The sequence below is a fragment of the Osmia bicornis genome, chromosome 1 (genome assembly GCF_907164935.1).
Source record: "Osmia bicornis bicornis chromosome 1, iOsmBic2.1, whole genome shotgun sequence".
NCBI lineage: Eukaryota > Metazoa > Arthropoda > Insecta > Hymenoptera > Megachilidae > Osmia > Osmia bicornis.
Genome location: NC_060216.1, coordinates 1,597,753 through 1,741,931, shown reverse-complemented (window position 1 = coordinate 1,741,931; position 144,179 = coordinate 1,597,753). Strand labels below are relative to the sequence as shown.

Below are 144,179 nucleotides of genomic sequence, written 5' to 3'. Positions count from 1 at the left end.
GACTCAAAAATTACTTAAATAATAGTTTTGTCCGCGTTTTTTGCGTTTCAACCCACTGTGGGACGCCGAACTGGGCACCTCGGTATATGTATAAAAATTATTTTGTATTAACGTGACCGTAAAATTTCATATAGCCCTAACCTAACCAAGCCATTTATATGAGTAGAAGCAATATGGCATCATAACAACTTGCAAAAATATGTTAAATACTTACAATTTTACGTAATTGTATTTTTTAAATCATTAGTTTCCTAAACTTTTCACTTGCATTTTCGAATGTGTCAGGTCGAAAATTATAAGATTTGATGTATTCTAACCAAAAATTTTTGGTGGCCTAAGCCGAAGTGCAGCAAAAAGAATTGAATAATAAATCGTATATTTTAAAACTTTACACAGAATGTTACATAGAAATCCGGATTATACTGTCACGTCCTGTGACGCATTCTTTAAAATTTCTATTTCGCCACCCAAACTCTTTAAGCCGCTATTTCGCCACCCAAATTCTTTAAACTTATATTTCGCTATACAGATTCTTTAAACTTACATTTCGCGATACAAATTCTTTGAACTTCTATTGCACCATCCAAATTCATCGCTCCGCAAAAATTCTGAGTGAGCAACTCAGCCGGGTCGTCGTACGGCGAGAACGCTGACGATCCGGACGAGGTGGTTCACCCGAATTGCCAAATCAAAAGTCGACCTCATTAATCAATATATAATAACGAGACCAAACCGCCCGCCACAGACCAACTATAGTACAGAACTCGTATCAGATCAAATTTAGTGCAGACTCAAAAGTCATCGCGACCCGATCACTTCCGTGAAACTCGCTCAGAATCGGCCAGTCCGTTAACGCGAATCCGGATTTTATTCTAACACGCGTACAAAATCCGCAATATACGACTCTGCTACGGGACCCAGAGATCCGACAGAGCAATTCGTCAATTGTAAAACACGCGCAAGTTAAGAACTGTACGAACTACCAATAAACAATTGTTGTGCTCGGAAGTGTGTGAACTTCAATTAAACGTCTACCCTACTGTCTACATCCACCAGGACGACTTATTTCTACAGGTATCCTCGCCCAGCGAAAGGTAAGTAAGAACCTCTACCTAACTAACAACGTAGATTAAATCATACAAAAGTACGCGGAGAACTCAGTGAGAGGGAGAACTCCGCGACATTACAATACTAATACTTTTGTTCGGCACTGCAGTTCGGTTCCATGCGTTTCGCTTTCACCGAATCTTTACTGCATGGATGATGTCGATGATATTCTCCAGGAATCATATAATAAATATATAAAATATAATAAATTGTCGTTAGATTCAAATTTGGTATAACGCACATTCGATCACCTTGAGGTGTTATGCCGACGGCCGTTACTGCGAAATAGAAAATAATAACCTCAACAGAGTAACGGTCGCGGTGTCAGGTGTCAGTTACGCACCGAATAACCACGCCAATAAATGTACTGTTCGTTGCTGGTAAGTTGCCGAGCACCAACAAACTGATCCGACGGAGGGACATGGGGACTATGCGTTCGCTCCACCTAATCCCCTCCAGGAACCCGTAACTTGAGAAGTCAGCGGTCACAATGCATAGGCGTAAAATTTCCATATTCGCGGAAGATACATTTAACTATATAAACATGCGATTTTTTCGGGATATTAATGGATTTTTTATAATACTCGTTCTTGGCAACAGTTGTTATTATGCAAAATTTATGGAAATTACATTATGGAAAGTGTAAAAACTCTGCTGTTTTCTTAACCCTTTGACTGCTAAAGGCGTATATATACGCCCTCACAAATCCATCAATATGTACGAAAAGCGTATATATACGCCCTCACAAACCCATCAATATATACGAAAGGCGTATATATACGCCCTCTGTATTTTTTAACTATAACACTTTTATTACTGTTTTACCAAGTGATTCAACATGGAATTTGTTGTCTTATGTAACTTAGCAACTAACTATCGGCAATTGTTTCAATATTGTTGAATCAATTGTCTTCATCTTACACTGCTCGTATAATCTCTCCGTGCATTGAATGCTGTAAACCTGTTTCTTTACTGCATATGTAAGTATTTATTTATTTTATTTTGTGTTTAGTTTTTCAATTTATCCATTCGTTATTTTTTTAAATAATATAGTACCCCCTAAAAATGTTCGGCCAGAAGAAAAGAAAACGTGTGTACCTAAGTAGTAGTGGCGAGGAAGAAATAGAGCTTCTTGACAACATATATTCCTCGTCTGAAGAAGAGAATTTAATTGCTCAAAGAACAAGACGCGTTTTGCGCATATTAAGTTCAAGCTCCGAATCAGAAACTGGAGAACAAGACATTTCACAATTGCAAGAAAATAATGGCAATCAATTTACATCGCCAAATCCATTTGTGAACATGTGTTGGTCGCATCAAAATTTAATTCCAAAAGTACACAACTTTGATGATACAGATTCTGGATGCAAAGCAGCCCTAGACAACACGTCAAAACCATTAGATTATTTTCAATTATTTTTCCCAGAATCGTTAGTAAATGTTATTGTAAATGAAACAAATAAATACCATAATTGTTCAAAACAGAAGCGTACATGGAAGCCTAATTCGCGAATAAATTCATGGTACGATACTAATGTAGATGAGATATACTGTTTTTTAGGTACCGTATTACTAATGTCACGCGTAAAAAAACTTTCTTACCCGGAATATTGGTCGAAAGACAAATTTATGAAAACAGACATTTTTCATGATATTATGTCTCGAGACAGATTTTTGAACTTAATGCAGTGCTTACATTTTAGCAATCCCGAGGTACTAAACTGTAGAGATAAATTGTTCAAAATTCGTGAACTAAATGATAGATTTCGATTGATTTTAAAACAAAATTTCTACCCGTTTCAAAATATTTGTATAGACGAAAGTTTATTATTGTTCAAAGGTCGCTTATCATTGAAACAATTTATACCATCTAAACGCAATCGATTTGGTATAAAGTCTTTCATTGCTTGCGACTGTAAAACGGGGTATATTTTAGACATGATAGTATATTCAGGTTCGGAAACAGAAATTTCGGTGTTTCAAGAAAATTTGGATAAATCCGGTAATATAGTAATGACTCTCATGAAAGATTATCTTGGGAAAGGTCACAACTTATATGTGGATAACTGGTACACGAGTCCACTTTTATTTAACGCATTACACTTGAACCAGACAAATAGTTGTGGTACCGTAAGAAAAAACCGCAAATATGTACCAATTATTTCAAACAAACTGCAAAAAGGAGAAATATCATTTCGATCAACTGAAACTTTATTATGTATGAAATGGCAGGATAAAAGAGAAGTGTGGATGTTAACAAGTTTACATCACGCTGATATCGTAGAAACAGGAAAGATCCATTACCTTACAAATACACCAGTAACAAAACCAACATGTGTACAGGATTACAATCGCAATATGGGTGCTGTAGATAAGACCGACATGGTAATTAGTACTGTTGAGTGTATTAGAAAAAGTTATAAATGGTACAAAAAATTTTTTTTTCATTTATTAGATATAAGTATTTGGAACGCATATGCTTTATATAAATACGTATCAGGTAAAGAGTTAAAATTCGCGACATTTCATCTACTACTGATAAAACAAATATTTGGAAAATATTTACGAATTTCAAATACATACCAAGGTAAAAGAAATACCGACGATCCCTTACGTCTTATTGAAAGGCATTTTCCAAGTACCTATTTCAATCCGTCTGCGAAAAAAAAGAATCAAACGCGAAAATGTGTGGTATGCACTAAACATAAAATCCGACGAGAAAGTAGATATGAATGTAAAAAATGCGATGTAGGTATATGCGTTGATCCATGCTTTCAAATATACCATACACAAATGGATTATTACATTTTTCTATCAGAATTTTATCTTTATTCGTTAATTATGGTTTTATTATTTTTATTATGTTAAAATTGTCAAAATATCCTGTTAAAGTTGTCATACCCTGTGTTACATTATAAATTTTCGATTTTTCCTTTATATTTAATTACCGATTATTATTGAAGGAATGTATAAAATAAGTTAAGTAAATTAAAATAGCTTAAAAAGTTACTTAACATAAATAAAAAAAATTGATATTTTTAATTTTTTTGCCATTATTATTTTTTAAACCCTAAGAATGACATCAAATTTCCGGGTACTGTTTTGGTCACTGTCAGTTTCCACTGGTCAGTGGACAACTAGTCGCAGCGACTGACAAGCGAAAAACGCGCCGTCCATATAGATGGATTCGCTCGAGAGCGCGCCGCAGTCAAAGGGTTAATAATGTAAACCCTGAATCTACGTCTACGTCAATGCGTCCGAAACGTCGCTCGCTATCGCTTCATCCCATTCCGTTTCAATGTCTGTCCTTAGCGACGTTCGTCACGCGATGGATTTGTGGATGTAAGAGCCTTGGCCAATACACATAATACGTGTGACTGGAGGTAGGTCAACCAATTTGATTGGACGTCAACTTACCAGCAACGAACAGTACAAGGAATGTAAACACTGAGGCCGTTTTTGCCGTACCTACTTAGAACTGCGTGGAATAATCCAAAGTTGTAACGGACATTCCAATCGACATTATCTCGTCAGATATAATGTTAATAAATGTATTAACGTATGTTGATATTTTCAATAAGAAGCAGAACTGAATTAGATTTCTTGGGCCCGGCTGATTGATAAACATGGTTCAGGAATTGAGATTTATTCTAGATAAAGATAAATCAAATTAAATAACATAAAGGAGGGGCAACAGTAAGGAAAAGATTGTTCAATATTTATTAACATAGTATATGGTAGGTTAAAAACCGAGCTTTTCAAGTTTTTCCACTTAGCAACCCCCTACATTAACTAGGAATACGAATTGAAACATTTGCAGATAATAAATCAGAAAGAAAATTTATAAATGATAATTTAGTTTATTTAATCCTCCTTAGATTTCTCCTTAATCCAACGCTAATAAGAAGCCTGTTTGGAAAGAATTAATGCTTATTTACCGCCATTATTACATAATACATTACGAAATTTCAAACTTTAAAATCTACTGCAATTTTATACATTTTTGATCCAATTGCTAAAAAATATATCCTCTCCTTTTAATTCTTATATTATTATATGATGATTTAAAATCTATAAATCTATAAATATAACTATAATCTATAACTATAATTTTGCAAATTTTGAATCCAATTGTCAACAAAATAAATCCTCTCCTTTTAAACTTTCCAAATCATTAAATTATTAAAATGCGAATCCTTCCGATGTTTCCAAGACTCTTCTAGAGTCTGACATGCGAGAAATTATCGATCCCGTACAGTACTTAATTGCAATTTTCGAACTAAATTTATCAACTATGGGGGCCCAAGAAAGTTTGATAATTCCGGGGCACCAGAAATCTTTAAAAAAGTGGGCATTTTGGAAGTCCGAAAATCGAATTCTTTTATTTCATTATTTAATAATAAACTATTTTTGAGAATTGTTCACAAAGTTGAGCGTGAGTTACTGATAGAGGCAAAATTTTAGAAAAATGCTGCCTTTATAAAATCACACGTTTTCCTGCATTTGTGTTCGTTTTTCTCAGTAATCATTTGGCCGATTTTACTACTAAGGATGTAATATATTTTAGGAAAAGATTTTTTTGAAATTCGGATTACAATAAGATTAGCAGCATCTTTTATGTTGAAGGTTAGAGTACAAATAAATCCACACATTTATAAGCTTGTATAATTTTTTCTATTCCGTATTTCAATATTCCCTGTAGCTCAAGTACGCATCTAGTATGATACACTAGATGCTCTATTAATGTGAAATTGATGCCTAAAGTAAATTCTGAGAAAAAGGAACTTGAAATTGGCTTATTTTCTATGTATCGTGGAAAATGCCCCCTTCACTTAATTCGCTTCTGCGGACGGCAATCATTTTTAAACACAGAATGAACATTTTCATACAAAGATACAATGTCAAAGGAAATAGAAACTGTATCACTTACCAGAATTCGAAGATGCCCGTGGTCTGCAGGTTGCGGGTAGTAACATTCTCCAAGTTCGATTTGCGTGGTTTTCGTTTCCACATAAAGAAACGCCGACCAAAAACGATGATTCTTCAATAAAGCCTTTTTCGCAAAAAACGGGCACCGAATTCGCAATTTCAGAACTTGTCTCGATACCCGAACAAACAGCTACAGAAAAAAACCGAAATTAATACAATTTCAAAGTATAATTACAAAAAGTTAATTAGTAACACTGAATAACTAGCTAGACCTAACACACGTTTATACACAAGTTAACATAGGTTAATTTTTCTAAACCAAGGAACGCACGAGTGAGAATATTATAAAGCCGGGTATCCACCGGTATCAAACGCCCGTATCGTATCACCGTTCCGAACCCTTATGAACAGGCAGGCGTTGCCTTGTTGCATGCAACGGCGTGCTGCGGCTCGGACAACATTTCTTCGTTTCTTGATAGAAACGGTTAGGCAATAGGACTGGGCCACTACAGGCGAGGAGTTTCGTTTTGCTGCGAGCCGTTCCAAAGGAACGGAGGCAACGGACCCATCCGAAAAATTTGTCGATTCTTTTTGCCGTTCCATCGAAGGAAAGGTTCATGCGTTTTCACTTGACATAGCGTTTCGTGCCGTCACTTGGGTTTCAATTTGTTTGAAATCTTGCAGTATTATTGGATTCATTTCAAAATCGATGAAATTATTTATGCACTTAATCTAATTTAATTTAGATAAATTTTATCGTCTAAATACATTTAAACAGATCAATTATCTTCGGTGATACGCTGTACATAAAAGAGCAATGTTAATAATCACCTGTATGATTATTGAAAAAGGACAATGTTAATTTTCCAGAGATTTTTCCGTTGCCGAGTATCGAAAGTTCTATTGGGCTGTGATACGGAGGTGAAGGAACGGGCCGATCCGAAAATTGTCGGTTTCTTGCCGTTCAAAGCATAGGTTCGGAGACCACTTGAAACGTAAAAACAACATACCCAGGCGAAGGCCCGAAATGCTATGTCAAGTGGAAACATGACACTTGAGGCACGAGATAATATGATTTGGAATCGGATATATCAGTGAGATAATACTAATGCAACGACTGAACTTTGTTATGTTTCATGTTTTTCTTATAAAACTGTTACCAAGATATTTGTAACGTTTTTCTGATTAAAATGATACCAAACACGATATGGTTTGGACAATTCTTATTTATAATAGTATTTCCTACAGTGTGATTCTCTTGTGCTCGCAAATTCATTGTGCTATAACTTAGTAAAATCGAATAAATCTGTTGAAACTAGCAAATGCTTCTACTGCTGTTGTCGAAACAACATTGATCTTTTTCCGTATTGATGAGAAATATATAACTTCCTAATCGTGGTGGGGGTTTCGGTGTAGAAACTTCTACTTCCTCTATTGGTTGAAATTCGTATTGCAGATGTAATAAAAGTTGTACAGTACTAATTGTAAGCGACGGACTCCTACAGTAAAGAAACAGCATGCAGCAAATCGAAACTTCTCACCTATAGCAGTTTCTTTCAAGAAACGAAGAACTATTGGCCGAGCCCAGCCGAGCCGTAGCACGCCGTGGCATGCAACGAGGCAACGTCTGCCTATTCAAAAGGGTTCGGAACGGTGATACGATACGGGCGTTTGATACCGGTGGATACCCGGCTTAACACGTCCACACCGTTCGACCGTTGTATTCGGAATGATTTTGTAATGGCGACGAACGACGAAGGGCCCGTGTATGGTGGAGGGGGTTCAGCTCAGCGACGCAACGGTGGTGGTGGAAACTTTAGATTTTGAACGACGCGACACAAGCGGACTTGGGGGGGGGGGGGTTCGCTCGTTGAACTTGTTGCCATCGTCAAGTCGTGTCTTCGATTGGGTGCGAGTTTTTGCACGCGCTCGTGCGATTAGCGAAGGGCAAACATGTTTAACGGTTGGTGAACACTCGCTGTTGATACTTTTTCTTCTGGCTATAATTTAGATTATTATTTGGACGAATAATCACTTCATTTTATAATAAAATTGAAAATCGATTTAATGTTATAATCTAAGAATCTCAACATTATGGAAATGTTTGTTACGTCGCGAGCGTGATACGGCGCGCGACGTACAAATTTAAAAATAATAAGAAAAGAAAATTGATTAATGATTGATACGCAGATGAGAACGGTATTATTCGCTGCCACCAGTCCCAATCGTGCTCGACGATGTTAGGTCGATAACGATCAGAACAATTTAAAAAGAATCGTTTAATTTGAAGTAAGATTCTGAATATAATTATTAAGTTCGTCAATGCTCTGGTCCCATACAGGCCTCTCGTGTGAATTCGTGCAAGAAGGTAGGCGTGTTAATAAGGAAATGTTAAGGGTGTTTGAATGCAAATGATTAAAAATTGAATATGGGTAAGATGTGTATAATTTTGAGAAAAATAAGTACAACAAAATAGTTTGGTTCACAAAGTATACGAGCTGTATAAAATATATGAGTAAAATGTTAGAAAATAATATGTTAGAACGGATATTAAATCAATGTAAGTAAATGAACGAACTTTTAACAGAAAACTGACAGGAAAAAGCTACGCTGACTTTAAAGATCGTGATTCGAACTTCGGTGTTTTATTATATTTTACGATCCGAAAGAAGACGGACCCAGTTGGATACTTCCAGGAACTAACGGTCTCATGGGCCGTCTTCGTGCGCGTATAGACGGAAAATTATTTTGTTGATTACCTCGATTTTTACAATTAGAACGGGTGGATCTAGTTGGACACTTCCACGACTAGCAGTCTCTCAGATTGCCGTTTTGCCCTCACTCGACACCAGATTCGTTGTGTTAACGAAGATATAAAATGTGCAACTCACCAATTCGATGTAATACAAAAAGTAAAATATTTGCGATAAATTCCGTATTTTGGACGCTGTGGTGATGGTCTGAAACCTGGAAAATCGAAGAGAGGATGAGAACTAATTTGCACACGCACTACGCGTTCGCGTCTGAGTCTTGTTACGGTGTTACGAATTACGGATTTACGTTTGACAAAATATACGAAATACAACGCGACGCGAAAAAGAAATATATTAATTAACGGACGATTTAACATAGAAAGAGAAAAGGATAGGATATTGAAAAGTGTGAAAGGATTTTACGTATCCGTATGAGTCTTTGACACGATAATCGCGAACTGACACACTCCCGACACTCTGCCTCGTTACACGGAGGAACTTTGCCGAGCAATCCGATCTCACGATACCGTAGACAAATCTGTCTCTACGCGGACACGGGCTCCCCGTCACGTACCTTGCGATTTTTCGACGAAGAGTGATTTGCCTCAGTCAAGCGATCGTATCTCAGGGTTCGACCCGCGATCATGGGCCCAAAGTGGGGACATCATTTGGCAAATCGGGGTACGTGTCGAAGGGGAAGGCCCGCGCGTATTGGTTTTGTCTAGGCGCGTTTCCCGAGTTCTCATCCCTCCTTGACCTTCTTCTGACTCTGTCTAATGGTTGACCGTCTTTCTCTTCTACCCCTACAGCGCTTCATGAATTTCGTGCGTCGCAATTTCTATGCCTTCTAGAATCTTCGAAATACTTTTATTTGATCTTATTCGGTTCTTAACTAATTAACGAAGTTTTTAGGAACTCTGGTGTCGATTAACGTTTTATTTATGTTAATTGTTATAATATTCGTGTAGATAATAGTACTAGGGCTTTTAATTTGTTCAACGTATTTTATAATCGGTGTTCGTTTCATTATACGCATTTTCCGGCTTCCGTGACAAAGAGATTGATGTTTTAATTTCAATTAATTTCGGGAACATTCTATTCGCGTTTTCGCAAGTTCACGCATATCGAATAATATACATATATCCGTTAACATATTCTTGGAATTTGTTCCAGAACATTGCTTGGCAGTTTTTGTTGCCTATTTGTGACAATACGCGTTTACGATCCCCGTCGACCGTTGTCTCGAACGTTCCTAAAGGTTCGTCGACGTTTTCAAATTCTCAGTGGTTGTCACGCAAACCTCACTTTCAGATCGTTTCATATTATTCAAAGAAATCACTTTCATTCTCTCGTGGAAGGTCCGGCTGACGCATGCTTTACAGGTATGAGAGGCATCCGCTTGTAAAGTAAAGCAAAAATCGCATTCTCTTTATTCTGCGCAGTTAAGCTGGGATACCTCCAAGTGCGTCGCACTGCTTAACCGCGCGGCGAAGGATGTTATGATACCTCTCCTTGACCTTAACGGTTTCAAATTTCTGTACATTTCTAACACGTGGTTCCAACGGCAATCGTCCCAAGGAAGATTAATTTGTATTATTTGAAAGAGCCAAATATAGCCTTCTTTGTGTTCCTCGCCTGGGATACTTCCAAATGCGTCGCACCAACGAGGCACACAAATTAGGCACCCTAGCTGATAAACTATCGAAAATAAAGTAAAGAAAAAGGGAAAACAGATCCTAGCCACGGTCGGATTATTAAAAATAATCCGGACGTAACAGTTTTAATAATTTTTAACAAAAAATACAACCGACTTTGAAATGCACTAAAAAATATGAAATAATTTCTACTTCATTTATACAAATACCCAACAGCTATTAATAAAACCTATTTACTCGTTAAATAGTATACTAAATACATTTCAACCTTTTCGGAGGCGGCGCAAAATTAAAAATACCCGAATATACGATGCTGCCAATAACGATTTGATAGGTTGCCGACGCCTGAACTAGGATCTTCCTAGTAGAAGAAAAGTTTTTAATTTTGAGTCGCCTCCGAAAACTTTGAAATGTATTTGGTATCCTATTTAACGATTAAGTAGATAGTATTAATAGCTATGGAATATTGGTATAAATGAAATAGAAATTATTTTACACTTTTTAGTGCATTTCGAAGTCAGATGTTTTTTTTGGTAAAAAATTATTTTATTTCACACTTTTTAGTGGAACCAGTATTGTGTGCTCTTCGGTTGTGAGCTAAAAATTAACAGTTGGCCTTCAACAATCAATGGAAGAACATTGCCATGTCACAAAAAAGGAAAAAAGTCGTAGTGAGTGTGGAGAAGAAGTTGGAAGCAATAAGAAGATTAGATTGTTACGCCCAGGCGGAAAATTTGAAATTTATCCGCCTTGCGTCCCTTATCAAGCCCTTTTGGGGTTCCGAGGATTTCTCATGTAAGGGTCGTGTGGCGGGTGTTTCACTTTTCCGCCAATCTTTTCATTCCTCCTCGACCTTGTACATTCTTGTCAAGCCTTTCGAGGTTCCGGGGATTTCTCATGCAGGGGTGTACAAGGAAGAGTTTGAGTTTAATTCTTTTCTATTTTTGACTTCTCCTATCGCTTTCTTTCCTTTATCTGCTCTACCCTGGAATCGTGTATCTTGTCAAGTCCTTTTGGGTTCCGAGAATTTCTCATGCGAGGTACACGAGGAAAGGTCATTTCTATTTCCTTCTTTTACAATAGTTTACGTGACCCTCCTTGAAACTATCGTCGCCAACCATAGTAACACAACATAGGTTAATATCGGATAGCGCACAAAAACTCGGGCTTAGCTCGAAAGAGAGAGAGAGAGCCGTTAGCATAACACCAGCGCTACGCAGTTAGCCAGTGCTTCGCATTCCGGGAATTTCCCTTGGTAACTGCGTAGAAACGGGAAAACCGTAATAACTTCTTTGTTAAGAAAACTCTTTCTCTCTCTTGTAAGACTAAAAACGTTTTCTGGGTACCACGGCCCGCCCTGTTTGTTCGTTCCAGCGCTTGAGGACATCTGGAAAGGATATGCTACGTCAACGTATCCTAAACAGAAAATGCAGATAGCGAACAAAGGACGATGGAGGGTTTAACCTTGACGTGGAAAAGAGGCCCTTGCGTTTTCCGATGAGGAGGGCATTCTTTCCCGTTACAACGAACGGGGCAGTCGATAGTTTTTCGTTGTAGCAATCACGTTAAAATCTTGTGAACATTAGTCCATCTTTCTGTAGTTTGTAAAATAAAGACTCTAGCAGCATATTAACTTACACTCTATTGCACAAAGCGTCAGCCGGTCCAACCAGGATCATTATTACCTGATCGGAATGATAGTGTAAAAGGGATGGATGGATGAATGAATATGTATTTAAACGATGAAACTAAGGAATGAGAACCCTTATAAAATCAAACGTCGCGAACGTTCGACCGCCGTTCGAAAATCAAGGGTCATTCAAAGCAATAAACACTATTGTATTAAAATTCTAAGAACTGCCTAGTGTAACATCCAACAGGAAGAAAAATAAATAGGAAGCAACCTTATAATTAGTATTTCTTAAAATATTTATTCATTTTTCGTTTTTTATATAATTAAAATTTGTAACAGTTCGTTTTTATTCATTATTGTACAACGTTGATTTAAATAATTATATTCATATTTAATAACCAAAAATCTTATATTTATTAATATTTATATTTAACACAAAAATTTTTATACTCCAAAATATACGTCGATAATTGTCGCGTCGATAAAACTACCGCGTCGATAAAAGATCGACGCAGCGCGCGGAATAAAAAGATAGAGACAGCAATAGCGCGTAGAAAGAGATAGGAACAAGCGCAGAGTAGAAAGAGACAGCAACAACGCGTAGACAGAGATAGCGATACGCACGGAGTCACGTACGCGCAGGTCAAAGTCCAAACACTTCCGGTATCAAAAGTACGGGTAGAAAAAACTGCTACGTCAGCAGTTCTCCGGTATAAATACGAGCGTGCCGCGCAAAGATTTTTCACTTCGATTCTGAACGTAGTCCGACACGGGTCTATGGTACGATTTTTATATAGAATTCAGTAACCTTAGATTCTTTTGTCGGTAAGGCGGCAAAGGTTCCGCGTCAGACCCGCAGCGGTTCTCCTACGTGTCAGGTTCACAACCAAGCTTAACGAGCGAGCGAAAGCAGAAGCTCCTTGGATGCAACCTATGAGTACACTGGCTCTAGAGCGACGATACCGTCTTGCAGTGTTCGCTACCAAGCTTAACGAGCGAGCGAAAGCAGAAGCTCCTTGGATGCGGCCTGTTCAGTGACGGCTAAGTTGCCCAGAAACCGAACTGCGGCCGAACGAGCTAGCTCCTACAGCGTCAGAACGGATCCTGGTCAAATTTCCGACAAATCATTCATTTTATTTAAATCATATTTAATTATAAATTCAAGTTATAGATTTAAAGTTTTATAATCGTATCTAGAGCCGCGTTTACTAATCAACTTATTTTTCTCTGTATTTTTATTTTAGGTTGAATTATTTTTGTAACTAATAATCTAATTTTCTTTTATTGTATTTCAATTTTAGCACAAACACGATTGTTATTTTCTTTGTATTTTTCAATCCAGGGCGTACTCATCGTACCTTACTAATACTATTATTTTCTTTTTGTATTTCAAAAACAGGGCGCAACATTTGTTATTTAACTACATTAATTCAATTCGTTAATTAATTACATCAATTCATCACATTATTTAATTACATTCAATATTTTTTTTGTAATATTACTTACCTTTTTATTATATTATAAACAAACACAAAACAACATCATTTTTTTTTAATAAACACACTTATTATTTGAGAAAGGAATTAACGTTGGATTTTACTCCTTTCCTTTAATTTATATTATATATAAATACGAGTCGCCTTCTCATAGGGAACCGCTCTCCCTACACGTCGGTGCAGTAGCGTGCCCGCGAATAATTCCGGGACGTTACACTAGCGACAACGGCAAATTTTGAACAAAGGAACGTTCTCGAAGAAATGTTTAAATTCATAGGAAACGAAATGCCGAATCCACCGAAATAACTATGCGAATAGATTCTAAATGAACGCATAAGTCGCCACGGCATTGCGATTATCGTAAATGCATCGTCCGCTTTTTATCCGACTTCGAAAAGGAGGAGGATACTCAAATCGATGTGTATATTTTTTTTTTGTTTATGTATGTTCACCGATTACGCCGAGACGGATGGACCAATCGGAACGAAACCTTTTGCATCTGGTAGAGTATGTCTCCCGATTGGTCCTGTTAAAAAAACATTTTATATTTTTTCACTCCGAACGCTTTTTCTTGCAAAAAAACGTACTATTTCATGTACGTGCGACGTACGGTCCCCGATTACTGCGAGACGGATGGACCAATCAGAACGAAACTTTTTGCGTCTTATAGAGTATAACTCCCCATTGATCCCGTAAAAAAATATTTTGCGTTTTTTCATTCCTAACGACTTTTTTTTCTAAATGTATGTTCGCCGATTACTCCGAGACGGATGGACCAATCGGAACGAAACCTTTTGCGTCTAGTAGAGTATGTGTCCCGATTGGTCCCGTTAAAAAAATATTTTGCATTTTTTCATTCGTAACGACTTTTTTTTCTAAATGTATGTTCGCTGATTACTCCGAGACGGATGGACCAATCGGAACGAAACTTTTTGTATCTTGTAGAGTATATCTGCCACTTGGTCCCGTCAGAAAGGCATTTTGCATTTTTTCATTGCTAAAGATTTTTTTGCAAGAACGTAATGCTTGATTTACATTTTTCACCGATTACCGCAAGACTGATGGACCAGTGGGATCGAAAATTTTGCATCTTGTAGAGTATATCTTCCAATTGGTCCTGCAAAAAAATTTTTGTATTTTTTCATTCCTAACGACTTTTATCGCAAAATACGTAATACTTCATTTATATCTTCCGGCGTTTATGCTGCAGGGAATGTACCGATAGCGATGAAACCGTTCACATTTAGTAGGAGGTATATCCGCGATGATTCCACTTGCAAAAATTTATGGAATTTGTTAATAACTACTGTTATAGCAAAAAATCCATTCCTTCATGTTACTCTGCAAGGAATGTATCGTTCGCGATGAAACCTTTCATATTTAATAGAATATACAGGGTGTCACGCGACTACCTCGACAGCCGAAGAGGGATGATTGCTAAGGTGATTCTAAACAACTTTTTCCTTTGCCAAACTGTCGGTTAAAGCTTGGTTTTCGAGTTAATAACAAAAAACACTGACCAATCCCAGCACGTATAGCGCACAGTCCCAGAAACTGCAATGTCGGGTACGAAAACCGGGCCTGACGTAGGTCACGAACGAACGGCTTGGCACCCGATTGGCACAGCACAATAAAAAAAGTGAACTGGTAGAACATTTTTAGTCGCTGTTTTGAATGAATACGGAACTTAATCTCTCGTTGCCTGTCATAATATTGTTGTGACCCCGCGAATAAAATAGTACTCGATGAGTTCAAACGTATATATATTTCGAATAACGTGTACAGAGGTTCTGGCTACGAAGTATCCTCGAGAAAGGCTAGCAATCTAGTGTCGTTGGGAGAGGTCCTGGACCCAAGAGTCTCGGAAAAGCTAGGCCCTTAAGGGCCGTGACTAATCGGGTAGTTTTCCACCCGTCACGTACGCCAAACTTTCAGGAAAAAGTTGGCCTGAGCGTTGGGGTATCCAACACCTCCCCCCTTCAGATTGATTCACGTCTTCAGATGTGAATCAAGATATATGGCAAAGTATTAATTACTACAACATTACGACTTACTAAAATTCAATTAATTATAGTTCCTCTATGTTCTTAAGGGGGTAGACACAGTACGTGACGTCACCGATTCGGGACGTCGGTATTACAGTAGTTTTTTCGTTGGGCCTGGTGGAGCCACTTGCGTGTTTTGTTACGAACTTGAAAGGTTTAATTCTCAGCTAGCGTGCGCGCAACACGATCTAGGAAGGCAACAGCGCCTCAAGTATTTTTACAAACACATTCAAACGCTCATCTCGCCAGAGGCATCGCCACGATACGCCTGAAGAACGAAAGCGAAACATTGGCGCGCGTTTAGAGTGAGATGTACGGTGATCATGCTATCTTTCTTTCAACCCAAATGATAGAATTGTCACGCTCCGATAAATTCTGACTGACCAAACGCGTGGATTTTACATAGCACACCGTAGCACTCCTCGCTGCTGAAAAATATATGCCTGCTCCGAAGGAACGGGCAATCTGAGAATTATTTTTAGAAGAAGTTATTAACTTTTTTAAATAAATGTTTTTTAATTAATAAAAGTATACAGGATACGTCATGGTATGATTATGTATATTTTTCTGTGATTTCATTTTCTTCGTGAATGCAACGATGCACTCAAAAAATGCAAATCCACTTTTTATTTAAATGGATTGCATTTTTTTTTTACTTGTGTCAACTCCTTGAAATATTCTGCATAAAAAAGTACTATGGTACTATTAGAACTAATAAATGGAGGGACCTCGCGTCTATACAGTAAAAGTTGAATATGTGCGACAATTCATATATGTATTCAGCCGAGGTGTCGAATCTCGGATTATATGCGATGGCCAGCCAAGCGTGAACGTAGAAAGGGACAGACAGTGGAGGAGAGAGCGAGAGGTCCAATGATCAAAGGAAAGAGCCGAAACATATCGGTGTGACTAATACTAATTCAATTATAAAACTTTTTTATTTTTGACTTTTTTTAAATGAAATTTTTACTAGCGCATTGGTGAAATTTTTCTGATTAAAATGATATCAAACACGATATAGTTTGAATGAGGCTAGGTTTGTTATGGGGCGCTGTGAAAAATCCAGGCGGACGGCAGTCAAATCTTAGAGAAAAGGGACAATCTCAACATGCAGAATGAGAGAAGGACAGCATGACTGTAGTGCGTCTCACTCAGCGTTCGGGCGATGTTGCCTTTTTCGCTTGCCTTCGCAGCACAGTTCGAGTGACGTAATCAAGCTGACGCTTGATTCTGGCTACGATTCCAGATCGGCAGCCTTTCTACTTAGACGCCACCTTATAACTACTAGCTGAACTAAATTTGTCACGTAACTTGCTCTGTAGTATCCAGATAATGGCGGAACTCGTCTTTGGGAATGCTTTTACGGGAATCGGTTATTCGTCCTTATATGAGAAGATCTTGAGCTGAATAAGGGCTCATTCGAAAGAGGAAGGTTCAATGAAGGGGGCTCAACAAATCGTTTTAGTCACAAAACTGTTATAGTTACTTAAAATGTACTTGGATTCAGCGGGCGTATTTTCTCGATTTTTCCTCTACTTTGGACACTCATATTAATAGATATCAACACAATCTCTTTAAACCATCGGTTGAGCCCCCTGCATTGGACCTTCCTCTTTCGAATGAGCCCTCACCCAGCCCTATGTGTTCTCTTATAAGGACAAATAACCGATTCCCGTAAACCCATTAATAGGCCCATTTTTGCCGGTAATGTCACCTCGCTGCATTACCCTAGTCTACCGCCTTAAACATATAATGAAATGCACAGTGTTATAACTTAATATATAGATAAAAATTTGATATAGCAATATACGATACTATGATACTTCAGTCATCTTTTATACCTAGATAGTTAATTAGATACTAATAATATTAATGATAAAATGACGCTAGTTATTATAATAATAATGATAAAAATAACGCCGGTTATTAATAAAGATTTATGTCACGAAATATATGATCGGTACTATGCTAGTTCAATGAATATAATTTTATCGATGAGTAATAATAATTGATCCTATAGTGATACATTTGATATATGATTTCGATAGTTCAAATAGTTATTGTTACCTAACCGTTTATACTAATGGAATCTTAACAAAAATATAAAATTATACTAATTATAACATGGTTAATTATATACTGATATCGATCAAACAATTTGTTAGTCTATATTAACCGAAGGTGCTCGTGATGTTGACCTTCTTCGTCCTTGCGGTTCCGTCCGGATTGGGGTGCCTCTTCGGCTACGATCACCCCTCCCCTACTTCGGATTCTTCTTCCACGATTTGGGATAACTGCATCCTCGCCATTGGTACTGTGTTGATGTTGGTGTTAAAAATTTGTAACCAACAGTTATCGTTCGGGGCCCTGGGTTGACACGTGGGGCAGAAGTATTTTGCCAGTGTTCGGAATACTCCGCACCAGCGAAGAATATTTATGACAAATATAATGAATAGGCCTGTAGCTGTTACATTCAGAGCATTAGAATACCAAGGATTGCGTTGGGGAATCGATGGTTGTCTCGATTCCTGTAGTAAAGTATCCAATTTTGCCAATTTATGGTGTAAATACTTGAATTCTTCGCTTCCAAGATTAGTGATTTTGATAGTTGGTAGCCTCAGTGGATCGATGGTTATATTTCTATGATTCTGGGTACAGCAGGGGTCCTCTGCACTATCGTGGTTGTTCATCTTGTGGCTGCGATTTGTCGTGATTTCTTGTGTCGGTTCTAAGATGATTGATTGAGTATACCCTTTTCATTCTGGTTGCAGGCGAATGATTCTAGTGGATTTCAATTCTATGTCTTCAACGTGCGTACTCGAACATGTGAGGGTTAATGTTAAGACCTCGTCAGTTGTAAAAATCCATTCGTTGTTAGAAATGTAATGCCATATTTCTAAGTTGGCTTGAATGGTCCGAGTTTTGCAAACTGTTGGTATGGTTTTGACGATGGTTGTAAATAGAATTGTTTCGCATATTGGCTCTGCAATGGTCCTCGTCACGTGTTTGATGTTGCAGATGTACTCCGTGGCGTCGACCTGTACGCATTTCTCGAGGTTCTGTAGTTGTGTGTAATATACCTGGTTCGTACTCATAAGGAGGTAGATGGAGTTTGGTTGTATATAAGAATGGGTGTAAGGACCATTGTGGGAGATAGGAAGTGGTACCAATTCATAAAGATTATATAACAATTAACCGGTCAACGGAATGGCAATGGCAAATACGAGATTTCTCTCTTTAAGAATTATGTCTACTTTGCAGAGATCATTATATTTATGTATATTGTAAAGTGTTAATGGAATAGGCCAATTTTGTCCGTTCGGAAGATCGATTTTAATTAATTCATCATAAAGATCTTGAGGAGTTATTATATGTGGGTGTAATAAATTTTGACGTGCCAATGTAATGGAAGTGATAAATAAACTGCAGTATTCCTTCAATGTTGTAGTCATTTGCGTTAATAAGTGTAACTGTTCTAATATTAAGTGCTGAGTATAAATTCCATTCAGAAGGTTAGCGGTAGAGTTAGTAAAATCATTCAATAATTCAATGTTTTTATTAAATTTCTGTTCGTCCAATTTAAGATCGTTAAGGCAAGAATTAAAATTTTGGACAGTGCTAGTTATAACAGATATCTGTTGTCTCATTAGAGAATTCATCTTTCTATTTCTGTTAGTTAAGGATTCTATTGCTTCGTCATAGATTTTAGTATCTTCAGCGTCTGGAGTACCAAAAAGCCATTTTGGAATATAAGATGCACTATCAAATAGGCCTCTTTTAGTAATTTTATTTTTAACATTCCTGTTATCAACCATATTGTCTATGGTTTCGATTTTAACTTTGATTATTACTATATCTGAATGTATAATCTGGAGAGACTTCTGACATGTGGACGTGCTATAAAACCGGTGTTCATTACACAATTTCACGGATTCCGTATAAAATCGAGTTAACCTAATGTGTTGATAGTCAATAACATCGAGATCATGATGCATTAGTAAAAAATATTTTGAATTTGATAATTTAACATTGCCTAATGAATTGTAGTACAATCCAGCGTGATTGTTTAGGGGAAAAATCGTATAATAGGTTTTATTACTAGAGTTAGTATGATTAGAATAAGGCAGTTGTAACGTTAATAGTGTCAGGATTATTTTATAAGGACAATTCTGGTAGTTCAACATCCTAGCTGTTGCCTGAAACAGAGGGTTTCAACATGTTAGTGTGGTAAGTCACTAGTTTATTATTCTTTTGAATTTGAATTGTATTATTGCGATTAATTTTGACTATTTTGTAAGGACCTAAGTAATTGGATGCTAATTTTTTGTTTAATCCCGCGGCTACTTGTTTATTTTGTACATAAACTAAATCATCTATTTTATAGTCGAATTGCTTAAGTTTATTGTCATAATACGTTTTAGATTTTGTTTTTGATGTGATTAAGTTTTCTCTAGCTATTTTTTGAGTATAATTTAATTTCTGTTTTAGATTAATTATGTAGTCATCGTAGGAATAATGTAGGGTCGGTTCTTGGGTTATGCTGCTAGGTAAAAATGGTTTATGACCAAAGAGAGTTTCGAAGGGTGAGTAGCCGGTCGATTTATGGATATGAGTATTGTAGGAAAACATTGCAAATATAATAAATTCGTCCCAAACGGTCTGTTTGTTATTAATATAGTGTTTTAAATAATCCTTTAATGTTAAGTGTGACCTCTCTAGTGCACCATTTGTTTGTGAGTGGTAGGGTGAGGATAGGATATGTTTGGTATTAAATAATTTCATCAAGTCCTTAATTAGGTGAGAAGTGAAATCAGTTCCTTGATCTGAGAGAATAGTTTTAGGATTTCCGAAAAGCGTAATTTTAGAGAGTTCGATAGCCACTGTTTGGGCTTCGTGATTTGGTATGGAAGCAGCGTACGAATATTTCGTCAAGTCGTCCTGCATCGTTAAAATAAATCGATTATTGTTTATTGTTTGTGGTAACGGCCCAACTATATCTATCGCAAGTCTCTCGAAGGGCTTATCTGAGGTACTTGTAATCACCATAGGGGCTTTCGAGGGTTTGAAGTTTGTTTTATTTTTCTGACACGACGGACATTTCTTTATATATTTCTTTATATCGTTCTTCATTGACTTCCATAGGTAAAATTCTTTGATTCTTTTATACGTGCGTACAAATCCCGAGTGTCCTGCTAGTTTTGAGTCATGATTATCCTGTAAGATCTTTAAAATTTCATCTGGAGTTTTAGGATTAATTCTGTTCCGTTGTAATATAATAGGTTTAATAGTTGTGTCTTTGAAAACGTAATGTACTATCTCACAAAACATTTCCCTTTTTATGTTCTTATTTTGAATAGTTGCGTCATGAATATATATATTGCCTGAGTAATTGTTTTCTTCAAGCTTAATTTTTAAATTTCGTAAAGAGTAGAATATTCCTTTATAATCTAATTTATCGAAATGGAAAGGTTTGGCTATACAAAGGTAGGTTGTTTGTGAATTTTTATCCAATTTGATAAAGGAATATAGCTCATCAGGTTCTTTAATATTTGACATGTCGTATTTAGTTCGCACAGCTTCGGAATATAAATTGTTTTCGTCTAAATCTTTAGAATAAAGTATCGCGTTTGGAAAATAGGTAAAATCATGACACGGAATTGCCGCGACCTTCGGAATATCGAGAGTTTTGTAATGATATTGGATAAAGTTTTCGAATATATCATTGCCTTGGATTATATTTATAATTGGGGGTCGTGACAAGGCATCAGCGTTAGAATTTTGTTTTCCCTCTTTATAAACTATTATATAATTATATTCCTCTAGTTTTAATCGCCAACGTATTAGACGGCTACCTGGATCCTTGCAATTAAATAACCACGTCAGGGGTTTATGATCAGTGACAATAGTGAACCGCCTGCCGTATAGATAGGGCCTAAAATGGTTGACACTCCAGACAATAGCAAGTAGTTCTTTTTCAGTGGTGCTGTAATTTTGTTCGCTTCTATTGAGTGTTCTTGAGGCATAAGCTATAGGCACATCTCTACCAATGGGGCCCTGATTTAAAACAGAACCTATCGCGTAATTTGAGGCATCGGTCGTAAGAATAAATTCGCGTTTGAAATCCGGATATTGAAGAAGTGGTTGTGTGGTTAATATTTGTTTAAATTTGTCGAAAGATTCCTGCTGTTCTGTGGTCCATTCAAATGGCATGTCCTTTTTTAATAATAGTGTTAAGGGTTTGGCTAATTTTGCGAAGTCTTTTACAAACTTGCGGTAGTATCCGACAAGTCCCAAGAAAATTTTAATATCTTTTTGATTCTTAAGTACTGGATAATTAGCAATTGCGGCGACCTTATCTGGATTGGGTTGTACCCCTTTGTCTGATATAGTATGTCCTAGGTATGCTACTTCGTGACGCATAAATTCGCATTTATCGGGCTCTAATTGTAAATTATTTTCTGCGAGACGTTCAAATATTGCCTTTAATTTATTATAATGTTCCTGGATAGAGGAAGCATGGACCACTATATCGTCCAGGTACACGAAACATTGAAGACCCTGCAAACCTGACAATATACAGTCCATGAACCGTTGGAGGGTTACAGGCGCGTTCTTAAGCCTGAACGGCATTCTAGTAAACTCGTAATGACCTCGGGGGGTCGTAAAAGCGGTCTTCTGCCTGTCTTCCGGTCTCATGCGAATTTGGTGAAAAGAGGATTTTAAATCAAGAGTTGTGAAGTACCTTGAATGTCCCAACTAGTCGAAAATTTCAGCTATATTGGGAAGTGGGTACGCGTCACCCACCGTGACACTATTCAGCTTTCTGTAGTCAACTACAACTCTCCACTTTCTTTCGCCAGATGCGTCCGTTTTCTTAGGGACGATCCATAAAGGAGATGACCAAGGGGAAATGGACGGTTGAATGATACCTTGGCTTAACATTTTTTCTATTTGCTTATGGACTTCGGGTTTATGGATTTCAGGATACCGGTATGACTTCGTGTATATAGGAGTTGGATTAGTGAGTTCGATTTTATGTTCAACAGTATCTGTAGCTCCCAAATCATCACCCGGAAAATGGAATAAATGTTGAAATTGATTACATATTTCTATTACTGATTGACGCTCCTCATCATTCAAATGATCTAATCTAAGTTTCTCTAATAATAATTTTGTTCGACCCGGTGATGGGGTTTGAGAACTTAAAGATAATATTGTAGATTCCTTCGGAAGTGGTTCTAGATTTACGGAAATTGGTTCTACTCTTTGATCAGTGATTCGCGTATTAAGAATGGTAGCATAAGCTTTATTATTTTCATTGACTTTAGTAATGGCTTTAGATAAATAAACTCCCTTTTGTAAACTAATCTGCGGTATGATACCTTCTATAATTTCCGGATTTTTTATTTCAATTTCCACTAATGTTTCTGTTCGACCTCTAATACTTATCTTTACCCCTGTTTGTTTCTGATCTTGAGAAACTAACGGGATTGCGACTGAGACTGATTTAAACGTGATTGTGCGCGTGGCGTAATCAATTGTTGCAGATTCCATTTCCAAAATATCCTTTCCGATCAAGCCGTCGAAAGGGACGTTTGTAGCCTGATTCAAAATATAGAATTTTGCAGAAACGGAGTGATCACAAATTTTTATTGGGATCTGGCAACTATCCACGGTCTCCACAGGATTATTCGCGCTTAAACCGTGTAGAATTAATTTGTCTCGAGAATTAAATTTAGTTTCTGGAGTTAATTTGCAAGCTTTAATAAGGTGTTACGTCCCGTTTTACGGGGCGTTTATAATACGCTAAATATGATCTACGGATTCTGCCGCTTAAAGCGCTAAGGCGCACCTCGACCTACCTTTCAGGGGTTAAGGGAGATAGGATGGGAATCGAATGATCTTGATACGCGATTGTGGTTGTCTGAACTTGTATATATATTTTAATTGCTATCTATTACATACCCTTCGTTGTCTTCGGGTGTCGTCAACAAACGCTTTCCTTGCACGCGTTGGTCACTCACACTCGAGGTCTCACTTTACGCTTAACTCGCGGATTCGACAAAACGCTAAACTCGCGACGCGTGGGCTACACCTCGACCTTGGAAGATGCAAGCGGTTGGTGGTGGTCCTGCCGGCACACGGGTGCACTCCTGGAGCTTGTCCTATTATGGGCCTGGATCCTCAGACCTCGGGGATACCCTCGTGTTGAACCGTAGGCCGAGCACGTCGTTGATGATCCTCTTGGTTTCGAGGTAGCCAAACGCGGGTCGCGGAGGAACAGAGCTTCGTCTCTGCTTTACGGTATCACGGAACTGGCGCACTTGCGTTGCACCGATAACTTATACTCCCAAAAGGGGATGCGAAAACCTGCAAGCAAAGGGTTTTCGCCATCGCATTCCGCGAGTTCCCTGATTTCGTATCGCGGCCGTCGTTAAGCGAGAAAACGCTGATGTTTCGCGGATTCCAGAGCAAGACCTCATTGGAATGGCGGAAGACGAAAATGGGTTATACCTAGGGAAGTAACACCCCCCACACTAGACACAAAATGCTCTCGAGAGGGCATTTTGTGTAAGGTGTTTTCGTCGTTCGCCACCCTCATACGCTCGAACATACATACCTTTCCATGCATTCAAAGAATATATTTAATGATAAAAGATTTTTACAATCAAAACTGGCTGTTTGAAATATAGAAGTAAAAGGTGCCGAAGATTACACAATGTCGCGCAGCTGTTGTAAATGCAAAAAAGAAAAAGGAATATATGTGTATGGTGCCGAAAAGATGTGCAGTTTGTGTTGTTTTATGTATAAAGTGGAAAAATTTTTTGCGGGAAGTGGCCACAGGGCCCCCCCCCCACGCTGGACAGTCGATAATTTTTTTTTAATGAATGCCGAGACCAAACGTGTGCATGACCATAAAAGGATTTGGCTTGAAGCGCGGCGTTTATCGATATGCTGAATTAGGCATTCCACGATGGCTATTAGAAAATTGTCGATGTCGGCTAATTGTTGCTATGCTCTGAGCTACCCTGGTGGGGCTTACGTCTTATATGTATGTGGGTTGGTCGTGTAGTGCCTTTACTTTGAAAAGGGAATTGTCATTAGTTGCAGTTACGTTCTTTGGGAGTTTAACGGAAAAGAGCCAAAAGAGAATGGATAGTTTGTGTGTTTGTCGTCGTGATGTGTTTTATGCCTGGGTAAGTGATCTTTCTTTGTTGTTGCTCCTTTTTTTTTTTCTTTTCTTATGTTATTTATTATTTGTTTTAGCGTGCCAGTGGGGTTTACGTCTTTTACCCCAACCAGGTTAACGTTCGTTATCGAGTGGCCGTCAGACAGTGGCGGAAAGAATTCCGACGGTACTTGGTCAAGCTGTGGGAATGGATCGAGGATGGCGTCTTAGATATTGCACCCCTATTCAAGGAGACCTTATAATTGTGGTGCTGACCTTTGGTGTTGAAATACATATTCGTTTTTTCCCATAATATGTGTCGTTTAATTTTGCGTTTCCTGAGCCTTTTTTTTTCTCTCTCTCTTTTTTTTTTTTTTTTTTTTTTTAATAGATGGTGATTTCTTTGGGTTGGAAGCCGTTGTTCGTCGTTCCTTGTTGTTGCGTTTGCGTATTCGGTAGTTCTATTATCTGTAGGTCTGATGGCCATGTCGTTGGGGTAGTGGTCGGTTGGAGTTGTAGTTCTATGTCTGCTGTCGTGAATCTTTTCCGCTGTGGTTGTGGTTGTGTTTGTAACTTGCTCTTAGTTTTGTTTCTGCAGCATCTGTACCCTGCTATTATTATTATTGCTATGATAATTATGCTTATGGCTGATAGTGAGCCATAAGTGACGTAGGCGGAGTGTGTCTGAGCGCGATGGTGACGTGCTAAGTCCTGTGCTTGATCGTCTATGTCCTGTAGGATTAAGAGGTTGTCTGAGTCTATTCTCATGGGTGTAAATTTTGGTTGTTTTTGCTGGAGCTTCGTTAGGATCTGGATATGGTGTGGGGTTAGATCTTGAATGAGGTTTGATATGTTAAGGGTGGAGCTGGGTTTGAAAGTGTGGTTAAATTGTTGGATCTTAGTTCCAGATGCGATTAATTTTGTGTGGCCAATGGTTGCTTCGCAGTGTTCCTGTAATTGTAAAATTCCTGCACCCTGGAGTTGTTCGTAGCCAGCTGATCTTTTGCTGCATTTTATTTGGAGTGCTTCCTTATTTTGTGTTGCAAATAGCCAAGTGTTTGAAGCTTCCAGTTTGGTAATTTGGATATTGTTCGGTACGGCCGCTTTTATATTACACTGCTTCCACTGGAGGTGTTCTGGACGCAGGATAAGGTCTATTTCACAGATGTGACTTTGCTCGTAGTTTTGTAGTGGGAGGGTAATTTTGCAAAGGAGTCTTCCGTTAGGATTTTTACAGGTTTTTAGGTAGCTTTTATCAGGAAGGAAGAAGGACGAGGTTCTCTGGTCTATCGCTATAAATTCGGTTTGGGGTTGGATAATTAGGGGTGCCGAGGAGTTTGTAGTAAGCTGCTGGAATACCGGGCAAGGATAGAGGTGGTATAATTCGAACGGGTTGTTTTCCAGGAGAGGAAAGTCCATCGTGATGATCACTCTTCCCTTTGCGTATACGGCGTTCATGGTCGTTGTCTCTTGGAGTTGCTCCGATCTCAATTCGTCCATGGAGAGCGGGAACTCCAGATTTGTGGAAGTTTGTATATTATGGCATGCTGTGAGTAATTGTTCTGGTGATAGGATCATTGGGTGTAGGATTCCTAGTTTTGCAAACATTATTGCGTCAGTCAGGGTGGTCAACATTAGTACGTATTCGTCTGTCTGTCGGATCAGTCGGGTTCCCCAGGAAGATATAGCCAATTCTAATTCTAATTGATCTTCGCGTTTGTTAATTGTTGATACTTTAGATAGTGTGTGTTCAATTCTTGCATTCATTGTTGTTACCGACTGTGACAAGATATTAAGTGTGTCGTAAGCCTTTCGAAATTCGGATCTGATTATGTGTGTTTGGTTGTGAATTAACAACGTTATTTGTTTTTGGTCGCTATAAATTTTATCAATTTCGTGGTTATAATATTCTGCGTCGCTTTCGTCGAGCGTTCCGAATAGGGTTTTGCTGATCGAACCGATAAATCCGAGTGGAGCCCGTTTCGTTCTCACTGCATTCTTTCCGAGTGCATGCGCTAGCAAATTTTCGTAACGTACTGCTTCTGCTAGTTTCCTATCTAGTTCGTCCTTCAAGGTGTCCGCGGGGCATGTTGTTAGATTTTGAGAGGAACACATGGTTTTCATTCTATTTACCGCGAAGGTTGTTTCGGGGCGGTTGGTCAGGATTTCCGATACGTCCAAGGCTGTTACTAGTCTCCACGTTGTCCGATACGTGCGGATTGGGGCTAGCTTCTCGGGATACAGCCCTGGGTTGTGTCTTATAGGGGTAACGGAGTAATCGCCTTCGATGCGGTTCGCTATTGCGAACTAGATCAAGGTGATGCTTAACAGTAAGTGCCTGGTATTCATGATGGTACGGCTTGGCCCTATTGTTTCCTGCTGTAAAATAATTACTGGATTCCTAAAATCTGCTGATCTTTGTTTCAAGGTGGATCGGTATCGAGAAGAGAAAAATCGGAGTCTTTGGTTTTAGTTGCGTTTCCCAAATATGCGTGTTTCAATTTATTTAAATGTTTAGCGAATTTTTTTCCGTTAGTATCTACAAGGATCGCGTTGTTATTGTCGGTAATTTCGCAAACGGTGTATGGGCCGAAATAGTGCGGATCGAATTTGCTTGTACGCGGCTCTTTCGAAAGTCGGCAACGAAAATCTTACTTCGTTGCTTGTTTTGTCGTATTGTGCTTTGGAACGCGCTTTGCTTTGATCGAGGTTATTTCTTGCTAGTTGGCGAATTTCGTCGAGGCGTTGGACGAGGTTTTGTACATATGTAGGATAGGTCGCGAGCTCGTCCTGAGACATATGCGTAAACGGGTCCCTAGCTAATTGACCGAAGACTATTTCGTATGGCGAGAAGTTTGTTGCTTCATGTGTTGAAGTATTATATGAATATGTCGCGAATGGAAGGAGAATATCCCAGTCGTGTTTGTTTTCTATAAAATGTTTCAAGTATTCAATAAGCACGTGATGGCTACGCTCCAAGGACCCATTTGTCTGAGGCCTGTAACCGGATGTAGTAACATGTTCGATATTAAAGGTTTTGGCTATTCCTTTCAGAACTTGATTAATGAATGACGTCCCACGATCCGTGAGGATTGCACGGGGCGTGCCGAACACCGCGATGAAGTAACGCGAAAAGGCGTCTGCTACTGTTTCCGCCCGGATATCTGGTAATGGGATGGCCATGCAGAATTTTGATAGCTGGCATTGTAGTGTGAGGATATGGCGATTTCCGCTTGATGAGATCGGTAAAGGTCCAACGGTGTCGAGTGCTATTTTGTCGAATGGTTTTGCCGGGGTGTCGGTATTCAGCATTGGTTCGCGAGTTTTTATTCTTACTAGTTTCTGCTCCTGGCAGCTTTTGCAGGAACGTATATAATCTTCTATGTTTCTGTGCATTTTTGGCCATTCGAATCGGTCTCGAATGCGACGATAGGTTTTGGTCACTCCCTTGTGACCTCCTATCAGGCTCTCGTGGTAATGACGGATAATATCTTCGCATTGGTCCTCCGGTGGAGTCTGTACCTCGCCCGTACAAATTGTGATAGTAATGGGAAAGTCGTGAAATACTTCAGATAAATGCCGTTGGAGCACTGGTATGCTAACTTGAAGTAAGGTTTCCCCGTTTGCCGGAATGCGGAGGTTATCTATGCGTTCTATTTTAGCGCTGAGTTTTAACGCGTGTAATAGGTAGGGCAATTGATATGGTTCGATCTCGTGAAAAAAATGTCGTGCTCCTACAATACTAAAGAGCCGTCTGTCCTCCGTTTTTGTAACTATTACGCGTCCCTCGGTCAAATCTTCGCTTAATAAGCTTGTTTCTGATAAAAGGCCCAATGCTTTCAGCGTTTTGCAGGTTGGGATTGTTAGAATTTTGTCGGCAGGGATGAAGTGTGCGATGTTCCCTGGACCGGCGGTGAGGGGGGACTTTGATACGATTATTGAGCAGTTCTTGGGTCTGTCTTGCAATGGATCGTCTATTATTGGCGCGGTTGGCACATAAAATCTTTCGTAGTCTGGTTTAGCATCGGTATGGTCCGGAATATTCATCGTCGACTGTGGTATCGGTAATACTTCGGATGGACATGGTAAGTCCCAGGAGACGCGTTTCGGTGGACTTGCGACGTGTGTTTGAGAATCGTCCGTGAGCTGTGCAATGGGTTCAGGCTCGTCTTCATTCGCGGAAGAAGAGGGTTCGCGTACGGGCTCCAGTGTAGATAGCGGTGAACCCCAGGATACGCGTTTCCGGACAATCGGAGAGCTGGTTGCGATGGTAGGGAGGTTGCGGGTTGTCAGGTCGGCGTTTTCCAGTGTGGTAGAATTTGCGTCTGGTGCGAGACCTTCAGGCTCCGTGAGGTCTAAAGGTTCGGTTTCATCTAATATCATTGACGGAGGTTCTTCGTAATTGGGCCTGGATTGGCCGGCGCGGCGAGTTCGTACGCGGCTAGCGATAGCGTCCTCTGTGGTATCATTCTGATCCGTTGGTGTTAGTGGTAGCGCATAAGGTACCGGATTTCTGGATAGGGCGTCTGCGTTCGCGTTCACGCGTCCTGGTTTATATACAATTTCGTAGTTATAATCCTCCAAGTGTATTCTCCAACGTGCTAGACGTGATACTGGGTCTTTGATCGAGAACAGCCATTGCAGAGGCCTGTGGTCTGTTACAATTATATATGTTCGAAAATGTTTAACCGCAAAAATAATCGCAAGACATTCCTTCTCTGTGGTGGAATAGTTCTGTTGAGCTGAAGTGAGCGCTAATGAAGCATAGGCAATCGGCGGGTCTTCGCCTATTTTTCCTTGACTTAGGACAGCGCCAACCGCGATGTCGGATGCGTCCGTTGTGATTATGAAGGGTTCGTCAAAATTTGGATAGCGAAGGACCGGTTCTTCTTACTTGGTGTAGTACTTGGCGTAGATCTTCGAAACTTTGCTGGTGGATTTCGGTCCATGTAAAAGGTTTCTTAGGACTGGTTAGTTCTGTTAACGGTCTGGCCTGTCGTGACAAGTCCGGGATAAATCGCCGATAGTAGTTTACTAATCCTAAGAACTGTTTAAGTGATTTACGCGTGGTCGGAGTCGGGAAACTTTCTACCGCCCGAATTTTCTCTGGATTTGGTTTTATTCCCTCAGATGAGATAATATGGCCTAAATAAGTTACTTCGCTTTTCAGAAAATCTGCCTTATCTGGTTGTAATGCCAAGTTATTGTCGCGGAGGCGTTGGAATAGCAATTCGAGACGGGTTTCCATTTCCTCTAGAGTGCGTCCATAAACTACTATGTCATCGATATATACGTAAAGAATTTTTCCGATTAGTCCCTTTAAAACGCGTTGCATAAGCCTCTGGAAAGTGGCAGGCGCGTTCTTCAGACCGAACGGCATGCGCGCGTATTCATAATGTCCGTCCGGAGTTGAAAATGCAGTCTTTTCTTGATCTTCGGGTGCCATGCGAATTTGGTGGAATCCGTTTGCTAAATCGAATACCGCGAAATATTTAGCGCCTCCTAACCGGTCGAAAATATCGGATATGCGGGAAATAGGAAAACGGTCATCAATAGTTTTCGCATTTAGTTTGCGGTAATCTACGACCATTCTCCAGCGCACGTTTCCTTTCGAGTCCGGTTTCTTTGGAACTAACCAGAGGGGTGAATTATACGGAGAATTCGACGGAACTATGACCCCTAAGCTTTCTAGATTCTGTATTTGTTTGCTTATTTCCTTTTCCTGGTCGATGCTGAAAGGATATTGTCGCGTGAATACCGGTGTTTTGTCGCTCACCGGGATGTTGTGAACGATTGCGTTGGTTTCTCCCAGGGGATCGCCGGGTATGAAAAATCGGTCCGCGTAACGAGCTACGATGCCTTCAATCATGCGCCGTGGTTCATCATCCAAGTGATCTAGTTTCAGTACGCTATTAATTTTGCTGATCCTCTCGTTGTCGGTTTGTCGTGTGACGACGTATTCTCCTAGGTCTTCGCCTTGGAATTCCAGCTGTTCGTCTGTAAGCGGAGTTGGCGGCCTAGGTAGGTCAGTAGTGCGTATCGTCGCGTTGCATGTTTCGTCGCCCGATTCCTGAGGATTTCGCTGAGTCAGCTGTTCAACGGTACGATCCGCGTCTTTGTCGCTATCATTTCTGCATACGTTAGATTCTTCGTTTTGTATTGTTTTATTTCCAAGGAGCGTTCGCGGATCTTCTTGATCAATTTGGCTTAAAGTTAACGTTCTTTCGATTTCGCGCGCATTCGAGAAACCGATCGGATGTATCGGTTTTTTGCTTGTCACCAGAGTTCGATGGTGAAAGGAAATTTCGCTTTGTTCTTGCAGCAGGTACGGACTACCTAAAAGTCCTACTACACCATTAGGGAAGTCAGGAGTGTCGACAACGTAGAAAAGTGTCTGGCTTCCGGTTACTTTTATGCACACGGTACCGGCGGCCACGATGCTTCCTTGTAGGCCTCGGACGTTGACGCTCTCGCAACTAGTGATCGGCGCGTCGTGTCGGAGCGCATTCGCATTAATCAAGTTCAGCATGGACCCGGTATCTACTATAAATTCGCCTATTCCGTTGATTAGCGCCTTTGATCGTATCCGAAGGCGGGGAGTGGGCGCTTGTAAGAGCCCGCGGGGCTCATATCCCTGTTCCGTGGATTTAGTGGTAGCGATGAGGGTGCGCCCGTTCTGGATGGACCCGGAGAACGGGCGCGATCCGCATCGGTTGCTGTTGCCAAGCTGCGTTGCGTGAAAAATTTTGCTCTCTTCTTCTATAAGCTAGTTCTTCCAAATCGCGAGGTTCGGGTGGTCGGTACCACCCTTCCGATCTATAAGGTTCAACGTGGTAACGGTGCTCGGGATAAACGGGCCCCTGAGCGTAACGGTATTCGTCGTAATGAGCCGGAGGGGGTTGATAATACCCGGGCCCTCGTGGGCCATAATTTTGATATTCGCGGACGTTAATGTTATATGAGTACCGGGGATATTCTAGTTCCGCGGATGGCGGTGGTTCCCGCCATTCTTTCCAGCTTCGGTCATAATCGTAGGGAGCAGGAGTACGCGGCGGTAGAGGGTACAAATCATCGCTAGAACTATCGGCGGATGTCCGTTTTCGGTCGCGTTTTTCTACGTAGATGGCCTCGTCCATCGCCTCCTCGAGTGTTCCCGGCACCGCAGCAATAACCGCGTGTGATAAATGTAATGGTAGTCCCCGAATGAACGCTTTACGTGCCAGGCGTTCGAGACCGGCGAAGTCGTAGCCATCGCCCACCTCGTTGCGGGTACTGGCCTTAGCCTGATGAAAGGTGTGCGTAAACCGATGGATGTATTCTAAAATGGTTTCGCCCGGTCGCGCAGTTATATGTTCTAGGTCGAAACGGATTTCCTGATGAGTTCGATTGGGAGCATAACGTTTACGAAGTAATTTTAAGAGTTCCGTTACATTTTTGCATCTACTTTCTTCTACGTAATATTGAATGGGCCGGAATAATTTACTTATTAATCCCTCGAGAAATTTATCCTCGTAACCGGCTGGGATTCGTCGCTTCGCGGTTTCCACAGCATGTACGAATTCTTCGAAGGAAATATGCGGTGGGTCAAAACGCGGAACAGATTCTAAGACGCGGTAGACTCGATCTTCCTCCTCTCGATTAATACGCCAGGACTCATACGCAGAGGATCCCAGGGTAGTGGAGCTTCTTGAATCCCGGTGAGTCGGTGGAGTACTCGGGACAGAGGGAGGAGCGCGGGATGGGAGAGTATCGTGGACTAAGGGCATATTGACGAATTACTCGATTAAGCAGAAAGCGTGGTCAAGTTGCGGACGATATCCCACTTCTGACACCAATTTGTTACGTCCCGTTTTACGGAGCGTTTATAATACGCTAAATATGATCTACGGATTCTGCCGCTTAAAGCGCTAAGGCGCACCTTGACCTACCTTTCAGGGGTTAAGGGAGATAGGATGGGAATCGAATGATCTTGATACGCGATTGTGGTTGTTTGAACTTGTATATATATTTTAATTGCTATCTATTACATACCCTTCGTTGTCTTCGGGTGTCGTCAACAAACGCTTTCCTTGCACGCGTCGGTCACTCACACTCGAAGTCTCACTTTACGCTTAACTCGCGGATTCGACAAAACGCTAAACTCGCGACGCGTGGGCTACACCTCGAGCTTGGAAGATGCAAGCGGTTGGTAGTGGTCCTGCCGGCACACGGGTGCACTCCTGGAGCTTGTCCTATTATGGGCCTGGATCCTCAGACCTCGGGGATACCCTCGTGTTGAACCGTAGGCCGAGCACGTCGTTGATGATCCTCTTGGTTTCGAGGTAGCCAAACGCGGGTCGCGGAGGAACAGAGCTTCGTCTCTGCTTTACGGTATCACGGAACTGGCGCAATTGCGTTGCACCGATAACTTATACTCCCAAAAGGGGAGTAGGTCACGCTCTTTGCTTGCGAAAACCTGCAAGCAAAGGGTTTTCGCCATCGCATTCCGCGAGTTCCCTGATTTCGTATCGCAGCCGTCGTTAAGCGAGAAAACGCTGTTTCGCGGATTCCAGTGCAAGACCTCATTGGAATGGCGAAAGACGAAAATGGGTTATACCTAGGGACCTAACAAAGGGATACGTTAGCCCCGGTATCTACAAGGAGTTTGAAAGTACCATTAAGGTCTTTGGAATTCGGAGATGGTACTTGAATAAAATCTAATGTGGTTTTCGGAATGGATATATTTAACTCTCGAACACCTGTAGTTGAGCTATCTGTTCCTCCAGTGCGGTGTTCGTCACGGAAGGGCCCTGCGAGTTTAAATGAACCTCGTGGTTGTCCGCTTCGCGAGAAGTAGTCGGCTGAGTGTTCGATTGTTCCCGTCGGCTATGGTTATACGCTCATTATACGACTTCGAAAAGGAGGAGGATACTCAATTCGATCAGTATATATATATATATATATTTTTTTTTTTCTGGCTTTGTTCACCGATTACTCCGAGATGGATGGACCAATCGGAATGAAACCTTTTGCATCTTGTAGGATATTGTCGGGGGCATGATTCTGAACAACTTTTTCATTATGCATAATTAACGGAAACCTTTAGTTTTCGAGATATTCGTGAGAAACTATTGTTATTTTTTCTGCCTAAAGTATGTCTCCCGATTGGTCCCGTTATAAAAATATTTCGCATTTTTTTATTCCGAACGGTTTTTATTGCAATTGGTTGCTAATAAATATAATAAAAAATAATAAAAAGGCTTGGCTTTCTTCTTCACGTATCGGAAACTGGCAGCCGATTTGGACTGTTTCTTTGCAAAAGTAACTGTCGTAATCTTTGCATTTCTGCGAGTGCTCTCTCATCATGAGGTTTAACAAGGACTTTGTTTTATGCTAAATCAGATAAAACTAGACCAGCTAAGCTTTTAACACGACTAAGTGCAACGTAAATTTGGCCTTTTGCAAAATTCTTTTTGCCAAGATCAATTACTGCTTTGTTTAATATAGTCCCTTGTAATTTGTGCACCGATACTGCCCAACTTAGAATAAGTGGTAACATTCTGCGCTCGACGTCTCCATAACCTTTCGTCGCTTGAAATGTTGCTACAACTGGAGATATTGGAATGTAACCGTCGGTATCTTTGAATCTATTTCCAATCGACTCGTCGTCAAATTTTATAAGTACTGACTCTTGCAACTCTCCCTGTTCCAGTTGATCTCTTCGAAGTGCCGGCCATGTAAATTTCTTTACTATTCCCATTGCGCCGTTTATCAAACCATCAGAAATTGATATATTCCGTCGCAACATGATTCGTGATCCTTCAGTTAACGTTATTGTATGTAATAGTACGCCACAATTATTTACATTTACAGGTATGACATTTGCTGGCGGCCTTTTTCCATATGTAGCTGCCTCACGGGACTCGTCTATTGAATCAATGATGTACATTCGATGTGATTTTGCTAACTCATCAGTCATTTTTGAATTATATTCATCCACTAATTTTATCGTTGGGAATATTCTTACTGTTGCACCATCCTCGAACTCTCCGGTTAGGGGAATTCTTCTTCGTTCGCATAGTATTTCCAGTTAAGAAGTTGTCACTTCTCCAAACCGAAGGTTATTCAATAAATCGATAAACTGAACGTCATCTCTTTGTCGCATATTAATGGTCAGCTCGCAGAATGAAAATTGGTGCCATAAATTAATTTCTGCAGTACACCAATGTGGCTGTACAAAACACCAGTGTCCTTTTACTGGTGGCAACTGCATGATATCGCCAAAGAGAAGTACATTTACACCACCAAATATCCACCGCCGGCGGATTATCGCTTGTTTTGTCGGGTAATGTGGCTGTCACAATCGGTGATCTTTGAATTCGCGAGCCTCCGAATAGCGCGGAACTAATTGTTTGGTCCGTTCTATCGTCCGAATCTAATAATTCGTCCCGTGACGCATCTTGTTGCTTGCGCGTGTTCGCCCGCGTCTCTTTTGGCATTTTACTAATTTACTGGTCACCGTATTCTGCCCCTTAGTTGGGCGCCAAATGTAACGTTTTGATCTTTCGCTACTTATGCGAAGGAGAAGATACTGCGAGTAGTACGAGCGGACGATTTCCCTTACGCGTCTCAAGGAGTGGTTCGCGTTCGCTGCGCGTTCGCGAAGGCAGAAGGAACGGTAAAGTCAGTAACGAGACGTAGTTTTGCGGTGTAACAAAATATCGATTTATTCAGAAAAATGGTGATTGGAGTATGGCAAAATAGCCTATCACAGAATGGTAGAAGCACCGCAAATATTCTGGCAGTTTACGCGTTCAACAATCAACGGAACGCAATTCTCATCTCATAGATGTTCAATAGACGCGCAGATTATGTAGATATAATATACAACGAACTTGACTAGATTGATCGTCAATAAGCACGCAGATCGGATTCACACAAATCGAAAGTGTAATACAAAAAAAAAATGGTAGCGCAAAAGAAAAGATTTCAACCAGTCGAGCGACTTTAACGCGACCCAAAAACTCAGTCTTCTTTTAATACGGAAAAATGACTGGTTGAATAACGCATTTAAATCTCACGGAATAATTATAATAGAATATAAAGTAATATAAGAAAATATAACGTAAAGAAAAATCTCAACCAGTCGAGCAACTTTAACGCGACTCAAAAAAACTCAGTCTTCATTTATACGGAAAAATGACTGGTTGAATACCGCATTTTAAGAAATATAAGAAAATATATATACATATAGAGAGAGAATAACGCAGACGATATCAAAACGCAAAATCGTGACTCTGCTCGGAATGCGGAAAGCAATATATACACGACGGTGACAAGATTTAGTAGGCCGTCAACGATTCAAACGTCTTTCGCCAAGGACGAGTTATTATCGCTCGATTTGTTTCGGAAACATACACTGAATTCACGACACTCGAAGGTTGCGTGATCGTGGAGCGCGTAGGCAAAAAGGAACGTTTGAATTTATTAACCGTGCAGCGAAATATTAGCTTTTACACGTCTCTTAAATCGCAGAATGGCGAGCCAGTGGATTCCAAGGATACTTCCGGTCCAGCGAGGTTTTCACCTGCGAACCTCAGATCGACAGGGGCACTGACTTCACGATTTCACTCACAATCAAAGGATGAGAAGGTCGCGCACTAAGTCCCGACCCTCGACTCCTTTGCAGATTGAAATACGTGAATTTAAGAGAATCCGATACCCGTGGATTTGCCGGAATCCGTCAACGTTCTTCCTGTCGTACGAGGCGTACTCAAGGAAGAAATTAAGAATGCCAGGAGCGAGATCACGGCCCTCCAAATTGCAATATAAAATTGCCAGAGCACAAGCAAGACGAGGATGACTCGACTAGGTTTCCCTAGGAATCAACGTCGTCTCGGATATGCCTGCGTAGAGCGATCTTTCAAGGGTGCTGAGTCCCAAGATGGAAGGCTACTACTTAATGAAAGGGAGATGTCTAAGCTCGGGCTCTAGTCACGACTTGCTGGATCGCAATCTTAAGACGATTGTCTCTTGGAAGAGAGCCGTAGGTGAAAGCGTCCGTTCTGCTTGTCGTTTGGGACCAGAGTGTCGATCGATGGATCGACACTGGGCTCCTTCGATCCGGCGTTCGAAGGAGGGGATCCCCGCACGCGCTCCACCGTGATTAATAAGTAGGGATAGCACATACCATCGCTATAGTTCCGATCTCCCAAGAAAAATCTATACTACTTGTACTATACTATGTAACTGTACAAATGTACGGTTACATATACCCCCCTCTCGGATCAAGAGCGTTGGTAGGTACTAATGAACGCGACACTCTCTCACACACGCATACCAAAAGAAAATAAAGAAGTGAAAATATGATTACATTCAAAAAAAAATATATATATATCTATATATGATTCTGTCATGTGGCAAAAAAAAACAATATAAATGTTCTCTTTGGTGCTGCCGGTATAAAAGAAAAATAAAAAGAACTTTATCAAATCCTTCCGCACATCCATTCACACACTTATATCAACTTAGAACTAGATCAACGAAAACAGAAAGAAATATATATATATATCACTCGTTTCAAACTAAAGCAGGGGAAATAAAATAGTCAGTCTTGATTTTTCACAAAAAAAAAAATACGGCGTTCTGTGCCTTCACGCAGCTAAGTGATCGAAAAATTAAAATTAAAAGGAACGTTTCTCTGTCTTTCACAAACACAAAAGGAAAGAGTATGATCATGCTTTGTGTCACTGTCACTTCACTTAACCGGGTCCTTGGTCTTCATCCTCCATCGCATCAATCATTGCCTCCGTTATTTTTAGCAGATCCAATGAATCTTGCATGTTGAGTGCTGGTATGTCGATTTGCGGGTCGGACGTTGTGCCCATATCCATGAACTGATCCAGGTCGTATGGGTCCTGAGCCTCGGAATCCGGCATCGGTGGGATGACCCAATCAGCCTCGGCGCTCGTTTCCACCTCGGCTTCCTTTGTGGGGGTGGACTGCATTGTCCGGTTGGTCGTGACAATGGATTTCTCCACGGCTTCCGTGATGACGGTCGCTACCATGACGGCTTGAGCGGTGACGGCTGACTCGGTCATTTGCTTTTTCCGTCGTCGCATGCGATGTTTGCGCCGGTCTGACCGTGGCTGTGCACCCTTTCCTGAGATGCCTTTCCGGGGTGTTTGGGTCCTTCCGTCCATCATCTTGGCCGTCGCCTGCGTATGGCGGCTTCGCCGCGCTGCGCCCATTTTAATTTTGGTCCACGGCCTTGATTGAATTGTGTGGAGCTGGGGCTCCTTTGTTTGATGGTAAATTAATTCACAGCCAGTTTGAGTGGCTTTACTGTGCATGAGCCATGGGGCATACGCCTGTGTGTCTCGTGACACACTTCTATGTTCCGCCGTGGATATCATGACTGCCGGATTGAGACTGATCGATGGCGCTGACGCGTGATTACATCAGGGGGGGCCTCTCCCCACTTCAGGATGTTCGATCCTTGATCTTCTGCGCAGTCATCAGGCGAGATCGATATTCTCCCCTCCAGATCGATCTTAGGTGGCTGCCGCCTCCTGAAAGGGATGCCGGTATGGTCGCAAATTTGATGCGTGGAATGTGCCCTTTACCTCTCCCGTTTCCGGGTGACGCAATTCATATGTCGCCGGTCCTTTGATTTTTGTGATTTTATAGGGCCCTTCAAAAAGATGGAAGAATTTTGCGATCTCTCGATCCGCGGCATTGGATATCGGATTTGCCTTGATGAGTACGAGGTCATTTTCTTTGAACGGATATGCGACGCGTCCGCGATTTGCGCGTTCCATTCGTTTCGCAGCTTTCTTCGTCATATTGCCACGAGCGAGTCGTAGTTTGGTATGGTGGTGAGTCCCCTGGTCATCTGGTATGGGGTCAGTGGCGAACCATTTTTCCCATGGTCGATTGGGTGGCTTCTTCTTCATCAATTCAAACGGAGTGAATCCCGTACTGTCGTGGTGCAATTCGTTGCAACACGTCTCGATCGTTTTTACCCATTTTAACCAGGTAGAATGTTTGTTTTTAATTAACGTTCGAAACATGCGCCCTATCTCGCGGTTCACCCTTTCTACGGGGTTACTTTGCGGGTGCCTTATTGACGATAGCGCGTGTCGAATTTCTAACTCCTTTAACGCGTCCTCCCACCGTTTTGATGTGAATTGCGTTCCATGATCTGTTATTATTCGATGTGGCTTCCCACACTCCGGGATTAATTCTTTTACTATCCGATTGATTGTGGCATTAGCTGTTGCTCGCCGTAGCGGGTATAATTTGACATACTTTGTGAATACGTCCTCAAACACCGCCAGATATTTATACCCCCCTCTCGCGGTCGGCAAGGGTCCATAAAAATCAAGGGAAACCAATTCTAACGGAGCGTGTGGAATAATCGTCTGCATATCCGCGTGAATTGCCTGTGTAGGGATTTTTACCCGTTGACAGTGATCACATGTGGAGATGTATTTACGGATCGTTCTCGCTAATTTTGGAAAATAGAATCTTTCAGAGATTAATTTGATACACTTGTCGCTGCCAGGATGGGCATAGACTTCATGTATCTCTCGAATTAACAACGATACTTTATTACTTGGAACGACGCAATTCCATTTTTGCGTACGATTTTTATGAAATAAAATTCCATTCGCGATGCGGTATTTTTCGAGGACTTTGTCGGAGTTTTCATTGACCATTCGTATGATTTGAGCAAGCTTCAGATCTTTCGCCTGAAACGCTGGTATGTTGTTAAAGAATTCTAACAATTCTTTAGACAGATCCCGGGCCAAAGCGGCCAAAATCGGAATTCGTTTTTCGTGGCGTGACTCTGTATCCGGAGCTGATTGATCTAATCTGCTCATACAATCGGCCGGGACATTGTCCTTTCCAGGACAATGTTGGACTTCCATAGAATAGTCTTGTATCGATAGAATCCATCGCGTAAGACGTTGGTTCAAGAAACGACTGCTCATCAAAAAAGTCAGAGCATGATGATCGGTAGTCAAGATGATGTGTGCCCCGTATAAATAGGTCTTAAATTTATTTAATGCCCAAACAATCGCGAGTAATTCTTTTTCTGTTGTAAACTACGCTAATTCCGCACCTTTTAAAGTCCTACTAGCGAATGAGATCGGTCTAAGGTTGCCCTGGTCATCTTTTTGAGCCAAAACAGCTCCCAGAGCAGAGAAACTAGCATCTGTCGACAAGTAATAATCGCGTTTTGGATCGGGAAATTGGAGAACTACTGTTTCGCAAAATACCTCTTTAGCTTGTTGAAAAGCTTCTTCCATTTTTTGTGACCATTCCCATCGAGCGCCTTTCTTTAATAGTCCTAATAGGGGTGTAATTATTTCCGCGTGGTGTTCAGCAAATTTGCTATAAAAATTTATCAATCCCAGAAAACCACGAAGCTGTTTAACATTACGAGGCGGTTGAAAGTCTCGAATGCACGAGAGCTTTTGTGGGTCCTGTCGGATTCCATCTGCGGATAATATGTGTCCAAGAAACGTGGTTTCACGAGCTAGAAACTGACATTTGTCGAGGTTGATAGTGAGGTTGTGTTCATGAAGACGCTTACACAATCTTGCCAGATGTTTGACATGCTCGTCAAAAGAGGATGAAACACACAAGATATCATCGATAAAATTTATGATAAACGACTCCATTCCTACCAATACCAATCTTCGGGCACGAACGAGACTCGCGCTGCTTGTTTTCAAACCAAACGGAGTGACTACAAACTCGTAACATTGGCCGCGGTATAAAAAGGCTGTGTATTTGCGCGAATTGGGGGTGAGAGGAACCTGCCAAAAACTATTGATCAAGTCAATGCTTGATACATACGCGATTTTTGGAAAACGTTGGAATATCGCGTCGATTGTCTCTGACATTTCATGATCCCCCAGCAATGTTCGATTCAGCATGCGCGCATCCAAACACAGTCTGATGCTTCCGTTTTTCTTAATAACCGGAACCAGCGGATTAATGTACGGACTGTTAGAAGGCTGAATGATGTTATATTCGAGCATCTTCTTGATTTCTTCATCAGCGTGCTCAAGGTATTTCATCGGAATTGGATACGTTCGTTGTACAAAGGGTACATCCTCGTTGACGATTAATTCGTGTTGGTAGCATCCAACGCGGCCTGGATTCTCTCTCCAGATGTCAGGGTGTTTTGCTAACACGTCCACCAATTGTTCCTGTTGTATTGTTGGAATATTGCAAGAGGCGATTTTCTGCCTTATTCTTTCTCTGATTGATATTGCATCAGATTGAGCAATTGTTTGTGGAGTTGTTAGTCGATTGACGTCGAGGTTGGGTGCTTCGTTTTCATCACACGGAGCCATTGTGATTTGCTCTTCTTTATCTTTGATGATAACCTTCAACAGATCTTCTTCAAAGTCAATTTTCGATTTTATCGCTCTTAATGTGTCGATTCCAAGGATGACATCATGGATTAAATTTGGAACAATGATCATGGGAACAAGGAATTGGGTGGCTTTAAATCGGAGCGTAGCAAGGATCTGCTTTTTGAGGCGAGCCGATTTTGATCCTGTTGCTCCTATGACAAAGCTGCTGCTGATCGGTAATGATGGACATTTATTTAATTGGAACAGATGTTGATCGAACCATGCTTCAGACATTACCGTAACCATACTACCGGTGTCCACGAGTGCATTTACTGGGATATCCTGAATGAAGATTTTGACTTCAGACTTTGACTCGTTATTCCCGAGTCATCCCGATAATAACCCGTTTCCAGGTTAGTTCGAATTTTACGTTGCACAGTCGTGCTCCAAAATTGGGACAGGAATCCGCACGCAAAATCATCCCAGGTGCGAATGTCTCCCGAAACTAAATCCCACCAATCGCTTGCCACTCCTTTGAGGGCTTGATCGATAATAAGTCGCATTTCATCCTCCTGAACGCGTGAAATTCTAACAAAACGCTCTAATTCCCGAAGAAATTTGGGAGGACGTTCTTTTGAGGTGCCCTCAAATGTTGGAAGTTGAGGTTTTACACGAAACGGTCTTTCTAATGGAGAACGAGATTCAACACGAGAACCGGTTGATGGAACGCGTCGCGATTGTGTATTATTCGCGGTCGTGGCTTGTTGACTCGCCACGTTCAACTCTGCTAACCTGGTTTGGAAACCTAGGATATCTTCCCGGACCTCTGTTCGAATCTGAGTTAAAGATTGGAATAACTCTTCCCCTTGTTGTCTAATCTGTGAATCAATCCGGTCAGATAGGGTTTTCTCTAGTTGGGCTAACTTTGCCTCCTGCCTGTCTTGTTTCTCGGTGAGGCTGGGAAGTAAGTTAGAAATGCTATGTAATGTCGCGCCCGTTTCCCCTGTTTTAGATGGAGCAGTTGCCGGCGGATTATCGCTTGTTTTGTCGGGTAATGTGGCTGTCACAATCGGTGATCTTTGAATTCGCGAGCCTCCGAATAGCGCGGAACTAATTGTTTGGTCCGTTCTATCGTCCGAATCTAATAATTCGTCCCGTGACGCATCTTGTTGCTTGCGCGTGTTCGCCCGCGTCTCTTTTGGCATTTTACTAATTTACTGGTCACCGTATTCTGCCCCTTAGTTGGGCGCCAAATGTAACGTTTTGATCTTTCGCTACTTATGCGAAGGAGAAGATACTGCGAGTAGTACGAGCGGACGATTTCCCTTACGCGTCTCAAGGAGTGGTTCGCGTTCGCTGCGCGTTCGCGAAGGCAGAAGGAACGGTAAAGTCAGTAACGAGACGTAGTTTTGCGGTGTAACAAAATATCGATTTATTCAGAAAAATGGTGATTGGAGTATGGCAAAATAGCCTATCACAGAATGGTAGAAGCACCGCAAATATTCTGGCAGTTTACGCGTTCAACAATCAACGGAACGCAATTCTCATCTCATAGATGTTCAATAGACGCGCAGATTATGTAGATATAATATACAACGAACTTGACTAGATTGATCGTCAATAAGCACGCAGATCGGATTCACACAAATCGAAAGTGTAATACAAAAAAAAAATGGTAGCGCAAAAGAAAAGATTTCAACCAGTCGAGCGACTTTAACGCGACCCAAAAACTCAGTCTTCTTTTAATACGGAAAAATGACTGGTTGAATAACGCATTTAAATCTCACGGAATAATTATAATAGAATATAAAGTAATATAAGAAAATATAACGTAAAGAAAAATCTCAACCAGTCGAGCAACTTTAACGCGACTCAAAAAACTCAGTCTTCATTTATACGGAAAAATGACTGGTTGAATAACGCATTTTAAGAAATATAAGAAAATATATATATAGAGAGAGAATAACTCAGACAATATCAAAACGCAAAATCGTGACTCTGCTCGGAATGCGAAAAGTAATATATACACGACGGTGACAAGATTTAGTAGGTCGTCAACGATTCAAACGTCTTTCGCCAAGGACGAGTTATTATCGCTCGATTTGTTTCGGAAACATACACTGAATTCACGACACACGAAGGTTGCGTGATCGTGGAGCGCGTAGGCAAAAAGGAACGTTTGAATTTATTAACCGTGCAGCGAAATATTAGCTTTTACACGTCTCTTAAATCGCAGAATGGCGAGCCAGTGGATTCCAAGGATACTTCCGGTCCAGCGAGGTTTTCACCTGCGAACCTCAGATCGACAGGGGCACTGACTTCACGATTTCACTCACAATCAAAGGATGAGAAGGTCGCGCACTAAGTCCCGACCCTCGACTCCTTTGCAGATTGAAATACGTGAATTTAAGAGAATCCGATACCCGTGGATTTGCCGGAATCCGTCAACGTTCTTCCTGTCGTACGAGGCGTACTCAAGGAAGAAATTAAGAATGCCAGGAGCGAGATCACGGCCCTCCAAATTGCAATATAAAATTGCCAGAGCACAAGCAAGACGAGGATGACTCGACTAGGTTTCCCTAGGAATCAACGTCGTCTCGGATATGCCTGCGTAGAGCGATCTTTCAAGGGTGCTGAGTCCCAAGATGGAAGGCTACTACTTAATGAAAGGGAGATGTCTAAGCTCGGGCTCTAGTCACGACTTGCTGGATCGCAATCTTAAGACGATTGTCTCTTGGAAGAGAGCCGTAGGTGAAAGCGTCCGTTCTGCTTGTCGTTTGGGACCAGAGTGTCGATCGATGGATCGACACTGGGCTCCTTCGATCCGGCGTTCGAAGGAGGGGATCCCCGCACGCGCTCCACCGTGATTAATAAGTAGGGATAGCACATACCATCGCTATAGTTCCGATCTCCCAAGAAAAATCTATACTACTTGTACTATACTATGTAACTGTACAAATGTACGGTTACAAACTTGACATAATAATATTTCTAACTTTTCTTGGAAACCTGAATACTTCTTCGTCACTACTCGGCTCACTTTCACCTACACTTTTGTGCTGTCTAACAAACATTTTAGGGATCAAGAAGTAAATAAAGATGTCAAAAATATGCAAAAAATACTGTTTGACTGACTGATTTGAAGAAACTGAAAGTTCTGAGACAACTAAAGGTTCTGAAGAGACTGAAAGTTCTAGTGTAAATGCCATGAGATCTGTCATAGTGAATTTTTTCCGGAACGCTGATCGCATTCCTCACTTCGAGGCCCTTTATACTTTGTAAGCACCTTCTACAAAGTTATCTTCTAATACTCTTTCAAAAAAATAAACTGTGGTTATATTTATACGACGCATTGCATTGTATCGCTCTTCCTTATCGCGCTGTTGACACTCCCGGATTTGGGCCCCGGGAGAAACTCCACCGATTTACGCTGGGCGTTCAACGTGTTAAGGAATACGTCTTCGTGCATTGCACGTGTTTCTTCTTGCTGTTGATCTTCATATAAATCACCTTGATCATAATATACTGTTTCGTCGGCATGAATTCTGACTGGTTCTCCTAAATGTTCATTATTAGTTTCTTCTTCGTGTACAACATTCAAAGCAACAGCCTGGGCGAGCGCCGCTTCAATAATTTGCTCTGCGTGAGTAAATTATTCGACGGTTGCGTTACCCAACATAGGTTTCAACTCGCGTTGCCGTCGAAGAAAACATTGTTCCGAGGATTCGTTTTCGGACATTAGTGTACTTTCATCACGAAATGGAATGTGACACACTATTAAGTTATAGAAATATCCTTCCCTATCACTGTTTAAGGTTTAATATCGGTGGCGAACTACAGCTGGTTTTTTTCTTATTCGCATTCGGGTATTGTCCTTCAATTTTATAAACCTCGACCTCGATATTTCTTCATCGTCATTTCTAAGTTCTGCATCTCCATCCTCTTCTGTCCACAATCCACTTGAAACTGTTTCATATCGGGCTAGCACGGCGCCTAGAGCCGAAAAACTAGCATCAGTTGATAAATAATATTCACGATCAGGATTAGGAAAACGGAGTGTAACTGCATCGCAGAAAATCTTTTTCGTTTGTACGAAAGCTTCCTCGCATTTTGCCGACCAATTCCACTTCTTTCCCTCTTTTAAGAGTTCAAGAAGTGGCACAACAACGTGCGCATGGTCTTTCACGAATTTGCTGTAAAAATTAATGAGACCAAGGAAACCCCGAAGTTGCTTGACATTATTCGGTATTGGAAAATTACGGATGGCTGCAAGTTTATCCGGGTCCTGTCTAATACCAGAGGATGATAAAATATGTCCAAGAAAAGTTATTTCTTTCATTACAAATTGACATTTATCAAGATTCACGGTTAAACCATGTTCTTTTAGTCTTTGAAATAATCTAGATAGGTGTTCCATGTGGTCGTCAAATGATGGCGAGATGCATAACAGATCGTCAATGAAATTCACCACGAATGATTCCATGTCCCTTAGTACCCTCCTTAAGGCTCGGACAAGGCTCGCGCTGCTCATTTTGAGACCAAAAGGAGTTACGACATACTCAAAACATTGACCACGGTATAAAAAAGCAGTAAATTTCCGTGACTCTGGAGTAAGAGGAATTTGCCAAAAACTATTCGTTAAATCTAAGCTCGATATGTATGTGACACTACGAAACCGTTGAAAAATTGCATCAATTGTTTCAGACGTTTCATGGTCACTTATCAATATTCGATTTAACATGCGTGCGTCTAAACAAAGCCTAAGGGTTCCATTTTTTTTATGACCGGCACAAGAGGATTTATATACGGGCTATTTGATGGTTGAATAATATCGTGCTTAAGCATTTTCCTAATTTCACTGTCGGCCTGTTCTAAATATTTTGACGGAATTGGATACGTTCGTTGAACAGAAGGTAATTCTTCGTTTACTACGAGTCGGTGTTGATAGCAGTGTACGCGGCCTGGTTGATCTTTCCACAATTCATAATGTTGTGCAATTAACGAGCCAAGAACTTGGCGTTGTGGATCAGATAAATCGCCCTTGTTAAGTTTTTCTTACACCCTATCCGAGATGGATCTCTCTTGTACGCAGGTCATCGTTGCTGAACTCAAAACCCTATCCCTAACCTCCTGGATGATTTCATCTTTTCGAGTGTCTGAGAATTCAACACGTTCCGTACTACCCTCAAAATCGACCCTTAAACTGTTTCCGCCTAAATCGACTTTTGCATTCATCTGGCGCAATGCATCAATACCGATGATAAACGAATGGACAAGATTTGGAACGATAATCACTGGTACTAAGAACTTGGCCTTCCTAAAATGAATTTCAATAAGAATCTGCTTTTTTAACCGAACCGATCTCGACCCTGTCGCACCGACAACCAAACTACTCGTTATAGGAAGACTCGGACAATCTTTTAACTGTATAAGGTGTTGGTTATACCATGCCTCTGACATCGCCGTGATCGTACTTCCGGTATCTAATAAACCCATAACTGGTATTCCCCGAATAAAAAGGTGTACCTCAGGACTACTATTCGGTTGCAATTGTTTCTCATTTATTTGGTCACTTGCTGATAACTCCTTTCGTAAATCAGGAAATAATGAGAACATATCTACACGTGACTCGTTCCCCTTTTTGTTACACATTGAGGTCTCATGAACCTGGCCCGGGGTACGGCTTAGTTCGTCAATCCGAAACCTCATTATTCGTTTCCCGACGTTGTTTGATGTTCAATCGGATCGCTCACCGCGGTTTCCTCAAAATCTTCTTCTAGATCCGTAACGCGAACTCTAGACGGAATGTTTTCACGAGTAAATTCCTTGTTACGCGGTGCATAATTATTCGACGTCTCGGGATGTCTGTTCCGTACAAAGTCTCGTGGACGCGTATTTTCTATCGGTTGACGAGTTTGATTTGCCTGTGATGTTCCCTGACCATTAAATTCACGACTCCCCTGCATTACCGTGGATGGATTGAAAGAAAATATGGCCTATTTATAGTACCACCATTATACCAACGATCTAATAATGCGAGAAATGCATCAACCATTACTATATTTTGCACCGTTATCGCATCACGGACTGCTTGAGAAAAATGTCTAGACATGGTCTGAATAATTTCTTCGTCGTTATACCGCGGAATGAGATCTCTAGCGCCTCCTATCAAACGCATCGCATACGCGGTTCTACTTAGGCCGGTATCCTCGCGAAAGAATCCAGTTTCGAGATTATGGCGAATCTTTGTCTGAATTGGTGCGCTCCAAAATACGAATTCCCGTATTTGTACGTCCTCCAAGCACGGTGTTATTGCTATTATTCTGTGTATGATTTGGATTGTTAGAATTCAAATGTTCTTGATCTATGTATTGACGAACTTCTAACGGCTGTTCGCGTCTCACTTCGGCGGTCTGTTGGCCGTTCGATGTGAGTTCCGCCTTTAAATTTAAAAAATCCTCGCGAAACTCTTTACACAATTGTGAGAACGTTCTTAATACCTCATCATTACCCCGAATAACCCGTTTTTCAACTTAAGCCAGTAAATATTTTTCAAACCGTTGCTGCCGTTCGTGTACTATCCGCGTGACACTTTCCAAAGTGTTTTCCGAATCAATCACCTGACTTTGACTACCAGTACGATTCTCATTTCCTCGCTGAACATGGGTGACAATCGGAGGTGACCGCATGAGGCTTCCTCCCGCACCTAAACACGTAACATATCGCGAGGACGCACGGCGCTGTAGATGTGATAGACAATATTACAGCTCGCATATAAGACGAATTTAAATAACGGCGGAGTTTAGATTTAACGCTTTATAAAATATGTAGGTATAGGAAATCCCTTATATTCAACTCGCTCAAGTCTCTTATTGTTAGCACTTGAAAGAATAATTGTGGATACGTGTGTAACATCCAACAAGAAGAATAAACAAGAAAAATTTAATAATTAATATTCATTAATATGTTTATTCATTTTTTCGTTTTTATATAATTACAAATTCGTTTTATTTATTTTTGTACTACATTGATTTAAATAATTATATTTATATTTAATAACTAAACAGAATCTTATATTTATTAATATTTACATTTAACAAAAATTTTTTATACTTCAGAATATACGTCGATAATTCTCCCGCGTCGATAAAAGATCGACACAAGCGCGCGAAATAAATAGATAGAGATAGCAATAGCGAATAGAAAGAGATAGGAACAAGCGCAGAGTAGAAAAAGACGGTAACAGCGCGTAGACAGAGATAGCGATACGCACAGAGTCACGTACGCACCGGTCAAAGTCCAAACACTTCCGGTATCGAAAACACAGGTAGAAAAAACTGCTACGTCAGCAGTTCTCCGGTATAAATACGAGCGTGCCGCGCAAAGAATTTTCACTTCGATTCTGATCGTAGTCCGAGACGGGTCTATGATACGATTTGTATAGAATCCAGTAATCTTAGACTCTTTTGTCGGCAAAGCGGTAAAGGTTCCGCGTCAGACCCGGAGCGCTCAACTATCGGTTTGCAGTGGTTCTCCTACGTGTCAGGTTCGCACCCAAGCTTAACGAGCGAGCGAAAGCCGAAGCTCCTTGGATGCGGCCTATCAGTACACTGGCTCTAGAGCGACGATACCGTCTTGCAGAGTTCGCTACCAAGCTTAACGAGCGAGCGAAAGCAGAAGCTCCTCGGATGCGGCCTGTTCAGTGACGGCTAAGTTGCCCAGAAACCGAACTGCGGCCGAACGAGCCAACTCCTACAGCGTCAGAACGGATCTTGGCCAATTTCCCGACAATCCATTCATATTATATTAAATTATATTAATTTATAAATTCAAGTGTAATAATCGTATCTAGAACCACGTTTACTAATCAACTTATTTTTCTCTGTATTTTTATTTTAGGTTGAATTATTTTTGTAATTAATAATCTGATTTTCTTTTATTGTATTTCAATTTTAGCACAAACACGATTGTTAATTTCTTTGTATTTTTCAATCCAGGGCGTACTCATTGTACATTACTAATACTATTATTTTCTTTTGTATTTCAAACACAGGGCGCAACATTTGTTATTTAACTACATTAATTCAATTACTTCAATTCATTATTTAAATTCATTATTTAATTACGTTCAATATTCTTTTTATATTACTTACCTTCTTTATTATTATCATATTATAAACGAACAACCACAACACATTACATATTTTTTTTGAATAAACACACTATATAATTTTGAGAAAGGTATTAACGTTGGATTTTACTCCTTTACCGCGTGCCACCCGAACCTATAATCCTTCCTTTAATTAATTAATATATAAATACGAGTCGCCTTCTCTTAGGGAACCGCTCTCCCTACGCGTCGGTGCAGTAGCGTGCTCGCGAATAATTCCGGGACGTTACACGTGGTCCGGCAAATTATTCACAATCCTTCAAATAAGATGTAGAAACCATTGGAAAATATAATCCAGGAGGCAGTGACTCACAGGAATATTTCCACGTCTTGAGCGTGTGATTGTAAGGAGGTTGACACAATCGTTAATAAATTGTCGTATAAATGAAACGGAGGAAAGATCTGTGTGAGGGACGATGTCCCGCTAACAGATATCGCCGCTGTCAGATACCAACAATTGTTACTTGAAAATAAAAGGAAAAGAGGAAGATATATATAGATATTGATAAAAAAAAAATATATATATATATATAGATATGTATATAGAACGTCAATGATATAAATGATATTATTTGGTTATTTTGCTTTAAAATTACTTTAACTTTACTTTAAGAACTTTACTAAAAAATTATATATATATATATTGTACCTTCATAAAATGACTCTGTCCTTCCGGCTTTCGAGAGTTCGTTTAACTAAATCGATTAGCAATGCCGTGAATCTGCTTGATTTAACGACTCCTCTGTTTGAGGCGCATACAATTTATCTGCGACGCAAGTGGCTTACTTAACGAACACAAGTCGGTTTTGACTTTACAAAATTGTACCGTTTTTGCGTAACAATTCAGTGATTTCGTGATCTACCCGTAAGCCGGTTGGAACGAGAGTGTCGATCCTTAGATCGACATCTAGATCGCTCAATCCTACGCATGGTGGGGAAAACCCCTTCTCTACGCACAAATCGCAAATAGGGAAGGGATGCGTAGGCCACGCCGCTTCTCTCGATACTCTTTCGATGGATAATATCCATTTCTACCTTATCTATGTGACCAGAGTAATACGTACGGTTACAACCCCTGCGACAACAAACGAGCCTGCATATTCGACAACTGCGATTGTCATGACTGCATTAACGAGGTACGTTCCATCGCGAAATAATTCAATCGCTACTCTCTCTCACCTTTCAGGGTTGAAGCTAGCAGACGAGGACCCCATGAGTTCTGATCCCATTGATCTTATTATCGGAGCGGATACTTATGGACAGCTTTTGCTGCTCGAGGTAAAGCAGGGCTCAGCATGTACACCTACGGCCCAAAACACAACCCTGGGTTGGATCTTATCCGGTCCTCTTCCTGCCGAATCTTCCATATCCTCAGTCAATATCCACCACATTTCGCTTCTCGAAGCTCTCGATCAAAATCTCAAGCGTTTCTGGGAACTCGAGGACCTTCCTAGCACGGTTATGTTGACACCTGAGGAACAAAAATGCGAAAGTCATTTCAAAGAAACGCATACGCGAACGCCCGAGGGCCGCTATGTTCTGCGGCTACCATTCAAAACCGAACCACCCATTGAATTAGGCGAATCGCGATTAGGAGCATTAAGAAGCCTTCGTTCACAAGAAAATCGTCTTCATCAGAACCCAACCATTTACCAGGAGTATTGCAATTTCCTCTCCGAGTATGAGTCTCTCGGCCATATGAGAGAGATCAATCAGGCTTACATTCCATCCAATAATCCAACTTATTGTATTCCTCATCATGCCGTATTTCGAAGCACAAGTGCAACAACGCGTCTGCGTGTTGTGTTTAACGCATCTAGGCGCACCTCCAATGGGAAATCCTTAAACGACCACCTGCTGAGTGGACCTAAATTGCAAAAGGATCTTGCTGCGATCCTTGTTCGTTAGCGCCAATTTCAATACGTGTATACAGCCGACATTGCTAAAATGTACCGGCAAATCCTAATAGATCCGAGAGACAGAGATCTTCAACGCATACTATGGCGTAACTCTCAAACCGACCCGGTAAAAGAGTATCAACTCCTTACGGTCACTTACGGGATCACTTCAGCCCCATACTTAGCTCTGCGAGTTCTCCAACAATTAAATCAAGACGAGGGCTTAAATTATCCAGATGCTAGTTCCGTCCTCAATAATCAAGCCTATGTCGATGATTTCCTCTTCGGGGCTGACTCCATTCAGTCGTTGCGTTGCATACGAAACCAAACAATCGATTTTCTCAAAAGGGGAGGCTTTTCCTTAAGAAAGTGGGCAAGTAACAACTCCACTTTACTATCAGATATCGATCCAACTGATCACGGTCTCGCTCTAAGTAAATCGTTGAATGCAACCGAATCAGTTTCAGTCTTAGGATTGCTCTGGAACCCCGCGTTAGACCATTTTCAGTTCCAAGTTACAAGTCAAACCAACTTCGGATCTACCAAACGAACAATCCTGTCTGCGATTACAAAAATCTTCGATCCTATGGGATGGATCGCCCCAGTAGTAATATCCATAAAGATCCTAATCCAAAGGCTATGGTCTCTAAACTGCAGATGGGACGAGATCGTGCCCCAAGAAAGCCTCATAAAATGGCAGGAATTCTGTCAGCAACTTCCGGAATTAGGAAACATTTCGATTCCCCGAAAAATCTCAAATAAAATCAGAACCAAACAGAGTCTTCATGGTTTTTCCAATGCCTTAAACCACAGCTTACTCCGCAGCCGTTTATTCGAGGAGCATCCTCCAGGATGACACAGTATGTGTCACTCTTGTGATGGCCAAATCTAGAGTTGCACCAGTCAAAAGTCTAAGCGTTCCACGACTCGAACTGTGTGGGGCGTTACTCCTTGCTCGTCTATTAAATTTTATCCAAACCGCACTGAATGAGCAGCCAATAGATTGTCACTGTTGGACTGATTCCAGTATTACGTTGACGTGGGTAAGCCAGTTACCCTCCCGTTGGAAAACATTTGTCGCAAATAGGGTTTCAAAAATACAAGAACTGATTTCAAACGCACACTGGCATCATGTTTCAACGGATGACAATCTGGCAGACTGCGCGTCTCGTGGAATCTCAATTGAACAATTAAAAACTCACCAATTATGGTGGCGCGGTCCCTCGTGGTTGCGGGAAGATCCAAAGTCTTGGCCGCGATCATTTCCTCAGTCAACTCCTGATGCCTCACTGGAGGAAAGGACGCGTGACGTCACCTGCATGGCTGTTCAGGCAACGACCTGGGACATAGCTCACCGCTACTCGTCCTGGCCGAAACTTCTTCAAGTCACTGCAATTATTCAAATCTTCATACAAAAGCTCCGAACACGAACAGAACAGAAAGGCGTCTATACACCAACCAAACCAAATTCGTCGATCAAATCTTCACCAGTAATCCTGGCCCCAGATGAGGTTCGACACGCAGAACTTTTTTGGCTGAGACAAATGCAGCAGGAGATGTTCCCCGAAGAGCTCAAAACGCTTGTTTCGTCTGGAACCGTAAAGAAATCGAGTTCAATCCGATCCCTAGCTCCATACGTAGATGCGAACGACTTAATCCGTGCCAAAGGGCGACTCGCACATACGCAATTACCCGGAGAAGCAAAAACTCCAATCATTCTCCGCTCCCATCCTCTCCTAACACTTCTAATTGAACATACACACCGTAAACTGCTACATGCAGGGCCCCAGCTTACCTTAGCTTGCTTACGTAATCATTATTGGATCGTGCGTTCAAGAACAACAGTAAGAGCCGTTCTCTATAAATGCGTTGCATGTACACGTGAACGAGCCACCGTGCCTCATGAGCTCATCGGGGACTTGCCAGCACCTCGCGTAAACTGATTTAACGTGCATGTGGAACGTGCATTCATTCATACCGGGGTCGACTATGCAGGCCCGATCCAAATTAGAATGGCACTAGGTCGTGGACACAAATCTACGAAAGCATATATAGCAGTTTTTATATGTCTTACAATTAAAGCGATTCATATTGAACTCGTAAGTGACTACAGCTCGTCAGCATTCCTAGCAGCTTACCAAAGATTTGTGTCTCGGCGAGGTTTTCCAGTGGCGATGTACTCGGACAACGGAACGACATTTCAAGGCGCGAATCGTGAACTCACGTCCGCGTACCATTCTGTAATTCAGAACTCGGATCTCAGAAACAATCTAGCGTCGCGCGGCGTTGCATGGCACTTCGTGCCCCCGAATGCACCTCACTTTGGAGGCTTGTGGGAGGCCGCCGTAAAAAGCCTAAAACACCACATGAAACGCACTATAGGGTCTTATACGTTAACGTTCGAAGAGATGTCAACCTTATTGTGTCGCATAGAAGCGTGTTTGAACGCACGACCATTAGCACCAATGTACGAGTGCATTGATGACTGTCAAGCGTTGACACCAGGCCACTTCTTAATCGGGACCCCTCTTGTTGCACCACCAGAACCAAGCGTACTCGAGCTGAGGGATAATAGGTTATCTCGCTAGCAACTCGTGCAAAAATTAACCGAAACATTCTGGAAATCGTGGCAAAACGATTACTTACATACGTTGCATCAGCGTCCAAAATGGCAGACTGTGAAAAAACTGTTAACGGTCGGCCAACTAGTTTTGATCCGAAATCCGAACCTACCTCCCAGCAAATGGGAACTCAGACGCATCATCGCGTGCCATCCAGGCGAAGATAAACTTGTACGCGTCGTCACAGTAAAAACAGCACGATCCGAATACAAACGTTCTATATCAAAACTCTGCTTCCTACCGTTTCCTATCAATGGCGAGACAAATAATACGATGTAGTAAAAGTAACTGCGTAGTAAAACCATACCGTACTGCATGTCATTTGTAACCAACTTCAGACTGAAGGAATATTGCGTTTAATTAGGTTAAGATAACTGTACTTACCCGTGCGTCAATTTTTCGCTCGATACAAAAGGATGTAAACCGCAAGCGGTCTTTCACCAAACCACAGAATGCAATCGTCTCTCTCTGTTGAATGTACCTATTCAACAGGGGGGCGGTATGTTACGGACAAAGTAGGGATGCTCCTAGGGATCTAAGCGAACCGTCGGCAACGCACATCCATAATTCGGTCATGCGCACTCGCGTCACGTGCGTTAGAGAATCAATCGCGAAAATCAAACGATCATTCGTTCGTTAACGAGCACCGAATAAACACCAAGCCAAACCGTTAAATCAAAGTTCGCCAAATCAATCTTTCGCTCATCACATCAATTCAGTATTCATCACATTCAATAACGTTTCGAATTTTATTTCTTACGACTTATTAATTACCAAGTTTGCCATACCGCAATCAAATCGTTATTGGCAGTATCGTATATTCGGGTATTTTTAATTTTGCGCCGCCTCCGAAAAGGTTGAAATGTATTTAGTATCCTATTTAATGATTAAGTAGATTTTATTAATAGCTGCGGAATACTGGTATAAATGAAATAGAAATTATTTTACACTTTTTAATGCATTTCGAAGTCGGATGTTTTTTTTGTTAAAAATTATTTTATTCGTTATCAAATTGTTAATCAAGGATTGCTTATCATATAGCTCAATCAGTTGTTGCGAACCTCGCCTGTATGTATGTGTGCAATATCGTGTGAATTTAACTGCAAGCTTGTAATCGCAAGCGTTGAATGAAATGTAATATGGCGACGATACCATAAGAGTATGACTGCAGCATGTCTGCATTATGTTATATCAATGCTCATAAATTAGGAGCCAAAATTCAAAGAAATAAACAATAGATAAGACATTATAAAACTTTCAACACGGGTGGTCGTGCTGGAAGAGAGTTGGAAATCCGGAGAAATAAGACTGTCACACTTGAAATTTCTAAGAAACTAATTTATTGCGGGCCGTATTTAATTCGTTACTCTTAACGAAAATCATGTTGGTTCTTGAAACTGTCGAAGTCTCTTCGACATCCTGCTTATTTACAGAGGATCGTAAATTCTCTTAAGGGTTGCCCTGGCTCACTAGCGCGAGACCTTTTTATTTTCCGTTTTCTCTGGATCCCACGCTTTCTTTTAGCAAGTGTGCACAGAATCGTTTTCGAGTCTTGGCGGAGCACCACCATCTTCCACTCGCCCAAGGGTAAACCGAAGCCAGGGAGAGGGACCGCCTCTGGACAGAGATGAGCTCCTCCACCATTGGACCTGGGATGATCCTGAGGAAGGATTCAGGATCCAGCGAAGAGGGGATGGCAGCCAACATCGATCGAAGATCTTCACCGCCAAGCTCAGAACGATTCAAAGCTTCAACCTGCCTTGACATATTTTCTTGAAAGGATAAAATCGAAAGAAATAAAGAAATTCAAACTTTATTTTGTTCTACGCAAAGTTGTTTGTTTTATTAAAAGCCGCGCCGCGAGCAGAGTGCTTTAGCGCTCCACGGGCACCTTACTCACGTCCCCAAAATCCCTAGATAACTAAATCCACACGCAACACAGTAGAAGGGAATCGGTTTTTCGTTATCAAAATGTTAATCAAGGATGAAAATTAATGAGCGTTGCTAACGATAATTTACTTAGTGATCAGGAGCTATAATATAGGTAGTCCTTGCAAAATCTTTGTCCTTTGTTCTTTGTCCTGCGCTCAAGAGAAGTAAAGCTTGTGTAAAACCATTTTTCAAATTCGTGTTAAAAGTTGAGTTCATTTAAATAGTTTATAATCAGTTTCATTTCTTAAAATAATTCACGTGAGCAGAGTGGGTAACTTATACACGTTCCTTGGACAGAAAATACCTAAATCCACGTAAAATCTCGCAACACTACCAAGAAGTAGATCTAACACCTACCTGCATATAAAATGGAAATTCTTAATGGGAGAAGAAAAAATACTTTTATATACGTTTATGAAGGATATTCTTATAACAAAGATTCTAAGAATCCGAAGATCTACCTGTATCGGATTCTGTATCGACCGTTCGATCGATCGACATGTTATTTTTTTATTTATACGTTGGCTTCCTGGGTTCCCTAGCCGGGAACCAATCGGTGTGTGGCAAGAGTTCCGGTGCGGCATGACAATTGCATCATTGCGTTTCAGCGCGCCATTGTTTTTTCACGATCTCTTCGTCTCCGCGCGTTGCCTGCGCGTGCAACGCTTTTCCTTGTGACACACACGCATAAAATAAAGGCGTTATATTACAAAAACAGTGTTTTTTTATACATTAAACAGTGATTCAAATATCACGAACTTGCCAGGCCCCTCGAAACCACGAGTGGGTCGCCACAAGAATCATCGGGGTAGCCCATAACCTCCGAAGATTTACCACTACCGTTCTAGTCGTCAAACTAAAAAATGTACAGGAACATTAATTCAGAAAGATGAACATTATTTTTTGCAAAAACCGCACATTCATCCTAACGAACCGTGCTGTACAGAAGTATTAAAATTAAAATCAGCCATGCTGGAGGAATGTAGTAAAAATCCTTCAGTAAATAATAAAGACATCTTTGACAATATTTGTCGTACAAATCTTGATGCAGCAACATATATTTGATACAATAGTATGAAATCGATAATGTCAAGAAAGAAGAGAAAATCGCGACCAGGTTTGCCAAAAACTGTGCAGAGTGCACATGAAATATCAAAAGATTATGATGTCCTGAAAGAGATTTACAAGGGATGTGCAAAATGATAACAAATAAGCACTAATTTTCTCTAATGCTACATTACTAACTGCATTAGAAAATGCCAAAGAAATATATATGGATGGTACTTTTTCAGTAAGTATTTAAGAGAAACCATTTATATGATTACATAATACTTTTCAAATAATGAAAGTTTCTACATTTTAATCATTTTTTATTACTTATTAGGCTGTACCATGAATGCCTCCTTTTCATCAACTCTATACTGTACACATACGTTACAATGACACGGTATACCACCATTGACAATTTCTGTTACGCTTATCTCACATTATCAGATTAATAAATGATGTCAATTTAAATGGAATTTTTGCTTTATGTGAATGTCGTACTAAATCAATGTACACAGCAATATGAAGAAAAATAGTTTCTCTTGTTCGACGATTGCAAGACAACTTAGAAACTGTCATGTGTGATTACGAAAGAGCTGCTATGGAAAGTGTACAAGCACAATTCCCCAGGATTGCCATACATGCATGCTGATTTCATTTTACTCAGGTAGAATATAACTGTTGGCATTATTCATGTATTTTTTGCATAACTTACCTCATTAACGTACTGAATGAAGAATTGAATAATCCTTTTTTTATTATTCAGGCTGTATTAAGCAAGTGGAAGAAATTGGGATTGCAAGGAGCATCAAGAAAGATTCTGTCAATGGCTATGACAATGCCTTTAGCACCATCCGATATGTTTCCGGAAGCATTACATCAAATTCAGTTAGTCGCTGACCGTTTATGCGGCACATTTCCAAATGTACTTCTGTTTAGGGTATATCTGCGCAATGTGTGGCTTCCTATTTCTTCCAAAGTCAGCGTATACGGTTTTGCAGTGATGACTAACAATATTGTTGAGTTGTTTAATAATTCTTTTGCACAACGTTTCCAAACAACGCGGCCGAATTTATGGAATTATTTTAGGCAAGTTTCCACGCGTATCTAATACGTATAATTCTTTTTATTTCATTGCGGTAACATTTTTAAAAAACTGATTTATAGATAACTTGTTAAAACTAATCAACGATCAAACGACTGATTACGAACGTTTATTAAAAAACTTAAAAGTCACACGGATTCGTACTCGCGCCAATAGAGAAAAGTATGCCAAAATTTAGTTATTCCAAGATAATTTAATTTCCGGAATACTGTCAATTGATCAACTTTTGAACATGTTTAATAAAGATTATGAATAACAGTAATATGTTGATAATGTATTGTCAAGTGGTACGTTTTCATACGTTAACAATGCTACGTTCGACTTATGCTTCAAGTAAAATCTTTTTAATTCGTGTTTAGACTGCGACGAAAATGACGTATACAGGGTGAGTCACCTAACGTTTGCATCTCAAATATCTTTGCTGTTTTTAAAGATACGTCAAATGTCTTAAGGATAAAGTTGAATGGTTCAACGAGGCTCACACGATGCCAAAAATATTTCTGTTTTTATGTCATTTTTTTTTTTTAAGATATCAAGGTCACCTCCAGTTTTTTAAATGGAACCACCCTTTTTGAAACATCTATAATGATAGTCCCTTTGATTAGGAATTCAGTGACTATAATTATTCAAGGTCATTCGAGGTCACGAACATTAATGTTCTAAATAACTAGTTTATTCAAGAAAATGAAAAATCGGATTCTAACTAGTTGGCAAAACGTTAACTGAATATATCTTTACAATGGTTCCGCCCTAAGGAGAAATACAGGATGATCCTCTCGCTAGTGGACTCAAAGGAAGTGCCGCCACAATAGCATGAAGTGGCCCTAGTTCTTTTTCTGTCATCGATATCTTTTCACGGACACAGTATGCACCCCCGTCGAGAAAAGGGCTTGGGTCCATTCATACTGGTGTGGCGGTACTTCCTTTGAGTCCACTAGCGAGAGGATCACCTTGCATAAGAGAAAATAATAGTATTAGTGATACAATGAGTCTGGGCTAGATGAGAAATACAAAGAAAATACAGTGGATTCGCCCTAAATGAAAATATAATGGAAAATATAGATATTAGTATATATTAGTACGCGGCTTAAAGGGGTAGGCACGGCACGTGACGTCACCGATTCGGGACGTCGGTATTACAGTAGTTTTTTCGTTGGGCTTGGTGGTGCCACTTGCGTGTTTTGTTACGAACTTGAAAGGTTTAATTCTCAGCTAGCGTGCGCGCAACACGATCTAGGAAGGCAACAGCGCCTCAAGTATTTTTACAAACACATTCAAACGCTCATCTCGCCAGAGGCATCGCCACGATACGCCTGAAGAACGAAAGCGAAACATTGGCGCTCGTTTAGAGTGAGATGTACGGTGATCATGCTATCCTTCTTTCAACCCAAATGATAGAATTGTCCTGCTCCGATAAATTCTGACTGACCAAACGCGTGGGTTTTTCATAGTGCACCGTAGCACTCCTCGTTGACGAAAAATATATACCTACTCTGAGGAACCGAAGGAACGTGCAATCTGAGAATTATTTTTAGAAAAAGTTATTAACTTTTTTAAATAAATGTTTCTTAATTAATAAAAGTATACAGGATACGTCATGCAATTGGGACGGGTTATATCTTGAATTTGGTAAGAGATAGAAAAAGCTGTTTATGTAAAAGTTCAATGGGATGATAATGTCTATTTTTAACCGACTTCGAAAAGGAGGAGGTTACTCAATTCGATCAGTATGTATTTTTTTTTTTTTTTTTTTGTGTGTTCACCGATTACTCCGAGATGGATGTACCAATCGGAACGAAACCTTTTACATCTTGTAGGGTATGTCTTCCGGTTGGTCCCATTCAAAAAAACTTTTTCATTTTTTCATTGTTATTGCAAAATACAGGAAGTTTTTAATGTCAAGATTGGACGATTTCAATGACCTTTTAATATGTTGTCGGGGACATGATTCTGAACAACTTTTTCATTATGCATAATTAACGGAAAGTTTTAGTTTCTGAGATATTCGTGAAAAACTATTGTTACTACTACATTGAATTCTACGTATGCCTACGTGTATCTACTGGTGTATGAGTCAGCATGCAGTCGCCGATTCTCTACTGTTTCTTATATACATGGGTACTCTGCAAGGCATGTACCGATTGCGATGAAACCTTTCACATCTAATAAGAGATATTTCCGCGATATTTCACTTGCAAAAATTTATGCAATTTGTTATTGTTAATAACTATTGTGATAACTTGTATGGAACTTGTTATCGTTAAAAACTATCGTTATTGCAATTAACCAATAAGAACGGTAAACCACCTTACGGCATCCCACAAATACTGCTCGTTCCACTAAAATGTGTGAAATAAAATAATTTTTAACAAAAAATACAACCGACTTCGAAATGCACTAAAAAGTATGAAATAATTTCTACTTCATTTATACAAATACCCAACAGCTATTAATCAAACCTATTTACTCGTTAAATAGTATACTAAATACATTTCAACCTTCTCGGAGGCGGCGCAAAATTAAAAACTTTTCTTCTACTACGAAGATTCAGGCGTCGACAACCTATCAAATCATTATTGGCAGCATCGTATATTCGGGTATTTTTAATTTTGCGCCGCCTCCGAAAAGGTTGAAATGTATTCAGTATACTATTTAACGAGTACATAAATAGGTTTTATTAGTAGCTGTTGGGTATTTGTATAAATGAAGTAGAAATTATTTCATATTCTTTAATACATTTCGAAGTCGGTTGTATTTTTTGTCAAAAATTATTAAAATATCTTTTCCATAATGCTGAGATCTTTAGCTTATAACATTAAATCGATTTTCAATCATATTATAAAATGAAGTGATTATTCGTCCAAATAATAATCTAAATTATAGCCAGAAGAAAAAGTATCAACAGCGCGTGTTCACCGACCGTTAAATATGTTTGCCCTTCGCTAACCGCACGAGCGCATGCAAAAACTCGCACACAATCGAAGACTTGACGATGGCAACAAGTTTAACGAGCAAATCGCCCCCCCAAAGTCCGCTTGCGTCGCGTCGTTCAAAATCGAAAGTTTCCACCACCACCGTTGCGTCGCTGAGCTGAACCCCCTCCGCCATACATGGACCCTTCGTCGTTCGTCGCCATTGCAGAATTATTCCGAATACAACGGTCGAACGGTATGGACGTGTTATAATATACTCACTCGTGCGTTTCTTGGTTTAGAAAAATTAACGTATGTTAACTTGTGTATAAACGTGTGTTAGGTCTAGCTAGTTATTCAGTGTTGCTAATTCACTTTTTGTAATTATACTTTGAAATTGTATTAATTTCGGTTGTCGGCTTTTTTCTGTAGCTGTTTGTTCGGGTATCGAGACAAATTCTGAAGTTGCGAATTCGGTGCCCGTTTTTCGCGAAGAAGGCTTTATCGAAGAATCACCGTTTTTGGTCGACGTTTCTTTATATGGGAACGAAAACTGTAAGCAAATCGAACTTGGAGAACGTTACTACCCTCAACCTGCAGACCAGGGGCATCTTCGAATTCTGGTAAGTGATACAGTTTCTATTTCCTTTGACATTGTACCTTTGCATGAAAATTTTCATTCTGCGTTTAATAATGATTGGCGTCGGCAGAAGCGAATCAAGTAAAGGGGGCATTTTCCACGATACATAGAAAATAAGCCAATTTCAAGTTCCTTTTTCTCAGAATTTACTTTAGGCATCAACTTCAAATTACTAGAGCATCTAGTGTATCATACTAGATGCGTACTTGAGCTACAGGGTATATTGAAATACGGAATAGAAAAAATTATACAAGCTTATAAATGTGTGGATTTATTTGAACTCTAACCTTTAACATAAAAGATGCTGCTAACCTATTTGTAAGCCGAATTTCAAAAAAAACTTTGGTAATTATTGAGATTAGATTACACCTCATCGATTTTGATGAAATTTAAATACATTGTAAAACTCAACATTTTGAACAAATTTTTCCTATACATATAACCGCCGCTCGGCCTTAGTTTTCGAGATATTTTCGAAAAACTGTCAAAACTAACACATTGAATTCTGGCCATCCGTGAGCGTCCGTGACAACGTACGCATTAGTATGGGATCGCCGCTTTTCTACTGTTTTTGCAGGCAGCAGCACGGCGACCGACATCAATATATACAGGGTGCCCACATAACTCTTAACAGCTCAATATCTCGAAAACTATGACATCGATTTTGAAATTCTTGGTCTTAAATTGCATGGATCTGAAGGGCCTTTCTAACTATATAAACATGAAATGGCCCCCCCTTCTTCTTTAATGGGGGGCGCGGGTACCTTCATAATTTTAAATGGAACCCCCTATAAAACGTTACGTATTTAGATTCTACAGGAAAAAACAAGTAAATTTTGTCTGAAACATTTTTTTGTCAGATATTTCCATGATGAGATTATAACAGTTTGAAGTTTCGACTTGTAGGTACTTACTTGAAGCGCTCGGAAATAGCATTATTGCATTGTGTCTGTGAAATTAGCACCCCATTTTCAAAAAACAAAACTTATAGCAACAGTTCTAGTTGCACCCGCAATAGTTGTATAGTTCCTGATAGGTTTCAGAAATAGTTCCGGTGAAATACCTGAAAAAATAGCATTTTGAAAATATGAAGTGCCAACTTCGCGTGGCACCGCATCGTGCGAAAAATGTTATTTAAATCATCGGACTGACGATGAGAACGTTTTCATGGATAACTGAGTCGAACTCAAGAATTGTACCCACAAGTAAGTACCTACAAGTCGAAATTTCAAACTGTTATAATCTCATCTTGCAGATATCTAACAAAAAAATGTTTCAGACAAAATTTACTTGTTTTTTCCTGTAGAATCTAAATATGTAACGTTTTATAGGGGGTTCCATTTAAAATTATAAAGGTACCCCCGCCCCCCATTAAAGAAGAAGGGGGGACCACTTCATGTTTATGTAGTTAGAAAGGCCCTTCAGATCCATGCAATTTAAGATCAAGAACTTTAAAATCGATGTCATAGTTTTCGAGATACATATTGAGCTGTTAAGAGTTATGTGGGCCACCCTGTATATATACATATATTACGGGTGGGCTTAAAAATCAAATTTAATTAATTTTCATGATTTTGAATCTCAGATGTGTCTGGTCGCCGTTAGGCGACCAGAATATCACTTTACCCTACCCTAACTCAATTCACTGATTCGCTAGAGTAGATTGGGTTAGGTTAGACTATATTAAATTCCCAGCTGTCATCATAGCTACGATACATTGAAATCATGAATGCAGAAGTACACAAGGTATATATTGGTCAGCGGTCGCCGTGCTGTTGCCTGCAGAAACAGTAGAAATGCGGCGATCTCATACTAATGCGTGCGTTGTCACAGACGCACACGGATGGCCAAAATTCAATGTTAGTTTCGACAGTTTTTCGAAAATATCTCGAGAACTATGGCCGAGCGGCGGTTATGTGTATAGGAAAAAGTTGTTCAAAATGTCGAGTTTTACAATATATTTAAATTTCATCAAAATCGGTGAGGTGTAACCTAATCTCAATAATTACCCTGATTTTTTTTGTGCCGTTTCTTACAGTTAAAAAACATCATATTTAATATTATTATGGCAGCGCATCAACAAAAATAATGTCAATAAATATTTTTTTAAACATTTTTATTCGTCGATCTTTCGAACTTTTTTTCACGGTTTCTAAAAGAAATTATTGGAAATGGGTTAAATATAAATGAAACACATCAAATATACACTTATATTCTTTAACTTTATTATAATCTAAAAACACGAAAGACGTCTGTATGGTACGAGAGCTAACGAAGAAGTAAGCAAAAGAAAATCATGGACGAAAAGCTCTTGTGGGGTCCGCTTGAGAAAAACTAAAAATAGATGTACCTGGAGTTTATTGCTCAGGCCTTTTCCAGGCGAAACTCTACAGGCTATCGGTCCCAACCTAAGAACCGTTAAAGTCAAAGACATGCCTTCAATGTCCTTCAACACTCGGCTTATTTTTGCGCCAAGATTATTTCAGATAATCCAACAGCAATATTCTGTTCTTTCAAAATACAATAGACATACAAACTATTTTGACAATTTTTCATTATGAAATTGTTGAATAGCATCGAAGATGGCATGTACGTGTTAGCTATGTGAACCTGGCACCCGACTTTTAAAAAATTAACTTTTTTTTTCATAAAACGGTAGTATATCGTTTGTAGTTGATTGTAGTAAAAATATTTTCGTTTGTAGTTGGATCAATTAATAAATAAACAAAATTGAAGAATTGACCAGCACCCGACATTGAGATATTTCAAATCGGTTTTTTGCATGTGATAGAGAATCGTTTGTAGTTGTTTGTAGTGAAAATAGTTTCGTTTGTAGTCGAATAGTTTAAAAGTTACAGCCGATTGTTTATACTCCGAAGAGGTAACTTTCTCAATTTTTAATATTTTTGAAATCCGTTTTTTCCATCTGACAGGGAATCGTTTGTAGTTGTTTGTAGTGAAAAAAGTTTCGTTTGTAGTTGAATAGTTTAAAAGTTATAGGTGATTGTTTATACCCATCAGCCAACTTCGTTAATTTTTAATATTTTTCAAATCCGTCTTTTCCAACTTGTTCGGAATGGTTTCTAGGTGTTTGCAGTGACTGTATTGGATACTTGGGCATAAAATAAAATATGGATATTATGTTTCTGCAGAAGTGTTCGCGCAGTGGCTTTCATGACTCGTTCTTTCAATTCATTATGAATTTCCCACTTACCAGTAATTCGTTTAATGATCGCGAAGTAATGAACATCAATGTAGATAATCGCGGAAACAAATTTATATGTATAATTATCGTAAACCAGCTTTTCTGGTATTTCCTCAACTGTAAATTGTTTTCTGCAATTGGGATAATTCATTCGAGCTGAAAGCAAAGCGTTTCCAACATCTTCGATGTTAAGCACCATGTGTTTGCCTCCCGAATGAATTTTCGTAATATTGGTACTTTTGCATCGTGAACACGTGTTTGTATGACTTGGTTTACAAGCTTCATTTACGGCTTCTTGTAGACCTGCCAGACCGCATCTATATATAAAGGCTGGATTAAGATGTAATACCGGCGTAATGATTGACTCTTCTATTAAACAATTAGTGCATCGAACGGTTGTTTCAAGAGACGGCACATCACGAAGAATAAATTTTTCCTGCAGATGTGAAATGTTAATCGAGCAATCAATTATTCCATCTTTTATTGCTTTAGTGGCACTTAAGATACGTCCTCGTTCTTTATATAATTTTGTCGACATACCCATCGTTGACAGTGTCTGAATAAATGTAGATATGTAGATGTTACTTTTTGCAAGATACTCGGAATATATTTGGAAATCATGATAAGCAACTAAAATGCTGAATAGTAGAATCGAACGCACATGTGTTGCGTACGCTAACGATCTGTTTACCGATATTTATTGGTTTTAAAGAATTTCCATTTACAAGCATCGGTATCACTGGGGTAAATTTTGGCCGTTTGTGAATAATCTCGATATCAGGACATGCGGTGAGATATTTACCTCGTTTGTTCGCTCTATCTGATATTTTTGATTTAATTGGATTTGTCTTTTTAACAAGACCTTTCCAATTTTCGGAGGATGTTTCCGAGGGAACAGTGTAAATAATATCTCCCGATTGGGGTAAAACATTTGTTACATCTTTTACCAAGTCCTCCGATTTATCAATGTGAGAATCGTCGCTTAATTCATTTATTACTAACCCAATCGAATTGTCAACAAAATCTTCAGATCCTCTTCTGCTGTCGGTGGCTACTTCTTCACGTGAGTTTATTAGCGGAAGATTTCTTTTCTTAGTTTCTTTTTTCGGTACATTCAATAGTTTAGTAATTCCCATCAAAGATCTAAGATGAATAACGAGATATTTGTCTACTCTGATAGCCTTACCTTTTCTAAAAACTTGATGTTTTAGTTCCCGAAAGTATTCTTCACTTCGAGCCAAACTAGCAACATGTATATCTCTTAACTCTACGAGAGTGGAGTTTTGTTGTTCATTGGGTACCGTTGTTATTACAGCTGTCCATAAAACAAACTGTTTCGATAATTTGAATAAAGAAGAACCAAAATGAGGGCAATGGTATGGATTTAATCGACCTTATTTTAAGTTCTCAATGCTACCTGTTTGGATTTTTTTCATAATTACATTAAGTGCATTGCTCGATAAAGATATTTCGTCAAAAACATCGCAATGTTCCAGCAAATTGGGATCATTGTTTTCGGGATTGTTTGGCATATCGTTAGAAAGATGATAAGATTTCAAACGATTCATAATTCTATTGTGGGCAGCGAAACAATGACTTTCTTTATCCTCAATATTTTCATAAGTCGAAAATGCTACTGATAAAACGTCCGTGCATATTTGAATGAACTCGTCAATCTTTGTGCATGTAGTCAAGAAACCGACGCAGCGCAGATAAAAGTCTTTTTTCTCAGGAGATTCATGTTTGAAACAGCTCCAACGGGCAACTAATTTTATCAGATGTGCAATGTCAATGCGAATAAGACATCGAGGATGTTGGACACGCATTGATGATGAGTTGTTATCGATGACAATACAGTTCTCGATATATGTTTTAATATCTCTGTTATTGAATGCTAAACAAGTTGCATTCAAAAGTGCAGGTGAGTAATCTATGATTACTTGTTTCGGAATCGATCCTCCGGAACGCAACCACTCTCGCATCCAATACATTAATGTGTTGGTATCGTGCTTTTCGGAAATCAACTGAAATAAAGGCAAAATCTTCTGGCGATAACCACAAACGGCCTGGTAAAGATAAACGACTCGTTTCGAACCGTCGGGTTTTGGAATCTGTTTTACTAGTCCGCCAGTTGCATCGATACTAATACTACCAATATTATCTTCGTTCTGAAATTTTTTATACGGAAATAGCTGTGTGGGACTCCAATACATCACATAAAAATGATCCAGCCCAATCTCATAAATACAGCCATTAAATTCTTCACCATACTTCATGTCCCACACTGAAGTAAGAGCCGCTTTAACTTTAAACAATCCCAACTCTTTATCTTGAGTTTCCTGTTTTATTTTACGCGCAACATCTTCCGATGGTAGGTTGGCCGGTGCAAATCTCCAAAATCCATTACTTTATTAGCTTCATTCCGTCGCCAAGCGTAAGTAGATGTACCTTGTAATTCTTTTCCAATGCGCATTCGTCGAAACCGCGAACTTGCCGCTTCTTTTTATGTACGATCATGCGAGAATCGAAGGTGGAAATATATAAAATCGGACTATCTTCAGTCGGTTCGGTTTTACAATATATATGAATTTCTGAATTGCATTCCGAGCAACTACCTTTAATCGACAAGAATATCTCGCCAGGATTTCGATTTATTTTTGCATTTTTAAACGCCAAGTGACAGGGCAATTTGAGATGGCTCCATAAAATGTCGTATACCGCGTCCGACCAACCAATAACGAGTAAGTCGTATTCGCGATCTTTGTATTTTGCGATATTTAATTTCAGACTGTCCCATTCGCTTTTTGACAATGTGATTGATGTTCGCAGAGGTGGTAATACGCAATTTGTTTTACTCATCGATCAATTTGGATCGTATTTCAAATTGTCTGATACCGTTGTATCGAAACTTTCGTCTTTGGCATATTCTAATGTTTCGATTTTGTGTATTTGATCAAAAACATTATTTCTATTTTTTGACAAATAAAGGTAGATATAATCCTTTGTCATTGTACCTTTTAATGCATGAACCGCTTTTGTCCAAACGTCATTATCCCATGCCAAAAGTTTACCTTCATTATCAATAAACCAAAGCTCTTTTAGAGCATCATAAATTTCATTGGGCGATTTCATCGGCAATCTAGGCATTTTTATATTCTTGTTGAAACTGATTGAAATGAGACCCGTTTGTTTGTATTTGCTGAAAGCAGAATTTTTCGATTCGCTGAAAGCAGAATTTTTCGATTCGCTCAAAGCACAATTTTTCTATTCGCTCGAAGCAGAATTTTTCTATTCGCTCGAAGCAGAATGTTTCGATCCGCTCAAAGCAGAATTTTTTATTCGCTCAAAGCTGAATTACTTTTTCTTATTTGTATACAAAAGGAATTTGTATACATAGGAGAAATTGTTTAAATGGAAATTGCACGGTACAAGGGGGCCCATGTTTTGGCGTGAACGAAAATTTATTTACATTATTAGTTTAAAAGATATGATGGTCAAGTTTCGTTTTTTAAATGGAACTATATATTTTTTTTCACATCATGTGATAATGCTTTTCAAGACGAATTCATTAAGCTTTAATGTATACACCCGATTTTAATTAGTTTTCAAGATATAACGTTTACAAATTTCCCGATTTTCAGTAGATACGTTTCGGTTTGAGTGGCAAGTTATAAAAGCGGCCCTATTGTTGCGGTTTCTTATTCTTTGGGTCTGCCGTTCCTAGCGTAAACCCTCGCTGAGGCACTGACCGCTACAATAGGGCCACTTTTACGACTTGCCACTCAAACCGAAACATATCTACTGAAAATCGGGAAATTTGTAAACGTTATATCTTGAAAACTAATTAAAATCGGGTGTATACATTAAAACTTAATGAATTCGTCTTGAAAAGCACTATCACATGATGTGAAAAAAAATATATAGTTCCATTTAAGAAACGAAACTTGACCATCATATCTTTTAAACTAATAATGTAAATAAATTTTCGTTCACGCCAAAACATGGGCCCCCTTGTACCGTGCAATTTCCATTTAAACAATTTTTCCTATCATCAATAGTTACGAAATAAAACGTCTGTCACACTTTAGTGCGGACACACTGTATACTGATAATCGATTGAAGAGAGCGTCACAAAGTATGAATTCCAACTGACTGCTGTTCGCTATCCGTAACTTGGCCGTCGAAAAAAATGTGCGTCTCATTAGTCGTGCCCCGCCTTTCCTCACACGGCTTGCAGCCGCAACGTATTATTGGTCGAAGGAGTTACATACATCTACTGACCAGGCTCGTGTAAGATAAAGTGATCGGCGTTGTGTGCGAAGGATCCCTCCTTTTCTCTGCGCCGGCCGAAAAAATGGTGTGACATTGCCCTACCACCAATTTTCTCGAGCCCAATCATTCACTTGATCAATTGAAATCGATTAATAACAAAACTAATCCGATTAACGTCGTGTTTTGGATTATTTTAATCAAAAAAACATCACAAATCTGTTGATAAAAGTTTCATAGCAAATAATTATTGAAATAAAAAAAAATGTTTAACACTTTACAGACCACTCACATAACATGTGTTACACTGTACAACAAATTTTGACTTTCTTTTCATTTCGTAACTGCCACTATGAAATTGTTATAGATTTTTGCAAGCTGGATACGAATCTGAAATCCGTTTCTTTCTAGGTCGTAGTTTTTGAGAAACGGATTTCAGATTGGTATCTAGCTTGCAAAAATCTATAACAATTTCATAGTGGCGGTTACGAAATCATTTGGCTGTTGCACAGTGTTATTGGCTGTGTGATGATTTCTGTAAACGTTATAGAAGGATAACATAATACATATAATTGGCACATGTCAGGGTCAATGCATTTGGGGCTTTGACCTGCTTTTCAAGGGTATCGAAGGTGTCGATGTCGGAACCCTATGTCTGTCATCGGACTCGGATCCAGCGGTAAGTGATACTCGAACGTGACGAATTCTAACAGTCACGGATGTTTTGTTTATGAATCGGCAATTTATTTCTTTCTTTTGTATTATTTTTTTTGTAATTTTAAGTACAAGTATTTAATTATTTGTGTTTGTTTGTATTGTTTTTTTTATTTAAAATGTGTGTGTTCGCATATGTTCAATTATTTCGTGAATTTATATAAAGTTTTTTTTTTATTAATTCATTAGAAATATTGCCGGCCCCTGACAAAGTTTCGCTGCGTAGATCTGCGGCCACTAAAGCGTTAATATTTTAAAGCGTTAATAGTATTTTTATAGGTATTAAAAATTTACAATCACAAATTTTCAGGACTGTCTATGGGTTTAGTAATCTGAATGGGGCTAGGAAAAATTATTTTGTACTTTTTAGTCCGTGTTCAAAACATGGTATTGTGGCGACAATGGGAGTTCTGCGTGGGAAACGAGTGTTTCTGGACAGTGTCTTCGGTCGTTCAGGCCGTCGAGTGGAAGGAACCATAAAGCAATTAAACGGTTTCGTTTTGCAGGCTCGACGGTCGCTTGCTGGGCGGCCAAGGAGGTCTCGGTCCCTTTCTGCTCGGGATTTCCTAGAGTCGATATTTTGTCAATACATTATACATATATTGCGCTGGAGTAAGTTCATTCCCCGTAATCACTACTAATCTTTGATATCCTCTGAAAGAGGACATCCCCCAGTGATATGCTAGCGTTAGGATGTCGCCTCAGAGGGGACAACGGAGAGCAAGTTTCATCGTTGAATTAGGATTGTTTTACAGACATATGTAAATAGAATGGTTTGTTTTCGCTTCGTTCTCTTTTCCACTCGCTGTCCTTTTTTACGTTCGAAGCAGCCGGCAAACTTCAAACAATGTAGGAGCTATACGACGATATTCGTGCATCCATACGGCGCAACAGCGAAACAATGTACAGTCACTCTCAGTGAAAATCGTCCACCGTCAATCGTATATTAGTCTAAATCAAACAATAAATAGAAATAAAATCCAATGATTGCGCACATTAAATTATTCTACATAAATAACTACATAATATAATCTAAAAGCAAAACATCCATTTTTATCTAAATTTTACAGTTTTCGAGGTAATCAATCTTAAACACAAATTGCAAATATTCAACTTTGGAAATGATTTATACTTTTACAATAGCAGATATTTAGATTCTTTTGGTAATTATTGAGATTAGGTTACACCTCACCGATTTTGATGAAATTTAAATATACTGTAAAACTCAACATTTCGAACAACTTTTTCCTATACATATAATCGCCGCTCGGCCATAGTTTTCGAGATATTTTTGAAAAACAGGCGAAACTAAGGCATTGAATTCTGGCCATCCGTGAGCGTCCGTGACAACGTACGCATTAGTATAAGATCGCCGCTTTTCTACTGTTTCTGCAGGCAACAGTACGGCGACCGATGACCAATATATACCTTGTGTACTTCTGCATTCATGATTTCAATGTATCGTAGCTATGATGGCAGCTGGGAATTTAATACAGCCTAACCTAACCCAATCTACTCTAGCCAATCAGTGAATTAAGTTAGGTTAGGGTTATTATTAAGTTATTATTAAGTTGTTAAGTTAGGTTAGTATTGATAGGAAACATTAAACTGGTGCTAACGCCGCTAAGATTCATATACCGCATAAAAATAAATCGCACAAAAATAAAATCGCACAAAACTAATCGCACAAAAACAAAATCGCATAAAAAAGGACCGCACAAAAACAAAATCGCATAAAAAAGGACCGCACAAAAACAGGTTTTACTGTATAGCATGCCCTCTCTTTCCGAAGGCATGTAGAATCACATGAACGAAACATGCTCCAATTTACTAATTGCGTATTACACTCCCTCTTATTTCTTTTGACGATTATTTTAATATTAGTACACATCTGTGTACGAATGTTATATAATTATTGTTGTTCCAGTTAATAGGTTTTAAATAATACACAGGACATGTAATTACAAATATTCAAAATGTTCCCTAAATTATTGAAATACATAAATGGATATATAATATACGAAAAGATGTTTTAAATGCCACTCTTGAAGAAATAAACAAAATTGAAATATGTTGTAAAATTCTTTTTTACTGGCGCATCGACAAGGAGTTTTGTATATTTTGTATATTGTTGTTTAATACATATCCCAGTACAGTAATATCTCTCACTGCCCATACTGACGGACGCCTCACATTGTCTCTACGCTGTTTCTACGCTTATGTATATATCACTTCTGTCAAGCGTGTGATGTATGTAATGTGACACGCGACGCGGTCCTTTTGATGAGAGTTCGAGTCTTAGTAATTTATAATAAAGGAATATAACGGTAATTTTTGAGATTAGGTTACACCTCACCGATTTTCATGAAATTTAAATATGTTGTAAAACTCTACATTTTGAACAACTTTTTCCTATACATATAACCGCCGCTCAGCCTTAGTTTTCGAGATATTTTCGAAAAACTGTTGAAACTAACACATTGAATTCTGGCCATCCGTGTGTGTCCGTGACAACGTACGTATTAGTATGGGATCGCCGCTTTTCTACTGTTTTTGCAGGCAGCAGCACGGCGACCGATGACCAATATATATCTTGTGTACTTCTGCTTTCATGATTTCAATGTATCGTAGCTATGATGACAGCTGGGTCGTCGGTTCTGCATTCGCGCACATCGTTTGTATTCAGCCGAGGAGTCGATTCTGTGTTGTTTATTTATTCGATTATTATTCTATTACTATTGTTAGCTTGTAAATTACTTTAATTTTCAATGGGAAGAAACTGTCCGGTTTCATGGAGATCACGGGCTTATCCTAACATCATAAAGTACCTAATTTGCAGTCAATAGTTCCGCAGCATATTCTAAATAAATAAATAAGTAAATAAATAAATGAATATAATTCAAACTATATCGTGTTTGATATCATTTTAATCAGAAAGATCTCACAAATGCATTAGGAATAGTTTCATTAAGAAAAGGACAAAAATAAAAGAATTTTATCATTGAATTGGTATTAGTCACACTGATATTACGGTTCGGATCATGTTACACGGCTTTCACGTCGAGCATCTCGGATGCCAAGGCGGAAGCCCCCATGTGGAGGGGATAGCCACCTTGCACTTATCCAGCTTTTAAACGCATGCAAATTCCTAATTTTGCTAGTGTTACGAATTCTGGTGATCTGACGAAATTTTGTCATTAGGGAAAATTGTTGTGCTAGTCTAGTACAATCCCGTACAATCAAAGAAATTTCGAAAATCTCAAGTTTTTGATTCACCCCCAAGCTTTTTCGTTAATTTTTATTCACACTTAAGCTAATATCAACTTTTAACACATGTGTCTCGCAGATTGTAAGTAGCGCAATTCAGCACAACTTGCAGAATTCGATTATCTATCGCCGTTCGTAAGTTATACGAATATTAAATTTCGTATTCCTAAAAGTTCAACATTTTTTATCTACAAAATGGATAGAGATATTGAGTTTCTATCGACGGCACAACGTAGCACAAGTTATCGCAAATTATCTAAAAAAAAAAAAACTTTATTTCGGCAAAAGTGCGGGGCTAGTATAATTTTGTTTTTATTTATTTTCTTAATTGTTATTGATGTTATCGATCTCTCGTTTGCGGCACAATTCAGCACAAACATAGCACAATACGGCACAAAAAAGAAAATCTCAAAATTCGAAAAGTGCGGGGCTATCCAAAATTTTGTTTTTTTAAATTTTCTTGAGTACGCTTTGACTTACAGAGTTGCGGTTTACGGCACAATACGGCACAAACGTAGCACAATGCAGCACAATTTCAAAAAATACAAAATTCGAAAAGTGCGGGGCTAACTTCACACACGTTAGACCTAGTGAGCTGCGCAAGTTAAGTATGGTCTCTCGTGGAATGCAGTATATAGTACATGTACATCAGAAGTGCTACCAACTTCTGATACAATCGCTACAATTACAAATGTTTTCTGCCGTATCTATAACGTTTCGAAGTTTATTTCTTACAACTTATTAATTACCAAGTTTGGCATACCGCAATCAAATCGTTATTGGCAGGATCTTCGGGTATTTTTAATTTTGCGCCGCCTCCGAAAAGGTTGAAATGTATTTAGTATCCTATTTAATGATTAAGTAGATTTTATTAATAGCTGTGGAATACTGGTATAAATGAAATAGAAATTATTTTACACTTTTTAGTGCATTTCGAAGTCGGATGTTTTTTTTGTTAAAAATTATTTTATTCGTTATCAAATTGTTAATCAAGGATTGCTTATCATATAGCTCAATCAGTTGTTGCGAACCTCGCCTGTATGTATGTGTGCAATATCGTGTGAATTTAACTGCAAGCTTGTAATCGCAAGCGTTGAATGAAATGTAACATGGCGACGATACCATAAGAGTATGACTGCAGCATGTCTGCATTATGTTATATCAATGCTCATAAATTAGGAGCCAACATTCAAAGAAATAAACAATAGATAAGACATTGTAAAACTTTCAACACGGGACGAGCTCCCCTCTTCGTTATTCAAACCTCCGGCAACTACCCAACCTAACTGTGCTTTTTGCAAAACCAGATCACACTTATCGCGCGATAAATTGATTTGGCCGATCGATAACAATGACAAAGTAGCCCCTGATCCGATTAACATATCCACTGAACGAGGAATATGAAAACGAGAATCGGCTAATTTTAGATTGCTCGGTATTTTAACCAGCACGCGTGGGAAATTTTCTTCCAGTACAAAATCGGAGATTTTAGGAATAGTTAGAAAAATCAGTGACTTCGAGAAATTGTTATGCATAGAACAAAACTGTATCTCGATGCAGTTTTTGGCCACCGTATGCATCCCATTGATGGCACCGCTCGGAATAGTGCACGCGCGTTTGAACAGTTTTAGTTTATTCGGGAACTCTTCCGTTACAAAATGGGCTGTCGCGCAGGTATCAAGTAAAGCTCGGGCCTGAATGAAGTTACCGTCGGCGTCACGAACGCGGACAATAGCGCTCATCATTAGTTGGGAGTGTGACGCACGCGAAACCGTAGCGAAGGTATCCACGACTAGTCATTGCGAGCCTTTCGTCTCAGGTAGTTCATTCGAAATTTTGTTAGGTGCATTTTGCGTACGCGGTGATGTCGGGTTCGGAGCATTCGAATGTAACAGCGTGTGATGAAACCGGTTGCAACGCTTACAACGCGTAGAATTGCATTTGCCCGGATGCGCACGAAGACAATTACGGCAGAGCCTTTTCGCCTTCACTACCTCCCATCGCTGCTTGGGATTTAGCCCTTCAAATCCCGGACATCTATAAATGTAATGATTCCCGCGGCAATGGGAACAAACGTAAGACGTGGACGTAACGAATGTTTTTGCGCCCGTTTCAGACTTCCGTGCTTTGGACGGTTGCATCTCCCTATTAACGCGACGCTTCTCACGTGATCCTTCTCCATCGCGCGCGGTATCGCTGTCCAACGTGCAAAGACTGAACGCGGTCTCGTTGATAAATTTGCAAAATTTGTCCAAACTAGGAAATATATCGAGAGTGAGAGACTAGGAAGCTATCCTTCTAAAATTCGAACGATTAGTCCCTCATCCGATTTCACCTGCAACGTCTCCAACATATTCAAATGCTGACAGGCATCGTCAGCGATCTTTGATAACCCTTCCGGGGTCGCGGTAGTTAACCGCGAAATATTAAGAATGGCGTCATAATGCTTTGCTAACAAAATGCGTCTCTTTTCGTACGGGTCTACCAGAAGTTTCCAGGCGTTCTTGTAATTCTCGGCGCTGGCATCAAAACGTGCGAGTTTATTTAAAGCTGCACCCGTGAGAGAATTTTTCAAATATAAAAATTTACTTAAGTCACTAATTTCGGTGTGAGCGTCGATTATGGAAAGAAAGGTGTTTCGGAATGACAACCACTTGTCATGGTCGCCGTCGAATTTAGGCAACTCTGCTATGGGCAGCTTAAATTGCCGTTGCCTTTCAACGAAAGTTGAACTACCAAGAGAGTTGTTTACGATCGTGTCGACGTCCCGGGACCCGCCTGCGCTCGGCATGTTTTCTACTCTCGACACGACGTTGTAGAAATTGTCGCGTATCTCTTCCATCTGTTCTAGGCTTTCGTTCGCCTCATCTAAAGGTGGGTACAGACATGCAACAGAAGATAGTAACGTATCTCCGTCGCGTAACACACCGTGCAACATTTGTCGTTGCACGACGATGTTACGTTGTGGACGTACACAGAATCTCGTGGCGTATCATCAGCGCGTAGCATTATGCCGTTCCATCAGTTCATGGTGCGTGTGCACGTCCGAACTTGCATAGATGGGGTGTATCGTGCATGCGTAACATTTCTTTGATGTGACGGCGAAAAACCGACAATTGATGGGACGTTGCGATGTTACGATGTTACGCTGTTACGCTGTTACGGTGTGGCGTCCACACTTGATACACGACGGAGTTACGTTACTGTGTTCTGTTGCATGTCTGTACCCACCTTAACAACTCAAGTTCGTCGTTGAGCTCTTCGTACGCGTTAAAAATTTCGGTGACGCGCGCAAGTGGCGCTTTAGCATGTGTGTTGTCGTATTTGTTTTGTTCGACGGCAGTACGTAAAGACGTTATTTGTCGTTTGAGTGCTATGCGCTTCTGCGCGATGAAAGCGATACGATTCGGCATTATGATATATTAAAAAAAACTATTCACGCGACGAGAACTGCGCTGATGCAATGTAATATATATCGAGACGAAACCGAAAATAATACTCCCTCACTCACGCTCTTCTTAGTTTACGTGTTGTAACGTAAATAAGATAACTTTCGTACGAGTATGCGGACTGAGTCGTTAAGATTAAATTGGAAATGATTCGATAGCAAGCTCACAGAGATTCCAGACGCAAATAAAAAGAAATTGAAAACAAATATCTTATCTGTTTTCCAATAAGATACGTAGGCTGCGGGCGACAACTAGGCTAGAGGCACCCTTGACGGAAACGACGTCCTTTTGCTGACAATAGATCCCAGGTACAGGGTGATCCTCTCTCTACGCTACCCAAAGCAAGTGCCGCCTGAATAGAATGTGGTAGTCTACATCCTATTTCTGTCATCGCATACACGACCGTCGAGGCCCCTGCGGCGAGGACGGTTGTGTGCGTGGAAATCTGTGTTCTGAGCAGGCGAGACCCATTTAAACGTTGCGGAAAAGAGTAAAGTTGTATATATTTACCTTTTTATTTTTACATCAAATGTTGGAAATGGTCCCCTCCAGCGTCCAAACATTTCTGAATGCGTTTTGTCAAATTATCGAACACTAAAATCAGCGTATCTTCGCTAATATTTTGTATCTCCTGTTTTATATTCCATTTTAATTGTTCTATTGTCTGTGGTTTATTCCGGTAGACGCGTCCTTTAAGGAAACCCCACAAGAAAAAGTCTGGTGGGGTTAAATCTGGTGATCTAGGCCACAGATTTTTAGAAATAATTCTATTATCGAAATAACTTTCGATTTCCCTCATTGAAGCGTCGGAGGTATGGCATGTTGCTCCATCTTGTTGGAAGTACCCTTCTGCCAATTCGTCGTCCGTTAATTCATTTACAAATTCTTCAAAAATGCAATTTATATATACATGTGAATTGACGGTTGAATTAAAAAATATGGGGCCAATAATTCGTCTTCTCGAAATACCACACCACACTCCTATCTTTTCAGAATGTAGAGATGCTTCAAATGTTTCGTGCGGATTTTCAGTTGCCTACCTTCGTGTGTTTTGCGAATTCATATACCCGCTTAGATGAAACCATGCTTCGTCAGTAAACCAAGTAATATCTAGGATATCTTGTCGTTGTTTAATAAAATTTCCAAACCAGTTGCAGAATTCCATACGTTTTTGATAATCGTGGGGCTGTAATTCCTGAACCGCAGAGATCCGATAGGGGTATAAATGTGCCTTTTTGCCGCTCGTTGACAACTTGTATACGGTATGTTCAATTCCTCAGATAATCGTCTCAATGAGGTGGATGGAGCCTGCAATAATTGCGTTTTCACCGTCTCCACAGTTTCTGCCCACCTCTATGCTGGTTATGGACACTTCCAGTGGTTTCAAACTTATCAACTAATCTTAATATACATGTTTTCGATAGCACTATTCCACCATAAGTGTTTTCAAATTGTTTTTGGCACACCGTTATCGACTGCATACTGTAATATGTACGAATTATAAATACGCGCTGTTCAATTGTATACATGTTTTTAAAACGAATCGCTTTGGCTCACTTCAAAATCGCACTACGAACGCTTTAACACGACTGATTCTTGGGACAAAAATTTGACCAACGAAATGCACTTAGGCAATAAAAGAGAAAGTATGAATTCATTAGACAAATAACCACCACCGTTTAACCGGTACCTTGCAGGTAAAAAGTTACCCTCCAGTGCCTACACGGAGCTTCTATTTTTATCCAGATGTGCGAGGAAGTAACAAACTCGTACATCATTTCAATTTACTCGTACAGCGTAACCATTCAGAAAATATTCTGTTTTCCGCAACGTTTAAATGGGTCTCGCCTGCTCAGAACACAGATTTCCACGCACACAACCGTCCTCGCCGCAGGGGCCTCGACGGTCATGTATGCGATGACAGAAATAGGATGTAGACTACCACATCCTATTCAGGCGGCACTTGCTTCGGGTAGCGTAGCAAGAAGATCACCCTGTATGTTGGGCTAAGGCTTGCTGGACTGCACTCCTTTGTTGCAGCGATGCGCTGTTGGCGAGTGACTCACACCTCACAGGAGGCACCAATTTGTATGTAGCGTCGAAACTCAAACTTATTGTCTGAGCTCCGTGGTTCATGTAAAAGGAAGAGACATTATGATAAGTAAATGAATAAATAAATCAACACAATATTTGGGGGCATACCCGAGGTAAAAAAGACCTTGCGGCCAAAAAACCTCGATAAAATCGTATATTTATTGATAATTTGTTTGTATCAATGTGAGGTGTGTGTTTTATGTGTGTGGTTTGATTTGGCTGATTATTCTTCACGTAATCAGATCGGATCGTACATGATCGCATATTGTTCGTATGGCGACATGGAGTCGCCGTAACCAGTACCGTTTGACGGTAGCGTCTAGTATGTATTTGTTAAGAATTGATTTGTTAAAAGACTGAGCTGATTAACGGCAGGGAGTGCGTAATTGATGACGATATGGAATCTTCATCGGCTTGACCGATGCACGGAAGCAAAGTGTATTGATGACGACATGGAGTCGTCATCGGGTGGACCGATGGACGGCCGCTTTTGTATTGTGTGTATTGTGAGCAGTAAAATGCTGATTTTGCAGTTACGTACCTTTATGAATATGATAACTGCTTCTTTGAAAACGATAAAAAACTCACTAATTCAACGAACACTGAATAAATGCAAAATCTTACACTGCGTACTGTGCTCGTTGAAAATCAGGAAGAACTGTGTAGGGCCCTCGAGCGGTACGCTCGACCGCCCTACACCCAGCTACCCCTTCCCCACAGCGTGGGCGACGCATAGCGACGTCAATTTTTTCTTTGACGCGCACCCGTCTCAGGGCATTGCAACGGTCAAATCAGCCGCGCGACATTTAAAAATAATTGGGATCTGTTTCGACCCAACAATTATTAATAAAACCTCGTTCTACATTAACAAAATGCACTAAAAAGTATAAAATAAAATAAAATATAAAATAATTATTAATTACCAAGTTCCCCATACTGCGATCAAATCGTTATTGGCAGCATCATTTATTCGACTATGTTTAATTTTGCACCGCCTCCGAAAAGATTGAAATGTATTTAGTATACTATTTAACGATTAAATACCTTTTATTATTAAGAGTTCTGGAATGTTGTGTTGTTCCCGGCAACGAGCATAACGGTCATCGTACGACCATCGCCCGGCTAAAGAATGTCCGAATCAGCAGTGCATACTGATAGCGAAACTCTGCAAGCTAGCAGAGCACGCGCCGGGCAGCACGACCTTTTTTGGTCATCCACACGCAACGCGATACATTATAAAAGAACGAACAATTGTAAAAGAGGCAGATTGTAAGAAGCTCGTTTTGGCAATAAACACTCGACTGTTACTCGGACACCGGTGAATTCAAATTCTTCAACCGCTCCAGAATCCCAAAAAATCGCCTGAGGGCACAACACATTTTGGTGGCAGCGGTGGGATCTCGTCAATTATATCGGGTTGAAAGTGCAAATCCAGTGAAAATTACAAAGTCGTGGTTCAACACCGTCGTAGACACTGTTTCGTAGCTGGCATCGCCAAACGAAAAGAGACTACCGTTTAGCTACTGAGGTGGCATCAAAGAGCTGACCCAGGACGGACTCTGAGGAGACGTTCACCAGCCCCATAAAGCGGCAAGTCAATATCAGGTCTGGTGTGGACCATACGACTAGGAAGCATTCGAAGACCGATCAAAGGACCGTCGATATCGGAGGAGGCATCCTGGAAAAGGCACCCTAGAAGGTTCGAATCCAGACCTTTCTTCTCCATCGACGCCAGGAGCAAACGGGAGTTCGAGTAAAGGCAGCCATCAGCGACCCGAGGGCCATTGGCAGCAAGTTCGAAGGGTTCCACAACGAGCGACCTAGGACAACGAGGATGTGCAAGCGACTAATCCTGTAAGTCCCAATCTCACTTGAAAGCGAAATTGTAAACCAGAATCTTGAATGTCGGAGCAATGTGTCGATGTAAATCGTTTCCGGTTACCCAATACTAGAACCTTTTCAAGATCGTTTGAATCAATATTTGACAACTATGTACTTATCCTTTGACCGTAACGTTGTTTCAAATACAACTTTTTCCGACTCAGAATTACCAGTGCGTAGACTTATACACGCACCTCGCATAGACTTCGACATCGATTCACCGAGCGGTACTGTAAATTTCGAACAAATAACTGTAGAAAGAGAGTTCCCTATCGTCGAACACGATTTTAGTTTACTCGAAGCACAAAACATGGCAGTTCCCGTAATCAAAGCACTTTCTTTAGTGAGGGAATTCGGGGGAGAATCCGCTAGTGAAGTACCTACGTTTTTAAAATCATGCGATATTGCGTCGGAGTTGGTCTCCGGGGCTGAACGACTCCTATTGCTGCGAACAATTTTAGGTACAAAACTAAAGGGGAGAGCAGCTACAGAATTGAGTTACTGAGACATAGACAACTTTGACACATTGAAGACGATACTGACTGCACTATTCACGGAACAACGCTCCCTGTATGCCACCGCTGCCACCAAATTTGTTGTGCCCTCAGGCGATTTTTTGGGATTTCGGGTTCTGGAGCGGTTGAAGAATTTGAATTCACCGGTGTCCGAGTAAGAGTCGAGTGTTTATTACCAAAACGAGCTTCTTACAATCTGCCTCTTTTACAATTGTTCGTTCTTTTATAATGTATCACGTTGCGTGTGGATGACCAAAAAAGGTCGTGCTGCCCGGCGCGTGCTCTGCTAGCTTGCAGAGTTTCGCTATCAGTATGTACTGCTGATTCGGACATTCTGTAGCCGAGCGATGGTCGTACGATAACCCTTATGCTCGTTGCCGGGCACAACAGTTGGTATAAATGTAATAGAAATTATTACAATAAGAAAATAGAAAGTATTTCATATTATTCAGTGCATTTAGAACTATGTTGTATTTTCGTTACAAATTATTTTATGTCAGTTTATTTATTATTCCAGTACCCACACCTATGGGGTGTACGCTTCTGCTTCGAGCATACTTCTCGCTGTTGTTTCGAGACTAGAAAAGACCAAATATGTTTCATTTCGTCACATTTCCACTACGGTCGACAATATAGTGATTCATTACGCAGCGCGAAAGCTTTTCATGATATATGACAACGCAAAATAACTTTTTCGGTTACAAAATTTATATGAATACAATTACACGAATACCCACACAATTAAACTTGTACAAATCTTATAACTGAAAAAACCATGGGTCTTAGGCATATAAATAATCGACTACAACTTTTAAACTATTCAACTACAAACGAAAGGAAAATCACTACAAACAACTACAAACGATTCCCTATCAGATGGAAAAGACAGATTTGAAAAATATTAAAAATTAACGAAGTTGGCTGATGGGTATAAACAATCACCTATAACTTTTAAACTATACAACTACAAACGAAACTTTTTTCACTACAAACAACTACAAACGATTCCCTATCACATGGAAAAAACAGATTTGAAAAATATTAAAAATTGACGAAGTTGGCTGATGGGTATAAACAATCACGAATAACTTTTAAACTATTCAACTACAAACGAAACTTTTTTCACTACAAACAACTACAAACGATTCCGTATCAGATGGAAAAGACAGATATGAAAAATATTAAAAATTAACGAAGTTGGCTGATGGGTATAAACAATCGGCTGTAACTTTTAAACTATTCAACTATAAACGAAACTTTTTTCACTACAATCAACTACAAATGATTCTCTATCACATGCAGAAAACCGATTTGAAATATCTCAATGTCGGGTGCGGGTCAATTGTTCAATTTTGTTTATTTATTAATTGATCCAACTACAAACGAAAATATTTTTACTACAATCAACTACAAACGAAAATATTTTTACTATAATCAACTACAAACGATATACTACCGTTTTATGAAAAAAAAAAAGTTAATTTTTTAAAAGTCGGGTGCCAGGTTCATATAGCCCCGATTTGGCACCAATTTTTAGGATATTTTTCAATTTATCTGACAAAATAAAGGTCCAGCGTAAAATCGAATTAGTTACCACGAATAGGTTCGCAGGAGACGAAGTATCGACAATGGTGCTCCGCGTCAGGACGGTTGCTCGGCGTCTCCCGTATATTGCCGCTTAAAGCAACCGTCCTGACGCGGAGCACCACTGTCGATACTTCGTCTTCCGCGAAGCTATTTCGCTTCCTGGCTTGATACAAAAATCAAGGTTGCAACTTTCTCCGGGTGGCTTTCCAGGATAGCAATCTGCTCTATCGCGTGATATAATTCGATTTTACGGTGTACTTCTATTTTGTCATATAAATTGAAAAATATCCTAAAAATTGCTGGCAAATCGGGGTCCCTCCGCGTTCAATGATCGTTTAAAGATACATAAACGTTTAGAATATATTAAAGATAGGTATCGTTGTACTCAGGAAAGTCTACAAAATCTTTCAGTGTAAATAGATTTTCAATATCTTTTACAATTGCGTCAGAAAATTTGTTTAAATCTGAAAAATATAATTTTTTATTCAAAATCAAATTTCTCAAAAACTGTATGTACTGAAGCCAAAGGGTTTGCACATTCGTGATCAGTATACAAAACGCTATAAGAATCGTCTAGTGGTAATCGGAACACAAATTCACTGTTCGACACTGTTATTTGTTTTGTAACATCCAGCAGGAAGAATAAATAAGAAAAAATCTTATAATTAATATTTATTAAAATATTTATTCATTTTTCGTTTTTTATACAATTAGAAATTTGTAACAGTTCGTTTTTTTTGTATTACTATGATTCAGATTAATAATTATATTTATATTTAATAACTAAAAAGAATCTTATATTTATTAATATTTATATTTAACACAAAAATTTTTATACTCCAAAAATATACGTCGATAATTGTCGCGTCGATAAAACTACCACGTCGATAAAAGATCGACACAGCGCGCGGAATAAATAGATAGAGACAGCAATAGCGCGTAGAAAGAGATAGAAACAAGCGCAGAATAGAAAGAGACAGCAACAGCGCGTAGACAGAGATAGCGATACGCGCGGAGTCACGTACACGCAGGTCAAAGTCCAACCACTTCCAATATCGAAAGTACAGGTAGAAAAAACTGCTACGTCAGCAGTTCTCCGGTATAAATACGAGCGTGCCGCGCAGAGACTTTTCACTTCGATTCTGATCGTAGTCCGACACGGGTCTATGGTACGATTTTTATTTAGAATTCAAGTCGCATAGATTCTTTTGTCGGCGAGGCGGCAAAGGTTCCGCTTCGGACCCGGAGCGCTCAACTATCGGTTCGCAGGCAAGCTTAAGGGCACAGACTCCTTGTGTCATGACCTGTATGCGTGCACTTACACAATCAACGGAAAGCATGCACGTATACGCCATGTGTGAGAGAGACACTCGATTTCGTAGATTCCATTTTTCGTCTCGATAATTGCATAAATGAAATTTTCGCGGGTACACCACACACGGGTAGACTTCGCTACAGGTTGGTCAGGTCCGCTTTAACGCTAATAAACACCATACGTTGAGAAAAATGGAATTTTCGAAACTGTACGATTGAGACAGACGCTGTTGTAAGCAAACAACATGGCTGCCGAATGCTGCGTTCGGCTGCATTTTAGCGAATATTGGACGATTTAATCGTTTTTTTACTGATAACAGAGCTGACCAACTTTCCTTGAACTAGCACAATATCACTGAAATTCGATTTTTCACAATTTATCACTTCTGGAAGACGTAAAATGGAATCTATGATTTGCACGCATCAGACGTCAAATAAACATAAGAATAGTTCACTGATTCTCCGTCAGAGGCATTGATGGTATATTTGACTACGTTATCATCAGGGTCGATAAAAACACAAGTCAGTCGATAAATGTAAATTCGATAAATCAGACGATAAATGTAAGGCATAGTTGCCGTAACGTATTAAGACTTCTGTCACGCTGTTGCCACATCTGTTACAATTGTAACAGGCTCGAGCCGATTTTGATTCTTGCCAGACATAGAAAAGAATAGTGCGCTCGAGAGAAAGAGATCCGAGAATGAAACAATACATATACTAATGTGTGCAACCATAAAACTTTTTTATTCATATTTATAATCATGTTTTTTTATCAATGAAATTGTAGATAGAATACTTGAAATGATATGCCAGAAAAATGAATTATAAAACTTGCACCATATACAGTGAAAACTTGATAAATGTAACTATTGCCGGTCCACTTCACAACTGTTATGGAATAGGAGAATCATTTTTCGAATTTAATTGTCTAGTCAATAAACACTGATTAGAAACAGTCAGTAGCTAAAGACGAAAGAGAAACTGAAACCGGGATTTATTGCCTTCATTTAAATGCCCCATGTCAATGTGACCATACTAATGCACAGAATAAAGTTTTTTATTTTGTCCTTTTTATTAATAAAAATTTCACTATCATGTGGAGAAGATTTTTCTGATTAAAATGAAGCTAAACACAATATAAATCGGTCAACATTTAGTAGCATAATTTTGGGTTAAATGTTATGCTTGCAAGTCTTTCTCTCCTTGTTTATCCTTCTTGCGTTATCCTTTTCTATGTTCGGAAACATCAAAGAACGACGGATTCGTGATGCTGGTAGGGGTAGAATGAATGAAATAATACACATAACGTAAGTACGCGACCATGAAACTTATAGGAATGAAAACTACATAACATAATAATTTTAAGAAGGGAATAAGAAATAAAGAAATGTAATGATTTATAATGTTTATTTATACATATATATATTTTTACTATATGTTAACAATAATAGGCCGCCCGCCGCCGCCACCTCCTACCGACCCTCTTTCCTCTTCTACCTCCACGGCGGTCACCGTATAGCATTTTTTTGCTTACTTTTTTCACCTGAAATATAATAATGAATTTTAATATAATTCTGTCACACAAACTAGGACACCCTGTATATGCAGGTACAATTATATTAAAATTCATTATTATATTTCAGATGAAAAAAATTTCAATAATACGTGGCTGGAGTGGCTGTCATGGTAACCGACGATGTAGACGTCGCGGAGAAAGAAGAGGCATTGTATATATTTATTGATTATATTTCAATCAATAAATATTGTATATTATAGATCAATTTACATGTTCCTATAAGTTTTATAGTCGTTTACGTTATGTGTATTACAGAGTCTCATCGAATCTGTCGTAGCGTGTGACTATATTTCCGCCGATCGGCCCTACGTTGTTTCATTCATGATACTCCTTCTCTTTCTTTCGCGCTCTCCTTTTCTATGTCCGCCAGGAATCAAAATCTCGCTCGGCTCAAGCAAATTCATTTTGCTAGATGGTTACAGATGCGGCAACACCGCGTTAGAACTCTCAAATGATGTGATTTGGCAACTATGCCACCTCACTTTCGTTTCTTATTCTGCATAATGACGTTAGATGTCACACCGTCAAATGTCGAATTTCTCAATTATGTATTTTCACGACTGCCCGATTCTTTCTAATAGCGCTTACATCGATTCGGAGGAGGCCTCGAAGGAGTCTGTGCCTTTAACGAGCGAGCGAAAGCAGAAGCTCCTTGGATGCGGCCTATTAGTACACTGGCTCTAGAGCGACGATACCGTCTTGCAGTGTTCGCTACCAAGCTTAAGGGGGTAGACACGGGTAATGCAGCGAGGTGACAAAACCGGCAAAAATGGGCCTATTACATTGAACACACCCAAAAAAAAAAAAAAAAAAAAAAAAATACAGCAAGATCTGAGTATAAATAGAGGTGTTCCGCACGGTTTCAAAAGCAGATCTTCTCTGACCACGGTCAGGAACAGACAATACTCTGAACAGTAGAGAAAAGCTTGCGCTGAACTGTTTAGGCAGCGATAGAGCGCGAGTTGCAGCTAATTCCTACTATTCCACTGGTGGCGTGCAGTACTACAGATCAGTGGACCTCCTATTCACGGTACGCAACGTGTTGCACAGGTGTTACGCTAAGCCAACACTCAAGTGTAAAGAGCTAGCGAGGAACGGAGCTCCTTGAACGGCCTGCGTCTAACACGGCTCTGGTATAACCAGAAACCGATTGCGACCTATAGGAAGGGTTAACTTGATTCTAGCATAGTCTAGCACAAACCTCTGGAATTTAGTTTCCTAAGTTATTTGTGAAATTGAACAGAGTATTGACTGTGGTAGAAGAGTTAAGCCACTCTCGCGTTAGCGCTATCGATAATCATTAATTACTATAACTCATTACTAATAACTAATTACTAGTTCTATTACTAATCATATACTTCTTACTGTATTCCCAATCTAGGGCGAACAATTTATAATTTATTATTGTATTCCTAATTCTAGCCGCATTTATTGTAATACTAGCGATTTTGTTTTATATTATAATTTAATATTCACTTACCTTTTATTCTTGAATAAACAATTTCCATTAGTTTCTAGCACATTAGTGTTTGGATTTCACTCCTTAACCGCAAACCACACGAACCTATAATCCCTAACACATTGATTACGAGTCACCTTCTAAGGGAACCGCTCTCCCTACAAGTCGGTGCAGTGACGTACTCACTCTGGGTCGTTACAGTTAGTAACATTTTCAAAATAAAAAGGTGTTATTTTGATTGCGTTAGTATTGTCTCACACGTATACGGGTAAAACTTGTTTTTTTTCCTGTACTCTGGGTCGATTCACGACTGCCACCACAGCCGCGTTAGGAAAGGTTCCATATGATTTGTCCAAAACGCGTCGTCTTTATTTACGTGGATCATATGTATGCTTTTAGGTGTACAGATAGCGAAAATACAGTACTTCCGCTGCGTTATATGCAACTGACTTTGTACTTGGTAGAAATACTGGTGCTTCCTATTCGTTTCTTCTATATCTCTCTTATCGAAGATGTTTCGTAAGTGACGTATTGTTTCTATTGCGTCTCTCGCTGTCAAATTCTCAGCAGATTGTGGGCATTTCAGTTCCAGTAAACCGTCATCGTCGATAAGTCCATCAGGAGAGGCACCCAAGTATGGAATGTTGCGATCAATGAACAATCCACAAGTTCGAATTCTTGTTTTCATTGCGTTCGCTACGTCTTTTCTTGCAATGTGTTCTTTATCGCGGCCGTATTTCATAGCAGCGGTATCGACAGGTGGAGGATATAAAATGTTTTTCACCATTGCTGCGCAGGACGTTGTTTGTCTCATGCGACATACTGCTCCAAAATTCGAAGCAGTTAGCATTTCCTCTTTTAAAGCTCTCCATAAATCTGAATCGTTTTGCTCTCTTGTATTCGTTTCTATTATTGTACCATTTTTTGCATTATCAGCAAGCTTTTCAAAATGTTCCTTGCGAAGTTGAAGCAGCATATCACTCAGAAGATCTGGTCTTTGCGAGTTTGGACCATAATATTTATCCGTTCCTTGCACCGGCTTAAATTTCCTTCTCTTGCCATGGGTCATTCGCAATTCTTTCGTTTTCGCAACTTTTCTCTGCCGCCGTTCCTCCAATGTCTTTACTAGTGGTGGAACGGTTTTACACATGTTCTTATGCATTTCTGTAAGTACTTGTTGCGTATTGTATTGCGTAACAGCTCATGCAACTCGAGCATTGTAGGAACCTCTTGCACCAAAATTAATACGTTTTCCACCAATCTCTTTGCAGATAATTGAATTAAATGTTTCTGCGGGATTGTTTGTCACATTCATTAACAAACTATCCGAATAGCAGCTGAGGAATCGTATGGCTTTCTCGACTCCGATATACAGACCGTACAATTTCAAAGATGGAACGTAATTTTTCTCAGCTCTGTTTTCGTCACGCATACACGTATGGCTGCGACTATTGCACTCCTTGTGCTCACCAAATATATGACTAGGAATACTTAAAATGTCCTTCTGAAGTTCTCTAGCTTTGATATGCTGAGGCCCTGTTTCTTGTTTTCGCGCATTTACTGCTAAAACGACAGCTCTACGAATATTCAAAATATTTTTTTTAATTATATTTCGGTACGCAACAAAGCCACGATCTCTGTGACCCTTCGTTTGCGTCTTTTCAGCAACGTGTACATAAATTACGAAGTAAGTGATTGGTACACTCAATTTTTTTAACGGTTACTTTTTGCTCTCGGTAAGGTCTGTTATTTACAATAGTATGATATACGTTACTATCACCGTCGGCAACAACCGTTCTATATATCAAGCCATGCAATTCATTGCTGCATTTGAAACCTTCAGCGATAGCATCACTTTCCATGCTACTAGAACTGGCATAACGATCATAGTTTTTATAACATTTATGATATTTTGGGGATGTAGCTTTTCATTCTGCTATATCACATATTGTGCAGTATTTATTGCGTATGCCGATAAACAGAACTTTTCCTATGCGGAAACCTACAACGGCACCGACACCGGAAAGTGAATTATAATTCGTTCCATACGATCTTTTCATCCAGCTACCATCTGCTATGACAGTTATATATGGGATACCGTCGACGACTTCATTGTTTTCAAAAGCTAATCGTCTTTCTTCTTCACCTGCTGCCTACATGGTATGCATTGCGCTTTTCATAAACTGATCTACAAGTTTTTCACGGTACCTCCGGTACGTCGTTTCAGCCATGCAGGGCATGTTCAGGGCGGCGCATAATTCGTCTAATTGTGCATAGCCGATTCCGACTGTAACAGTCGCGATCGTCGTGGCCTCATTTACATTCATTATATCTGAATGCATAGGTTCCGACCAAGCAGTATCTTCGTAATTGCACTTGAAGAAAAACTGTGTCAGACCCCCATGCTGGCGACTACCGATCATTTTCCAATCGCGAAAATGACATTCAATACCTCGCGCATGATTGTCGAACGTTCTATGTATTTCATTCCAAAAGAACTGAACGTCAACAATGCGACGGTCATCTGGCACATTTTCCGAAATACGTCCCATATCTTCGTATCCGACGTCTACGACGAGATTGTCGTCGCTATCGTCCAGGACGTTTTGTACTTGTACATCTTTATTTGCTAAAAGGACATTTTCCGATTGTAGGATGCACCCAGCATCATATTTATTTTTACTTGCGGAAAGGACGTTTTTCTTTTCTTTGATGCGCCCCGCATCATCTTTATTTTCATTTTCGAAAAGGACGTTTTTCTCTTCTTTGATGCGCCCCGCATCTTCATTTTCGAAATATTTATCTTCGAAAACTGCATCAGCTTGAATCGTCGTTGTCGACGATTCCCATTCTTTCCGTCGCCTGCAAATTAAAACGAATGTAGGACAATTCACACAAGTTACTGAAATGTACATATAAATTGTTAGCACTTACAGTTTTCTATAAGCTTTTTTGAGGGAGAGTCTTCTCCTTAATAGCAATCCGTGACGACTGCTACCTTTTTCATTTCCTATTTCTGTTAATTTTTTTCAAAAATGGTTGTAAATGTTCTGACTGATTTGTCTTCTACGTTACCGAGAAGACGTCTAGTTTCAAAGAACTAGATGACACCGCGGGCCATGGCAACAAGCTACGTACGTGTGAAACAAAAACGAAACGCCAATGCTGTGGCGTTTTCCATTTTCACTTCCAGGGACAGTGCACTGAGTGTATTGAAACTGACAAGACGTGTTTTTTTGAAAAATGGATTTCGCAAAGCAAAGTAAGTGTTTCTTCTCATCTTTACCTCGTGATTAGCATTGACAATTACATTCCGTGAGCAGTATTATTCATGTTTTAAATTTTTTTTTAGAAGTTAAACCACATAAAAACCATTGTTGTTGCAACTGCAACAAAGGGTGAAGGATTTAGAAAGACAATTAGGGAAACAGCCGCAGCATACCGTAAGTCATTTTTTTACTTTCCTGTTTTTTCTATACATAAAACCGCCGCGTGGCCTAAGTTTTAGAGATATTATCGAAAAAATGTCTAAATTTACAATGCCTGTCGTGAGCATCCCTGTTACATCTTACGCGTTAGTGTGCGATGGCTGCTTTTCTACTGTTTTTGCAGGTACCAACATGGCGAGCGACCATTATATGTAAATATATATACATACCATAATATTTATTTTTCCAGTCCTACCAGTCGCAGCCACAGTCACAGTCACAGCCGCAGCCACAGCCGCAGCAGGATAGGCCGCAGCCGCAGCCGCAGCATACCGTAAGTCGTGTTTTTACTTTTCTGTTCATACATTATTTATGAATAATAACATAATATTTATTTTTACAGTCAATCAGGTCCATTTAACGGCTGCGCTTTAGAAGATTGCGCAGACAATTCAACAGCCTAAGACGGCAGACAATACCGTCACGCGGTCGCGGTCGCGGTCGCGGTCGCGGTGAAAGAGGAGGAACAATCATTAATTAAAATTATTATTAAATTTTATTATATTTCGTTTTATTCTTAATTTTATTCTATATGTATATTTCTTTTATTGTATTTCTAAAATATTTCTTTGATTTTATTATATTTCTTATATTTCTTTATTTTATTCAATATATATATTTCTTTTATTGTATTTCTTTTAATAAATATTATATTTCGTTCATTTTCTTATATTTATTTCATTTTATTATATTTTTTTATTTTATTCTATTAGATTTTATTATATGTATTTCTTTTATTATTCATTTTATTATATTTCGTTCATTTTCTTATATTTATACATAAAAATATATATCACAAATTACGTTATTATCATTTATTCCCATATTCCTTTTCCTGTACGAAATAAACGGGATTTGTGCCCAAAATACTATAATCTTTATTATTCGCCTTTTCACGCATACCCACAATCGCTCTAGTTCTCTTTCTGCCTCTCATTATCTCACATCAATCACTCTCCTCTCGTTCACGCTCTTTCTCGGGACATATTATTTTGTAGGAATTCGGGGTACAATATCGGGATATATAAAAAAAATAACTTTAGACATTCGATTTGAAGGAATATTCTTCCCTTGGTTATGTTATATTACAAGAAATGTATATATAACATTTGCCTGAAGGAGTTAGGTCATTCATATATTTCATAGGTCATGTGTACAGTATCGTATTTTATATTTTATCTGTTACGTACATAATATAGTTATCGTAGCATCCGTGTCATTTAGGTGTATGCGAAAAGTGACATAGCATAGCATGCCATTAGTTGGATGCGATAACTGAGGTGGCGCTGAAATCAGTTTCTGTTCGGCCTAATTTTCGATGAAACGTTGACTGTTTTACCAACGCGGAATTCGGAGTTCGGCCTCGACGCTCGCATCACCTTAAGGGGGTAGACACGGCACGTGACCTCTCCGATTCGGGACGTCGGTATTACAGCAGATTTTTCTGCACCGAAATGGTAATACCCATAGATATAGGGCAGGCCGAAGAAAACGAGAGAGCGCTTTTGGCTAATTCTATATTCTTTTCTGAATGTAAAAGAAATAGTCAGCTGTCGCATTGTACTTGACAAAATTTAAACGCAAAGTTTGGTTGACAGTGCAAGTGTAGAAAATTTAATATACTTTTAATTAATTCAAATATGCTTATGCTACAATACGAGGTGTCGAATCTCGGGTTACACGCGACGACCAGCCAAGCGTGAACGTAGAAAGGGACAGACAGTGGCTGAAAGAGAGAGGTTCGATGATCAAAGGAAAGAGCCGAAACGTATCGGTGTGACTAATGCTAATTGAAGTATAAAACTTTTCTATTTTTGACTTTTTTTTATTGAAACTTTTACTAACACATTGGTGAAATTTTTCTGATTAAAATGGTACCAAACACGATATAGTTTCAATTATAATTACTTGCTAAAATTGATGTTAAAGGTTGGCGAAAAGCAACAGAGATCGAAATCAAAACCAGTCGCGGTGTCGGTTCTGGTTTCAAAGGTTTCATTTATCCAGGCACGGTGGCGATTCTGGGCATTTAATGTTGCATTTATCCAAGCGAGGTGTCGATTCTGGGCATTTAATGTTGCATTTATCCAAGCGAGGTGTCGATTCTGGGCCTTTAATGTTTCATTTATCCAAGCGAGGTGTCGATTCTGCGTCTGTACACATGTTTTCTATTCAGCCGACATGCCGACTCTGTGTCCGTACACATGTTTTCTATTCAGCCGACATGCCGATTCTGTGTCCGTACACATCTTTGGTATTCAGCCAACATCATTTATATTCAGTCGTGGTGTCAATTCTATGTTGTTTATTCTATTACTATTGTTTATAAATATAATTCAAACTATATCGTGTTTGGTGTCATTTTAATCAGAAAAATCTCACAAATGCGTTAGTAAAAGTTTCATTAAGAAAAAGTTAAAAATAAAAATGTTTTATCGTTCAATTAGTATTAGTCACACCGATATTACGGTCGGATCATATCACACGGTTTCCTCGCCGAGCGGCTCGGTTCGCCTAGGGGGATCCCCCCAAGTGGAGGGGATAGCGATGTTGCACTTATCCAAGCATTCTTTCGTTGCATTTATCCAGGTTTTACTGTATTACGTTGCAGCGAGGAAGTATAAGTGAAAAAATCCCACAAAAATAAAGTTTCTTAGCTTATACATTGTTTTATATAAAAATACTAAATGGTTAGGTTAGGGTTATATTAGGAAATAAATAGCGAATGGATATTTAGACAAAAAGGGATTAAAATACTGCTCAGTAAAGTACAAGCCGTTTTTTATTAACAAAATACTACACCAGAACATGAACGCTATACGCTTTGAACAAACATGTGTAAAATTGGGTTCAGACGATACAGGATCTCTTGAACTATCATGCTGTACACCCTGGTTTGATCTGTAAAAATAAATAACTTTAATAACAATTACTTTTTGAGTTTATACTACTTCAATGTAAACACTGATACTTACACTTCCTGATGAATCCACTATTAGGAAATTAAAAATTAATAGGAGAGTGAGAAGAGACCCACCACCACCCCCGTCAAAGACGGTCCTCTTCACTCTCCACTTCTGTACTTTTGTGCCTAAAAGTATAAGTGTCATACTTACGCTGTCATACATATCATTTACATTTGACATGAAAGAATTGTACTCTTCCCATGCTTAGTATGGAAAAGTAGCTGAAAGTAAAAATTAATAGGAGAGTGTGAAGAGACCCACCACCACCCCTGTCGAAGACGGTCCTCTTCACTCTCCACTTCTGTACTTTTGTGCATTTTTTATACTTACGCCTTTGAACGTTATTGGATAGCTCTTCATATGTGCTGTGTGTACTCGCAGGTGCGACAGCGACCTTTGACTGCAATCCTTTACTGCTAAATAAATAAATCCATATTGCGAACCTGCTAAATAAATAAATACAATATGATAATCATTTTAAATGAATTCACGTGCAGGCAATAAAAATAGAAGCATTGAACTTACCTTTTTATATACGTGTGTTCCCTGTTTCTCCCAGATTATAAATTGTTTTTCCTTCAGATAAAATAAGGAAGTACCTGAAAGTAAAAATTAATAGGATAGTGTGAAGAGACCCACCACCACCCCCGTCAATGACGGTCCTCTTCATTCTCAGGTGCAATTGCGACCTTTGATTGTAATCATTTATCATACAACTCATTATATGTGCTGTATGGACCCGCCGAGTGCAGTCGCAATAGACTATACAACAGCTCATCATATGAGCAGTGTGTACTCGACGGTGCAGTCGCAATACACTATAGGTGCATTGCGACTCTCGATTGCAATCCTTGGATTGTAATATTATAAGAATATATAAGAATATATATAAGAATATATATAAGAATATATAAGAATAGATATTAGAATATACAGGGTGGCCCACATAACTCTTAACAGCTCAATATCTCGAAAACTATCACATCGATTTTAAAGTTCTTGGCCTCAAATTGCATGGATCTGAAGGGCCTTTCTAACTACATACACATGATGTGGCCCACCCTTCTTCTTTAATGGGGGGGCGGGGGTATCTTCATAATTTTAAATGGAACCCCCTATAAAACGTTACATATTTAGATTCTACAGGAAGAAACAAGTAAATTTTGTCTGAAACATTTTTTTGTCAGATATTTCCATGATGAGATTATAACAGTTTGAAGTTTCGACTTGTAGGTACTTACTTGAAGCGGTCGGACATAGCGCTTGAGTCCTTTGTTCACTCGTTAAGAAACAAAAGCAATAAGAAACAAAACAATTCTTGAGTTTGACTCAGTTATCTATGAAAACGTTCTCGGGGTAGTGCTGTTATTCAAGCAGTAACATTGCGATTATGGCAATTTTTGATACAGAAGTGAATATGTTATTAGTGTTAGGTGAATGCCAAAAAAATTATCGGCGTGCAGCGGTGCTGTTTTTTGAACGTTATTGGATCGAAAAATCTCATGTAACATTTTATAATTTAGAAAAGCGGCTTCGTGAGCACGGTGGATTGTGTACAAAATCTCGCAATAAACCTAAACCTGTCACTAATGAAAATAATAGTGTCAATATTCTTGCTGCAATTACATTAAATTCTCATATTAGTCAACGTAAACTTGCACAAACATCAGATATCAGTCGTTCTTCAATTCAACGAATTTTGAATAGGCAGAAATATCATCCATATCACTTGATTTTAACACAGGAGCTTTCGATGGCTGACTACGGTCACCGCGTAACATTTTGTGAGTGGCTGCAGGGTGTTATGGATAATGACTTTTTGTGCAAAATACTTTTTTCCGATGAGGCTACTTTTATGAATTCAGGACATGTAAATAAACATACATATTTATTTTATTGGGCCGTTGAAAACCCACATTGGATGCGATCTGTTCCCTTTCAACATCGATGGTCTTTAAATGTTTGGTGTGGCATAATAGGAGATTTTGTGATTGGGCCTTATTTTTTTGAAGAAACTGTCAAATCTGAAAGTTATTGTGATTTATTAAAAAATCATTTGCCTGCGCTTTTGGAAGCTGTGCCACTACACATCAGAAGAGAAATGTGATTCCAACAAGACGGCGCTCCTCCACATTTTGCAATCATCACCAGACAATTTTTGAATGAAAAATTTGGGAACAAATGGATAGGTCGCGGGGGACCTCATCAATGGCCTCCTCGATCCCCCGATCTAACACCATTAGATTTTTTCTTATGGGGATATGTAAAGGAGAAAGTTATGTTTGAACCGCCGACGACAAAAGAGAATATGAAACAAAGAATACGTGACGCTTGCGCTTCAGTGACTCCCGAAATATTAATAAATGTTAGAACAACTTTGATGTTTCGAGTGAATAAATGTTTACAAGCCCGTGGTAGACATTTTGAACATTTAATTTAAGGAACATTTTATTTATTCACGAGTAAGCAAAGGACTCAATAATAATTCAATAACGCTATTTCCGACCGCTTCAAGTAAGTACCTACAAGTCGAAACTTCAAACTGTTATAATCTCATCATGGAAATATCTGACAAAAAAATGTTTCAGACAAAATTTACTAGTTTTTTCCTGTAGAATCTAAATATGTAACGTTTTATAGGGGGTTCCATTTAAAATTATAAAGGTACCCCCGCCCCCCCATTAAAGAAGAAGGGTGGGCCACATTATGTTTATGTAGTTAGAAAGGCCCTTCAGATCCATGCAATTTGAGGCCAAGAACTTTAAAATCGATGTGATAGTTTTCGAGATATTGAGCTGTTAAGAGTTATGTGGGCCACCCTGTATATAAGAGTATATAAGAATATATATAAGAATATATAAGAATATTATAAGAATATTATAAGAATGCCGTACCCAATTAATGTACATCCTCACATGTACTTTCTTGTGTACTACTACCTGCATTGGTGTTTTTTATGTATGCAGGCTCTCTAATAGGTTGCTGCCGATTAAATCTACTGTTTATAATTTCTGGCAACATGGAGTCTTCATAAAACCTTTTCAGTTTTTGTTCCATTTCTGTTGCCCAGAATCTGTCGTCTCTTTGTACTTTTGTAAGTTTTATTCCTTTTTTTGTCCATAAACAGAATAAAGCAGTTTGCCTATTCGCTATGTGCAATTGTCCTTGGATTTGATAATAACAGTGATGAATGTTATTCATCTCATCACCTCGAAAGACACGCCGTATCGCAGGTAACTGCTGTATTGCTTCAGCAGGCGATAAATCCTTCGCCGATTCCGGGCATTTCACTTCGACGATAGTATCATCGTCCACGAGGCCGTCGGGAGTTGCACCTAAATAAGGCACAACGGCATCGATGAATAAACCACACGGTAGAATATGGATTCCCAGTTCCGTTTCCAATTGTCTCAAGGCATTTGCCTCGTTCTCTCTTCCGTATTCAAGGGCACGCAAATATTGAATTTGCGGGTACATTATACTCTTTATCGTATTTCCTCTTGGTGTATTCTTTCTCAATCGGCATACCTTGCCGAAATATGATGCAGTTAATAATTTTTTACGGTAGGCTATCCATTTTTCGCTCTTTGCCTGATCGCGAGTTTCTGCTTCAATCTTATCTCGTATCGTTTGCCACAGAAGGAGTGTAAGCATGTGCCGCTCACACTCAGAAGAGAATACTGCTTCTTCCATGTCTGGTTTTTCTGCCGTGGGACCGTAATCTTTGTCGCACGATTGCTTTTCGTATCGAGAAGAACATGCTTTGGCTTTTTGCTTATATTTCGCTGCCATTTCCGATGCATGCTTACGTCGTTGGTCCATATTTTGTACGATGGTTGTCGGTTCCTTATTCATAGCAGTACTCAATCGGCTGAACGACTCTCTTGAATTGAAATGAAGGACAGCAGCGAGACTCTACCCTGATACGAGCCCTTGCGTCCAAAGTTTATTCTTTTACCTCCGATGAATTTCGCAATGTCGTTATTGAAACTTTCCACTGCATTATTATTTAAACCATATAACAAGCTTTCAGCTTGTGGAAAGAGCGGTTGCATCGCTTCTTCAATGCTTTGATAAATACCGCATTCTTTCAATTGTGGAACATAGTTCACTCTGTTCGGGTCAGAGTATTTCTTGCAGAAATATGCTAATCTTTGACACTCCTGATGTTCACCGAAAACATGGCTCGCTACATTTTTCATGTCTGTTTTTAAATTTTTTATTTGATCAGCGAGTGTTACTTTCTCTTTGAATCGGTATTCTGCTGCTTTTTTTACACCAGTGCGTAGGCGAAGGGCATTCTCTTTTACAATAGCTCGTAGTTCCTTGAACCGACCTTTTGTGGCGATCTCATTTATTTTTCTACTAAAGTTGCGTAGCAGGTGATTGGTGCATTCAATTATGCGTACATGTACCATATACTCTTTGTATGGATCATTGTCCAATATCTTTTTATACACACTGCTATCTCCATCGGCAACTAATATTGAATATATCAGACCGTGCATTTCTATACTGGATTTAAATCCGTCTACAATAGCAGCGCTTTCCATACCAGTTGAATTCTGGTTACGACCCCAATTTTTGAAGCAACGATGCTGCCGTGCCTGTTCCTTCTTCTTGGCTGCGGTTTGGCAAATTATACAGAATTTATTCTTGACGTTGATGTAGAGCACCTTTTTAGTGTGGTATCCCACGATGGCTCCTACACCAGAAAGAGAGTTGTGATCACCTCCACGGTATGATCTCTTCATCCAGCTGCCATCTGCGACAACTGGAATCCATGGTATATTACAACCTGGTAGTATATCGCCTCTTGCTATGGCTAGCTCTTTTTCTAATTTCCCTGCGTCTTCTATTTCCCGTTGCGCAGCCAATTCGAATGCATCGATTATTTCATCTTGGCATTTTTCGTAAATTCTCTTGCTCATGCACGATACGTTCATGCCAGAAAGTATTTCCTCTAGTTGATTGTACCCGCCGCCTGTCATCATTGTACTGGAAACAGCGCAGTGGTTGATGTCCATTGTGTTATCGCTCTTCCGAAGGCACGATACACACTCGACGTGATTACACAATTGGCACTGTACTTTATACTTTTTCTCTAGTCCCTTTTGTTGACATCCAATTATTTGGAAGTGTTCGATGCCACAGCCGATACTCGAATGTTTTCCAAGCTGTATTATTTGCTTGAAAACGTGTTGAAAATCCACGAAATCTATTCCGTTGTTCTTCTAACTGCGGTGGTTCTGCTGTTTCTAGTAATGCGTGATCTTCTACATCACAATTTTCTTCATTCACTTCCACGGTAGAAAAATCAGTATCAGCAGACGATTGTCGAAGCATCTCATAAGAGGTGGAAGGTTCTTCGATCGCAGGAATATCAGTATCAGCAGACGATTGTCGAAGCATCTCATAAGAGGTTGAAGGTCCTTCGATCGCAGGATAATCAGTATCAGCATACGATGGTCGGAACATCTCATAAGAGATGGAAGGTTCTTCGATCGCAGGATAATCAGTATCAGCATACGATGGTTGGAACATCTCATAAGAGGTGGAAGGTTCTTCGATCGCAGGATAATCAGTATCAGCATACGATGGTCGGAACATCTCATAAGAGATGGAAGGTTCTTCGATCGCAGGATAATCAGTATCAGCATACGATGGTTGGAACATCTCATAAGAGGTGGAAGGTTCTTCGATCGCAGGATAATCAGTATCAGCAGACGATTGTCGAAGCATCTCATAAGAGGTTGAAGGTTCTTCGACCATTGGAAAATCAGTCGCAGTAGGCGAGTTTGGGACCTTTTCGTAACAGCTGCTACCTGCATCGTCTACGGTACAGGTGCCCTGACCTACCGCAAGGTACGCTGCCTTCTTCAACCGTCGCCTGCAGGTAGTTTCATTTATTAGCTACATATACACACGTCGAAATAACACACACATGCAGGTACCAAATAAAAACAATTTATCAATCATAAGTAAATGGTTGCTTATTACGGAAGCTAGGACTGTTCAAAAGTTACCGTGACCGAATCAGTGTGAAGTTGAACGAATGAGGCGAGTGAGCATATGAAAAAGAGAAAGAGAGAGAAACCGAGCCGTTCAAATGTCGTGTAAAACCTGGATATACATATGCAAGAGAAATTGGGACTCAAGCATTTAGTTTATAGAATCGAGATGTCGTATCTCGGGTTACGCGCGACGCCAGCCAAGGGTCAACGTAGATAGGGATAGACAGTGGAGGAGAGAGAGAGGTCCAATGATCAAAGGAAAGAGCCAAAACGTATCGGTGTGTCGATTCTGCGTCAATACAGATCGTTTTTATTCAGCCGCGATGTCGATTCTGCTAATATTATAAAGCACCTAATTTGCAGTCAATAGTTCTGCAGCATATTCGGAATAAATAAATAAATAAATATAATTGAAAGTATATCGTGTTTGGTATCATTTTAATCAGAAAACTTTCACAATTGCGTTAGTAAAAGTTTCATTACAAAAAACTCATAAATAAAAAAGTTGTATCGTTGAATTAGTATTAGTCACACCGATATTATGTTTCGGATCGTATTACACGGCTCCCGTGTCGAGCGTTTTCGTTCGCTAAGGGGATCCTCCCAAGTGGAGGGGATAGAAATCTTGCATATATCCAAGCAATCTTTTCTTGCGTGTATCCAGGTTTTACTGTACCTTGATCACATCTGATAGCTTGATCGCGACGGGTAGATCGACACTTTCGAGTCATATCAGCAAATTGGTCTATTGTTTATTGTTGCGACAAGTTATTATGCGACATAAAAAAGGAACAGTATAAAGTTTGAAATGTTAATAACTTATTTATTTATTTTATACAATGTAATAATTGGGGGAAATAATTTCAGTATTGCCTCGAAATCAAATGCAATACGTATAATAATGATAATCCATTTCAAATCTGCTTGACCGATTTTCAACAGAAGCAGGTATGCTATTCGGTTTGACTTTGTTCTCGAAACGGGACGATAGACAACGCGATAAACGAGTGAAAGATCCCAGGTAGCGGCAAACCATAAAGTAACCGGCCGAACAGGGATGTTATTTTTTGAACAAGGATGGAACATATCAGAATAGCTAATACTAGAATGAGAAAGCATATTCCATCGTTCTTCTACTAATTGCCGTCACCCAAACAAAACATCGGCTTCTCGCTTTCACGGACCTCTCATTCATTTTTCGGACCTCTCACTTTGCAGACTAGACCACTCCGAGGCAATACTGTGTATGCGAGAGATCCGTGAGTCGAAAGTCAAGAGTCAAGAGAGAAAAGACGTCGAAGCAAAGGGAGAGTCAGAATAGTGTATGTAGTTTCTTGAAAATGAACGAGACTCTACAGGGCGATATTTCGTTTTATGGAACGTTGTAAAAGAATGAAGCAGCGGAGTCTGTCGAACACGTGTAGCTTGCCTTCAGTCAAATAAACCCTACTTTACTCTACCAGTAAGAGAAAACAGACCCACCTATTGTTGCAAACATTTTCTACAAGCAGTTTTTCGAACTGTTCAGGACAATTGAAAAGTCACTTTAGTATACGTATTTAGAAGGTCAAGGGAAAGTTTTGTAACAGCATTTTCATAATACTTGTGGTGGTATTTTACTCAGAAAAAAAAATATATAATATAGAACAAAATGAATTACAATGTCTCTCGCTATTGTCTCTCGCTATCACAATGTCTGTAAACGCGGTTGCTGCTCAATTCTTTCTGCGCGCACGTAAGCGCCGCGCGCCGGCGTACAGGTAGGAAACTGGAGCTCTCCAATCGAGAAAGCCCCACGCGAATTCGCCGCGGAATTTAAATGCCTACATATTATAATATTTTGGTACTTGAATAATATCGTAGAAGTGACTTGTGGCAAGCATTTACTTGATACATACAAGCTTTTGAAAGTAGCAGGTAAAGTCCGAGAATGAGAGAGAGAGAGACAGAGAGAGAAGGGTGGGTCAATCGAGTAATATGCATAGAAGGCTGAAAAAGTGTCCTATCCAATAAATTGTCCTTTGAGCCGCGCGGCTAATTTGTCGTTTTCTATAGGTCGTAAAGAAGAAGGATAGAGTGCGACTAGTGATGCGCACGAGACGAGATAAATCTCGATCTCGTCTCGATCTCGTCTCGAAATCGAGACGAGAATCGAGATCGAGATTACTTGTAAGATTCGAGATCGATATCGAGATTCAGCATATCGAGATCTCGACGAGATCAAGATTATTTAAAATTCTCGTCGAGATCTTGACGAGATCTCAACAAAATATTTTATTATTTAACCGATCGACAATACATATAACGTCGTGACTGCTGCGCTAAGAAACGACGCCACATACAATTTTGTTTATATTGCAAGTCGCTCCTCCTTTGATGGCAAGTCCCGACCGGCAGTCAGCGGGCCTTTGGTTTCTTTGTTTTGTATCTAGGCGCAATAAGTGCGCGCCGACAAAGATCGTACACGCGCAGCGTGTATTGAACTTATTCGGAAAAACGTTGCCGGTTTTCGAACATATCGAGAGAAGAGGTAGAAGAGACAGACAGTTCGGCTGTGCCTTCCGAGGAAAACGTATATTTGAATATTAGAAGTGAAAGGAAAAATTCAGCTAGAAACACTGCAATCATGTCTAAACGTCAGCATTGTGCAAATTCATCAGACTCTGACAGTGGCGGTCGAGAAGAGCCTTGTATATTATCTTCTTCATCTACACCGCAAAGAACAAAACTTTTAATATATTATAATGTGGATGTAGATGATAAAAAAGAAAAGTTTGGAATATGCAAGTTATGCGGAACACAAAAAATAAAGAAAATCATAAAAATGAAACAATCGAACACCACGGGATTGAAAAGACATTTAAAAATTGCTCACAGAAAAGAATTTAATAAATTGTACGGATCCACTTCACAATCAAATAATCAGCAACTTTTACATTTTCTGCAAACGAAGGTAATTTTAGTAAAATATAAATGAATGTATATAGGCATGAGGTGTTGTATATACAAATAATTAAGAAATCATGCAAATTAACAAGCATGATTTGATAAAGTGAATAACACGTAAAAAGAGTACAGCTATTGTTAGATATGTTTTCCAAATACCACTCACGGTTAATTTTGTTACAAGATATTTTGTTTCCACGCAAATTACATATTGCACATTTGACTCAACAAAATTGTCATATATTTAACCCGTTTTCGCTTTACGAAATTTAAGATGGACACACAAAATGTTCTCGAAATTCACTCATGATGATACTCTCTTTGAAAATCAACCAACTTAATTTAAGATTATGTATATAAAAAAAAATGTTTGTAGTCTTCAAAATTTGCATACTAAAACTCTATTTACCGTATATAAGCTTTTTATTTTTATTTTATTTACGTTAACCTTAATAACTATTTTATAATTAAATTAAAATTTCCCTACAGACTTAATATATAATTTTATTGAGATTTATAAATTAGGTTGCTTACGTTCTTTTTATAACGTTCATAAATAACATTTATTTGTTAATAAAAATTAATAAAAATAAATATCATTTATTTTTAATATCAGGATCAGGCTTCATGTAGCAATACTAGCTTCACAGAAAAAATAGTACAGTGGTTGGCAACAAAATATTTGCCCTTCAATTTTTTTGATGATACTGCCACACAGAACTTTTTTACTGCATTAAATCCTAACATTGAGTATCCCAAACGCGATACTATGAAAAGAAGTGTATTGGAAATATTTAAAAAGAAGAAAGATGCAGTAATCAATATACTGGAAACTAATAAATCCAAAATTTCCTTCACGGTCGATGGTTGGACGTCCATTGCTGGAAAATCCTTTTATGGTATTACTGCACATTTTGTGGATGCTAGCTGGAAACTACAGTCCATAGTTTTAGATTTCGTTCCATCCAACGGAGCCCACACTGGCAAGGACATAGCAATGTTGTTGTACAATTCTTTAAAAAACTTCAATATTGAGTCGAAGATTCAAGGTAATATCACGTACAGTTGCAAACAATGAAATTGTATCGTTTAAATTTGTAACTTCTCGATTTTTTATTTTCTCGAAACAAAGTACTGTTTACGGATAATAAGAAAATGTTGAAAATTATTTAACAATTTTGCTAAAGTAGATGTGGTGATCATAGGTATCGTCTTGGACAATGTTGCTAGTAATACTGTATTTATTGGAGAGCTACAGTTAATTTTACAAAGTGAAGGTATCGATTTCGACTGTGAAGATTGTCATTTTCGATGCTTTGCGCATATCTTAAATTTGGGAGTTCAGGATATGCTGCATGAAATACAATTAGATGATTCGGAAGAGTGTGAAGAAAGTAATTCCGATTATTCTGAAGATGAAGATAATGTGGTTACAACAAATAATAATGCTCTCAATAGTCCCATTAAAAAAATTATTGGTCTCTTTTTAAAATTAAAAAGATCTGAGCAAAATACAAATATGCTGAAAAGTGCATGCACCATGACTGGCACCAAGTTTTTGTCACCAAAGATCGATGTGTGTACACGCTGGAACTCGATTCATGACATGCTCAAAGTTGCATTATTGTTAAAGCCTGCACTGATTAGTCTGTTTCAAAGTAATACTGCATTTCACATGTATTTACTATCCGAAGAGGAATGGTGTTTGTGCTTAGAAGTACAGAAATTTCTAAAACATTTTAAAACTGTATCTACTCTTCTTGGCGGTGACAGCTATGTATCCTTACCGTACGTTATAGTAGCATTCAATATACTTTTAGATAAAATCGAAAATAAGATGCGAACTTTAAACCGTACTGATAAATTGTTCAATGCATACCAAGCTGGTCGAGATAAATTACTGAAACATTATTATAAATGTAACTGGATTTACTGTATTTGCCTCATACTAGATCCGAGGCATAAAATTGAAAGTTTCAATACCACAACCTGGGGAAAAGAAATGAAAGATCAAAGTATTAAAAAATTTGAAGACTTGTATAAGAACAAATATTTTATTTCTTCAGATAGCTCCCTAAATAATGATTTCCGTAAATCCTCGACTGACGATGACGATGACATTGATATGAGTGTTGTGTATGAGAAATCTGTCAGCGATTTAGATTGGACAAATGAATTAACAAAATATTATAACACAAGAAGAGCGGATAAGGATGTTGACATACTGTCATGGTGGTCAACTCATTCAGAAGAGTATCCCTGTTTATCAACAATGGCTCGGGACTTCCTAGGAACACCGGCCACGTCTGTTCCAGCAGAACGTTTATTTTCTAAGGCTGGTTTAATTATACGCAAGCACCGTAACCAGCTAACTGCTGAATCTGCCAGGTCATTAATATGTCTGAATTCGTGGTACACCTCGAACTTACACGCATTATTGTAATAAATTTTGATAAATTTATTTACTTTTATTTTACATAATTAAATTTTGATAAAATTTATTTGCTTTTGTATTTTGACTTACTACATGACCTTTGTCTAGAATTTTAATATAAAATTGCTTATTGAAAACTTATTGCTCATATTATTTTAGGAGTTACATTTATAAAATTGAATTATAAAATACAAATATGCAAACATATACAGGGTGTTTTATGTAACATAGGAGAGCTACAAGACATCCAGTAAAATTATTATTAACTTCTGAAGATGTGTAAATAATTGACAATAACTTTTGTAACTAATTTTTTGTCGACAGTAGAGACCTTACAACTTTCAAGTCTTTTAAAAAAAGGTTAAGGTAGGAACACCAAGTATATATAGTATACAGTATACACTTTCCTGCTAAAATTTTAACAGATCTTGGCATATTTTGAACTATATTTTGTATCGCCAATCTCGTCAAGATCTCGCCAAGATCTCGTCGAGATCGAGATCGAGATCGAGATCATATATTCGAGATTCTCGAAAATTCGAGATCGATATGCATGTTTCGAGATTTTTCGAGATCAAGATCGAGATCGCAGAAATCTCGTCTCGTCTCGTCTCATGCGCATCACTAAGTGCGACCCGGAGCAGCGAAAAGTTGCAAACGTTTCAATGCACTAACAGGGCCGCACTATTGAAATTTTTCACGTGACAATTTAGTCGAAACATGATGTACATCGGATTATTTATAACAATCCGAATTTATAACAAACATTGTAACCGTAACAATGATAAAAATATAAAAAATGAAAAAAGGGAGTGTAAAGTAAGAGAGGTAAAAAGATATGAATCATATTGTCTTACATATTATAAAATACCATAATATTACTGCATCGCAAACTACTGACTTCATGCAAATCTATAGTATATAAAACATAATTTACCTTTGTTGCCACTTTTTATTTGTGGATACACGCTTTGCAAATATGGTGCACTTTCGATATTTTTTATTCCCTTTCAAATGTCTTCTGTTTTTTGCATTTTCACTTTCTTCTTTTTGTTCCATATTCACAGAATACGTAAAAATCATTAGCACAGTAATACGTAAAAATAAAATAACTGAAAAGTTCTAAATATATTTATATGCACAACAAATGAAAACTGTATTGAAAACTCGATTGCTTTCTCGCGCGTGTTCACCGTTGTGCGGAAAAAAAAACTGGTCAACCAGTGTCTTGAGTGGTTGACATCTTGACTGAGAAAGAGCGACAGATAGTGCAAAGAGGATGGACACATGTGTTACATCCCTCTCTATCTCTTTACAATTACTATATACTGATACATTTATGTGCAATATATATCTATCTATCGATGTGCAAATACGCAGACGAAAGGCTTTTGTATTATTTTGTATATCTACGTTGGGCGTAGCATCAATTTTGTTAATACATATTTCATATTTCGTTGTGAAACGGTTCTTCTGTACATGGTTCATGGTGAAAGGATACCCCGCAAGACTGCGCGGGACCAGCACGCATTTTCAAACTTTTGCGCGCTGAACATTTTGCGCGGGCCGATGACGCCCCACTCGGTCCTTCGTGCAAGTGAGATACAAAATAACGAGTGAGTGAGAAAGACGATATGGGTCCGAGCAACCCTTGGGGCTATCAAGGATCCGAGCATCAGAAAGTCACAGACCTTCAAACACTAAAAATGGTAAGTACCTTCAGGCTCACTATCCCTGTAACTTTTACTGTTCTATGTGTTGTGTGAAGTGCAATTTTTCACAAAGTCCATGACTTGCTCACGCACATACATCCGTGTTTTCTATTTACTGTGCATCTTTTATTTATTATTTATTGTGCATATTTTTAGACCGACATGGATTGTAGTCCGGCAGTTGAAGGAGCAGAGACCGAAATTCGTGTCGACAATCATGTAAGTACCTTCACGCTCACTATCTCCATCACTTTTATTTTTCTGTGTTGTATGAAGTGCGATTAGTTATGTTCTTACATAAAAACTCGCAATTTACGCAAATTTTAATTACTTACAGTGAGTGTACAAAGTGTTTAGACAGAATACCGCGGTTAACATTGGACCAAATCCGTTGAGGTTTTTTCACAAGTTATACAAATTAATTTTCTAAGATTGTGCTTTTGTCATTTGAAAAAGTTACAATTTGTTGAAGTCGTGAAAGAAAATAATAAAAGGCAATTTTTTTATCTGAGTTTGCAATCAAAATTTAAAATATGACATTTGTAAATTTAAGTGTGTTATGTGTATGCTGAAAATTTCATCGAGATCGGTCAATGTAGTTAGCAGTTATAAGTAATTAAAATTTCCGAAAATCGCGAGTTTTCATTCAAAAAACAGAACTAGTCACGTACTTAAATGAAAAGTCGCGAGTTTCAGAAATTTTAATTACTTGTAACTTCTAAGTGCATTGATCGATCTCAATGAAATTTTCAGCATACACATAACTTATCTCAATCTACGAAAGACATATTTTCAACTTTCATTGTATGTAGACTCACATAAAAAAGTTGAAAAATTACCATTCACGATTTTTTTAACAATTTCAACAAATTTGTTATTTTTTGAAACGATAAAAATATATATTTTAGTGAATTCATTTTTATAGCTTTTCAAAAAACTTCGTTATTTACTCCAATTTTAACCGCGTTATTATATTTTTAACAATGGCCACTTATTTTTTCCACCCCCTGTACATTCGTGTCTTCCTTATTGTATGAAATAAGAGGTTTATACATATACTGTACGTATGTTTAGGAACAAATAAATGACGAGAAAGGAGAAACAGAGGCGTCCAGCGCGCTGGACGTACGTAAAATACTGGAGGAGTATAAAAAGCAAGTAAGTATATACATATAATTGCGATTTCTCAGCGTGGAATCAACACCCATATGAGTATACTATAATAATTATGTTTATGTTTCATCTTACAGATCACAGACCTGAAGAAGGAAGTGAAGAGGCTGAAGTACACTGAGTTGCAATGAACTTGTCGCAGTGAAGTTGGCTCCAGATTTACTGACACATTCACGCCGCGTCGGTGAGTCGATCTCGCCCATCGTCTCACCGATGCGGCGTGAATGTGTCAGTAAATCTGGAGCCAACTTCACTGCGACAAGTTCATTGCAACTCAGTGTACAGCAGAGGAGGAAGAGGCGGAGGAGAAGGTAGAGGAGGAAGAGGAGGAATAGGAGGAAAAGGTGGAAGAGATTGTGGAGAAGGTAGCGGAGAAGGTAGCGGAGGAGGAAGAGGAGGAAGAAGAGGAAGAGGAGAAGAGGAGTAAGAGGAGGAAGAGGAGGAAGAGGAAGAGGAGGAAGAGGACAATATGGAAAGAACAATCCGATAATTATATTCAAATAAACGAAATAAAAACAAAGTACTATGGTTTGTTTGTTGCACATCCTATCCTTACCCTCAATTATAATATAAGTAAATACAATATTATGAATACATAATTTTTTATATATAGGTGTATTTAAAAAACAGAAATATTATTAATAAAAAACATAAAGTAAAATAAATACGTATTTAAAAAATAAAAACATATTGAAAACAAATTTTTTTTGGAAATTGGTTGTTTTTATGTATAAAAGAACATAGGTTACAAGTTACATTCCTTGCTTGCTCTACTAACCAAATTAGTAAACGTATTCACGAAGAAATATGTATAGGCATAAACCGAATTTATACTTTTACATGCAGCTAACGCTTGACTTTTGCCATGATTCCACGTTAGCAGGCGTTCTCCTTATACGCCACCTTCTAACCATTAGCTGAACTAAATTTGTCACGTGACTTGCTCTGTATTATCCACAAAATGGCGGAACTGGTCTGTGGGAATGCTTTTACGGGACTACACTTTTCGTCCTTATTTGGCAACAAATGAAGACAAAATAGATCTTAATCTGCAGGTAAGGGTTGTGGCTAGAGCGCTGCACTCATGATTTTAATCACTGCACTCTTTTAGTGGCCTAAAAATGCTTCGATTCCGCGACTGCATTTTGTCGATTTTTTCCTCCACTTTGGACGCTTATATTACTAAACATGAACATAATCCTACGAAAACATGAGTACAGCGCCCCGCATTAGACCTTCCTCTTTCGAATAAGCCCTCACTCAGCCCCAAATGTTCTCATATAAGGACGAAAAGTGTAGTCCCGTAAACACGTTAGAATGTAGCAATCACGTTAAAATCTTGTGAACATTAGTCCATCTTTCTGTAGTTTGTAAAATAAAGACTCTAGCAGCATATTAACTTACACTCTACTGCACAAAGCGTCAGCCGATCCAACCAGGATCATTATTACCTGATCGGAATGATAGTGTGAAAGGGATGGATGGATGAATGAATATGTATTTAAACGATGAAACTAAGGAATGAGAACCCTTATAAAATCAAACGTCGCGAACGTTCGACCGCCGTTCGAAAATCAAGGGTCGTTCAAAGCAATAAACACTATTGTATTAGAAATTCTAAGAACTGCCTAGTGTAACATCCAGCAGGAAGAAGAATAAATAGGAAGAAACCTTATAATTAGTATTTCTTAAAATATTTATTCATTTTTCGTTTTTTATATAATTAAAATTTGTAACAGTTCGTTTTTATTCATTATTGTACAACGTTGATTTAAATAATTATATTCATATTTAATAACCAAAAATCTTATATTTATTAATATTTATATTTAACACAAAAATTTTTATACTCCAAAATATACGTCGATAATTGTCGCGTCGATAAAAGATCGACGCAGCGCGCGGAATAAAAAGATAGAGACAGCAATAGCGCGTAGAAAGAGATAGGAACAAGCGCAGAGTAGAAAGAGACAGCAACAACGCGTAGACAGAGATAGCGATACGCACGGAGTCACGTACGCGCAGGTCAAAGTCCAAACATTTCCGGTATCAAAAGTACGGGTAGAAAAAATTGCTACGTCAGCAGTTCTCCGGTATAAATACGAGCGTGCCGCGCAAAGATTTTTCACTTCGATTCTGAACGTAGTCCGACACGGGTCTATGGTACGATTTTTATATAAAATTCAGTAACCTTAGATTCTTTTGTCGGCAAGGCGGCAAAGGTTCCGCGTCAGACCCGGAGCGCTGAACTATCGGTTCGCAGCGGTTCTCCTACGTGTCAGGTTCGCAACCAAGCTTAACGAGCGAGCGAAAGCAGAAGCTCCTTGGATGCAACCTATCAGTACACTGGCTCTAGAGCGACGATACCGTCTTGCAGTGTTCGCTACCAAGCTTAACGAGCGAGCGAAAGCAGACGCTCCTTGGATGCGGCCTGTTCAGTGACGGCTAAGTTGCCCAGAAACCGAACTGCGGCCGAACGAGCTAGCTCCTACAGCGTCAGAACGGATCCTGGTCAAATTTCCGACAAATCATTCATTTTCTTTAAATCATATTTAATTATAAATTCAAGTTATAGATTTAAAGTTTTATAATCGTATCTAGAGCCGCGTTTACTAATCAATTTATTTTCCTCTGTATTTTTATTTTAGGTTGAATTATTTTTGTACCTAATAATCTGATTTTCTTTTATTGTATTTCATTTTTTAGCACAAACACGATTGTTATTTTCTTTGTATTTTTCAATCCAGGGCGTACTCATTGTACCTTACTAATACTATTATTTTCTTTTTGTACTTCAAAAACAGGGCGCAATATTTGTTAATTACATTAATTCAATTCATTATTTAATTACATCAATTCATTATATTATTTAGTTACATTCAATATTTTTTTTTTTATATTACTTACCTTCTTTATTATTACATTATAACCAAACACAAGAAACACATTTTTTTTAATAAACACACATATTTTTGAGAAAGGAATTAACGTTGGATTTTACTCCTTTACCGCGTGCCACCCGAACCTATAATCCCTTCCTTTATTATTATATTATATAAAAATACGAGTCGCCTTCTCTTAGGGAACCGCTCTCCCTACGCGTCGGTGCAGCAGCGTGCTCGCGAATAATTCCGGGACGTTACAGTTTGATGGGATCTGTGATACTTACGGCGCAACGGCTTTACGTTGTCCTCGTCATTTTGGTGTTGCTACTGCTGTGGCTGTTGTTGCTGCTGCTGTGACTGTTGTTGCTGTAGCTGCTGTTGCAGCGTATGCACCTGGCGGTGCAGCAATTCCTGTTGGCGCTGGTGTTGTTGTTGCTGATCTGTTATTTGCTGCCGCAACTGCAGCATCATGTTCATCATGGCTTGTTCTGAAAGAAAAAGGAGAAATATATACCTTACATCCATATTTTTGAATCATGCAGTATATTTATTTTCAATTAAAGTTGAAATTATACTTACGGTTGTTTGCTTGTTCGTTATCCATCTGTTTATGAAAAAAAAAAAAAGAAAATGTTATTGTTACAGTTAATGTTACAGTTACCGGTTGATAGTTGGAATGCATTGTTAGTATGCATTCTTACGCAAAAATTAGACAAGTTAACTCGTAGAGCTTGGGAACGCAGCTTGGAGAATGATCAAAAGCCAACATTTGTTGATCTCATTAGCTTTTTGGGAAAGCAAGAGCGGGGAGATGACATAGAAGAGCTTAGTGTTGCGAAAAATAAGTTAGGTAATCATTTGAATGTTGATAGACATACACATCGTAATGAGAAACGATTCAAGGCTCGTGTACAAACATACGTCGGTACACAGCAGCGGTTAGAATGCCCAATTTGTCGGGGAGATCATCACATTTTCACTTGTACCAAATTCTTAAAGTTGAATACACGCGATAGATTGTCTTCTGCTAAAGATAAGCGATTATGCATTAATTGTTTACGGAGCAATCACATAACTAGCAACTGCACGACGTCGGGGTGTAAAAAATGCAAGCGAAAACATAATACACTTTTGCATTTCGACAATTATCATACACCAAGCAACGATGATGAAGGCAATGAAACAAAGCCACTTCCTGATATTTCTAATGAAGAAGTACAGAAAGGCTATGCAGTCACGTATGATTCGGAAGTATTGTTAGGGACGGCACGAGTAAAAGTACTAGATAGCAACAATCGAGAACGAGAGTGTAGAATATTGTTAGACGGATGTTCATAGTGCAATTTCATTTCGACTCAATTAGCAGAAACTTTGAAGTTAGAAAAAGATAACATTGATTTACCATTTGCAGGATTAGGTCAACTTACTACGCGCGCTAAGTATCGAGTTAAAACTAAAATCAGATCGAAAACAAACAACTTTGAAGCTGAAGTAGAATTTGTAGCATTACCAACAATAACAAGCGTGTTACCGTCGCGACAAATTAACCGACGAGCTATTACGATTCCGCGAAACATTAGACTAGCAGATTCTGAATTTGACAAACCAGCAGAAATTGACGCGTTGATAGGAACGACGTTATTCTATAAATTAATGAGCAACGGACAAATTCGATTTGAAGACAATTCAAAATTGACACTGCAAAAAACATTATTAGGCTGGATAGTTGTAGGTGAAAACGAAAAAATTAATCATACCGTAAACCCCAAGGCGTGTCACTTAATCACTTCATTAGAGAATCAGTTAACTCGATTCTGGGAGGTAGAAGAAGTCCCGTATATGTACTCTACGGGATCGATAATTTCTCGCATTTAAGACTCTAGAAGAGTCTTCGAAACATCGAAAGGATTCGCATTTTAATAATTTAATGATTAGAAAAGTTTAAAAGGAGAGGATTTATTTTGTTGACAATTGGATTCAAAATTTGCAAAATTATAGTTATAGATTATAGTTATATTTATAGATTTTAAATCATCATATAATGATATAAGAATTAAAAAGAAAGGATATATTTTTTAGCAATTGGATCAAAAATGTATAAAATTGCAGTAGATTTTAAAGTTTGAAATTTTATAATGTATTATGTAATAATGGCGGTAAATAAGCATTAATTCTTTCCACACAAGCTTCTTATTAGCGTTGGATTAAGGAGAAATCTAAGGGGGATTAAATGAACTATTATTTATAAATTTTCTTTCTGATTTATTACCTGCAAATGTTTCAATTCGTATTCCTAATTAATTTAGGGGGTTGCTAAGGGGAAAAACTTGAAAAGCTCGGTTTTTAACCTACCATTTACTATGTTAATAAATATTGAACAATCCTTTCCTTACTGTTGCCCCTCCTTTATGATATTTAATTTGATTTATCTTTATCTAGAATAAATCGCAATTCCTGAACCATGTTTATCAATCATTCGGGCCCAAGAAATCTAATTCAATTCTGCTTCTTATTGAAAATATCAATATACATTTATTAACATTATATCTGACGAGATAATCCCGATTGGAATGTCCGTTAAAACTTTGAATTATTCCAAGCAGTTCTAACAAGGGACATTACCCAATCGACACACGCCGATTTTAATGCCCTTTGAGTATGATATAGAACTCGAAAAAATATTTGACACGTATTTTTTTTTATTGGCCATCGTCCATGATGGAGTGAAAATAGCCCCCAAAGTTGGGGTTGCAAAACATATTTCCTTGAATATTTCAGGAACTATTAGGTGTAGGCGAAAAATTCAAGATGAAACTTGTGTGTTTTTGAACAGCAAATTTTTCTATGTAGTCATCTTTTTGATAAATTTATTTGTTTAAAAAATATATTAAAAAATAATCAATTTTTGTCATTTTTTTTGGTAAAATGTTGATCTATTTTCATAAAAATTTTAAAATACAAGCAAACTATACATCTTGACAAAGAATGTGGATAAGTTGGAATTTTTAAGTTCACCGTCATAGTAGATATTATTAGGTTGCAAATTGTACTCACATCTCGACTCTGCTGGCCCTCTATAGCGATGTCTACGTTTCATTTTGATATAAATATGTGTAATATCATTCAATTAATTTACACTATGCTTTGTTAATCGCTTCATGAGTAGTGGAAAACGGCATGACAAATAAAAGTACCGGCAATCCCCATCGTAAAAGAGGTAAATACAACAGACGTGAGGAATCTTACTGTACATTTACTTTTATACCCTGCTGTATATTTAATCCTATCCTCGAAATAACAAGAATAGATTATTTTTCAATATATTTTTTAAACAAATAAATTTATCAAAAAGATGGCTACATAAAAAAATTTGCTGTTCAAAAACTCACAAATTCCATTTTGAATTTTTCGCTTACACCTAATAATTCAAACATGCGCATTTTTCGCCTACACCTAAGAAAATATGTTTTGCAACCCCAACTTTGGGGGTTATTTTCACCCCTTCAACATAGACAATGGCCGATAAAAAAAATACGTGTCAAATATTTTATTGAGTTCTATATCATACTCAAAGGGCATCAAAATCGGCGTGTGTCGATTGGGTAATGTCCCTTGTAAGTAGGTACGGCAAAAACGGCCTCAGTATTTACATTCCTTATCTCGAACTGGAGCCATTGCAATTGGCTCGATGTCTAAAGAATTTTTGCATACAGATTTTCTTATATTGTACTGTTCGTTGCTGGTAAGTTGCCGTCCAATCAAATTCGTTGACCTACCTCCAGTCACACGTATTATGTTTATTGGCCAAGGCTCTTACATCCACAAATCTATCGCATGACGAACGTCGCTAAGGACAGACATTGAAACGGAATGAGATGAAGCGATAGCATTCGGACGCATTGACGTAGACGTAGATTCGGGGTTTACATTATTAAGAAAACAGCAGAGTTTTTACACTTCCCATAATGTAATTTCCGTAAATTTTGCATAATAACAACTGTTGTCAAGAACGAGTATTATAAAAAATCCATTAATATCCCGAAAAAGTCGCATGTTTATATAGTTAAATGTATCTTCCGCGAATATGGAAATTTTACGCCTATGCAATGTGACGGCTGACTTCTCAAGTTACGGGTTCCTGGAGGGGATTTGTTGGAATGAACGCACAGTTCCCTTGCCCCTCCGTCGGATCAGTTTGTCTGTGCTCGACAACGTACCAGCAACGAACAGTACATTTATTGGTGTGTTTATTCGGTGCGTAACTGACACCTGACACCGCGACCGTTACTCTGTTGAGGTTATTCTTTTCTATTTCGCAGTAACGGCCGTCGGCATAATCCCTCAAGGTGATCGAATGTGCGTTATACCAAATTCAAATCTAACGACAATTTATTATATTTTATATATTTATTATATGATTCCTGGAGAATTGTTGTATGACTAATTCACCGCCAACAAAAATATCCCAACACAAACATATCCTAGTCATAGTTCCAGCTCATCTAGCCTCCTGTACTCAGTTAGTCATCCTATTCCTTGTACCTTGATATCTCATAGTCATAACTCATCTAGCTTCTTCCCCCAGTTATTCATCCTGCCCCTTGTACTTTGCCCATCCTCTGACCACCGGTTACCCACGCTTACCCTATATATACATGTACCCCAAAACGTCTTGTCAGATTTTTCTGTAGTCAGTACCAGCGTGCGCTTCTTATCGTTCGTCTAATAAACGTCTTGATTTTAAAGTGTTGTACTTGACTCCCCAACCCGGAATTCAACAGAATATCATCGACATCATCCATGCAGTGAAGATTCGATGAAAGCGAAACGCACGGAACCGAACTGCAGTGCCGAACAAAAGTATTATGTTACGTTGCGCGTGCGACGGCGCAACGTAAAAGGAAAGAAAAAGAAAAGGGTGAAACTGCTGTTTCAATTAGATGATTGAAATGCAATTCCCTATTCTTTCTCCCCTATTCTGACGCGATGGTTGGTATCGCTGCCACCAGTCTTGAGCGGGTTAACGCTCTCGACAATTAAAAGACGAAAGACAAGTTTATTAAGATGTTAGAATTAGAATTTAGCTTATTAGTTCTTCGTTGGATTCGTTCAACGCTTTAGGTCCCGTACGGGTCCCTCCTTGAATCTGTATGTGAATGGTAGGCGTGTTTTAACTGAAAGGTGTTAGGTGTGTTTGAAATGAAATTTGAAACTGTTTAAGTAATGAAACTGGTTTAATTTTGAATAAAGTGAAGTGAATAACGATTATAAAATGCCAAAAATTGAGATCTGTATAAATTTGGAACTTGTTAATAATGAAAATACCAGTTCTTGCGAGTTTGACAAGGGTAAAGATGCTTAGTATAATGTAACAAAAATATATATAATAATATGCAAACGCTCTGATATCACACTTGAAACGGTATAAGTAGTATACCGGTCGCGTAAATGGTTGCTATTTCGCTTTCCTTCGAATTAACGTGAAATCGGCGTATTTTCGCCGTGAGAGTACACCCCAGCCGGAGATACTCTCGGCACCCTCGAAAGGGCTGGACTAAGGTGTCCCTTTTGATATTATAGAAAATAGAAAACGAAACCGCAACAACCGAATAGCAATAATAGCCGAAAATAATAATCGATACCTCGTACGATGGAACGATCTGATCGGAGATACTCTCGGAACCCCGAAGGGCTGGATCAGATCGCCCGTTTTGCCAATAGGTAAACGCCGTGTTCAAAAATGGTAATAGGATCGATTTGCCGAAACGCTGTTTTATAAAGACAAGATAATATATTCGCTTGATGATCTGGAACACCAAAGAACGGTAAATTTTCGATCACTGCACTTGTCGCGGCGGAAAACGAATTATTCGGTCGAGTACGTCGACGAGAGACAAACGAATAACGAATCGAAGAAAAATATATTGATATTTAATTACGCGGAATGAAGTTAAACGGAATTATTACGCGAACAAACGATTTAAAATCAGAAAGGAAGATAGGAAATTAGGTAGAAGGAAGATTTTCGGTGCGCGTCAATGAGTCCTTGTTATAGCTGATGTACACGGTGCGAGAAATCTCGTACGAGAAGCCCTCGAATGCTACTCGCATGCGAGCTCGTATCGTGTACACGTTTCACGTGCGTGCACGCATATTAGCACGCAGGAGCTCGAATCGGTTTCCAACATGTTGGAAATTTGGCGAGCTCTCGTTCGTGGCACGCACGAAAATGAATTTGGGAAGAACGACAGGCCAAGCAGGCTATGTGCGTTCTGTCAGCGTGTTTCCCCTTCTTAAGGGAAAGTCTTTTAACTTGGGGGTGTAGTAAACCAAAGGATATACAGTGGCCAAAATGATGTTAGGTTCACCTTATTTTTGTGGCATCAAATAATATCTGATGTAACATTTTTTATTTTATTTATCATAATTTATTTTTCCTAAGATAATTAGGAGAAAACATAATTTAGTTTCATAATATAACATAATAATAAGCTTTTTATTATAAAACATTAAAATTTATGTGCGAAATAAACATAGTTTCACTTTTAAGAATTATGTCCACTCATTCACATTATCGAATCTAAAGTAATTGTTACCACAATTATTGGAACAAATGCTAGTGAAACAATAGCAAGCATCGTCATATATTTCCGAGCATGAAAAATGAATTTTTATTCCGTCTGTCGCTGTGAACGTTGGAACATCATCTCTGCAAGAATGTCAAAGTGGAACGATAATCAAATGATGACTTTTGTGCATCTGTATGAATCACACCCCTGTCTATGGAGATCTGATTTATCAGATTACAAAAATCGCGACAAACGGCAGAGTGCGTTGGAAAGTATCGTGGCTGAAATGAATATACCGAATTTTACATTCGTCGATTGTAAAAATAAAATTAAAAATCTACGTTCTCATTATTGCCAAGAACTCAAAAAAATAAAAAATTCAATAAAAAGTGGTGCTGGAAGCGATGAAGTATATAAACCTTCGTTACCATGGTTCGCCGTTCTAGACAGTTTTCTACGACCACTTGTAACACAAAAAACAGTATCAAATTTGGAGGTAAGTAATTTATTATTTCACAAAAATTTATTAATTGATTTTAAAAAAGAGGTTTTCTGTTTCATTTGTTTATATACATATATACATGTTCGTAATTAACTAAAAATTGATACAAAAAATGGTGCAAGAATAAAAGAAAATAACAATAAATGAATTAACTTCCAATACTAATTTATTATAATCATTAAACAAAAGGAAGACAAAAACATTATATTGTCAGGTCTTCAGATATTTACTAGGTCTTCAGTTAATTAATCATTTTTAGTTGCCACGGCACTGCACCAACTCCATTAAAATATTCACAATACTCGTTGCGAATATTTATTGCGTGTCTTGCTGGATTATGTGCAAACCGATCTGCATGTACACTTGGTAATCCCCGTGTGATTTGTCTCCAATGACCCGAGATAATTTGTCCAAACTCTGTGTCCTCTCTGTCGATAATTTCTCGAGGCCAATAATTTTCATCTTTGCATGTTCGAAGCCAATTGTGCAAGGAACATGCAGCAAATATAATTTTTTCAACCTTTTCTGGTTGAAGTTTAATGTCGTTTTCAAATATTCTAAACCGCGCTGTCAAAATACCAAACGCATTTTCAACAATACGTCTGGCTCTGCTAAGTCGATAATTGAAAACCTTTTCCGAGATACTTAAATCTCTTTTTTTGTAAGGCTTCATTATTCGGCTTGTCAACGGGAATGCATCATCCGCAACTATTATTCCATTTTCCGGAATATTCAGACTGTTTTCGGTGAGTGCTGTGTAAAAGCTAGAATTCCGAAAAATTCCACCATCTGAAAAGCGACCTTTAGCTCCAACATCAATATATGTAAATCGATAGTCATCGTCCACAAGCGCCATTAGTACTATACTGTACTTTCCTTTATAATTATAATAATCAGATCCACTGCTGATGGGCAAAATTATATTTACATGTTTTCCATCTAAAGCGCCAATTACGTTTGGAAAATTCCAACGATGTTCGAATCCGCGTTGAATACGCTCCCATTTCTCAAACGTAGAGGGTACCTGTAATAAAGTAACATATTAAACATGATAAGAATATATATTTTTCATTTTTAGATTGTTGATCACACAAATGTTACTGAAGACGACGAACGAAACCAAATAAAAAACGTTTCAAATCATACTACAATTGTTGATCTAACAGCATCAAATGAAAAAGATGTTAATGTTTTGGAGGAACCAGTAACCCAAGTTGGGACTATGTTTCAGCAACAACCAACGAACCATGAATCAACTATTTACTCACAACCAACATTTTCTGGACACTCTAATTCAAGAAACAAAAAAAGAAACAGAGATAGTGACGAAGCTGATGAAAAATTTCTATCATCAGCCCTACATAGATTAGAAGCTATTTCAGTCAATGCAATCGCGACGTCGAAAAAAACCGAATTTGATATATTCGGACAAAGCATTGCTGCGCAATTAAATAATATACCGTTGGAAGATGCGCTTCAATTGCAGTTGGAAATCCAACAGTTAATTACTAGAAAGCGTATAAATTATCGTATGCAGCTATTAAACAGACAATTACAGCAAAATAGTAATAATAGCCCTTCTCAAAACAGTCATTCTCCCGTTCCTAATTATGTAATGAGCAATACACCAGGAACTGCCAGCACTACTTCCGATTTTTCTCAAGATTCTATCGATGATTCTATATCCTATTTTCAATTACTTTAATTTTATATATTTATCAAAATGTTCATAAAATAAAACAATACATAAATATTATCCTGTATTTTTTACACTTACCTGTAAATATTCTTTCAAAACTGTTGTCAAGGCATCACAAACTTCAGGTATAAAACGGGATATTGTAGTACTTGGCACTCGAAACAGATACATCAAACTACTAAACGAGTCACCCGAACATAAAAAACGTAATGTAATTTCTAATTTCAGTTTTGATGACAGAGGCTCACGCATATTTGTCCACTTTTTTTCAATAAGTGGGTGCACTTTTTGCAATAAAACATCAAATTGCTCTGGACTAAGTCTAAATATGTTTCGAAATGCAGCCACATCTTCGTTTCGCAATTCTTGCACTAATTGATCAGATGCTCCAAAATATCTGCGTCTATCGATCCAGTTTTTTACCCACACTCTTTTTTTTCTTTTTTGTTTGTATTAACTTTTTAATTATATAGTCACTGAACATGACGCTAACTACAGCAAGACCTTCATTCACAGAGTCCATTTTAAGTACTGAGCTCGAAACGCATTGGAACATCCGATTTATTTCTCGAACCGTGTCAACGCCTTCACGCATACAAGTTTCGAGATGCGAGCCTCGAACGCTTTTCACGCACGAGATTTCTCGCACCGTGTACATCGGCTATTAAGAATCCGACGATTTCAACTACCACGGCACTTTGCCTCGCTACGCGGAGGTCTTTACCGCAGAGGAAAACTATCGCGATTTCCGAACAACTCTGTCTCTCGGACACACGGGCTCCCGATCACGTACCTAAACGATTGATCGATCAAGAGTGACAAATTTTGCGCGAGATCGACGGTCGAAGGGCCCGTCGCGCGATCATCGTCCTTGGAGGGGACGGTTTGACGAATCGTGGCACGTTTTCGGTAGTGTCGCGTGTCCGGTGATTGGCTAAGACGCGTGAGCTAGACGAAGATACTTCATCCCCTTTCTTTGGTGTTCCTTTTCTTTCTATCTCGTCGCCATGATAGTTTCAACGGTTTCTAGAAACTACGCAGTATTTTCCTTTATATGTGTAATTATTAAATGGTGGATTTAGTTGATTGTTAAATGATTAACTATTAAATACTATTGATTTGATTGAAATGCAGAATGAGTTTGAGATGAAAATATATAATTTAATAGATGAAACCGTCATCCGTATATTTTCCCTTAACAGGATCAAAATTATTTACTTTCCTGATTTATAACAAAGATCTTATCGGTATAAAAGCGGATGATGCGCTCACGATAATCGCAATGCCGTGGCAAATTATGCATTCATTAACAATCTATTCGCATAATTATTTCGGTGGATTCGGCATTTCGCTTTCTATGAATTTAAACATTCCTTCGAGAACGTTCCTTTGTTCAAAATTTGCCGTTGTCGTTAGGCAGTTCTTAGAATTTCTAATACAATAGTGTTTATTGCTTTGAACGACCCTTGAGTTTCGAATGGTGGTCGAACGTTCGCGACGTTTGATTTTATAAGGGTTCTCATTCCTTAGTTTCATCGTTTAAATACATATTCATCCATCCATTCTTTCACACTATCATTCCGATCAGGTAATGATGATCCTGGTTGGACCGGCTGACGCTTTGTGCCATAGAGAGAGAAAGAGTCTTCTTAACAAAGAAGTTATTACGGTTTTCCCGTTTCTACGCAGTTACCAAGGGAAATTCCCGGAATGCGAAGCACTGGCTAACTGCGTAGCGCTGGTGTTATGCTAACGGCTCTCTCTCTCTCTCTCGAGCTAGCTCGAGTTTTTGTACGTGGTATTAAACTGTATTGTATTACTATGGTTGGCGACGATAGTTTCAAGGAGGGTCACGTAAACTATTGTAAAAGAAGGAAATAGAAATGACCTTTCCTCGTGTACCTCGCATGAGAAATTCTCGGAACCCAAGGGCTTGACAAGATACACGATTCCAGGGTAGAGTAGAATAAAGAAGAGAAAGCGATAGAAGAAGTCAAAAATAGAAAAGAATTAAACTCAAACTCTTCCTTGTACACCCCTGCATGAGAAATCCTCGGAACCTCGAAAGGCTTGACAAGAATGTACAAAGTAGAGGAGGAATGAAAAGATTGGCGGAAAAGTGAAACACCCACCTCACGACCCTTACATGAGAAATCCTCGGAACCCCAAAAGGGCTTGATAAGGGACGTAAGGCGGATAAATTTCAAATTTTCCGCCGGGGCGTAACAATTACATAGTATAATCCGAATTTCTATGTAACATCCTGTATAAAGTTTTAAAGTATACGATTTATTATTTAATTCTTTTTGCTGCACTTCGGCTTAGATCACCAAAAACTTTTGGTTAGAATATGTCAAATCTTATAGTTTTCGACCTGAAACATTCGAAAATGTAAGTTAAAAATTTAAGAAACTAATGGTTTAAAAAATACAATTACGTAAAATTGTAAGTATTTAACATATTTTTGCAAGTTGTTAAGCTATGTACAGACAGTGCGAGGCAGACTCGCGAGGCTGCCTCGCGAGGCGTGCCTCGCGATGTGTATACTTGCCTCGGTTTGAGGCTGCTTCGCTCCGAAGCAGCCGCGCAATGAGCCGATGATCGTCGGTTTTTTTGGCAAGATCAAACATGCCTCGCAGTTCGTTGCACGCTTCGTGTGGACACGTACAAAAAATGAATAGTGAGCAGTGCCTGTTTCTAATCGAAACGTACAAAGAGTATCGAACATTATGGGACCCGAAAGACAAAAATTATTACAACAATATTATCAGAGAAGATAATTAGAGAACAATAAGTGCAATTGTAGGCAGACCTGTAGCCGAAATTAAAGCCATTTTATATAATTCTTTGATCCACCATCGTCGCTGTCGTTTCTCTGTCCTTTTATTTCTTAAAATTCGATGAATCACCATAAATGAAAACGCTGCAGTAGCCGATGTTGATTCCATGGTTGCCTCGCAGTTACTGTTGGCTCACCATGCCTCGCGAGATTGCCTCACATACTTTACTTAAAGTCGCGAGGCGACTCGATCGAGGCAGCTAACGGTTGAGGCAGCCTCACGAGTCAGCCTCGCACTGTCTGTACATAGCTTTATGATGCCATATTGCTTCTACTCATATAAATGGCTTGGTTAGGTTAGGGCTATATGAAATTTTACGGTCACGTTAATACAAAATAATTTTTATACATATACAGAGGTGCCCAGTTAGGCGTCCGCATTTTTGCCCACATAAGAGTCCGTCGTTATTCCCACCAGTTCTTGGAAACAGAACCTCGGAGTGCATTTCGCGCGTATCGAATATTTATCACCAGTTTTCAATTGTTATGGTAGAAGTCAAAGGCTCAGGATACTATTAGGTGTTACAATATTTTGCGCTACAGTTTTAAGAAAATACGATATTAAAAATTGTTTTATTTTCATAAACACATATTGCATAAGTATGATATATCAATACTAATACGAGGGCAATCCAGAAAGTAAGTTTAACACTAGATTTACGGACCGAGCCAATTTGACTCATTAAAAATTTTATCACTATATATATAAAACTTTAATATTACTTTTTAAAAACATACGTTGGTTTTTAGTTAAATAATAAAATATATGTAAACGTTCATTCCTCTTCCCCGCAGACCCCTTCATTTCGCATTATCGAATGTGGTATACCTATTTTCACGGTTGTGAGCCAATTTGACTCATATAATGGTTTAACAATTAATCGCATAACATGAAATTTATTGGTCCTATCAGGCCTGGGCAACAGTCAAGTCGCACGTGATTTGTTTCTCTTCTCATTTGGCATTCCTCACATACAATATTTGTGTGTATGTGGGAGCCATTGCCACTTGTTTTCGTTACTTCGCTACATTATTAGCGACTTCTGTCATCATTTTGATTTATACATCGCGTGTGAGCAGTGCAGTGAAGTAATATATAATTTATAATTTTATAAAATTCATTTTTTGCCAGAAAAATTTGATCCACAAAGGTAATTTTGTAATTTATTTGTAAAAGGTATTACAATTGATATTTATTTTATCTGGTTATCTTGGGTTTCTATTATGGGAAAAAATCAGAAAAATTGTCTTTTGTTGAAAAAACTAATCAAAATAAAGAAAGACCAATCAGATAATGAATCGGATGCAATTGATATAGACCAATGTGATAACGAAATTGAATTAGAGGAGGAAGTCTATAAAATTGAATCTTCAAGCAGTGAAGATGAAGATTTTTGTTATATAGCTCCTAACAAAAAAAGAGCTAGAGTTATTTCTGATTCTGAAACCGAAAGCGAAGATGAAGTTTTTCGTTACATAGCTCCTAGTAAAAAAAGAGCTAGAGTTATTTCTGATTCTGAAACCGAAAATGATTTAGACGCTATCGATACATCTTCTGGTAAAGAAATGTCAACCGAAAAAGCTGCTGATGGGACTTTATGGGAAACATTGAACGAAGGCAGAAACGTAGGTAGATCGCCGATTTATACCATATTCAAAGACGTTTCTGGTCAAACTGCCTATGCTAAAAGGCATATTATGCTTGGTTCGGCAAGTAGCGCATTCAATTTGATAATTGACGAAGGTATGATGGCGTATATAAAATCATGTACCGAACTCGAAGCTCGGCAAGTTTTGAATAATAAGGAATGGACGGTTACAAAATCACAATTGTGGGCCTTTGTAGCAATTTTATTTGCTAGAGGAGCATATGAGGCAAAAAATTTGAAGTGTTCATGTTTGTGGTCTGCGAAGTGGGGTCCGGCTTTTTTCGCCCAGACAATGTCTAGAGATAAATTTATAGACATACTTCGGTTTATACGTTTTGACAAAAAAAATGCACGCAGTGAAAGACTGAAGACAGACAAAGGGTATAGCAGGATAAGATGGTCAAAAGTGCCCTTGAGCCGATTTTACTTCGCAATGCACCATCCGATAGCTTATCCCAAAAAACCATGGTACACCAAGTTTCAACCCTGTACCTCAACCGGGAGGGTAGTTACAGCGTAAGAAAGAAAAAGTAGTTTTTGCCATATTTCTCCTATTTAACATTATGCAAAAAATCTGCAAAAATTCTACAATATTCTAGACATGTTTCTTTATGATTGTGAATTTTTTCAGATTTTTCTGTTGCAAATCCTAGGCGTGAAAAATCAAAAACGCAAAAAAAAGTCGAAAAATTGAGATTTCGGGTAGAAGCTTTCGAGCGACTAGATTTTTACTTTCACAGTAGTTAGATATTAGCATGACTATTATCTCCAATTTTTTTCAAATTTTTAGGTGTGGTGCAACGTACTTACAAAAATCAAAAACCGTCATTTTCAGCATATTTTGTGCGATAACTTGAGAAATACCTTCAATTTTGACATTTCCTTTATATAATTAGTGGATTGTGAGATTTTTAATATTTTTGTGTTGGATGGAGCAAGATCTAAATGGAATGACTGAAGTTATTGTAAATAATTGAAAATTACGCACCTTATCTTCTGAAATATTAGAAAGTTTTTCAACGAAGCCGATAGGTGAGTGGTTAAGGTCTCCAACTGCGGAGTCGCTGGAAACTTTTTTGTCGCAGGTTCGCGTCCCATGAAGATCCAATTGTTTTTTATCATAAAATCATTTTTTTTTAAATTATTAATTACATAAAAATACACAATAATCATTTAGTAATGTATGAAAATGGTTTTAAAATATTTTATCAATAAGCATACATAAAAATAAGTTGTGCACTACCGATTTTCTGATTATGTATTGTTCTAATTACGGATAGGTCCCAATATTTTCTTACTTGAAAGGCCACGTGGTTATAGGTTTATGATGGATATGGAAAGCAATGTATATTTTACCTTAATTGTAATGCTGTTATCAATAGTGCACAACTTATTTTTATGTATACTTATTGATAAAATATTTTAAAACCATTTTTCATACATTACTAAATGATTATTGTGTATTTTTATGTAATTAATAATTTAAAAAAAAATGATTTTATGGTAAAAAACAATTGGATCTTCATGGGACGCGAACCTGCGACAAAAAAGTTTCCAGCGGCTCCGCAGTTGGAGACCTTAACCACTCACCTATCGACTTCATTGAAAAACTTTCTAATATTTCAGAAGATAAGGTGCGTAATTTTCAATTATTTATAATAACTTCAGTCATTCCATTTAGATCTTGCTCCATCCAACACAAAAATATTAAAAATCTCACAATCCACTAATTATATAAAGGAAATGTCAAAATTGAAGGTATTTCTCAAGTTATCGCACAAAATATGCTGAAAATGACGGTTTTTGATTTTTGTAAGTACGTTGCACCACACCTAAAAATTTGAAAAATATTGGAGATAATAGTCATGCTAATATCTAACTACTGTGAAAGTAAAAATCTAGTCGCTCGAAAGCTTCTACCCGAAATCTCAATTTTTCGACTTTTTTTTGCATTTTTGTTTTTTCACGCCTAGGATTTGCAACCGAAAAATCTGAAAAAATTCACGATCATAAAGAAACATGTCTAGAATATTGTAGAATTTTTGCAGATTTTTTGCATAATGTTAAATAGGAGAAATATGGCAAAAACTACTTTTTCTTTCTTACCCTGTAACTACCCTCCCGGTTGAGGTACAGGGTTGAAACTTGGTGTACCATGGATTTTTGGGATAAGCTATCGAATGGTGCGTTGCGAAGTAAAATCGACTCAAGGGCACTTTTGACCATTTTATCCTGCTATACCCTTTGCCTTGATTTCAAAAATATGGGAAAAATTTATAGAGAATAGTCAGGCTTGTTACAAACCTGATGCAAACATAACGATCGATGAGCAATTATTCCCTACTAAAGCTAGATGCCGATTTACGCAGTACATGCCGAATAAGCCGGATAAATTCGGCATCAAATTTTGGCTGGCATCTGATGTTAGAAGCAAATATCTTGTAAACGGTTTTCCGTACTTGGGCAAGGATGAAACCCGAGGATCAAACATTCCCTTGAGCGAATTTGTAGTAACTAAGCTTGCAGAGCCATATTTAGGCTGTGGACGAAATATTACCACAGATAACTTTTTTACTAGCATTTCACTTGCAACAAAGTTACTTGCAAAGAAAACTACTTTGGTTGGCATTATACGTGCAAACCGAAAAGAATTACCTAAAATTGCGAAAGCCAAGAAAGATAAAATGACACAGTTTTCTACAAAACTGTATAGATCTGAGAATTGTACCCTGACCATTTATAAAAGCAAGCCTAATAAAAAAGTTTTACTACTAAGTACAAAACATAAAAATATAACAATTGAAAAAAATAAAAAACTTGTTCCAGAAACAGTAACCTATTATAATAGCACCAAGTACAGTATTGCCACGAAATAAGCAAGTGGCTCGGAACCGAACCGATGCTTATTTCGAGGGAGGTAGCTATTCGGCTTGACTTTGTTCTCGAAACGGGACGATAGAGAACGCGAGGTAGCGGCAAATCATAAAGTGATCGGCCGAGCAGCGATGTTATTTTTTGAACAAGGATAGAAAGCATTATATACATATATTCCATCCTTCTTCTACTAACCGATGTCACTGCTCAGTCAAGCGTGAAATTTATTACCCTAAACATCGGCTTCGCGCTTTCATGGACCTCTCACTCATTTCTCGTACCTCTCACTTTGCGGGCGACTTCAAACAAAGAAGAGGGGATAGCGACTTGCTTATTTCGAAGTCGAGACCACTTGCTTATTTCGAGGCAATACTGTATGGCGTTGATGTACTTGACCAAATGGCCCGAAAATATAGCGTTAAAGCAAGTTCACGCAGATGGCCTCTACAAGTTTTCTACAACATTTTAGATTTAGCAGCTATCAATACTTGGATTCTGTATAAAGAGACGACTCAAGTAAATATTTCACGAAAAGATTTTATTTTCCAATTGGCTGAAGAGTTAAGAAGTAAATATAGAGAAGAAGTCGAGAACACTTCCATTCCAATGACAGAAATTCATGCTACTGACGCACGGAAGAATTGTCAAGTTCAACAATCATGCAATCGTGCAGGTACCAGTTTTTACATTAAAGTAGTATAAACTCAAAAAGTAATTATTATTAAACTTATTTATTTTTACAGATCAAACCAGGGTGTACAGCATGATAGTTGAAGATATTCGGTATCGTCTCAACCAAATTGTATACATAATGTTCGTTCAATAATTACTGTCAATTATATTATAAGTGTACGCGGTTCATGTTCTACTGTAGTATTTTATTAATAAAAAAGGCTTGTACTTTACTGGGTAGTATTTTAATACTTTTTTCTTTAAATATTCATTCACTGTTTATTTACTAATCTAACCAGAACCTAACCGTTTAGTATTTTTATATGGAAAAAGGTGTAACGTACGGAACTTTATTTTCCTGGGATTTCCCATCTTTTATTTTTCCTTCTCACTTATAGTTCCTCACTCCAACGTAACATATTGTAGCATAAACATATCTTAATTAATTAAAAGTATAATAAATTTTCTACACTTGCACTATCAACCAAACTTTGCGTTTAAATTTTGTCAAGTACAATGCGACAGCTGACTATTTCTTTTACATTCAGAATAGAATATAGAATTAGCCAAAAGCGCCCTCTCGTTTTCATCGGCCTGCCCTGTATCTATGGGTATTACCATTTCGGTGCAGAAAAATCTGCTGTACTACCGACGCACAGTGCGTCGAGTATATGAACATAGTTGGACAAAAATCAGAATTTCAATTTTACATTAAGGGGGTAGACTAGGGTAATGCAGCGCGTTGACATTACCGGCAAAAATGGGCCTATTAATGGGTTTACGGGAATCGGTTATTTGTCCTTATACACATAGGGCCGGGTGAGGGCTCATTCGAAAGAGGAAGGTCCAATGCAGGGCGGTCAACTCATGGTTTAACGAGATTGTGTCCATATTTAATAATATCAGTGTCCAAAGTAGAAGAAAAAATCGACAAAATGCAGTTGCGGAATCGAAGCATTTTTAGGGCACTAAAAGAGATTTGTGCCTCAAACGGTCAGTTGACCGCCCTGCATTGAACCTTCCTCTTTCGAATAAGCCCTTATTCAGCTCAAGACCTTCTCATATAAGGACGAATAGCCGATTCCCGTAAAAGCATTCCCAAAGACGAGTTCCGCCATTATCTGGATACTACAGAGCAAGTAACGTGACAAATTTAGTTCAGCTAGTACTTATAAGGTGGCGTCTAAGTAGAAAGGCTGCCGATCTGTAATCGTAGCCAGAATCAAGCGTCAGCATGATTACGTCACTCGAACTGTGCTACGAAGGCAAGTGAAAAAGGCAACAACGCCCGAACGCTGAGTGAGACGCACTACAGCCATGCTGTCCTTCTCTCATTCTGCATGTTGAGATTGTCCCTTTTCGCTAAGATTTGACTGCCGTCCGCCTGGATTTTTCACAGCGCCGCATAACAAACCTCGCCTCATTCAAACTATATCATGTTTGGTATCATTTTAATCAGAAAAATTTCACCAATGCGCTAGTAAAAATTTCATTTAAAAAAAGTCAAAAATAAAAAAGTTTTATAATTGAATTAGTATTAGTCACACCGATATGTTTCGGCTCTTTCCTTTGATCATTGGACCTCTCGCTCTCTTCTCCACTGTCTGTCCCTTTCTACGTTCATGCTTGGCTGACCATCGCATATAATCCGAGATTCGTCACCTCGGCTGAATATATGAATTGTTGCACATATTCAACTTTTACTGTATAGACGCCAGGTCCCTCCATTTATTAGTTCTAATAGTACCATAGTACTTTTTTATGCAGAATGTTTCAAGGAGTTGACACAAGTAAAAAAAAAATGCAATTCCATTTAAATAAAAAGTGGATTTGCATTTTTTGAGTGCATCGTTCCATTCACAAAGAAAATGAAATCACAGAAAAATAGACATTATCATCCCATTGAACTTTTACATAAACAGCTTTTTCCTATCTCTTACCAAATTTAAGATATAACCCGTCCCAATTGCATGACGTATCCTGTATACTTTTATTAATTAAGAAACATTTATTTAAAAAAGTTAATAACTTTTTCCAAAAATAATTTCAGATTGCACGTTCCTTCGCTTCTTTAGAGTAGGCATATATTTTTCAGCAGCGAGGAGTGCTACGGTGCGCTATATAAAAGCCACGCGTTTGGTCAGTCACAATTTATCGGAGCGGGACAATTCTATCATTTGGGTTGAAAGAAGGATAACATGATCACCGTACATCTCACTCTAAACACGCGCCAATGTTTCGTTTTCGTTCTTCAGACGTATTGTTGCGATGCCTCTGGCGAGATGAGCGTTTGAATGTGTTTGTAAAAATACGTGTGGCGCTGTTGCCTTCCTAGATCGTGTTGCGCGCACGCTAGCTGAGAATTAAACCTTTCAAGTTCGTACCAGACCACGCAAGTGGCTCCACCAGGCCCAACGAAAAAACTACTGTAATACCGACGTCCCGAATCGGTGACGTCACGTACTGTGTCTACCCCCTTTACGAATTTGAAAGGTTTAATTCTCAGCTAGCGTGCGCGCAACACGAGCTAGGAAGGCAACAGCGCCTCAAGTATTTTTACAAACACATTCAAACGTTCATCTCGCCAGAGGCATCGCCACGATTCGCCTGAAGAACGAAAGCGAAACATTGGCGCGCGTTTAGAGTGAGATGTACGATGATCATGCTATCTTTCTTTCAACCCAAATGATAGAATTGTCACGCTCCGATAAATTCTGACTGACCAAACGCGTGGATTTTACATAGCACACCGTAGCACTCCTCGCTGCTGAAAAATATATGCCTGCTCCGAAGGAACTTGCAATCTGAGAATTATTTTTAGAAGAAGTTATTAACTTTTTTAAATAAATGTTTTTTAATTAATAAAAGTATACAGGATACGTCATACCATTGGGACGGGTTATATCTTGATTTTTGGTAAGAGATAGGAAAAAGCTGTTTATGTAAAAGTTCAATGGTGTGATAATGTATATTTTTCTGTGATTTCATTTTCTTCGTGAATGCAACGATGCACTCAAAAAATGCAAATCCATTTTTTATATAAGTAGAATTGCATTTTTTTTTACTTGTGTCAACTCCTTGAAACATTCTGCATAAAAAAGTAATATGGTACTATTAGAACTAATAAATGGAGGGACCTCGCGTCTGTACAGTAAAAGTTGAATATGTGCAACAATTCATATATTCAGCAGAGGTGTCGAATCTCGGATTATATGCGATGGCCAGCCAAGCGTGAACGTAGAAAGGGACAGACAGTGGAGGAGAGAGCGACAGGTCCAATGATCAAAGGAAAGAGCCGAAACATATCGGTGTGACTAATACTAATTGAATCAAAAAATTTTTTTATTTTTGACTTTTTTTTAGTGAAACTTTTACTAGCGCATTGGTGAAATTTTTCTGATTAAAATGATACCAAATACGATATAGTTTGAATGGGGCGAGGTTGTTATGGGGTGCTGTGAAAAATCCAGGCAGACGGCAGTTAAATCTTAGCGAAAAGGGACAATCTCGACATGCAGAATGAGAGAAAGACAGCATGACTGTAGTGCATCTCACTCAGCGTTCGGGCGTTGTTGCCTTTTTCGCTTGCCTTCGTAGCACAGTTCGAGTGACGTAATCAAGCTGACGCTTGATTCTGGCTACGATTCCAGATCGGCAGCCTTTCTACTTAGACGCCACCTTATAACTACTAGCTGAACTAAATTTGTCACGTAACTTGCTCTGTAGTATCCAGATAATGGCGGAACTCGTCTTTGGGAATGCTTTTACGGGAATCGGTTATTCGTCCTTATATGAAAAGGTCTTGAGCTGAATAAGGGCTCATTCGAAAGAGGAAGGTTCAATGAAGGGGGCTCAACAAATCGTTTTAGTCACATAACTGTTATAGTTACTTAAAATGTACTTGGATTCAGCGGGCGTATTTTCTCGATTTTTCCTCTACTTTGGACACTCATATTATTAGATATCAACACAATCTCGTTAAACCATCGGTTGAGCCCCCTGCATTGGACCTTCCTCTTTCGAATGAGCTCTCACCCAGCCCTATGTGTTCTCTTATAAGGACAAATAACCGATTCCCGTAAACCCATTAATAGGCCCATTTTTGCCGGTAATGTCAACGCGCTGCATTACCCTAGTCTACCCCCTTAAGGCGATGCGAGCGTCGAGGCCGAACTCCGAATTCCGCGTCGGTAAAACAGTCAACGTTTCATCGAAAATTAGGCTGAACAGAAACTGATTTCAGCGCTACCTCAGTTATTGCATCCAACTAACGGCATACTATTCTACGTCACTCTTCGCATACACCTAAATGACACACGGATGCTACGATAGCTATATGTATTATGTACGATGAATCAGACCAATTTTTGCGTGTCGCCGGAGAAACCACAGTTTCTCGAACGAGTTCGGCTCGCCTTTGATGTGGTGACAGCCGAGAATCGAAGCAGCCTACAGGGAAGAAAGCAAATATAAATACCCGTGTACGTGTGAAACAATACTAACGCAATCAAAATTTAAGATTAAAACCTTTTCATTTTTGAATTTTTTTTAATGACAATGTTACTAACGTATTTATGAGATTGTTCTGATTAAAACGAGATCAAGCATGACATAATTTGAATTATAATTATTTATTTACTTATTTATATCTAAATAAGTAAAAATAATGCAAATTATATGGTGTTTGGTCTTATTTTAATCAGAAGAACCTTACAATTACATTAGTAAAAGTTTCATTTAGCAAAAATGAAAAATAAAAAAGTTATTGTTGAATTAATATTGTTTCACTCAAATGTTTTTTTCGGGTCCTTTAATTCTCGGACCTCTTTCTCTTTCGCTATTTGTCCTTTTCTACATTCGCCAGCATTGAAAAACTCGCTTCAGCCGTGTTGTTCTTCCAGCATCACATTTTCGTTTCCTATTCATCCAATATTTGGGCGTAACGCAAAATCAGGAGAGTCCAGCATAATATCACATTCTATGCTGAAAAAACATATTAACTTATCTGTCTAAAAAAATTTTAATAACTCTGGCAACAGATTTGGTAATTATTGAGATTAGATTACACCTCACCGATTTTTATGAAATTTAAATATATTGTAAAACTCAACATTTTGAACAACTTTTTCCTATACATATAACCGCCGCTCGGCCTTAGTTTTCGAGATATTTTCGAAAAACTGTCGAAACTAACACATTGAATTCTGGCCATCCGTGTGCGTCCGTGAGAACGTACGCATTAGTATGAGATCGCCGCTTTTCTACTGTTTCTGCAGGCAACAGCACGGCGACCGATGACCAATATATATCTTGTGTACTTCTGCATTCATGATTTCAATAGCTATGATGGCAGCTGGGAATTTAATATAGCCTAACCTAACCCAATCTACTCTAGCTAATCAGTGAATTAAGTTAGGTTAGGGTAAAGTGATATTCTGATCGCCTAACGGCGACCGGACACATCTGAGATTCAAAATCATGAAAATTAATTAAATTTGATTTTTAAGCCCACCCGTAATATATGTATATATATATATTGATGTCGGTCGCCGTGCTGCTGCCTCCAAAAACAGTAGAAAAGCGGCGATCCCATACTAATGCGTACGTTGTCACAGACACACACGGATGGCCAGAATTCAATGTGTTAGTTTCAACAGTTTTTCGAAAATATCTCGAAAACTAAGGCCGAGCGGCGGTTATATGTATAGGAAAAAGTTGTTCAAAATGTAGCGCTTTACAACACATTTAAATTTCATGAAAATCGGTGAGGTGTAACCTAATCTCAATAATTATCACAGATTTATTTTCGGGGTGCTTTTCATAAGTAATCAGTATTTCACCAAATTGTTCAGAATATCAATTTTTATAACATATCAAAAAATCATTGAAATCGGGAAGGACGTATTTGTTCTTCAGTTTCACTAAAAAAAAGTATAATAATAGCAACAAAAAATAATGATAGTACGTTTTGTGACACATGGGTTGAAAATCGCTGTTAGTCGATAGAACGATGCGTGAAAAAAAAATTTACGCGTCGGAGTTCATCGCCTTTTCGAGATTCGAACTTCCCATTCGCCACGATACATTGTATCGTCGTCGATGGTTCGGTCAACGCACATATATTCACATATACGAGCTGCGAATGAGCGCGCGGTCGAGCACAGGAAACGAACAGCACCCTACAGAAAAAACGAGAAACTAAATTTGTCGTCTGCTTTACCTTTTTGACGTCTTTCGCGAGTGAATAAAATAATTTTTAACAAAAAAAACGTCCGACTTCGAAATGCCCTAAAAAGTGTAAAATAATTTCTATTTCATTTATACCAATATTCCATAGCTATTAATAATATCTACTTAATCATTAAATAGGATACTGTTGGGAATGGATGGGAATTACTCAACACGTGTCTATACTGTACGAGCCTTTATTTCCCGACACACTTCGTATCTGTCTTCCCAACGTTCTCTTGTTTTTCTCTCTTGCCAACCTTTTCCACTATCCCTAGGGCCGCTGCCCGCGCCCTCTAGGGTAGTGCCATCGTGCCGGGACGTTTTGTCCGTAGAGGAACTTTGTCCCCTACACCACACCCCTGCCTGCGATAGCGTCTATCGGTGGTTTATGCATATTGTTGTTTTTTCCTGTTATTACTTACTTTTTTTTTTTACATTAGTTCACATTAGTTCGCTTTTACTTACACGCTACTAGGAACTGTTACATGGCTGTACACTTACACATTTGTATACAAAAATAAAATTGCTCTCTTACGTACTAAAATGCACTGTCTTTTTTTCTTTGGTCAGTTCTTTGGTTTCCTTATCACTACAGTTAATTGTACTTAAAATAAACGCAGGCTTAAGTCTATCAATCGACACTTTCGCATCACTCTCACCTATTCTTATAGTGAAGGTCTTTGCCTCTCGTCTGACTACCGGGTATGGTCCATCGTACGGTGGTTGCAAAGGCTTTTTTACCATATCGCGCCTCACGAAAACTTGATCCGCTGACGCTAGATCCTTAAATACAAACACCGCCTTTTTACCATGGCTTCCGGTTTTTACTGGTTTCAGCGCTCGCATGTGTCGCCGCAATTGTTCTATAAACCGCGACACTTCCTGCTGTCCGTCACCTTCGATCAGGTCACCCGGCAGCCGCAACGTTTCGCCATACACCATTTCTGCCGTTTGTGCGTCCTCCTTGATGGTCGCACGAATTCCCAGTAACACGGAGGGCAAGGCTTCCGTCCAGCTTCCGTCACCGTGGCAACTTATTGCTGCCTTCAACTGCCTATGGAATCTTTCTACCATCCCATTCGACTGCGGGTGGTAGGCTGTTGTCCTGTGGTGTTCCATTCCTAGAACCCGTGCCAGTGATTTAAACACGCAGGCTTTGATAATTTCAAGTAAACAATATTCAACGGGAATCAACAAACCCATTGCGAATTAACTATACTGCAGTTCACGAGTAACCGCACTTAACTCGCACAGCTAGTGACCTACTGAGGTCTAGGGAGATTTTTAATAGTGCGTGTGATTCCCCTTTACAGCTTGCTGCTTACTTTGCGTTCACATAATTTTTTTTTGCGACAAATAATAGGAATTTCATTGTGTTGTGAAACTTTACAATATCATCACCGGTTATCAGTTATCGTACGTCATATATTTCTGCCCGCCATTTATATGTAAAGCATAATAAGAAGCAAGCTGTAGAGGGGAATAACACACGTTACTAAAAATCTCTGTAGACGTAGTGAGCTACGCGAGTTAAGTATGGTCTCTCGTGAACTGCAGTATAGTGCATGTACATCAGGAATGCTGCCAATTTCTGACATAATCGTTACAATTACAAATATTTTCAGCCGGACCTATAACGTTCCGCTCTTCCTCTTACGACTTATTAATTACCAAGTTTGCCGTACCGCAATCAAATCGTGATTGGCAGCATCATTTGTTCGGGTATTTTTAATTTTGCGCCGCCTCCGAAAACTTTGAAATGTATTTGGTATCCTATTTAACGATTAAGTAGATATTATTAATAGCTATGGAATATTGGTATAAATGAAATAGAAATTATTTTACACTTTTTAGGGCATTTCGAAGTCGGATGTTTTTTTTGTTAAAAATTATTTTATTTCACACTTTTTAGTGGAACCGGTAGTATTTGTAGGATAGTGTAAGGTGATTTTAAATTTCTGTTGCTTAGCTAATAACCATAAACCGAAAAAAATTTACCGAATTTAATATTAACAACTTAAATTAACAACAATAAATAACAATAAATAAACAACAAATTTCATAAATTTTTGCAAGTGGGATCATCGCGGATATACCTCCTACTAAATGTGAAAGGTTTCGTCGCTATCAGTACATTCCCTGCAGCATAAACGCCGGAAGATATAAATGAAGTATTACGTATTTTACGATAAATGTCGTTAGGAATGAAAAAATACAAAAATTTTTTTGCAGGACCAACTGGAAGATATACTCTACAAGATGCAATATTTTCGATCCAACTGGTCCATCCGTCTCGCGGTAATCGGTGAAAAATATAAATCAAGCATTACGTTCTTACAAAAAAATCGTTAGCAATGAAAAAATGCAAAATGCCTTTCTGACGGGACTAAGTGGGAGATATACTCTCCAAGATGCAAAAAGTTTCATTCCGATTGGTCCATCCGTCTCGGAGTAATCGGCGAACGTACGGCGCACGTACATGAAATAGTACGTTTTTCTGCAATAAAAAGCGTTCGGAATGAAAAAATATAAAATGTTCTTTTAACAGGACCAATCTGGACACATACTTTAGAAGATCCAAAAGGTTTCGTTCCGATTAGTTCATCCGTTTCGGAATAACCGGCGAACATACATTTAGAAAAAAAAGTCGTTAGGAATGAAAAAATGCAAAATATTTTTTTAACAGGAACAATCGGGAGACATACTCTACCAGACGCAAAAGGTTTCGTTCCGATTGGTCCATCCGTCTCTGAGTAATCGGCGAACATACATTTGGAAGAAAAAATCATTAAGAATGAAAAAATGCAAAATATTTTTTTTACAGGACCAATAGGGAGTTATACTCTATAAGACGCAAAAAGTTTCGTTCCGATTGGTCTATCCGTCTCGCAGTAACCGGCGACCGTACGCCGTGCATACATGAAATAGTAGGTTTTTTTGCAACAAAAAGCGTTCAGAGTGAAAAAATGTAAAATGTTTTTATAACGGGACCAATCGGGGGACATACTCTACCAGATGCAAAAGGTTTCGTTCCGATTGGTCCATCCGTCTCAGCGTAATCGGTGAACATACATAATAAAAAAGAAAAAAAAAGAAAAAAAATATACACATCGAATTGAGTATCCTTCTCCTTTTCGAAGTCGGATAAAAAAAAATCAACGAAATCGCAGAACACACTCTTTTTCTGAACGAAAGCTTGTACACTATTACCCGAGTGCTCGTTTTGCTCTACCCGATCCAAAGAATGGCGCTCTGGTCTCTGTTTGGACATTCGATTCGCAAAAATGTTTATATTACGAATAAATTAATGCAGGTGAGTCCGATCCGCCATTTTCTTGACTGTGGACAGACAGCAATTTCAATATTTTACAACTTTTTGACGATTTAGGTAAAATAAGGACCAGAGCGCCATTCTTTAGGGCCTCCTGAACACGTCCCTCAAATTTCTTTGCAATCTGTTCAGCAGGAACGAAAAATGGTGTGTTCTACGTTCTAGGGATTTTTCTAGGGACTGTCGGTAAAGTTTTCGACGCTCGCATCACCTTAATTGCTTGTTTTGTTGTGTATCATATTGTTCAAATAAATTCAAAATACATATTTCTGTAAAAAAATAATAAAAAATAAAATTTTTACTTATGTACAAAAACATTTACAAAAATGAAAGAATGAAATAATAAACAAATAACATCTTTGTGTGTAATTATATGCATATTGATACACGAATATCTTATAATATAATTTAATAAAATATAATATAGTAATGAATATGAAAATTAAACGAATTAGTTCAATCAGAATCTTCAGTACTGTCGCAGTTATCTAATTCTAGATTATTTAAAATTATGTTGACATCATTATTCGAACAGGAATAGTCGGAAGTAACGAGATAGTATTTTATATCTTCATCGACCTTCCTTTTTCGGCTGGTAATGTTTCTTCTTGGAGAAATTACAGGATCTGACATTAGCAGCATATTTTCCATGAGATCTTTGCAGGTATTCAATCTTGAATTTTTTCGAGTGTGGTTTAATCTGTTGTGCCGAAATACTTTATGCATCGCTTCCAAAGCCTCCTCTGATAATTTCCCAATAGGCAGTTGATCAAAATAGTGGATTATGTCTGCTCCATAAATCAGTAGTTTGTGGACAGTACAAGACATGTAATACCACCTATATAATTTTAGATATAATTCTTCTGTTTCTATTATTAATCTGTTAAATTTTTCAAGATTAATAATTCCTCCGCTAGCAACTACTCTTAGAATTAAGCAAAAGTTTTTAATAATTGTCTCATCAATTCCGGTAATTTCAGCACTAAGTTTAGGGTCAGCAAAAAATCTCCTAGCTGTATTTCCGTCGTTCGACGATCCGAAGCCCTGCTTCGGCTTATCTATTGTTAAACCCATTCTTCTCTTAAATTCTTCCTGAATTCGGCTTTTCTCTTTTTCAAAAAGATTCCGTTTTTCGGCTCCTCTAACTTGCCACGACTTGAAAGACAATCTGTAGGTAATGTGTAACAAACACTGAAAAGTTCGTATCCAACAATGAAGAGAGGATAAACCATACTGGTAGCTTTCATGATTTGATGGTTTGTCGTAGGTTTTAGATAAGTTCATTTCCGTAGGTTTGGCACCACAAATGTAACATTTTGAAGTTGAATTTGTTTCTGACAAAATGTTACAGATGCTTCCATTAACCATTGTTAAATTCAATTCGAATATCACTTTTACACTAATGTCACCAATATACATTGTATGCTTTATAATGTTCTGAATTTGCTTGTTCATTTCGGATTCTGCACGTAAAATAAGATCCTGACATTCTCTCTGAAAAATGAATTTTATTGACCTACAATAGAAAGACGAAGCTGAACATTCATTATCTCATAAAGTATCGCTAGAATCCACATCGATTAATTTCAAAGGAACAAAAGCAATTGTTACGTATCCGTCTCGGAAATTTCCTTATATGGTGTTACAAACCCTTCTCAAAAATTTCCTTATATGGAATCGGATGTGTGCACCCGACACCAACCGTCTTCTAGAAAATTCGAGACCAACGCAAAGCAAGGGCGCGGTCCTACGGGTCACGTAGAGTCAGTCCCCATCACTCTTTTTACCCTGATTTTGAGTATAAAAAGGGTGGCGACAAGGGCACTTCGGGTGTAGTTGAAGTCTAGAATCAGTTCGATACACGTCAGTACGTTCTTTTACGGATAATCTCTGCAACGAGGAAACTCTGCGAGATCGTGTAACCGTACATATAGGACGATTACATATTCTCCGCAAACTCCTACTTTGCCGACACCGAAAGACCGAAAGATAGCGCGGATAGAACACCCCCACCGCGATAACATAGGAGTGCGCAAGCGCCGCTCCCCACCAAGTGGGGACCCACCGAAGGACCTCAGTGTCGATCCATCGATCGTCACTCTGATTTGAACGGCCGAGCCGGCTAGATCAAAAACTAAGAGATAACGTTGCGCTTCGGTGATCAGAGTCACGCGTATAATTTCAATCACTTTTAATAAATTCTATTTGAATTCAATGAGCCTTTACTCAGATTCAATTAAAGCATCTAGGGGATACTCTTCCAAGTTATCGTATACTAAAGGTCAGAAACAAGACTCGCCTTCCTCAGAGAGGCAACTCTTCCATCTGCATTCTTTGGCAATCTAGATCAAGCACAGCCAGTACTGTCAACCGACTCCCAGGCTCAACACCCTCAAGTCGGTTGTGCAGTTACTCCTACGCTCAGGCGAGCAAGCTCTCGCAACTTGGAAGATCGCGTCGTTTAAATTAAAACAAATTTATATTCAAATACCGTTTTTGCGTCTGCAGATTCAATTGCAGTGACGCCGGAACCTACACAATTAAAGTGTACCTTCCATCCATGCACTGTCAACTTGGGTTGCAATGATATGGCCCGTTTTGAGCATTGACTTTACTGCCCATAAAACGCAGTAGTCAATATCTCAAAACTTCCTGTATCATACGTCGGGTGGACGTAACACAAAGACGACGTTTCGTGACCCGGAAGATCAAGTCACCGGTAAATACATAAACAAAAACTCTCACCTTCAGTGTAAGAGACGGGCGCAACCGATAACGGTCGCGCATCTTTCAATATATCTATTATTATTTCAAATTTCGCAAGCGATTCTAGTTCAGTCCTTCGGTGGGTGTATTTATAAGTCAAAGTAAACGTACATAGATTTAATTATTGTAAACATAACTGCGTTTGTAGAATACTAAGAACCTCGCAATCTCGCCATAACTCAGAGAGAAATTATAGTTTACAATATTTGTATTTAAAAGATTAGAACATAGTGCCTATTAGTTCATTAAAGTCAAATTCTACCAGTTATCAAGGCTTAATCATTTAGATAACCACTGTTCCTTATCCATCGGCCTTTGGAAAAATCCAAACGCGATCTCCACCTTGGGATATCGTTTCTCTCTTAGTAAATTCAAAAAGAAAAAGGTTACAATCGGGTATTCAAGTCCCTTTCAAGCACTCACAGTAACTATACAGTACGTTGTCTGCTGTTAAGCATTATTCTAATCGTTGTAGTCCGCCCCCGTTTGCTCGCGTTCGTGAAAACCGAAAAGGATTAGATTCTTGCTTCGCGGAATCGAAACTAAACTTTATTTATTCAATTTATTTAAAACTTGCAACCTAGAGTTTAATTCATTGGACACCGCGACAATTACACACAACAATTGTAAGGTCCCGGAATAGAGAATAAACTCATATTATTTTAACTTACATACTGTTGTTTAATTATATTTACTATCCAGTAACCCACTAAGGTGTACCTTTACCGCTCGAGGTACATCAATCAAGTTACGAGACCTAATACTAACATTTCCTGCCGCTCCCTACGTTAGCCATACGTAGGTTCGTCCGCATATCACTCTCCTGAGGCTCCCTACGTTAGCCATACGTAGGTTCGTCCTCCACTCTTCACCTTTCCTGTGGCTCCCTACGTTAGCCATACGTAGGTTCGTCCGCATATCACGCTCCTGAGGCTCTCTACGTTAGCCATACGTAGGTTCGTCCTCCACTCTACACCTTTCCTGTGGCTCCCTACGTTAGCCATACGTAGGTTCGTCCACCATAGCCAACCTCCTGGAGCTCCCTACGTTAGCCATACGTAGGTTCGTCTCCACGTCTACTTCCTTAGGCTCCCAGTGTTAATAACAACACTGGTCAAGCCATTAACAATTACCATAACCGAAATTAAGCCCCGGCTACGCAGCCGCCCCCTCCGGCACGTAACACAATTAAAAACAGATATTCATCGGTATTTCCGGCATCTGTAAATTTCTGTTTGTAAATGCTATGGCCACCGCTGCCATCGAAACCCCATTTACAAATCAGTTCTACGATCGTATTTTTATTTATACATATCAATTTCAAAATACTTTCAGCGGTTGTATTTAGAATTTCCTGTAAATTTACTTCTGCTGATGTTTCTGTGACAGAAATGGATTTAGGCAGAAGTTGTTTTTTTGTTAGCTTATTAGAGTAAAGACTCGGAAAACAATTTTGATGCAGTGCATTAAGTACACTTCTTAAAATATTATACTTTCTCTCCGACAGATCCAAATCAAAATACAAAGATAAAGCTTCAGTTGGTGTCAGGCACTTTGATTAACCTTTAACTTCTGGTGGTGATGTTAAAGTGGCAGCAAAACGAATCTCTTCTGCTGAATGTGATGCAACCAATTTCTCGACTCTTCTTTTTTTAGTTTTTGTACAACATGCTTCAAATCGCTTTTGTGGTCTTCCACGACTGCAACTAGACTGATTACCTTCGTCAACAGATGTTTGAAGCAAGCTAGTTACATAGACTGGGAGAACACACGGCGAATTCAGCCATTCTTGATTATTAATTAAAAAACGATTGCGGTTCCTGTGACATTTCTGCCATTTTTTGTGAATATCCACACATAAAAGGTCACAATATTTTTCTAAACCTTGATAAACTTTTTCTGAACACTCACTTAATTGAAATAAATTCTGAACTAACCGACGAACTTCCACTCTTTTGTCTTTTGGTGCAGAACAAACCTACTTTTCAAAAATGTCTTGATTTCTCCTCGTTGGACATGTTCCTAAAAAAAGAGTCACTAAAATTTAAGGGGCAGATATACGCAAAAAAATTGTCTATAACAATATCAAGGACTGTTCCAGAAATAGTTTCCCACAAAAATTTCACGACAAGTTTTACCTTTTTCGAGAAAAGTTAAATTAAAGTAAGAGAATCATATAATTTAGGCACTAAATGGATGTATAACTTCGAGATAATAAAACTGAGTTTACAGTAAATAAAAAAACCATTTCAGGATCAAAATAAAGAGTATTTAATACCTTCAGTTGAATGATCCATTAGAAGTTACTTTATTTATTCTTAAATTCAATAATTTGATGCTGAAAACGTTTCGATATAACAGAATGTGTCCATGGAAACCTGTTTTCTGTATGGTCAGCGCTTTATTTTGTTTATTAAAACGAAAAAGAATACATATGAAGACTCTAGATTACATTCATATTACAGATTATCAGAAAAGAAAATACTGATTTTTATGATTTTTTCCATTAAGCGACGCACTGTGCGACGCGACAATCGGTGACGTCACGTACCGTGTCTACCCCCTTAAACCACAAAGCCACCTTTTTCGGCCAAAATACAGGAAGCTGCAAAGCAGTGGTTGCAACTACATTAGAGTTTCCTCTTCCAGTCTCCTCACCAGATCCAGATTGTCCTGACAAAGCATTTTGGCGTGAGTACTATACACGAATAATCACAAAGTCCACGATAACTTTGTTAAAGCCAAAAAAAGGCACTATGTATTAATAAAAAAGTTAGCTGGTGTGCCCACCGAGAGAGGGCAGGCTGTACTGTCTAGTTCTTAAGACGCAATAGGGAGGTTGGAATAAGAGGAATTTATGATCTCATTATTCTTATGTTTTTCTTCCTTTCATATCGATAATAAAATCGTTTTGGTACATAAATAACCGAGTTATTCTTATTGATGGGCATTGTATGGATGGCCAAACCTTGGGTTGACCATGTGTGGCTGTGCCGGTAGAGATTTGAAAAAGCCGGTTTGTAATAAACTTCACTTCACGAAATCCAGTTTTATAATCGGGGTCACCAATTTAGGATGTGACGTGGGTGGATGCGAATACTCGGTGACAATTAATAGATGTATTTATTAACGAGAAAATGTATTGTCAGCAAACGACTGCTCGTGGCGACTGCCCGGTGCCTTCTGCCTTCTACCGCTAAAAACCTTTTCCTGTCCCGGAAAATTGGAAGGGGAAAACCCTCCGGCTTCAAGGACTCGCTGACTAACTCTATTCGTTCGACCGAACCGAGGTTCTGGCAACCGTCATTTTTATTGCCACGTCTCGAGTTCGGTCGTACATAGTATAAACACCAAGCGATACAACAGTCCGCCACACATTTATCTAGGTTTTACTGTAATATACTGGTCGCGCGAGATGATTATTATTTCGTTTTCCTTGAACCAAAATTTGATTAGACGTAAAATCGGCGGTTTTTCGCCCGTGAGGGTACACCCCAGCCTGAGGTACTCTCGTAACCCTCGAAAGGGCTGGACGAAGGTGCCCCTTTGATAATAAGAAATAGGAGAAGCGAAATCGTAATGCCCGAAAATAACACTGTCCAACAAATTTTAACTTTTTTTTGTGTTCCGATCTCTACTAGGTGATTCTTATAGTGCTTTGCACGCTGATTAAGAATCTGCAAACCGTTTTGCTCCTATACGTATAGTTTTTGAGAAATTTGATTTTGAAAAAAAACATATTTTTCAGATTTAAACAAATTGTCTGACATAATTATAAAAGATATTGAAATTCTATTTACACTGAAAGATTCTGTAGACTTTCCTGAATACAACCATACCTATCTTTAATACATTATAAATGTTTAAGTATATTTAAACGATCATTGAACGCGGAGGGACCCCGAATTGGCACCAATTTTTTAGGATATTTTTCAATTTATCTGAAAAAGTAGAGGTCCAGTGTAAAATCGAATTATAGCACGCGATAGAGCCGATTTTTACCTTGAAGAACCACCCAGAGAATGTTGCAACATCGATTTTTTTATGAAGCCAGAAAGCGAAATAGCTTCGCGGGAGACGAAGCACAGACAGCGGCGCTCCGCGTTAGAACGGTTCCTCGGCGTTCCGCCTAATACAGTTGCTTTAAGGGGGTAGACACGGGCAATAGTAGCGCGTTGACTTTACCGGCAAAAATGGGCCTATTAATGGGTTTACGGGAATCGGTTATTTGTCCTTATAAGAGAACACATAGGGCTGGGTGAAGGCTCATTCGAAAGAGGAAGGTCCAATGCAGGGGGCTCAACCGATGCGTTAACGAGATTGTGTTGATATCTCATAATATGAGTGTCCAAAGTAGAGGAAAAATCCAGAAAATACGCCCGCTGAATCCAAGTACATTTTAAGTAACTATAACAGTTTTGTGACTAAAACGATTTGTTGAGCCCCCTTCATTGAACCTTCCTCTTTCGAATGAGCCCTTCTTCAGCTCAAGATCCTCTCATATAAGGACGAATAACCGATTCCCGTAAAAGCATTCCCAAAGACGAGTTCCGCCATTATCTGGATACTACAGAGCAAGTTACGTGACAAATTTAGTTCAGCTAGTAGTTATAAGGTGGCGTCTAAGTAGAA

General features: G+C 38.8%; 4 protein-coding genes across 4 annotated transcripts; 2 read left to right on the top strand and 2 right to left on the bottom strand.

Annotated features, from left to right (window-relative positions):
- The first annotated feature begins 53,219 nt into the window (after window positions 1-53,219).
- LOC114881530 lies at window positions 53,220-53,795 on the top strand. The gene has a single exon (XM_029198351.2). The coding sequence runs from the start codon at window positions 53,220-53,222 to the stop codon at window positions 53,793-53,795; it is 576 nt and encodes a 191-aa protein (XP_029054184.1).
- A 7,195-nt stretch (window positions 53,796-60,990) lies between these two features.
- LOC123988295 lies at window positions 60,991-112,974 on the top strand. The gene is made up of 3 exons (XM_046287693.1): window positions 60,991-61,080; window positions 61,257-61,447; window positions 112,855-112,974. The coding sequence occupies exons 1-3, from the start codon at window positions 61,023-61,025 to the stop codon at window positions 112,972-112,974; spliced, it is 369 nt and encodes a 122-aa protein (XP_046143649.1). The 5' UTR covers window positions 60,991-61,022.
- A 4,753-nt stretch (window positions 112,975-117,727) lies between these two features.
- Window positions 117,728-119,437, bottom strand: LOC123988294. The gene is made up of 2 exons (XM_046287691.1): window positions 119,264-119,437; window positions 117,728-118,510 (listed from the first exon to the last, which is right to left on the bottom strand). Exons 1-2 carry the CDS (start codon window positions 119,435-119,437, stop codon window positions 117,728-117,730), a joined length of 957 nt encoding a protein of 318 aa, XP_046143647.1.
- Window positions 119,438-133,981: 14,544 nt separating this feature from the next.
- Window positions 133,982-134,569, bottom strand: LOC123988291. Its single transcript, XM_046287689.1, has one exon. It carries the CDS (start codon window positions 134,567-134,569, stop codon window positions 133,982-133,984), a length of 588 nt encoding a protein of 195 aa, XP_046143645.1.
- Window positions 134,570-144,179: the final 9,610 nt, after the last annotated feature.

Coding starts and splice junctions, on each gene's coding strand:
- LOC123988295 (XM_046287693.1), top strand. CDS start 61,023: ATGGACCCTTCGTCGTTCGTCGCCATTGCAGAATTATTCCGAATACAA. Junction 61,081..61,256: donor CCGAATACAACGGTCGAACG/GTATGGACGTGT, acceptor TTTTTTCTGTAG/CTGTTTGTTCGGGTATCGAG. Junction 61,448..112,854: donor AGGGGCATCTTCGAATTCTG/GTAAGTGATACA, acceptor ATCTTTATCTAG/AATAAATCGCAATTCCTGAA.
- LOC114881530 (XM_029198351.2), top strand. CDS start 53,220: ATGGCACTAGGTCGTGGACACAAATCTACGAAAGCATATATAGCAGTT.
- LOC123988294 (XM_046287691.1), bottom strand. CDS start 119,437: ATGCGTGAGCCTCTGTCATCAAAACTGAAATTAGAAATTACATTACGT. Junction 118,511..119,263: donor TTTTGAAAGAATATTTACAG/GTAAGTGTAAAA, acceptor ACTTTATTACAG/GTACCCTCTACGTTTGAGAA.
- LOC123988291 (XM_046287689.1), bottom strand. CDS start 134,569: ATGGAACACCACAGGACAACAGCCTACCACCCGCAGTCGAATGGGATG.